Raw genomic sequence first — 144,179 nt, 5'->3', positions numbered from 1 at the left:
CAGGTGCAGAGTTCCTATCGAAATTCAAGCACTCTAGTGAACTGAAAAAAAAGTAGAAATTTTAATGAGCAATAAATTCTGTTGCAGTTGTTATTATTTATCCCCCTAGTGTAGGAAAGCCTACAGCAGGTTAAAAAGACCCTGTCGCCTGAGAGCATCGAAAATCTTCTCGTATAGTTTGACTAAAGTAAGAACTCCCTTAGCCATTCATCTGAACCCGTGCAGGTGACTATGGTAACGAGGTAAAATTATTTCAAGTAGGTGTGTGGGTTCATTGTTTAGGACAGGTTTTGGGTCGGTGAGAGACAGGGAATCTTTTTCTTCGGTCTACTGTGTTAGCCTAGAGTGAAGAGAAGCTACCCTCCCTGAAATGCGCTATTCTTGTTTCCATAGCAGCAGATGGCTTCAGAATTTGTGGCGGGGGAAGTTCGTACCGTAGACAAACTATACTCAACCAACAGCTGCCGCCAGGAGGCTTCAAAATAATTAAAAAGGCGGGAAAGGAGTAAGGAGAAAAAATCTTTTCCGCATTCTGAAATTTCATGCATTTCAAGTGACCACTTCTGAGCCTTGCCAAGGCCGATTGTAGGGTCCTGGGCCCTTCGCAGCGTACCAGTTATGAACTGGTGGGAGGCGCCAAGTTGAAAGTAAATTACTAAAGAGAAAGCCAAAAAAAAAAAAATGAAATGGCAATAGTTGGCGGTTAAGAAAGGACTGAAACTTTTGTCACCATCAAACACAAAGCACTTGGAAAAATTTTAATTTTTTATTCTTTGACGATAAGTTCTATTTGTAACGGCTCAGAAATCAAGATGATATATGCAATTTCAAATTACTTGAAAAAAACTTTGAAACTTGATTGACAATTAATTTCATAGGGTATTAAAATCTCGATAATTTCAGGTTGGAGAGGTCTCTAAATGATTGGCCCTTACATTGTCATCAGTCACGGAACTCAACAGAGAAGTTTTGAGAATTCTAGGCTAATCAGAAAGAAGTTAAAATTGTAGTTGATTCTAGGTAATTTTGTTGTTGTCATGGGCCATTAAGGCAAGGGGTGCGATTAATCATGTTTTCCAGTGACGCCATCTATGGCCAAGAATTCGACTTCTGCCACACCCATACGTCACAACCGTTTATAGGGCGGTCCCATTCATACGTCCATTCATTCATCCACAGATCATAATTTTAACCTAAACAAGATAACAATTAATCTTCAATTCAGTAACCCAGAGGTATAATTTGTTATGGAAACATGGAGGACTTTATGACCCAACTGATTTTATTTTGTTTTATGATCGTCGTTAAACAGCCGAGCCAATTTTTGGGTTTACGACTACCAATGTTCAACTGCTTAACCCCATCCAGAAGATAAGGCAACTCCTGAATCAAGTATTGGGATAAATCTACCTACGTGGAGGACTTTTTGATCGAACTAACCTGCATTTGCGTTACATGGAGAGGAAGACCACGAGAGCTTCCCACGGTTAGCCTGACGGCAAAGGGACTCTAACCCATGATTCGTCTACCTCTGAGCATATTTCACGTCAGCACTGTGGTCGGTGCAAGCCAGATGTGGTATTCGTATCCATCAGCCATCGCCGGGATTTGAACCCAGCTCACCTCATTGGAAAACGCTCTATCCCCTGAGCTATTGCGGCTCTATTACAACAGATTTAACGTGCACCAGCCACCATTTACTACAGGGGGAGTGTTTGGCCGGCTGAACTCGAACTCCCGTTCTCACGAACGTGAGTCCAGCACCCTGCCAACCAGGTTATCCCGGGCTATTCTAGGTAATAAAATGGCAATATAAATTATACTGGTTGTTGGTCAGGAAACGCTAGAAACTTGTATCGTCATCCAGCACAAACCTGTAGATAAAATGTGTGATTTCTAGTTGGTCGGAAATTATTCGGAAATCTGATTCCAGCTTGTCGGAAAGGAGTCGAAATTTCAATTGACAAAGAATTTTAAATGGCGATAAAATTGCAATGTGAATTCTGCTGGTTAGCGGTTTAGAAATGATTTAAACATTTATCTTCATCCGGCACAGACCTCTAGAGGAGATTTGTGCTTGTGAAAAACCAATCAATAAATTAAAAGTTATTCTGGAGGAATTTTTTTTTCGCACTAAACGTTTTTGTACCAGATTTCGTAACTAAATTAATAAGCTGCCCTAAATAATTAATGTATCCCTAATTGACAACCTGAAAGATTAAAAATTCAACTTAATCAGTACATTGAATTGAAACTCCAATCATTACAAAAAACGAGTAGTATTATTCAGTGTGTATGGGTTATAGTAATGTTGACTCAGAGTCGAATTAGTTAATTGAAATTAATAATTTGTCAAAAAAGTTGAAGTAATTCTTTGAAATTTTATTTCTAATTATTGATGCAATTATTTTGTATCAAATTATGTTTTAAAGTACACATTGAATTGCAATTTATATCGCTTGAATTAAGTGAGTTGTGCGTGAAATAGCTTATAATTTATGACCGTCGTTGAACAGCCGACTCAATTTTCTTTTCTAGTTTATGACTACTGTTCAACTTCGTTGCCTTATAATTTTGGACCCAATTCAGAAAACAAGAGAACTCCTGGATCAAGCACTGGCAGAAATTTGTCTTCGTGGAGGACTTTTTGAGGAAATTAATTCGCATTTGCGTTACATGGAGAGAAAAACCACGATAAACTCCAACGGTTAGCCTCACGATAAGAGGTCTCTAACCCATGATCCGTCTACCACTGATGATGTTTTATGTAAGCACTGTGGTCGGTGTAGGTCGGATGCGGAACTCGAATCGCTGGGATTGTAACCCGGTCCACTCATTGGAAGGCGAGAGCTCTATCCCCTGAGCCATCACGGCTGTCTGTGAAATAATAATAAATACAAAAAAAACGCCTAAAAATAAACTGATTCATTGATTCTGATGACTATGATAATTTGTTTTGCCCAAATTGAAATAAACGGCGAAGAAGGTATTCCTGTCTTTAATGCTATTTATTGATTCGAATTACGATTCAAACCTTAATTGACGACGATTAGATTTCATTGAGAGAAAATATTAGAAAAGAATTAAAATACGAATCACTAAGAGAGATGAATCAATGATTTGAATCACTATTATAATCCATTTTGGTGAATTTCAGCTAAAGAGCTATTAATCGAGTTATGATTCAAGTCTCAAATTTGATCCGTGATTAGAAATAAATGATTTGAGCATGAGGCTGATTTCCATTGCCATTGGGGTAATCGTGGAAGGTTTTCGCGATTTACCTTTCCATATTACGCGAATGCAGGTTAGTTCCATCCTAAAGTTCTGCACGAATGCGAATTTGTTCTATTGTTTGATCCAGGAGAATTCTTGTCTTTTGGGTTGGGTTCGAAATTGCAAGGCTACGGAATGAATATAATGACTACCGCGATTCTGATTTGGATCAGCAGAACTAAACAGCTAATAAAATTAAATAATTTGTACAAAATCACAGCAATAAATCACCAGATAAGAAAACGAATTCGGATTATTACGATAATTTGTTTTGTATATGTCAAAATCGAGAATTGAATCAGTGAACTAAAATGAGGTAAAAATTCGAATTACTGATTCGAATCCCCTTTATAGTTCGTTTTTTTAAATTCGAATTAACATAAATAATTAAATCGTTTAAAATGTAGAATGTTAGGAAAATCAATATAAGTAAAATTAATCAAAATTTGCTGTAAAAAAATATGTTGCGGCATTTAGTGCTTTTAAGTAACCAGGTCATCGTAAGTAACGCCCTCTACCCCTGGGGGGACATAAAAAAAATAAATGATGGATGAGAAGCACTATCGTTTTTAGCGTTCTGATAGCGGCCTCCATGAAATATTCTCAAACTTTTTTAACAAGGTCAGAAACATCTCGGTATCAGCCCCGACGGGCCTTTTTACTGCAGCGCCCTCTCTGTTCTTACCAAAGTGAAGTGAAGCGAGAAGTAGAGGGTGGGAGAGATTAATTTCTGTAACCAACCCCTCCCTCCCATTTCATGACAGGGCGATAACATTTTATAAAAGAGAAGGTCTCGTAATATCTATCTACTCTTGATTATAGTTCAACAGTTTGATTTAAAGTTCCTTCTAAAAAAGATGTCATCTATTTTTCTTACTTTCAAACGATTTCTTAAATGTGATTTATGATGTTCAGACGATAAATAAATGCTAATAATAAAAATCTTCAAATCGTGTTTTGTTTCTTAAAATAAATTTTAAGTAAGAGAATCGTCATGTTGCCACTTAGACGACTTTATTTGTTTTAAGTAATCTCATTAATGAAATATTTTGAGCAAAAAACAAATCTTTCATCTATAAAAAACGAGATTACTTTATTTTAATTCTTTTTACACAGTTTGAAAATAAATATTTCAGCATAAAAAAATACGGACTCAAGAAAAAAATAGTATTACTGCATTAAATATTTTTTCCAGTTATTTTCCACTATCAAACAGACATTACCTTCTAAAGAGTAGGGTATCTTTTACCATAAAAGTAAATATTTTCTGCTATAAAAATTATATATTACTGTGAACGTATATTTTCCACTCTGAAATGGAATAAATTCCATTACAAACTAAAATACTTAGTTACAAAATGGATACTTCTTTCGCTAAAATAGGATAATTCAACCATCATATTTATTTCATTCCATCAAATAGCATGTTTTTCAAACAAAAAAATTAATATTTTCCTTTTTAAAGTAGGATATATCTTTTAATATAAAACGAACATTTTTCACTTCAAAATGGAGCTTCTTCTATAATTGAACAAATATTTCTAACAGTTAAGTCGAAGAATTTCTACTACGAAACGAGCGTTTCCTGCTATGAAAATGGCGTGAGTTTCACTATAAAACAGATATTTTTAGCTTTAAAGGATATCATCCAATATAAGAATCACATATACTATAAAATGGCGGTTGAACTAAAAACTCTCGTGTACTCGACGCTTACAAGAGGATGTGTAACCGAATCTAGCGCCATAGCTATGATTATTTTTCTTTTTTTTTGGGGGGGGGAGGGGGAGAATGGTAGTTGGAGCTAAACGCATGGGGCATTCAATTTCAGAAATTGTAAGGGAATTCAACATTTCTAGATGTATGTAAGATTCCTAGATGACCTAGTAATCTATTCCTAGATGCAAGAGTGTGCCGAGAATACATGATTTCCACCATGGACAACGTAGTGGTCGACCACCAGCATTTAATGACAGAGACCACCGACGTTTGCGTAGTATTGTCAGTGTAAACAAACAAGTAACATTGCGCGAAATAATCGAAAGTATTAATGCATAAGACCGACTCGAGTGCCTTTAGTAACAGCACGATATTATGGCCAGCGTTTTTCTTGGGCTCGTGTCCATATTGGTTAGTCCCTAGATGACTGGAAAATTGTAGCTCGGTCAAATGTGTGACAATCTCAGCTGGTCAGAACTGATGGAAGATTTCGAGTGTGGTGCAGCCTCAAGAAGCCATGGACCTAAGTTGTCAAAACGGCCTCCATAATGATGAGGATTGCTTTTTCATGACATGTACTGACTCATAAGGTTTCGTGACATGTACTGAGTCGTATAATTATATATATACAGGGTGATATTAAAAATATGGGCAAAATTTTAGGAACTGATAGTACACACCCAAGCAAACAATTTTTATCAAAGAATGCATGGTCGAAAACAAAACGCAAAGGTGCTGGCGCATTTGGAAAGTTGTTTGATGCAAACGTTGTTTGATGACGCAGCACGATCTCATTACGTATGAGAAGTGCGAAACTATATGGACCTTTCCAAACCAATGGATTGGGCGAGGTGGTTCTATAGCTTGGCCACCGCGCTTGCCAGATCTTTCATGTCTCGATTTCTTTTTGTGGGGACAGCTGAAGGCTCTTATGTATGAGACTCCCATTGAATCTGCAGAAGAACTTGTCACCAAGCTTTCGACCGCTGCACGGAAAGTTCGTGATATGCCTAGTGTGTTTCAGAATGTTCGCCTATCTTTTCCTCGCCGTTGTACTGCGTGCATAGCTGCTGCCTGCCACTGTTTTGAACACTTGTTGTAATTACATGTAATTAAATTTGCTTTTATAACTTAACTTCATCGTTCTTTGTGTGTTTTTGCCGCATATAGGAACATAAACTTTGATGCCCTCTAGCGGTTTTGCGTTTTGTTTTCGACCATGCATTCTTTGATAAAAATTGTTTGCTTGGGTGTGTACTATCACTTCCTAAAATTTTGCCCATCTTTTTAGAATCGCCCTGTATATATATTTTCTCTACAAGTTGTTTACAGTAAAGAGAAACTTACAAGCAAAATGATAAAAAGTCTCGTTATTTAAAAAAAAAGGGGGGGGAAGGCGCGCGTCTCTGTTTATGACATGGACGAACAGAAAGTCAGATGTTGAATATTCCTTGAAGTAAATTGTAACAGCTGAAGAAAATTGCAGACCTTCTCCCAAATTTTGTTAATATTTTATACATGAACGACTAATGATGATTTGTAAAAATAAATAATAGTTTTTTAAACAAATAATAATTTTTAATAAATAATAGTTTTTATGAAACAAATAATAATTCATTTTAAAATATATTTTATTATATAATTATGTTAAAAAAGCAGATATTAATTTTTATTTAAGAAATAAATACTAAGTATTACTTATAGAAATCTTAAGAAAAATTTCTTTATCTATTATAATAAAACGAAATTTTTAAAACAAAGCTTAAAAAGTGTGTTTACGAAAATGGACACAGCAAAAATGCGCCTTTTCAGTTTTCAACCCAAATTAAACAACTAAATGGGTCATTTCGCACTTACTTTTCCTTATTTGTTTAAATGCTAAGCATAACCATTACGGTCCAAAGTCCTGGGCTTCGGGGTTGGAGTGGCTAGGTATATTAAGGGAGTAAGTTTTTTTAAAGATGTAACTAGAGACAAACGTAAATTTACAACCACTATTAAAACTTTATGGCATCTGAGGCAACCCTAAGACAACGGTTGACTTTTGAAGTCGGCGAAGACTTTTGAAGTCGGTGCTTGACTTCAATATATACCATGTACGTATATCGCATTCCCACCGAGTATATTCGATATTCGGGTAGTGTATATCGCATACTGGTCCCGCAGAGACTGGTCCAGCAGTGGACTGATCGTCAAGACACGGTTCCCAATAGAACTCCGAAGTCAAGCATTACTGGTTGCGGTTAGTAAGCGGGTGGGTGACTACATTGATCAGCCGGAAAATGGACCGAGGGTGTGCGGTATTGATCCTCGTTAAACTATTCTACCGTAAAGTGCTTGACTTCATGCGCTGGTCGTCGGGCTACTGAAGCAGAGGATCAAAATTGCGATAGCATGTCTTCGGATCATCCTCAGGGATGTTTCCCAGAACGTTTCCCAATAGCCCATTGTGCAGATCTAGTGCGACGTAAACCAACAACAACAAAAACAACCTAAATTCTGTGGAGTCGAAAGTCCTGTAGTCGGTCGCTGAATAGTAACATGGGTGCAGGGATTTGGAGAAAATTTCCTTCCCCTTCAGTTATATGTCTAAAACGAGGAAGTAGCTGAAAGAATGAGTGATACTGCCCTCTATCCATTAAAAAAGTTAAGACTTTCACCCTTGCGGTGCTCTCTTGTCAAACGAAAGACTCATCTTCTTGCCTTAATTCGCAAAAGACCAATGGCTGGTGAGCTTGGCTTGTCCAAGTGTCATTTGAAACAGTCTGTAATTTATGCATATGGCCGATATTATATTACGAATTTATTTGAATTCATCAATTTATTCTCAGAAAATATTGTAATAAATCGTATAAAAATACTCATATACTTTAAAAAAAATACTCATGAAAGTAGTTTAAAAAATGCAATCAAATGCTATGCTCATTTTCGTAAATATCTGCGCCCATTTTTGTTAACACGTATTACGAATGTTTGATTTCTCAAACGCTTTCGTTTCTACAGCTTTTGAAGGTATCTAGTGTACTTAAAATCATGGCTACAAACATTTTCTATTGAATATTATATGAAAAAAGTTACGACTGAAAATGTTTAGGTGAGTAATCAGTAACTAAAGACTCCCACAACGTTCTATCCCTTCTTTTATCTCTTCATATAGTTCGAAAAAGATAGGAACAAAAAAAAATCTCCAAATGCGAGAAAAATTGCGATCAGTGGGAGGTTGTAGTAGATTAAAATTGATCTCCGACTGCTTATGGAAAAGGGAAAAAAACCCTTCGGAGATTGGATGCCAGGGAATTTTTTTTCCCTCTCTGATATCAGTGTCAAGCTATGATTGCTTGGGAGTGAGGTAGCAAAAGAAAGTCATCATTTGAAAGGGAAATTTTTCCGAATTGCGAATCTGTCTTCTTCATACCACCGAAGGAGGCCGAAAGAACGCTTCCCCCCCCCCTTTCCTTTCTTTTGTTTTTAGAGCGTACAGCAATGAAAAATTGTGCTGAGAATTTGGTTCTCAGACATCCAGAACTACTCCTAGAACTCTTTCCTTTTTCCTTTTAAAAGAACTTGATACCGTCCATCTTGGGTAAAATCCAAATTTCTGGGACTACAAAAGTGTAAATAACGTGGAGAACGTGATTAATGCGATATTGTAGGAATTAATTCAATATTGCAGACATTACTTTACATTATTGTATTAATACGATAATGTAAAGTAATATCTCATTAGGTATCCAAAAACTTTTTTATTTACTCCTTGAAGCGTGGAAATATCAGTTTTCTTCCTTTGAGTTAAAATTTTCTTATAAAGAACGGTCAAAAAGGTATAATAAACTTGGCGAAAACGTTTCAATTAGCTTTAAACATAAGAAGTTCAATGCCATCTATTTTTTAAATAGAAAACTAATTTATTCGGTAGGGTAGTAATGAACTATTATGCTGAGAATTTGGCTCTGCGACGTATATAAATGTTTTTTGCCTTTGTATGATGGAAACAAAAGCGATTTAAAATAGAAAACGTTAAGTTGTCAACGAGGAATGGAAAATGAAAATGAAAACCAGAACTAGGAAAATCGTGGTAGCCGAGAGAGGCAAAGCAGACTTCCACACGCTATCGAGAGACGATGAGGGAATTCATATGAATGAAACAAGACTCCAGAGTGTCAAGATGAGCTGATGGAAAAGGGGGGGGGGAATTTTGTCACCATCGAAATCGAGTTTATGCTCAAGATTCGAACAATAGTTTTATTTTTAAAAGGACGTGTTACGAATGTAAAACGTATAAATCTGAAACAACACAGAACAAACGATGAACACAAACGGGATGAATACTTTAATTTTGTAACTTATTTAATGCCAAAAAGGCGTTTTATTAAGTCCCAAACCTGTTTATTTTTTTACCCTTTGGAACTTGGAAACAGCAGTTTTTTCTTTCAGTTTAAGTCCTACTTTCATCGGCAATTCTGAAAAGTATACTAAGCATTGTGAATACGTTTCAATTCGTTTTACACGTAAAGATAATACTACTATCTATTTTATAAGCAGAAAACTTTTTTGTTTAATAGCTAAATCTGAAGAAATTTTTGTCTCTAAGTCCTCCAAGTTCCCATAACAAATTATACATCTGGGGGTACTGATCCGGGAGTTTCCTTGTCTTCTGGATTTTTTCAAAACTACAAAGCTACAGAGTTGAACTTTAGTAGTCGTAAAAACTAAGTTTCTTCATTAGTTAAGCCTATTTGGTGCTATAAAATTCTGGTTATTTGACCGTATTAGGTGAAAACAAATAACAAACGGTTTTATCTAAGTTAACAGTTTGAATGCCATCTTATTTATGGTTATTTGGCTGTTTTGTTTGAATATGGTAAAATAACAAATAAAAAAATTTTGTCCGAGAAATTTCCAACAGTGTACTGTGTCGTCAGGTTAAACAGTTACATATGAAACAGTGTAGTGCGTGCATGAAGAGTATTATGGCCTTTAGATGAAAGAAAAAAAATATTTTTCTATGTCCATCTTATGACGATTGTTAAGGATTTCTTTGTACAATTTTAAAGACTACCCATATTGGTTACAAGTGTTCCAAATATGGACATAGGTTCCCATCATGAGCACTACAGCAACTATATTTGACGTTTTAAATTAAATTCTCATGTATTTTCCTGCTACCTCCTCCTGATTGATCAATTTTCAAATTTTTTTATTTATTTTTTTGCAACACATAAATGAGAAAAAAGGTGGCTTAGGGGTGCTCATATTTTTGTCCCTTATCTTATATTTATAGTCTCACTACGAGAGGAGAAGAAACAAGAAAAGGTAGAAATGGACATGGCATACATTAAGAATGCCAAAAAAAAAGTAACCTGTGTTTCGCTCTCCTGGGCCCCTGATGGCGGAAGAAAGAGGAGAAGGCCAAGAATGACTTGCCAGAGACAAATTCAGGCAGATTTCAAGAGGGCAAAATTTAAAGGATTAGAGAAAGCCAGATTCCAAGCCAAAGACCGGGGGCCATGGAGAAGTAGGTTGAATGCCTTATACGCCAAAATGGAGGGTAAAATTAAAATAATTCAGTATTGTAAGTAGTTTTTTTTCCCCACATGATTGATCACAAATGAATATTTGAAGCGGTGATAATAACCATTATAAAGAGCCGTGATGGCTCAGGAGATAGCGCGTTTGCATTCCAATGAATTGAACCAGGTTCGAATCCCAGCTATGACTGGTCGATACGAATTCCGCATCCGGCTTGCACCGACCACAGTTCTGACGTGAAATATCCTCAGTGGTAGACGGATCATGGGTTATAGTCCCTTTACCGGACTGCTTGTCTAGCAGCCAAACGGGAACGTTTGCTCCCAAGCCACTCCGCTTGTTTTTCTCCAAATTGGTATTAAATTTCATTTTTAGATACTGATTTTACCCAATAAAGATATGTAAAGTATTCAGGCAACTAAGGGGAGTCTTTTTCCCCCTTGGGGGGCCTATTTTTTCAGTTATGGGCGAGAAATGTTTTTATGTATTATCATTTTAGGCTTATAGCACCCAACGGTTTTCGGATAATCAAATGTTCTAAAGTATCTAAAAAATACTTTTTGTGCCCTGATTTCTATGTAAATATCTATCTTAATAGTTTTAAATATTTCCAATATAGCGGTGAAAACCGCATCTTCCTAACTTAATTAGTTTTGGAGATAAAAATTCTTATAATTTCATAATAGAACATTTTCAGTTTTTCATTTTTGAAAATTCGAGAAAGAAAAAAGAAAATAATGTCATTTTCAAGAGATCTCATTTTATTTACTTGTATAATAATCAACTCTAACTAAATATATTTTTTTTAAAAAATCTAAAAATTCCAAAACCCATTTTTTTATCTTCCGAAAGAAATTTTCGGAAATTTTTGACTTTTTCGCTAATTTCAGCATTTTTTTTGAAGGGCTTAATATTGTCATTTTTTCAGAATTGTCAGTTTTAGAATTGTCAGCTTAATATTGTCAGTTTTTCCTTTTTCACAATATGATTGTCTTTCCAATAAAGTAAAATTTTTAAAATTCCAACGATCGGTTCAATAATTACAGCCATAACGCCAAAAAATGAACGCATAATACCTTTTTTGCACGTTTTTTCTAATCAATTTTATGTAAATATTGTCTTTTTCACTCCTGTTTTTATAGTTACTTCAATAGTTTTACTTCAATAATCTCTTAATTTTCTAACCATATAAACTTTGGATTGTTGGTAAAGAGAACATCTATTCATTTTTTTTTCTAAACCAATTTGTTGATTCTTAATGATTTTTTGAAAATTGTTCACAAACTTCGGAAAAGATGCGTATTTTTTTCGAAACAAATCATATGAACACGATTGCAGTTAAATTTAAGATACTTACTTAACAACCTCAAAAAATGCTCAAATCCTTAAAATCTTAATCTTCAATGACGTCATCAATCCCATGTAAGTCAATACTTTGATTTTACTATGGGAAATTTCAACTTTATTATCATCTACTAAGCATATAAATTTTTTTTATAATTTATTAAATTAGGATTATTGTTTTTATTTAACTTTACTTTTACTTTTTATCCCTTCTAAATAAATTTCTCTCTTTTCAAGGTTTATTTCACTTTTCGGGTTTTTTCTGTACATGCTCTTCATCAAAACTTTGTGGAAGGAGGGAAAATTTAAATTCTCAGGATTTCAAAAAATACGAGTGTAATGTAATTTCGTTATAAACCAATTTTTGACATTTTTTTTTGTTTTTTTCTAAAAAAAATGGCATTTTTATTATTTGAGATTTCCCCATTCCGGACTGGAAAGAAAGGAGGAAAACATGCTTAAATTGGTTATTATTTTGTAGTCAGCCTCACCTAATCATAGTTTATCAATTTACTTCAATAAAAGAACAAGATGCGTTTCTTCTTTTTTTCCCCATTAAAAACAAAAATTGTTTTTTTCCTCTCATTTTTCTTTACTTTTTCATTGGAAATCAGGGAAAACAGAATAATATCATCACTAATTCCTATCCTGTTTCAATTAACTTTGGCCTTAAGTTACTTAACATCAAAATTTAACATCATCTCGCTTGTGGCTGGAGAGTGGCCCGTCTGGAGGGGGAGGGATAAACCAAGCCTATTTTAATCAACCTAAATCCCAAAAACCTCAATACTATAATACTCTAACAAAACAGAGAATCACGAAAAGCAAACATGAGCACACACTCAGAGATATACAACCCATATGAAGGAAGGTCAAACCAACTGGAAGACGTATTAGCGGCATTATACACTAACATCAACCATAGAACGAAGAGTAGATACCCACTCAGCGATATTTTAAGACGAGATAGTAGCAATCTTCTAAACCAAGTAAGAAATTTGTTTAACTCAGAAAATACAACAAGGAAATGCCACCATCGTGACCCAATAAAAGAAGAACTAAAAGAGATAAAATAAGTAATATTATCAACAAAAGAAAATAAAGAATCGGAAATACAACACAACAAGAATCCAAGTCCAATCATAATAAACAAGGATGAGGAGACAACAGATGAAAGAATCAAAAATATAGTGAACCATTCGGAAGAAAGACCAAGGATTAAAAAAGTCTATCAGAGCGACAAAATTATAGAGTTGAAATTCAAGGATAGTAAAAAAAAAATGAAAACTACAAAATTACTTGAAAATCAAGAAATCCAACATCAAAACAAGCAGAGAAGAAGACTACACCTGATCTTATTCAATGTCCCCACACATTACTCAAAACAAGACACCATAAATAAACTTGAATACATAGCCGAATACAGAGAAGAAAGTGACGAAATAGACATCCATTTTGAAATACCACACAAGACGAAGGACAATCTAATTATAACTGTAACTATTCCATTGGCAATATTCCTTCTCAAAAAAAAATTTACTACCAAGGACTCAACAAAATAACAATACGAAAAAGACTGACAGTAAAAAAATGCAATAACTGCCAAGAACTGGGCCATAGTACAAACCAATGCAAAAAGGACACAGTTTGCAAGACCTGCAGTAAATCTCACGACTCACAAGAAGAGTGCAATCCATCCTGCATAAATTGTAGGTACGCCAACCATCACTTTGAAACAACATACTGCCACAACCATCCACCAACTGATAAATACTGCCCTTCATATAAAAATGAACTAAATATCCTAAAGAACGATCAACTTCAATTTCAGTAACTTCTGAGCAAAATATACAATATCCTCATAAAATTTTCTAGACCATTCCAAAAACAACAAAGGTCATCAAACTCTCCATTTTTGTCTCCCATTTCTGAGTGCAAAAACCATTCAAGCTCCATAGTAAAGCTCCCATTACCACAAACTTTTTAGTATTCAACTCCAAATAAGTAAGCCTCCTTCCGAAAAGAACCAAACCAAGTAATTATAATCATTTAAGACGATACTCTCAAGCGTTAATGCATTGATTTTGATTTCCAACAAAATTATTCATTTTGCCAGTTTTTCTCCTTTTATATCAGGGGTGGCGAACCTTTATGCATCAACATGCCATGTTTTCTAAAAAATTGGTTAATGAGGTCATAAACGTGCCGTCAAATAATTTTGACTTCGTGATTATTGGTAAAATAATAATACTGAATACTATCAACTCAAAATTCTTCATTTACTATTTAAAAAAATATACATTTTGCAATGTCTCAGTTACACGCGTAATTCAACGTAACATCAGTGTGACTTCTGTTGTTGCAGATTAAATGACAAATAACTTATATTAGGCTGTAAGATGTTAATTTAAGCAGGACTGTTAATTTTTTTTGCCAGTTATTCATTGTTCGCTAATTTTTTATGGTTATTAATAGTTTTTTTTGTCATTAACTGTTAATTTTTTGTTAATAATTGTTCATTTTTTTGTTTGTTTGTTTTTGTGAATTTTAATTTGATTGTTAATATGCCTCATAGTGAACTTAGCGATCGGTAGCGTGGCCAAAATATTGTGTCGCGTGCCATAAATGGCACGTGTACCATTGGTTCGCCATCCCTGTTTTATATCAATAGTTTTTTTTAACAATTAATTTCAAGTGTTTTTAACAATTTTCAACTTAATCATTGTTAATGGTGTTTTATACAACTGATTTCTGAGAGTTCCTGGCAACTAGCAACTTAATCATTGTAAAGGTATTTATTCGTTTGATTATTTAATTGTTTGTGTTTGCTTAACATAATAAGATTGTTTTTCATAAGTGTAATAATCATTTAAGTTCTTTAGTAAATTCCCAATACCTTAAACCTTTAGTTTTTAACAATATTCAACTTAATCATTGATAATAGAGTTTGAACTTTTTAATTTAAGAATATACTCGAGCTTTTTCAATATAATCTTTGTAATTTTGATGTTTTAATAATCATTTAAATCACATCAAAATTGTTCATTTAAACTAGTTTTCAGTTTCCTTCTAAAGTTTTTTTTTTTTAAAAAACAATCAATTTCAGAGTGTTTTTAAACAATTCTCAACTCAACCATTGTTGATGGTAAACAAATAAATTTCTGAGAGTTCCTGGCAACTTGCAGTTTAATCGTTATAAGGCTTTTATTCGTTTGATTGTATAATTGATTGAGATTGCTTGACCTATTGGGATTGTTTTTCAGAGAAGTGCTAATATCATTTAAGCTCTTTTGTAAATTCCCTAACCTTTTAGTTTTTAACCTCAAACCTTTTAGTTTTTAATAATTTTCAACGAAAACGTTTTTTTTTAAATAGTAGTAATTTACTTTTAGTCTTTTTCTTTTTTCAACAATTTGTTTTTCGCTTGAATACTGCTTTTTTCCCTTTTCAATTTTAGAAACTAAATAACAGTTTTCTTTCCTTTACTTTTTGTAATTTTTTTTCTTTCTTTCCAATAGTTTCAAAATGTCTTTAAATTTATGTTCAATTTTCTTACATCATCTATGCAAGAAAGGAAAGAAAATTTAAGTCAAATTACTCTTTTTCTAAGCAATTTCTTCCAATGGATTCTCAGGATTCAAACTTCTTAAACATAACGTTTCTTTTTAAAATTGTAATAGTTTACTGTTTATCTTTTTCCTTTTAATCAAGTTCTTTTTTGCTTGAATACTGTTTTTTCTTATCAATTTGAGAAAACTCACTCTATTCAAAAAATTTCAATTACAGTTTTCTCCATTTATTTTTTGTATTAATTACTTTCCAATTGTATCAAAATATCAAAATGTCCATTTATTTATGTTCAATTTTCTTACAACATCTATGTCACTCAAAGGAAAGGAAATTTAAGCCAAATTACTTTTTTTCTAAGCAATTTCTTCCAATGGATTCACAGGATTTAAACTTCTTAAACATTTCAAAACAATTTTCAAAAACTTGTGATATCCCTAATATTAAAATAATTCAAATTAACCTACAGAGATGCAATGTACTTGTTACAAGAAACGGTAAGTGAAATCCAAGTGGACGTGGTCTGCTTCCAGGAGCCATATTGTCCAAAAAATAAAATTCTAGGCTACCCATCAAATTGGATCCTCTTTAACTCAATAATAAATCAGGAATCTTCTTAATTAACAGAACTTTAAATCCCTTACTCATCAACCAATCACAAAACTCAGTCTCAATTTCAATAAACTCAACAAATACAAGACCACTTCTATTAAATTCTTCCTATAGCCAATATAATATTAATAACACGCTCACAGAATTTCAGTCACTAATCAACAAATATTCAAATAATTCTGATCTTATTTTTCTTACAGATATAAATGCCCATCGCACTCTTTGGGGCTACAACAATAATGATGATAGAGGAGAAACACTACTTGATTTTTTAAATACCAACAACTTGTAAATACAAAAAATGGTGCTCCACCAACTTCTGAAACAACAACACTAATAGGCTGGCCAGACCTCACACTAACAAACTCATATAATCTCCAAAATTTCTTAGACTGGCAAGTCCTTGAAAACTTCACAAATTCGGATCATAAATATATCCTAACCAAACAGGGTGGCCACCCACCTGGAAAACCTTGAATTATTAGTGATTTTTTTTATACTGGAGAAAACCTAGAAAAATCAGGGAAATTTGGACAGAAACCTGGAAAAATCAGGGATTTTTTAAAGAAAAGCTGGAATTTTTTCTTTGATTTTTCTTACTTTTACTAATTTAAATTATTTACTACTTTTACTAATTTAAATTATTTACTAATTTTCTTAATTAAAATTATTTTACCAACTGTTATATCCACTTTTAGACGAAAATTTATTTCTAAACAGTTGAAATGACATCAACTTGGCAATACTTCGCTTTCATCAAAATTTGGTTCATTATAACCCTGTTAAACTCCCATGGTTTCTTAAAGAATAGATAACCTTTCCAGGTCACCTCATTCCCATAAGGTGACCTGGCTAGCACTATATCTCCTGAGTCAAAAATGATGAAATAACATTAAAAAATAATATTTTAAATAAAATACTTTATAATATTGACACTTATCGCGTACTCATCCTTAACTTTATGAGGGGAAAAAAGCACACAAGCCTGGAAATTTTAGGATTTTTACCTGGAAAACCTGGAAAAATCAGGGAAATTTGAAACCTGATTTGAGTGGAAATCCTGCCAAAGTTAATAGCTCTTACACAATCAATAGCAACACAAGATTCAAAACCAAATATGGAAACCATAAGAAACTCAAAACACTTTTTAACGAACACCTAGATTCCCTCTCAACCTCCCTAAATAGAATTAGGATGAGATGACCTGGCAATTGGGAATGAGGTGACCTGGTAATTAGGATGAGAATACGCAAATCAGTTGACACACAAATCAAATCTACATGCATAACAAAACTAAAAAGGGAAAGAGCAATTTTCAAAAAACAGATTAAAAGAGAAAAATTCAACTCATGGAAGGAACTCTGTGAAAAAAACAAAAAACATATACGGCACACACTATAAACACGTATTTAGAGAAAGCTATCATCCAACCCCTTTCCACACAAACCTAAACACAAATAATCATAAACGAGAGGCCTTAAATTATTTAAACAACATCTTTCCAGACAACAACATCATCGCACAAACTCCAAATTTTTTCAATAATAGAACACATGACCCTCCAATAACTATACAAGAACTCATCATCATAACAGCTCAACTCAATAATAACAAAGCACCAGGAATCGACTGCATCGATAATATAATAATCAAAAATCTAATTCACCACTTCCATCATTTTTTTTTAGATTTCTTCAACACATGTTTAAATTTTTCAATTTTTCCGAACTTTTTTTAAATTTGGCCAACTCATATTCCTTAAACCTGGCAAAGATCCAAGAAATACAAAATCTTATAGGCCAATAACTCTCTTACCAAGTTTGGAAAAACTCCTAGAGAGAATCATAACAAAACGAATCTCATTTCACTTAGAAAACAACAAATTCTTAACTCCTAATCAATTTGGATTCAAAACAGGAAAATCAGTAAATACAGCATTACAACATTTTAATGACACTCTAACCTCTCTTAAACAACAATTCAAACACACACTCGCAATTTCCCTTGACATTGCTGGTGCTTTTGATAATATACAATTTAATCTTGTCCACCACGAACTAACAACTTCTAACACACCTGTGCAAACTTCTAACAAACATTAATCAAAACAAAAACATATCTTTTTTAACTCCTGAAGGCTTCGTTCCCCAGGGCTCCTGTTCAGGACCTCTGCAATGAAACATTCTATTTAACGATCTTCTAAAAAATCAGAACTTTTCCAAATAACCTCATAGCCTTTGCAGATAATCTACTAATCCTCCAAGGAGGAAACTCCAGAAAGGAATTGGAAATCAAAAGTAATCGGACGCTTAAAGAAATTCAAAATTGGCTGACCTCAAGACACCTAAATTTATCTATTGACAAATCATCATTCATGTATTTTAAAATTGCATCAAGAGGACCCATTCTCAAAATCTTCAACCAATCTTCAAAATGATCAAATACAATAAAATACTTGAGGTGATAATAGATAGGGGACTTAACTGGGGACCTCATACAAGAATTCTTAAAGAAAAATCAATCAAACTATATAACTCTTTAAGCCGACCAGGTGGCCGAGTGGTTAGCATGCCTGACTGTGGAGCCGATGGTTGCGGGTTCGAATCCCGCTCAAGGCATAGATGTTTCTTTCTCTCACTGTGTTCTATGTCCTTTCTCCTTTGTGTGAATGTGACCCGCCCTATAAGCGGGTTTGTGGTTATGTGACGGAGGCGACGCTGCTCCACCGCCGTGGGAGGTAAATTTCTCCCAATACTTGATCCAGGAGTTTCCTTATCATCTGGATAGGGTTCAAAATTACAAGGCTGAGGAGCAGTAGCATTAGCAGTCGAAACCCAAACAAATTGGGTGGACTGCTTGATGAAGGTTATAAAATAAAATGAAATACCCATTATATATTGATGTTTTTAATCCAAAACGCCAAAATCTAAAAACGTGGCTTATTAATCCAAAATTTGAAAATGTAGCTTATTAATCCAAAATATGAAAATGTGGCTCATTAATCCAACATTTGAAAATGTGGCTTATTAATCCAAAATTTGAAAATGTGACTTATTAATCCAGAATTTGAAAATGTGGTTTATCGGTAATGCTTTTCAAGTGCCACAATTGAAAATCACTTTCGGTTTTTTAATGTTATTATACCACGTATTTCAAAAATAGAAAAACTACTAAGTGTTTAAACATAAAAAATATTGAAATACTCTTCTTAGAACTTTCCCTATAACTTTATGACAGCAAATGAAAATCTAGGACTCAATCCATTTTATGAGAAGAGGACGTGATTCAGGAATTGTGTCATCTAGTGGTCAGAAATGAGAATGAATAGGGGGAGAAATGATTCTTCTCACAAAGTGAATGAGTGCAAACTTCTGTATGGATATAATGGCCTCATCATATTTTACGGCTGTCTCCCTATCCAAAGGAATTCTGGGAGAGAAAAAAAAGTCCGTCCCTGATAGATATTTATATGAAAAGTGGTTTGACCATCAGTAGATGTCCTTTCGGGAATATATTATTATAGTTCCCAGAAACGATTTCTTTCAATTAGTTAAATAGAAAGTTCATTTCAATTAACTTGAGCTCTATAGGGTTGATTTTTATAATGAAGAGTATTTTTCTCAGACACATGAAATAATGTCTTTTGAGGATTTGTATGCTGTTTTCATAACTGTTGTGAGTTTGTAACAGTTAATCATAGCTGTTAGGTGGGACCGGGATAGACTGGCTGGCAGGGAGCTGGACTCGCGTTTGCGAGAACAGGAGCCAGCCGGACAAAGACTCCACGTGTAGTAAATGGTTACTAGTGCGCGTTAGATCTGTCGGGTCACAAAGTCCTCAATGTTCCCATAACAAATTATACCTCTGAAAGTACTAAATTGGAGATCGTTCTCTGGTTCAGGTCAAAATTACGTCTGTAGATGAATGAATGGATGTAAGAATGGGTCCGCCTCATAAAAAGGTGTGACGTGTGGGTGTGGTAGAAGTCGAATTCTTGGTCATAGATGGAGCCACTGGAAAATAAGAGCAATCGCACCCTTTGCCTTAATGTCCTACGACAACTACAACAACATAACTGTTAGGTTAAGTTTCGTTCATCTTTAGCCAGCACCTTTTATGCTTAGTATGAAAATGGCACAAAATGTCAATACGAAAAAACGGCAAATTTTTTTTAAATGGCGAAAAAGTGTTAATTATATATATTTTTTTAATATTTGATACGTTACACAGCTTGGCTCATAAAAATATTCTTCAATTAAGAATTATTCTTCCTTATTATTATTAATTTTCCTTTAGGTCGCAAAATCTTGTCAAATTAACTTTTTTTAAAAAAATGCTTGATACTTATTTATAAATATTTAAGCTATTTGTGCGTTTTAAAGTCCAGACGATTTTTTTCCAGCAAGATAGTATGTATCGTTTAAAACTAAAATCCTCAAAATGTTTTATTATTATTTTCTTTTTTGCCAAAGAGCTTCAAGTAAATGGTGTTTCAGTGAATTTTAAAAACTAATGTATTGAAGCATCAAGAAATTGATTATAAAACGTTTATTTCCAGTTAAAGTAGACTTGATCGTATAAATTTATATTACTTGCAGCTGACATATTTTTAAAATAAGATATGTGATTGTTTTTTAAAAGGAAAGATTTTACACTATATAATAGTTGACATGCTCTTAAAATGAGAAATTTGATTGTTTTTAAAATGAACCTGCTTAACTATAAAACACGCGAAGAATTCGATTCTTATTTAAACAAAACGCTCTACACTAACAGCTGATGTGTTCTAAAAACGAGGAATTTGATTTTTTTTAAAAAAAAGGAATCATTCTTCACTAATAAATAATATGTTCTTAAAACGAGGAATTTGATTGTTACAAAAAGAAACATTCTACGCTAACAACTGATACGTTCTTGAAACGAGATAGTTTTTAAAATCAAACCTATTTATCCATTAGGTTTGATTATCCATTTGATTGGTTGATAGGTTGATTTATCCATTAGATTTATCCATTAGGAAACTGTGATGCCACAATTAGCATTACATATTTATTTTCTATCCTTTTAAAATATCTTTCATTACTTAAGCTGATTTTTATTAATAGAATTATATTTAAAATAAAACAAAGACTTAATCTTTCAAAACGAACATGAAATATTTATTTAATTTTCTAACCGAAAATATGTTTCAGTTGCATGGTTGTAGTTATTCTCACAAATTTGTTGGCGACTCGTGATCGCCAAGGTATTCTTTTAAACCCAATATTGATATGCTGGTTGGATTTGTTTTGGCTATGTTATAATTTAATAAATCGCCAGTTTTGGATCTCCTACCCATGCTTCTGTGACCGATGGGAACAAATTACACGTACTTTTTAATTTGGCTTTTGATAAGGCAGGTCGTGGGGGATTTGTCTCCCATGGCCTGTCCTTATTAATATTATTATGCAAAATTGATTCAACTGAAATTCTTATGGATAATATTTATATTTGGTACCTCGATCTCTGCAAATATATTAAATAAAAGCTTTTTATTAATTATGATCCGGTTCAAGTGTTATATTCATCATCGCCTGTTTTCATCACTATCTTCAATATGTCAATACCAAACACCCTCCTACAACACCTGCCTATTCCATCTTAACATTATTGGCACCCTAACTTCAATTACATCTCCATAGAAACGATTTAGATTTTGCGGTAGAAATACTAGATTCTAATTTCTTTAGCAAAAGTTGTTTTTCGTCATACGAACAAGAAGTTATTTATAAGATAATTTAAACATTGGATTATTTAAGTAACAAAAATTATTGATTATTTTTAAATAAAAAGATCGATTTACTTAATCATTATCTTAAAACTAAAATGGCAATATTATTAAGGAAGAAGTGGAGACTTTTCGTATCAGAAACAGCTTAAATTATTTATTTATTTTTATTTGATTATTACTGTTATTATTATTGTTTCGTGAGGAGACAGTTGATATCAAAAACAGATTGATTAATATTATTATTTGTGAAGTGATAATAGACGCTTAATATTAAAAAAAAAATTTAATTTTTTTATGTGAGATGATATATGTTTAGAAACGCAAACAGCTTAAATCTTTATTTTTACAACCCCCTCCTTTTTTTAAAGTTTTATTAAAAAAAAATTCTTAAAAGCTTATTCTATGAAACGCATTTTTTCGATTTTCTTTTTCTGCATTTGAAATTTAAATTGATTCGTTTTCTTTAAAATTTTAACCCAACTTTTGAAGCTTTTTTTAAAGACTTTTCGTCCCATGATTTAATGTATTGTTGTTGCTAATAATGCGCAGTTTTAATAACGATTGTTATAGAAATATACACTAATTGAGAGCTGGTTGCTGTTTTTAATGAGCTTTTATCAAGGTGAAACTTCTTCTTCAAATCGTTTTTTTTAAAAGTCAAATCGGTAAAAATCAAATCGAGGAAGAAACATTAACAGTATTGAAATATATCAGATAACTATTGATAAAGGCGGAATGAAAAACATTAAAATTATTTTGGTTGTCTGATAAAATTTAGAGATATTTTAATCTTTAACTCTCTCCCTCTCTCTTTCTCCCCGTTCTCTCTTTTTTTCGGCAATCAAAGCAGCTTTGATCCTTTTCAAGGTTGCGCCTTCCTCAGTAATGATTTGAGAGATTTCGATAGCGTTTTTGTTGTTTCCTCGCGCAAATATGAGTTTGCGACTAATTATGTTTTCAGTTTTTTTTATTTATTTCCTTTTTGATAAATGTTCATGAAGTGTATATTTAGGGCAGTAAACAGATCATTCTGCGTATGTAAAAATTGGAAATCTGTCATCGTTTTTATAGCCTATAATGTAATTTCAATTTACCTAATTATTAATCTAAATATAACGTACAGGCTATATTTTTTTTCTAAAAAAAAGACTACTATCTTAAATATATAAAATGTTTACTTATTTTATAGTAAATATAGTAAAAGCTTAAAAAAATGTTTTCGAATTTCTCAAAAGCAAATTTTTTTAAAAATATTTTTATTCGCGAAACAACTTTGTTAAACAATCCAAATATATCAACTCCAATCTTTTAAGTGTAATTGTGATTCGATATTAGCTATAATTTTCAATTTAATGAATAAGTACTTTTTTCCTTTAAAATGCAATTACACTAAAAAATTGCATTGCTATTACATTTCAATTTATAGTAAGGGTTATTGAATAAATAATTACCTGTCAGAAAAATACATATCTAGAAAATATAAACTTGGTACAGTTAAAATTCGTTTCATAATCTATAAACTCATTTATTTTTAATAATAATAATAGTTCTAATACCATTCATAATTTTTTCAATGACAAATCGGACTTTCCATATATTTTCTGTTAATGTAAATATCTAATAACTTTCTATTAAAAGGGCTTACTAATAGGTTCTTATGGTGTTTAATGCTTGCGACATTTTTTTAAAGTACCAGCGTCATGAATATATATCATGAATATTCTAATGACTTTAGCTATAAAGGGCTATTAAAAACATTTTTACTATTAATTTTTTGAAAAAATATGAAATTCAACACGCTGTGCTTTATTTTTATTATTCCATGAGTTATGGCGTTAAAATTGTGTAAATATAAAAGAAATGACTCCGAAATCAATGAACCTTTTCACAACTATCGCAATGAAAAACTTTAAAACATAATAAATCAATTTGAAAAACAGACATAGGGAAAAACCATTAACAGTTTATCTCTTTGATACCATAATTTAACTAACATCAAAATGCAAGAATGTTTAATGCTTTTTTTAAAATTTATTTATTATGTCAGTTATAAGGTTCCTTTTATTTATAAGTCTGTTAATTACTTAAAATGGATTGTGGAATATTTTTTTCCTTGTTTATTAGAGGAAAATATCCCTCTGAAATCATTAAGTTAATTAAGTGAGCCAACGCTTAAATTCACCTCATTAAGCGTAGTCGGTTGAAAAAATTGACTTCGATAATATTATGTATTTATTCATTTTCGTTGTTCTTTGTTTTCATTTTCTGTTTATGAACTTAAACTGAGCAAGAGAGAAAACGTTTTTTCAGTTGAGATTAGTTTCGCTCAGATATAAAATCAAAGTTGATTATATGTGTTGCAGTGAGCTATAAGTTGTTCTTTCTCCATGACGAATATGAGATTTTCGTTTATTTTTCATAATCCGAACTGTTTACTTCTTCAGTTAATCAAATAAAGTGTATATACTTCATTAAAGTGCCATTACGGAATTGTCTTTTTTCGTTTGTTTTACGTGTATTAATAATCTAAAAAGAGATGCAAGAATTTTGTGTTCTAATAATTTGAAGACACATCTTAATTTTTTTTTTTTTTATCTTTGACTCGATGCATCAAATTAATTTCTTTGCTGTACATTTTTAAAAGCTCAAGGTTAAAAGAAAATATTACCATATTTATAAATATAGTGCTGTTCTTTTCATCAAAACTATTTTCCTTCGGCATTATTACTGTCATTCACATTTTGTTTATCAAAAAATTGGGGGATATTTCCGTATTGTGATTTGTCGCGGAAACTACAATCGCCAAGTACCAAATTGATTTTAAAATTGCAAATTTAAGAAAAAAAAAAAAGAAAAAAAAAAAAGAAAAAAAAACATGTAGATGTTTGCCCGGGGGGGGGGGGGAGGTTATGAGTTATACCTTTCGAGTTGGTCCCTTTCTGTGATGTTTCCCCCCCCCCTCCAGTTTCTCGCGGGCCGGTGCCAGGAAGTTTCCAAGACTTGGCGATTATTCTGGCACAGATCACGATACGGAAATCTCCCCAAAACCTTATTGTTACTCATACATATGCAGTGTTGTCGGTTCATTACAAAGAATTGTCTTGTACCCCATGTCAAGTTAATTCGAATTCGAGATGGGCATCAAAAAGATACACACGGGAAAGTTCCCATAACAAATCAATACCTCTGGGAGTACTGAATTGGAGATTGATCGTTCTCTGGTTCAGGTCAAAATTACTATCTGTGGATAAATGAACAGGCTATGCTTGGGCTCTCCTTGTGGCTGATTTAGTCGCTGAAGTCGTATTTTTGGCAAAAGATGGCGCAACAGTAAAAACAAGAAACGCACCCTCTGCTTCAAAAAATAGCTTGATTTCCAGAAAGCTTGCGGATATTGACAACTGGCATAAGTAACCATGGCTGGTCTATACGAATTCCGCATCCGGTTTGCACAGACCACAGTGCTGACGTAAAATATCCTCAGTGATAGACGGATCAAGGCTTAAAGTCACTTTGCCGTCAGACTAACCCTTGGAGGTTCTCGGGGTTCTCCTCTCCATGTAATGCAAATGCTGGTTAGTTTCCTCAAAAAGTCCTCCACGAAGGCAAATTTCTCCCAATATTCTATCCAGGAATTTCCTTGTCTTCTGGATTGGGTTCAAAAATACAAGGTTACGGAGTTGAACATGAATAATCGTAAACCCAAAAATTGGGTCGGCTGTTCAACAACAGTTACATATATATTTGAAAAAAAAAAAAAAAACTGGCGTAAGTAACAACAACAAACAACGTTTTTCCAACACAATTAAAAACTGCAGTTATTAATCATGATTAAATGATTTTTTTCCCTTCAAATTATAGACCAACATCTGTGCTATCTTTAATATTCAAAATTTTGGAAAATATTATTCAAGATAGACTTCTATCCTATCTGCGTAACAATAACTTTTGTTCTAAAAAGCATGGTTTTTTACTCAATTCAAACACTGATAATGTGTTGCTTCAATTTATTAAATGTATTTATGACAGTAGAGATTTTAATCAATTTCTATACATGTACCCAAACGGGTGAAAAAAACGGGAAAAAATTTCCCCTCACAGACTTTACGAACTATATCAAATACCGATATCTCACGAAAATGGATTACGTAAAATTATGTATTATGCTCAAATTCTTCAATAGCATTCTTACCGATTTGCAAAACACTCCTAACAAAAGTTCATTCAATCGGAAATAAAAAAATAAAAAAATCTTTATTTACTATTACCGATATTTAGAAATCATTTTAACTTTATTTTTCACCATGTATGTTTTACAAAATATATAGCAACTGTAAATTTTTACTTATTTTAAACGACACAGTGTTTGTCACTAACATTATATTATATTCATTGTACTTTTGCATGTTCAGTTTTATGTGTTGTCTTTTTGTTTCTTTTGTGTAAATTTATTATTAATTGCTGTTATGGTTATTATTATGAACCATGTGATCCTAGGTAGCTGAAATATTTCTTGATTGTTTGTTTCTTTTCTTGTAAATAATAATTTTAATAATAACAATAAATATGCTTGCAGTGTTAAGAGACAAAACAGTGTCAGAGTTAAAAGATCCCAACCAAAAAAGACAAAAGACTGACTCCGTTTTGACAGTATGGTCGTTCTCCATTGAGTCTGTTGTCCTCTAGTTTCATTAAAACGACTCTTTCTCCTGCATAAATTATTGTATAACCTGGGTACCATTGAAACTAAACTAAAATATAGCTATAAATTAGTATTTAACATGCATAAATTAATTGGCATTATTAAAAAATTAAAATATAGCATAGTGTTCTTTGACAATTTTACTTTTCTTTTTCAGACTTATGACTGTTCACTCACATGGCATTTCAGAATTCAGTTCTTTGTTGCCAACGCGAAAAAGAAATTCACTCTTTTACCAAAATACATGCGCACGAAGTATTTTGTAGTTTGTTTCTTTTAAAATAATTTTCTTAACATTCTGATTAATCTTAATTTATAACAGTAATCACAAAAGTGATCAAAAAGCGCGTTTCAGGAAGAAGAGTTGGAAACATTCTAAAACTGTAACTTGTAATATTTATGCAAAAATAAAAGATTGTAAGAAATCTGAACAATATCGTCTGATAAAAAACGGAAATGTGGAATAAAAAAAATGAAGAGCTAACGTCTTGAAGTAGGGAATAAAGAAAGAAAATTCGAAGCAATAGAATAGGATTTGAAGAGGAAAGGAAAAAAAAATATTAAAATAAAATGTAAAGCAAAAACGTCAAAAATCTCAAACGTGTTGAACGGGAAAAAATGTCGAAAAAAGTGTCGTTTGAGTTTTTTATTCGCTCTTCAAGACTCAGTTTGACAGATATTTAAAATGCAAATGTTGTCTTCTTCTTCGAAACCTGTCTTTCGTCTGCTAGCAGTGTATTTATTCGATGGCAAACGGTGGCAACAAAAGGCCGCTTGTCACACACAGCAAGAAAATGGCGCGAACCCACCTCGTATAAAAAAAAAAAGTTCTAAAATACAAAAAAAAAAAAAAAAAAAAAACGAAAAAAAAGAAGCAAAATGGCGAAGGGGAAGCGTAAATAGGCAGTTTGTTCGGGAGATTTGACTTCTTGTGATTTGAGAATTGCTCTAGGGGCGTACAATGACAACGGAGGGCGGCCATTTTTATATTTAGTTCTTTTTTCTGCCATTTTTTTTACGTCAAAGATTTGGTTGAATTTGCGACAAGTGTCATCAGAATAAGGTTCGTATTTTTTCTTCTTCTTTTCTTTATATTGAATGTCTGCGGGCGTTAGGTATAGTTCCTTGTGTACTCTTCAGATCTGATAACGTTCTTACTTCTTATATATCATAGAATTGAGTAAACACCTCAAAGGTTTTGATGCCATTTGTTCCGTAAATCTCTTTCTTTAAGGTGACATTGATAAAAAAAAAAGTATTTTGATATTAGAAAAGTGGTTGAAATTATTCTCGATCTAAGTCTATACCACTTACTTTAATAACTCTTTTATAGACGTAGATGCCTATGGGTAGATTTCGATGGCTGCAATTACAAGATTTTTTCTTTAACTTGTGTTTTACTACGGGCAACGTTTTCCGATACAACAGAATATTTCCAAAATTTTATTTGTTTACTTTTTTAGGAAACATAATTGTATTTTGTATATAGCTCTGGAGGGTAAAATTTTTGTTGCCTTTCTTGCTCTTTTCCATTTTTATTAAATGTTTTAATTTGGAAAAACTGAATTTATTTGAGGACTGTAATTGAGTCTTGTTGTTGAAAATAACTATATTCTTCAGAGAGGAAGGTTTTCAATAGCGATTTAAATTTTTTCTTGAATATAGACGCATTTATATTTAAATTCTCATGAATGATATCTAATAAAAAAGAATTGATTTCTTCTTAGTTTTACAAAGCATATTAAATTCCTTGGCATGCATCATGAGTTGTATTTTAAAACATTATTCTAAAATGTGTAAAAGATTTAAACTATAAATTTTTTCAAACAAAAAATGCATCGAATATGTTTAGATTTTAGGATACAATGCACAGAGACGATAATTTTCAAAGATATTTTCTTACAGCGCATTTTTTTAATTTTTCGTTCACATCCATATTTTATAAAAACACTAATTAGTAAAATGTCAGAGAACCGATAAAATTACTTTTTCACGCATTAGCGTAAAAAGAGGAAACAAACTCTAGTGCAAGTTGGTTATTCAAAAATGAAAGACCAAGTACAAAACAGAGAGAAATATATAAGGAATATCCATTCTAATGTAAGAGCCGGAGCATATAAAATGTTTTTTTCTTAATGCGTGGAAAAATGGCAACAGTCGCTAAAACATCTTTAGCCATGCTACTGCAAAAAGCTTAATTCGCGATCGCAACGCTCGAGTAGGAGCCCTCTAGTGGGAGCCTGAAAATATCGGGCATTAATTCCATCATAACCATTGGCAATGACGGACGCCATTTTCTTAGCAGCAAATAAGAAGCAAAATTTCCCAAAGGAAAAGGTGGAAGAACTTGAAAAAACTAACCAGAACATGCCAAACATTGAAGCAGAACACGCCAAGCATTTGAAGAAGAATTTCTCAATAATTTTTACCTTTCTATTACCAACAACATAACTTCGGATTTCATGATCAATTGCAGTTACAGATGTGTGTATTACGGTAAAATAATTTTTTCTATCTTCAATTCATTACAAATTAAAGTGAAGTCACCATTGCTTTCTTCGTTTCAATGAATAAATGTGAATTCAGAACGTACAGATCTGTAATAGTTATGAAATATTCTTCTTCTTTATAAAATAATAAATATTTCTGTATCTGTATAATTCGGAAAACAGCAATAAAGAATCCTCCGATTTATTTGAAATAGTATCATCTGTGCTGATTATTAATACATTTTTATCGTTTTCCTGGTAAGCATTTTTTAGTTTTGAAAGAATAATTTGAACTAGAATTCAGGAATTCTGTTTTCAAGCTACGTATTGAAATTCATATCGAGATCATACAATTATAAAATTGTGATGTGTTGTATGTTTTCTAAAAGTAATGAAGGAATAATCTATGTAGATATTATTAGAAAATAAAATTTTCAAACGAGGAACATTTCATTTGGAATTTTCCGGATTTATAAAGAAGGTGAGTGTTCTGTTTTTATAATAAAAAATTTGCTTGTAATTTTTTTTTCTTGTTTGATGATAGTTCTCTACAGAATGGTTTTATGTCTGATTAAGAACTATAAGAATGAAAAAAAGAAACAATATTACAGTTTTTTAATTTCGATATGAGGAATTTTTAAAATCGTTTTTTTTATCTTAAGAATTCTTTGTTTTACGTTTTTTAGTTTATGAAAATTGTCGTCAAAATACATTTTTTGAAAAATTAAATGCTATAACATTATGTGTTTATGTATACTTCTTGCATATTCCATTATTTGAAGCAGTATGATTCACAGAAGTATGGAATAAAAATTTGGTACTTATGTATTAACGCCACCGCAGCTACAGATTTGGCAGTTTTTAAGTGCCGCCAATCTACACCTAAATTTTTTTCGACAAATCATAAAATAAAACACTTTATTTAAAATCAAAGTAGTCAATCGGATTTCGGTGAGAAATTGGCCGATATAAAGTTTAACATAGATTCAAAAGGAACTCTATTTTCGTTCACCTGATGATGTCGTCACATTAACTATAATAAGGATTCCAAATGAGATAACATTTCCGAAACGTACGTTTACCAAGATAAAGTTTCATGTCATGGGAATTGCTACATTTTCGTTCTTTTGGTAAAATATTTGGCTCCTGAAAAAATAAAATTGCATTTTGCTTCTGGCAAATCCTAAAGACGAATTTTCGTAGCACTAAAAAATGGCGACAAAAAAGAATTTTTTTTGTTGTTGTTTTTGTTTCATAAGCATTCTTTATTTTACGTTTTTTAGCTTCTAAATAATGATTTTTATTGAAACTTGAAATTTTTTAATAAAAATTGTTGCCAAAAAACTTTTTTTACAAAATTAAATTTCATAACATTATGAGGCTTATGTATATTTTCGTTCATTTTAATTTTTGAAGTAATATGATTCTTAAAACTATGGAATGTAAAGTTCAAATAGGCCTTTCATGTTATATCATTAAATTTAGTAAAACTATTTCTCAGGCATTAGGTTTTAACTCTAATAAGAAGATACATATTTTTTTTCTGTTTATTTAGAAATATTTTTCTGACGTCTTTCGGATGTTCCTTCTTTAAAAAAAAAGACACTATTTTGTTTTCGCTTGCATAAGAAAAAATATTAAACATTTTTCTTTTTTAAATTTAATAAGCTTCAATAAAGAAGGAACGTTACAATGCTACACGCTACATTAAAGACGTCTCTAGAGTAACTGAATGACTGTTCATATAGATATCGCAGGTATTCGTCGCATACAACAACGCCCTCTATAGTTCGTTGCAATTGCGAATTGGGTACTTGCACTTCAAGAAAACCTCCCATACACACACATGTGACCTATGACGTCAGCGCCAGCTAATCTTTATCATCAAAATGGCGTCTTAAAGTTAAGCTAAGTTTCTCTACATAAGTTAGAATATTAATTAACGATAAACTAATTAAATACAGAGCCGTATCGCACATAGAATTAGTTGAAATATAATTCCTTCTCGTCTACTTCTTTTACTTGACTTAGATTTATAATTTGTCCATGTATTTTATTGTATCCGTGATATATTTTTGTTTGTGTACCTCGCAACTTCGATGCATAATTAGTTTGTTTATCTTCTGCATGGTTCCATGTCTGTGTTTGTGTTAAGTCTTTGTGAAAATATATAGTTAAAGAATTAAAATCTGCGTCAAAAAATTTGGAATGTGACACTTAAGAGAATTGATACTTGACGCTCATAGCTAACTTGAAATAGAATGGATAGAACAGTTGCTAATGTAAGCAAATGTCACGTTTCGACAACCATTCAGGATCGAGATACCCACACTACATCACTTGCAGGTATCCCATTACTAGTTTGTTCGATGAGTTTATCGTTTTCTTTCACTAATTTTAATTGGGTATAATATAGCCTACGTCACAGGTTGTGTTGTTCCTACTAAATTTAACCCATGAACGGCATTTTCTGCGAGCCTAACTTCAAGCCACAAATAAACAAACGAAGTGTTCGATCGTTTAAATAGCTGCTCGCCAGATTTTATTGCATTATAAAGAAAAGTTATTGAAACTAAATACAACTAAATAAACAACAACAACTAAAACAAATAACAACAACTACTAATAACAATAACTAAATAAACAACAACTGAATTCCATTCGTTTAGCATTGCGTCATATGTTGTTCCTACTAAATCGAAGTAGTTGTGTTTTTTTCATATTATACCCAATTGAATTTATAAGGTTTCTTGGAATCGTTTGGTTATTTGTTTCACTTTAGTTCTGTAAAATGCTTAGATGCTAATTATCTGAGAATGTCATGTGTTAATGAATGCAACAATACCTTTCGTTAAGTAAATTATAATTTATTTTAAATATTTTAATTTCTCACCATTTTCTTGTTCTTAAATTTATTGTAATTTTGAATAAAATACATATTTATATGGATTACATGCACCATTACTTCTTATAAGTTAAAGAATAAATTGTCGAAAAGTATTATTTATGATGATTTTTTCTTTCTCTGTTTATAGTAGAATTTATTATATGACAGAATGAAATAACTGGGAGTAAATAAAAAATATAACAGAAACACTTTTTACGTATTATGGAAATAAAATATAAAAATTTGTAGTTGATAAGAAAATTTAATGATTCAATAGATCACATAAACAAACTGTTCTATATTTGCATTTTTTTTTAATATACTTAAGTTACGAAGGTAATGTAATAATTCAGATAATAATTCAGAGCTATACAGGGTTATTCATGATTCCCTCCGCCTGTGAACGCCATTTTTCTTTACTACAACTGGCTTCAGTGGTACATGTTACTGCCATCTACCGGCAACTTCTTAAATTATCTTAAATTAAAACTTGAATACTTTGGAATAATTTCGTATGTTCTTTTTTGCTATATTCGTCTTCGCCTTTTTACTATAACGCTTCGAAACCCCGGAGGGAATTACGAAAAACCATGTATTTTAATTTTAATGATACTGAATAATTAAAGAAGGACAGAGGTGCACTTTATATGAAATGTATAAAAAAATATATATTAAGACATGATATGTAACGGGTTAAACATAATATGCAACTGCTAATTCGAAATGATTAACCATTTATAATGATAAAAATTTTATTTTATAAATTTTTTGCTGCGAAGCTTGAACCGTTATATCTGTTTGGCGTACATAAGTAGATCATGAGCAGGTACGTGTACTTGTATGTACCTGCAAAAAAATTTATTAGCGCCAGCCGAAATCGCAAAATTCTTAAGTCAAAGGTTGAAATACATCACTTAACTATTATCATTCAATCAAATGCCATAATATTGTGGTTAATAATGACAACCGATTGATAATACTATTATATTCTAAAATGAAACGCATTCCAATCGTTTGCTACTAGCAATTGATTGTTGATAAGTTTTCAGTAACCATGTAAATGAAGAGTATCACCTTCTCTATTAGCGATATTACTATACCATCTCTATTAGCATTAGTAAAATTTATATCGGCTCTAAAATAAAAGTACTATTTAATAGAAATCTAAATTTAAAAACATTTAAAAAAAAGCAGCAAAATTAATTTTTTTTTCCTTTCATTTTTTCTCTTTCTATTACGCAGTATAAAACACTTCATTTTTCTATTGTGAGTGGAATAATTTAAGAGCCATTCTATTGGTCCCTATATAAGTTGCATTTTCTAACGAAGCATTCTCACTTAATGTGCCTTAGACAAAATTTAAGAACGATTTCTATTTATCAGCGATCGGCAGTTAGGCTGTCCAAGGATACCTTTTACGTAGAGGATTACATCACATAGATAGGCATGAATTGAATATCTTTGGAAATGTATGGCATCCATTGAGAGTGACACATTTACTATTCTGCAATTCCCTCTCCACAAACAATCTCATCCATACACTGAAATCAGAACGCCATCACGTGATAGTCTTTATACTGACTGTAGATTTTAAGTTGTTAAGTAATAATTTGTTTGTACAGCCTTGTATTCTGAAAATATGTGATTGTACAATAACATCTTTTGTGAAGTCCAAATTTAATTTCTTCAGAAAAATATTTACATTAAATAAAATTGAACATTCTTCAAAACCACTCTTTGCTCATAGATCTGCAAAATAAAAAAATATAGGCTTACCTCGGAGCCTCGATTCCCCGTGAAGACTGGGTGTTTCTGCTTTCTACGATCGTGATAGTTTCAGGTAGGTAGGTACTTAATTTACGTCGCACAAGAGCTGCACAATGAGCTATTGGCGACGGTCTGGGAAACATCCCTGAGGATGATCCGAAGACATGCCATCGCAGTCTTCCTCTGATTGATTTTGATCCTCTTCAGAGGGGATGGCTCCCCTGCTTTGGTAGACCAACGACCTGCGCACGAAGCCGAGCATTTTACGGTAGAACAGTATAAGGAGGACCGATACCGCGCACCCTTTGTCCCTACGCAGGCTGATCAGAGTGGTCACCCACTCGCTTACTGACAACAGTCAGTGATGTTTGACTTCGGTGCTCTACTGGGAATAGTGTCTTTACGATCACTTTACTACGAGACCGTGATAGTTTCAGAAAGTACTCAAATGTTATGTATCCATGTTTATTTATATGTATTTTTTTCACACATTTGCTTCGCGTATGCTTTTTCAGAAAATGGAAAAGTACACGCGAGGTCGGGGAGAATGGTAAGGAGAACAGGCATTCACTTACATTGTCTGTTTCTCCAATCTAAATTTTAGTAGTATCGCGTAGAATTGTGAACAGTTGTCAACAGTATGAATGATTTTTTTTTATATTTCAACTCAGACAAGATATGTTATTTCTAATTACTTGAGTTACAGAGACGTATAGGAAAATGTGAAACGTTTTTCGAGTTCACTAAAAAGGGAAGTGATATTTTTGTGAGACTTAAATATAAAAACGTGCATCAGAGAAATCATTTTTTGGTGTTTTTATAAGTTTATTACGAAAGTAATGCTCCCTAATTATTTTTGCTTTAAACCTGGCGAAAAGTAATTTTTTTTCCCTTCTCTTTTATAAGAGGACGTTACAATGCGAGAAAAACCGTCCATGACACCCTTTTTCAAGACGGAGGAATTCTCTTTTACCATCATTAATTTAGAACAGAATTGATTTCAAGTAAATTTAGAGTAAACAATAAAGTTTCAAATACCGAAAATTGTTTTCAAAATCTCAAAATGTAAACAAATTATGGAGTAGAGTTACTGAAGAATATGCAATGGAGAAGTTATCTTACCATTGTTTGTTTAGATTTTGATATTTTATCTTATAACCGTCGTTGAACAGCCGATCTAATTGGGTATACTATAGCCTACGTCACAGATCGTGTTATTCCTACTAAATTTAACTAGTAAACAGCATTTTCTGCGAACCTGATTTCTAGCAACAAGTAAAAGCATCAAACGAAGTGTCTTGTTTATAAGTCGCTACTCGCCAGGTTGGAATTGTATTAGTCTAGTTCCTTTGGAAATAATTTATATTGTTGTTTTACCGAAGTTTATGAATTTAGTAAACATATTTGAAACTCAGTTTATTAATTAAACTAAAAGGTAAATGTTATTCCTAGTAAGTGGAAGTAGTTGTGCTTTTTTCATATTATACCCAATTTTGAGTTTACAACTACCTATATTAAACTCCATAGCCTTGTAACTTAGAACCCAATCCAAGCATGGGAACTCTTGGATCAAGTATTGGGAGAAATTCGTCCCCGTGGAGAACTTTTTGATGGAACTAACCCGCATTTGCGTTACAGGAAGAGGAATACCATGAAAACCTCCCACGGTTAGCTTGACAGCAAGGGAACTCTAACCCATGAACCGTCTATCACTGAGGGTATTTTGCATCAGCACTGTGGTCGGTGCGAGCCGGGTGCAGAATTCGAATCACGCCACTTCTATGAGTGGTTGGGCGTTCTATCTCCTGAGTCTATCACCACGACTTCATTTTGATATTTTGAAAGCATTTTCTTAGCATTTGAAACTTCATGGTTTTTATTTTTTAAAATACCAATAAATGTAAAACAGAATTTGTCATGAAAATTTTCTCCCTCGCGCCAAGGGACAGCGTACTTTTAATACATTTCAAAAAAGTAGTTTCTTAAATTTCGTTATTTATTTCTTTGAAATTATTTTTGTTTGTTTGTTGTTTTTTAGTTTGCTTAAGAAAGTAGAAAAATGGCTATAATATATTTTAATGCAAAGAAAACAACGTTTTGAAATTCTCCATGCTTCGGTTATAAATTTCTTTCCCGTATGAATTGATGAGTTCAGTATATTCTAATAAAAAAGAATGTGGCCTTTACGATGATTAAAATTGTCATCATAACTTCATATTCCGTATAAAATTGTGTATTATTTTGCTATTAAGTGATAAAAAATTAGGTAAAATTAATCGCATAAAAATATGCAAAACCAATTTTTCGTACGTTTTCTCATATGTATAGCATTTATATGCATGAGGGTTTCATATAAATAACGAATGTTCACGTTAAAGTGTTTTCTTTTATTATCTTATTAACTAAAATCGACATGTTTTTACATTCTTTTAGAAATAGTGCAAATACTGATTCAAAATTCTTTGGCCTATTAATATAGTTGTTCAAATCAGCTCCAGATGGCAGCATTGAGATCATTCTGTATTCAAATTCTCTGCATGAAACACGCTAAAATGTACCTTTCCAAATTTACATATTTTACATTTGATTGCCTATTGCAATTATTCGTTGAACAGAATTTTTTTCATTAAACTAAATTTCACAGCGAAAATCTTAGCTCGAATTTAAAATTATATAAAAAAGATTATTTTATTTAACTAAATGAAATAAGTATAAGCGCATGTGTTGAAATGTTTTATAATCATTTTTGGCATTCAAAGCGAAACAACACTATAGACAGTACTCTTTTTTAGGTATCTATCTTTTAAAAAACATTTTATTTTCGTTGCCTGTAAATTCTTAATTTAAAAAAAAAAAAAAAAAAAAAAACACGTTTTAGTATGCTACACTAATACAAAACAAAGAAAACTTATCGACTTTTAAACGTACTGAATTATCTGAAAAATCAATACTAAAGAAAGTTAAAGAAACATTATTGCGTCTGATATTTATAGAAGTGGCAAAAAAAGCAATAATTATAAAAATCAAAGAAAGTTATCGACTTTTAAATTTATCGATGTATCAAATACAGCTACACTATTAGAAATTAAAGAAACGTTATTAACTTGGAAAACTAGCTGAAAAGGCAATTCTTTGTAATAATCTTGAAGTCTATGAGTTCTTTTTGATCAAATGGGATAGCAAAAATTTGTGTAGATAAAATTTTTATTTGGAGTATATAATATTTTAGTATTTAAAAATATTTTTTTTCCTAAGAAAAAATTCTTTTTCACATTTTTGTACTGCAAAAATAAGAAGCTGTACTAGGTTCTGGAGTTTTTATTTTACTCGTAACTCAAAAGTTTTGTCAAAAAATTCCTCCCCGAAGGCAAATTTGCCCTTTTGAATCAAAGGTTTCATTATATTCTGAGTTGGGTTCAGAGTTAAAAGAGCACAGAGATGAAAATTGTTTCTCTGATTTCAATGCTTGGTTAAGCTGCTCATCGCCACAAAATTTCGTCACTATTAAAATTTTTTTAAGAATTTTTGCTCTAAAAAAAGGAATAATTAAAATCTTTTTTCCTAAACAAAGGATAAAAATGTCCCTTCAAGAAATTATTTCTCTAAAACCAAAATTTAGAATTCGTAACGTCAAACAGTCGACTAAGAAAAGATGATTGAGATTACATGACAATGTAAGGTGAGAAGAGAGCAGGTCTTTGAATAAATAGTTCCCTTGTCGTCTGAGTCCAGTTCAAATTTGCATAGTTACAACGATGAACGATTTCATTATTTGAATAAGCTGTCCATCGAAATAAAAATTTTCCCTTAAAAATACAACAATTAAAATCTTTTCCCCTTAGCAATAGAAAGGTGAAAATTCAAATTTAGAATAAGTTATAATCGACTATGATAGTTGATCGTAGAGATAATCTAGTAGTGGAGAAGAAATCTCAACTAGGAAGGTGACCCTTGTCAAAATTCTTGATGGTCCCATCAAAAAATTTTGATGGTTTATGTTGGTTTCAGTGTGATTTATGATGGTCGCCATCATCCAACATTTTCCATTATGGTTTTGATATGCCAGCAAACTTCCAACATTCCATGAAGGAAAATGCTATTTTAATACTATGATGGTTAACCATCAAGAGAAGTTTGATTCTCATGGATCGACAATCCATTATGATCCGTGATGGTTCCAAATATACATTTCCATAATGGTTTAATAGGAATTCTTGTTAGTTCTCAGGAATATACCATCAAAACAATTTTCTTTTATGTTGTCCCATCGTAAATCAGTCTGAATTTCTACATTATGATGGTTGTGAATGATCTTTCCAACATTTGATTTCTTAGAAACTATGATGGAAATTTCTGACGGTTTAAGATGAACAATCCATCAAAATCAGTTGCTATTCTTATGTTGGACCATCATAAATTAGTATGAATTCCTACATTGGAGTGATGGTTTCTTATGTTGGTTCCCATCAAAAATACAATCATTCATGATGGAATCATTGATCAAGATTATGTTGGTCCATCAATGAAAAATCATCAAAAATTATGAATTGGGGAGTTTGTCTCTGAATCTGAGTTTTCGTTAAAATTTAATGATATGAAAATGAAATTTATATCTTCAATTCACTTACTTTCTTCATTATTGTAATTTTTTTCTTTTATAAATTAAATTATTATACTCTTTGCCCTGTGCAGTGAGAGAGAGAGTGAAAAAATATATAAAAATCCTTATATATTCCTTAAAAATATCCTCATATTATAAATCCTTAAAAATTCTTATATATTCTTATAATTATAAGAATTATAGAAATAATAATAAATAGAAGAAATATGTTTGCCGAAAAGGTACAATGCAAAGTATATGTAACAGTATGTGTAAAAAATGAGTGGAGCAATGAATTAAAAATTCTTATTCGTTGTGTTCGTAATGCATAAAAATTTGCAATATGCAATTTTGTTTAAATATAATAATTTTTTTTCAAAATTTATTTCCTTCCTAACATCCATATTTCATACATTCAATCAAGAAACATAAAGTCCGCTCATTTGACCGTCTATGATAGAAATAGGTATTCATTAAGTGTTGGTATGTTAAGTAAAATGAGGAAAACACTTGACTCCGCACTTTTGCAAATCAAATCAGTTAATTTGTAGATTAGCTAAGTAACGCGCACATTAAAATTTTTCGAACTTTAGCGGTTACATCACTTCTTAGACAAGTATTTTAGTGAAATAAAAAATTTCGCTATAGGAAATTTTCAAAAAACAATATAATCAGAAACAATTTTAATCAGAAATATTATTCTTTTTTTCTTAACAATGGCGGGAAAAAAAATCCTTTTGTAAAATAATAATTCAGAATTGATAATGACAAGCATAAGATATAATTGAACTAGAAACTGGTAATAGAGCTTATGTGGTAGTGGTATGAAAAAAAAGAACAAATTTCTTCCTTAAAGACTAGTTTTTTCTCCTGCATCGACAGTTTACTTGTCCTCTGAGTTAGGTTCATAATTACAAGGGTGCGAAAAGGAAACTTCTTTCCCCGATTTTATTTCGTCAAAAATGAATAAAAAATTTTTACCATTAAATATTAAAAAAAAAGAAAAATTAATATTAAAAAATTATAATTAAGTTTAAAAAGAAAGAAACAATTTATCTCGCAAAACACGAGGAAAAAACTCCCTTCCAAAAAATAAGCTCCCTGAATTCAAAATGTAGAATTGTGGTTTGCGTGGTGGCTCAGAGAATAAAGCATTCGCCTTCCATCAAGGTGAACCGGGTTCGAACCCCAACGATAGCTGGTCGATACGAATTCCGCACTCGGCTCACACCGACCAAAGTGCTGACTTAAATTATCTTCAGTGGTAGACCGATCATGGATTAGAGAGCCCTTGCCGTCCTGCAAACCGTGGGAGGTTTTCGTGGTTTTTCTCTCCATGTAACGCAAAGGCGGGTTAGTTTCATCAAAAATTCTTTCAAATTTTGCCTAAAATTTTGAACCCTAGTCTTGTGTTTTAAACTCAGTTGCTCATAGAGCTTATGTGATAGTGCTATGAGGTAGTTTCGACCTAAAAAACGAGTTTCTCATCAACTTGACAATTTCCTTGTCTTCTTAGTTGAGTTCAAAATTATAAGGGTTTGGAGAAGAAAGTATTTCCTTCGATTTTACTACTTCAAACTTGAACAAAAATCGTTTGAATATTTAAAAAAAAAAAAAAAAAAAAAAAAATGCACCTATAAAATTCAAACGATTGAAATCTCTTTCCCTTGGAAAGGCGGGAAAAAAAATCCCTTCGAAAAAATAAGTTCCCTAAAATCAAAATTTAGAATTGATAACGTATAACGTCAAGTTTGTAAGATATAGTCGAACTAGAGTCTGATAATAGAGCTTATATGACAGTGTTAGGGAAGAAAAGGTCTCAGACCAAATAACCCAATCTCGCTACTCACGAAAATCGGTTCACATTTTTGAACGACAAAAGAGGTGAAGTTGAAGAGAGAGATGGGTGACAGTTTGAGCTGGTGATTCCTTTGTCGGGCTACAGCCGCTATTAAAGAGTGGGAAGCGGGAGATCATCACCATGGCAACCGATTGAGGAACCGACCTATTTAGTCGCCTGTCAACCGTTGCGCCTTTTCATGCCCTCCTCCGACCGATGCTGCCCACTTCCCGTCACTCCAGTCGGTGAAGGTTTGCTTCTCTCACCGATCTCGCCAATTTGGCGAATAAAATCCTACATCAATCAGATTTTAATTTTAAAAAAAATAAAAATTCTACTTTATTTGTTTGTTGCCAATGAAAGAAAAAAACCACAGTTTAAGTGCCTCGTATTTGTGACTCAAATATATGTACCATTTTGCCGTAAAAAATTATCGGGGTTTAACCCTTTGGCCCAGAATTTTTAATAAACACATTTTTCATACTTATTGATTATTTTGTATTAATTTAGGTCAAAATAAGTGAAAGATATTATATTTAGTATTTTAATAATTTATGGTTATGAAATAAAGCTTGAAACACTAATGTCTTTTTCTGCATTAAAGGTAAAATCTTCCAAACATGGTTCACTTCCAAGCAATAATTTTTTCAAATTTGCAGTTATTTACAGTTATTTTGACCTAAGAGAAACAGTTATTCGTCATTGAAATGGCCTTAATTTACAAAATTAGTTATTGATAAATTTTTGAATATGAATAAAATGAAAAATTTTCAAACTACTTTTTCTTTTAGATTTTATATTTTTGTGCAAATATAACTCCTATAATATGACAGATTTTTTCAGTATCTATAAGTTTTTTCATAATTAAAAAATACCAAACTAGAGTACTAGAAGTACTAGATTACTAATAGTAACCTAGTATTTCTTTTATGAAATAATTTAAATGACAAGGGTCAAGTTATCTGGAATGTCAAGTTATCCGAGGGTACTGCGTTTTTTAAATGAATCAAATATGACGTTTGCCAGTTCCACAATCAAGCCAATGATTTACAGAGGTTTCTGAACAGAAATCTGAAAGGGGTTTTCCATTTAGGTAGATGTTCATAATTGCTTTTAAAGCTTCTTGTTTAAGACCAGTACGTATTGTGTTTTTTTGTAAGTTTATTGCTGCAAAGCCCCTTTCAACCTCTGCAGTACTCCCAGACAGAGAAAACATCAATAGATGCACAGTATGTTGCTGTATTGTGGGTCATTTTGCTGCCTTGTCACTTACAAGACTCTTGTAAGATAACAAAAATTGAAAATGTATCACGAACATTAACGGGAAAATGGCCGTCCGCGCGGACGTCGGATTCAAGAAATTCGTTGTCCGCGGAGAATTTTTGATCGTCGAGGACTGGCGGACGGGCTGTTTTTCGAGCCCTGCTATTTGCGTCAAAGGGTAAATAACGGACAAATAACTAAAACATTTGAAAAGTTATTACTTTTTTAAGAATGACCAATCGGGATAGAGTTTTCCATCTAGATGAAAATCATTAAAATCAATGAAAAATTCTTAAGTTTTGAAAATTTTTATGATCACAGATAGTTGGAGAAATTTTTTAATTATTTAAAAACTAAACGAAAAACCCTTTATCTTTTCATAAAACTGTGGCTTTTCTTCGTATGGAAGTTTTGCACCATTTTCAGAATTAGAATAGAGGGCACTGGCTAAAGATTATTTAAACTTGAGCTGGCAGTCATGAATAACTATTGTAAACTCTCAGAAGTTCTAAAAATTGCATATTCAAAAAAAAAAGAAAGAAAGAAAAAAGAGTGTTGCATCATGGACGATTGAGCTTTTGAAAAATAGCCTTAAAAATGTTATTTTTATACATTTTATTTTTTCATAAACTGGATGATTAGAAATTTCTGATATTGAGAGTTTAATTTGTTGCTTATCGAGACAAAATTTATTGTTAATGAAGAATTGATATAGATTATTCAATCAACGCATGTTTGCTTACGCTTAATGCCGATTAATTGAAACTATGCAGAGCAAAAGTTAATATCAAAAATCCATATCACACTTTTGTTGAAATTCTGAAAATAAAAGAGAAAAAGAGAAGCAAGCATCTTTATCTCTATTAACAAAATGCACAACACTGTTTTTTATTTAAATAAATAAATAAAAATTTAACTAGCTCAAAGTCGTTAAGTCTTTTGAATTCAGCGTTATAAAGAAGTTTCAATTTATTTATATCGATCTGATATCTTTGTAATTTAAAAATGAAAAATAAAAAAAAAAAAAAAAAAAAGACTGAAAGTTGCTAACATATAAATTTAACAATTCACTTAGTGCATGCCCATACTTGCTCCACCACTATGTGCGTACTTTAGCGCTACAAAGACGCATGCCTGCATATGCCCAATGCCGATTAATGGGTTACCTGCAGGTTACGTAGTGTACGTGCATCGATCCTGATTGGTTTTGTTGAAACGCGGGATTTGTTTCGTTACCAACTGTTCTTTTCATTCTATTTTGAGTCGGCCAAGCCCGTCAAGTATCTATTCCCTTAAGTGGCACATAATAAATTCTTTCTCATAGATTTCAATTCTTTCACTCTATATATTTACACAGAAACTTAACACAAAGACAGGCACAGAACATAAACTAATTATGCATCGAAGTTACCAGGTACACAAAACAAAAATATAATCATGATTGCAATAAATACATAAGCAAGTAATAAATCTAAGTTATGGATAAGAAGTAGACGAGAAGGAATTGTATTTCAACTAATTCCATGAGTGATACGGCTTCGTGTTTAATTAACTTATTGTTAATTAACATTCTAACTTATGTAGAGAAACTTAGATTAACTTTAATACGCCATTTTGCTAATAAAGATTAGCTGGCGTTGACGTCATGGGTCACATGTGTGGGTAAGGGTGATCTTCTTCTTGAAGTGGAAGTTACCAATTGAAACTATGCAGAGCAAAAGTTAATATCAAAAACGCATATAATTTATCCCCTTCTTGTTGAAATTCTGAAAATAAAATATATTAATAAAAGAGCAAAGACAAAATTTGAAAGTTACTTGTGCATCTTAAAAATCTTTTGTTTTACAAATTTCACAGTGTATTCAGAGTGTGATTATGCAACTGCACATAGTAATGTGCACCAGTATTTCCAATTTACGATATCTCACACAAGAGAAGGCCCATGTCAACACAACCACCCCTCTCTCCTATTAAATAAAATCTAATGTAACAAATTTATAAGCATTAAATTTATTATTTTTTAAAAACTTTCAATGTCCTCAAGATTAATATTTTTTATGCATAAGTTTAAAACACTATTTAAAAAGTATTTAATAATTTGAATTTCATAGGAAAGAGAAGTTTTTTTAGCAAACCGACTTCCTACAATTTGTCGCCAAAGTGGTAGACCCCTTTATAGAAATTATACAGCAAAGGATTGAGAAGGGGGAGTGAGAGGAATTAGGTGTTCATCAGGGGATTAAAACGAGAGGGGAGGGATGATAGGGGTTTAACAACATCTGAACCAACTCGTGTGCTCTGAAAACGATATTTCGCGTCCTTTACCCTGCGAGAAGTTAATATGTATAGTCACTTAGCAAAAGCTATAGGCTGATAAGTCACTGTTATTTATGTAATTGTTGTTTTACAAGGAATGCTTTAAATATGATTTTGGTATGCATAATTTAAAAAAATCATAATATATGAATAATATCTTTAAAAATCCATAATTTAAATAATGTTTTTATTTAAGTGAGAGAATTATTTGCGGTAGTAAAAATTTCTTTGCAATTTGCTTTAAAAATTGCTATTTAAAAAAAATTTATTCTTTAGAAACAAATTTTGTTATTCTTAATTTTTATTATTTTATTAATTATTATTCAAAACTCTTTAAATAATTAATTTTAATTTCTGTTTTAATATACTATTACTTCATCATAATCAATTTCATATATTGTATGGTGAAATTGTAATAATTTGAGAAAACCATGTTCAAGATAAATCAATTAATTGTTGCTCATTATTAACTTAATTTTAGATTTTTTCCAGAGGATTTTTCTATAGAATTATAACAAAAAATTTAAGGTGTGGATGATCAGCATGAATTTTTATGGATTCTAGGTGTTTATTCTAAAGTTGTAGCCATTTTGAGAATGTCTATAGTTTAGTTAGAATAGTGGTTGAAACTAGTGGTTGTTACTTTTTACGTTTGATATCATATATTTGGAATTAAAAACACGAAATTTGCATCCAATTTCGAAACTTGTTTATCAAAAATAATTATTTCATGCAAAGACAAATTTTAATATTGTTTACCTTATTATAAATTTAATAATGATAAAAAAAATTTCAATTATAAGCTTATAATAATCAAAAGATTTTGAATTATAAACTTATTTGATTTAATACTGCTCAAATATTTTTGATTTATAAGCATATTTAATTTAATAATGACCAAAAATTTTGAATTATAAGTTTGTTTAATTTATTTAATTTAATAATGATTAGAACTTTTGAAATATAAGATCAATTAATTAAATAATTATCAAAACTTTTCTGAATTATAATCTTATTTATATATTTAATAATGATAAAAAATTTAATAATGATAAAAATTTAATAATGATAAAAAATTTAATAATGATATTTAATAATGATCAAAAACTTTTGAGCTATAAATCTATTTAATTTAATAATAATAAAAAATTATGTATTATAAATTTGCGCAAAGAATGTTATGAAAATGAATTTGAATCAAATTAAATTTTGAGGCTCTTAGTAAAAAAAATCTAATATTTGAAATAAATCAGCTATGAATCGGCCATAGAAATTACTTCATGATTATTAAAGTAAAACTTTAATAAATAAAGTCCTATTTTAAGTTGTTATTTCTTAAGAATGATAATTGCTACCTGCAGATTAAATAATGATACGTTTTAAAGAGCTTAGTGAAACTTAATGGGGTGGTCTGAAAATTAAGTAAGATACTTTCATACTCCTCCATCCCCTTTTCAACAAAAATAAGTGAAATACAAAACCCCTCAGCACTAGATTTAATAGAAAAGGAAGTCGCAATAGCAGTTTGTTTTTTTACTTTAGCTGTGATAAGAATTTTAGAATTAAATTCAGATAAACGATGCAATTTTGTTAACAAAATTTAAGTTAAAAAAATTATTTTATAAAATTTTGAAGCTCTTTGAGGAAATGTTTTCTCTTCCCAAATTTAACTTTATTACAAACTTTAAAAGTTTTCCGAATCTACTTTTTACATTTATTTTTTATCTAAAAAATGAGAATAAGGAAATCTTAGTGACTTACTTAAGCATTGCTCATAAGCTTCTTCCCCTTTGAGGCGACAATGGACTTTCAAAGAAGCAAAAATTTGTCAAAAAATCGATATTTTGCATTTTATATTTTTGAAATCTAGGCATTTGACTGAACATTAAAAAAAAAAAATTCTGGAATAAGAGCAAAATTGATGAAGTTATGGCCATTTCAGTTTTGACCACACCCCTTTGTTTACCTTTTTTGCCTGCTTAAAATTAGTTAAAATTAGTTTCTTTTTAAATTAGTTTTAAATTAGTTGAATATTTGGTTAATTTTTTTAAAAAAATTTAAAGTATATAATTATTAAACTAGTTCTTTAGACAATATTTATAAGTATTTATATCAAAAACAAGAAATATTTGTTCAGAAGTAAAATTTGCAATGAAAAAGTAGTAAAAGTCATTTTTCTCAAAATGTCTTTTTTGACAAATTTACAAATTTCAAACTGTTCCAGCGTAATGAATTTTCATTCTATTGACCTGAGAATTTAATGCTATATATTTATGAATATTATTAACATTTTGTTGGAAAAGTTTTTTGAATTAAGAGAATAGAATTTTTTTTATACATGATATTTTATAGAGGTATGATGATTTTTTCCTAAAAATGTAGGTTTTTTACTGTTTTTTTAATGTTATTCGTTTCTATAATAAAAAATAGAAAAAGTACTCCCAACATTTTTTTCAATATTACCTAATATGTAATATTTTAAAAGAATTTTGTCATTTTTGACAAAATTTCAGACGCGAGGAGTAATATAAAAAAACATAAAAAATTCAAAAATTTAAATTTTTTAATTTCTTAAAATTTGAAATATTTTTTTGAAATTTTGTATAACAGTTGTTTTTAACAATATAAATGTATTCCGAAAATTTCAAGCAAATCCCTTGATAATTTCAAAAAAAAATTTTGAAAGTCCCTTGTCGCCTTGATAGGTGGCCCCTATATAATGATAATTATAAAATGCGTAGTTTTCCTAGTTTAAAGCGTATCATTGTCAAATTTAAGTCTAGATCATCAACGTAATGAACCAAGTTTTTTTTTCTAATTAAAACTATTTTATAACAAAAAAAAAATGTTTCGAAAATTATTTTTCCATTCTACATTCTAAGGTTGATTTTCTGAAATTCATTAAAGTAACTACCACTCAGTGTATTTTTTTGCTGTTAACTTTTTGCACATTGATTGCAAATTATCAATAACATTAATTATTATTTTGCAATTGACAGAATTACATTTTTAAAAACTCGTACACTCGTACTCGTAGCTATTTGGCCAAAAATATCAGGTCACCAACCTAAATAAGATGGTGTGGGGTGTTTCTCACGGGCTACTTATCTCCTGCGGTTGAAAACCTAAACTATGAAGATATTCTGATCAATGTTGTTGTCCCAACTCTATAGTAATATTTCAAGGAAGGCCCGTTTTTCTCCCATCAGAACTACTGCTCCATTGCCACATCCGAGGCTTACGCAGCCATGGTTTGAAGAAACGGGGTGTACTGCAACTAGACTAACCTTCTTAACCTTTTGTGTACGGCTGGTACAACTGATGGTCCATAATAGAAGGTGCCATCAGGTGACGTTGGCAAAAGGTTAATCCAATCTCGCCTTTGGGATGGATTGAAATGCAGATTATGTAGCCAACCTCACTTCTGTGATGGACTTCTGGTAGATGGCCGCCTCTCAAAAATTGGAAAATTAAAAGTCTTCCCAGATGTGAGCAGACCAGATCGATGCAAAAGAGGGTCAAAAAACACCTAAGTCTTAAAACTCTCCATGACCACTGGGTGTCTGAACACTTATGGTCTGGTAGTGCATCAGAACACAGAGTATGTAGCCAACAATTCGTCCAACCTCACTTCTGTGATTGATTTCTGGTAGTCGATTCTTACGGCTTCCTATCAAAAACTGGAGGAAAGTCTCCCCAGATGTGAGCAGACTGCAATCGATGCAAAAGAGGTGCCTCTGGATTGTTCATGACCACTGGGTGCCTAAGCACTTATGGTCTGGTAGTGCATCAGAGTTTCCAGAGAAAGTAGAATTCCACTAGTTAGAGCATTCAAATTTCAGCAGGTTATCCGTGTCTGATAGGAATACGTGTTTCAGTCATTTTATTGAAGAACATAGGCAATATTTAATGCCTTATTTTTGCCATCTGAACCACGTTATCAATCGAAATCGGCACCATCTTCCGACTACTTAGAATGCTTAAATTTTAACTAGATATTTGTGTTGTATGACAATAAAAATTGCAATCGTTTCTTGACCACTAAAAGCATAAATTATTGCCCTATTCATATTATCAAGAAATGAAATATGTTGTCAGTCGAATCTTTGGATCTCTTTCCGAGTAAGTAAAGTGATCAAAGTTGTACTAGAGCTAAAAAAAAGTTACAATTTGTTTCTAAATAGCGCAATCAAAATTCATCGCCATTTCACACTTAGTCGAAATTTTGATCTTTTTCCCAATTAAATGAAGCAAATACACGCAGAAAAAAGATGAAAGAAATAAAACTTTTAAGAACTGTAAATAAAAAGGAAAAATAATTTCATTTGGTTCACTCCTAAAATGAAAAGTGTTGGGCACATCACTTTTCTATCACCACCAATAGGTTTGACACAAACAAAATTGTCGCCTTTTTGATCTACTCGAAAAAAGCAAACAAGCTAGCTTTAAAAAATTTTATTTTTCGTTTTTATCATTAACATTATGTTCTTATGAAAAAGATTTAATAACAATATAATTTTCCTCTCTAAATTAAATATTTCATTAAAGTAAATCAAACGTATAAATAAAAAGAATATTCTATCGCTCACTGTACTGAATAGAACAAAATTTTATCTTCTCTCCTTTTTATCCCTCTTTGTTCCATTATAAAGGTGAAAGACAAGGGGAGAGGGGATGTTCCCTCTCTTTTCGAAGCAGTCCCTCATAATAGAATCAGGAAGAATCGTCTGCATCAGCAAGAAGAGAAAGTCAAAAAATAAAAAGAATCGTCTGTGAGATGAGTTAACGAGGGTGCGGGGGTGGAAAAAGGACGATTTGGTATCGAGACCCCCTTTTCCTAATGAAATCATTGATGGAGTCTTTCGCGCCTCTGTGGCTACGACCGCCCCCTAATAAAATGCTGCGGTCAACCCTTTGGAGTTTATATACATCCAAGTATTTGGGGCTGGAGTAGATCATGTGATCAGGGGTGGGGAGAGGAAAAGTGACGGGGGAATATGTGTCAAAGTTGAGTGAGAATTGTGGGGAAGAGGAGATTAAAAATGAAATTTATGAAATATTTAAATTGGATGACGTTATACTTTAAAAGGAATTAGAAAGATGTTTTTAAATTTGAATTTTTTTTTTTTTTTTTTTTTTTCGTGTGGAGAATGTTTAACTTTTTATAGTGAATCATTTTTATTTACTCATTTATTTTTTCGATATCTTTCTTTTCATGTCAAAAACAACATGAAAAAAAAGAACAACAAATGATACCAAGTGCTTCAGTTTTAACTGCTATATCATATACTGTTATGCTATAAATATATGATATAAATGAACAATGTATATAGCATAAATAATGTTGTTAGTTTCTTCTTTTAATTCTCTCATTGTTGTTTACAACATAAATAATGTTATTAGTTTGCTATCTTAATCCTCTCATTGTTGTACAACATTGTTTATAACCTAAGCGATATTGTTAGTTTGTACTCTCAATCCTTTCATTGTGCTTATAACATAGGTTAGTTTGTTCACTTAATCATCTGATTGTTGTTTTAGTACATTTAATAATTGAATATGTTTTAAATTTTTCTTTCAATTTTCGATTTCAGATCCGTTGTTTTTCTGCTTCATTATACTTTTTATACATATATTAATTATATTTTCTATATAAAGGAATTTTCTTTTATTTTTCAGGAATCTATACCCTAGGTTACAATTTAAAATTAAAAAACCTGCTATATCAGGCTAATCTATCTAAAAAAATTTGTTTAGTAAATGAATAAGAAGTACCCACGATAAGAAGGCATATAACAGAAAAACAGTGTTGACATATTAATTAGAAACGGAAGGAAAATTATTCTGAGAATGAAAAAAAACATTTGGACGAAATCAATAAACTTGAATTGCTTACAAACAGTTTTAATAAATACTAGTACATAAATGCACTTTGTGAAATATTGTTCACTGAATGAACTATTTTAATCACTTTTGTAAAATGTAAAACTCGAGTATATTCCTTAATAAAAAATTTGGCTCATACTAAACCAAAATTTTGAGGCTTTGATATAATAGCAGTAGTATTTTAAACCAATCACAGTAATTTGATAATAAACATTACTGTATAAAAATTACGGAATATCAGATTTTATGTTCCATGCAATTTTACTTCTTACTTAATTAAATCTTACAAATGGGCTCCTATTTTTGAAGAGCTTGAAGCATGTCGACTTTTTTTATATTTAAATATTCATATTTATATTTTATTTTATATATTCGATATATTTTTGAAATGAAGGAAGTTTTTAATCTGGTAATATCTTATCACTTCAGTTTCTTTTGATTATTAACTTAATGGTAAGTATAGTTTAGAATTACAGCATTGTCTCAACTATAAAGAACCTTAACGGCTTTTTTTACTCATTTTCTTTATTTTTTAAAGCCTCGTGAAACAGTGCTAATAGTTTATATCTAGTCAGAAAAATCTCGCCAAATTGGTGATTTTTAATAAATCTTAATTCTATTATTTTAAGCATTTGAGCTATTAGTCTGTCCAAATAATATTTTGTGGCAAGATATTATATATAGATTGAAATTATAGCTTTGCTTCGAGTTTAAGACACTTAAACTCACACTTTTTTTTTTTATTCTTCTTGGCGAGATAGCTGCCAAAAACACGCTTAAATGCAAGCATCCTCAAAAAAAGTCGTCGGTGTCTTTTATTCTAATTGAAATACTATTAGTGTGGCCAGGGAGAAGCATTCTAAAACTGTTCTAAGCGTGTTCCATTAAAAGTGGCACATTAGATGAAGTTTGAGGGTTGTAGATGGGTGTCTAGAGGGATCAGGAAGAGATTTGAGATGGACATACAAACACGGGGAGACCTGCATCACTGGATCACTGAGGATTTACAGGGATGACACCTCTCCCTTCACCCGAACATTTAGCTTTATTGGGGGATGTGTACTTATTGCAGGAACATAATTTTAGGTTGTGCACAAAAAGGAGCTGCTTTCAAAGTTTACTGCTACGAAATGATTTGCGTCAAATGAATGATTTTGTGATTCTACGAGTAACTGGGGAAGATCATGGCTTACAGGGTGTTTCGCGAACACCACCCTCAATATTTTATAACCCACATTAAACAGCAGACCCAATTTTGGGCTTACGACTACTAATGTTCAACTCTGTAGCCTTGTAATTTTGAACCAGACAAGGGAACTCTTGGATCAAGTTTTGGGAGGAATTTGACTTAGTGGAGGCCGTTTTTGTTTCGTGAGTTTGCAGTAGTTATTCATGGCTGGAAGTAAAGCTCCCAGCTCGAACGTATATCAACATGGTCAACTCTGGAAACGACATTGCATAGCCTTTCTTTTGTTTGCTTTCTTAGATCGTGTGAAATGAGGAAAACGAAACGCAATTAAAAAATAATAAGAATCTAAAAATCGAAGAAAATAAAAATCTGAAATAAGAAAAAAAAAAACAACCTAAAAATCGTAACAATCGTAATTGTCTTTCGGTTCGCATTCAAAGAAACTTATGAAAGAATAATAGATATTGTTTCTCGCAGATGATTTTCTTCTACAGTGAAACAAAAATAAAAATTCTTTATCTCGTATTTAATTTGTTAAGGGCATGTGAGCATAGGAAGCGTCATTTTTAGTGGTTCAATCAAATCCAATACTTTCTCAACGTCATGTAGTTGTTTCGTTATCCTTATTTAACGAAATAAGTCACCAAGTCTAGAATTCGAGCAAGATTACTAAACTATAATCTTTTTTTACTAATTCTATGATATATATAGATAAGATAGCACGAATTAAATTTCTGTCTGACTTGTTTAACTTTTAAGAGCTTTTATATTGTTTTGAAAGCATATGTGCATAATTTGGCAAGGAAATAGAACGGAACTATACTGTCGCAGATGATTACCTAAATCCTATACCGCAATGGTCTTTTCTTAACTTGCAGCGGAGTATAGTTAGTTAATAAGTAGGGGAGAGTGGGGTCAATTGTAACATTTTTTACTTAACTATTTTTAACTAACAAAAAATCCAACGTATTATTAGTATTAATTGACAGACGAGTAAAGTAGACTATCCTCTAATAGAAAAAAAATAAACACCTTTTTTTAAATGTTATTATATTAGTGATTAACAATTTTTGACAGTCGTGCACTTGTTTCAATTGTCCCCACTAAGGGGGTCAATTGTAACAGTTCTAAAATTCAACTAAAACATAGTTAATTATACATATTATCATAGTTGTGATATATTTTTTTATTGATCAAAATAGTAGTGATACTTTAGGAGTAAAATTAATACTGAGCAGAGACTTAAAGGGTTAAAGTTTTAACTTTAAGGGGTTAAAAATTTTAATTTATGCTGTGAAAAGTGACAAATAAAATAATGCACATGCAACATAATATAAATGATACAGGAAACTATTGGTTGTTCTCAAAGGGTTAAGTAATGGTTTGTAAACATAAGATTATTTATTTTCAGCTGTTACAATCGTCCCTCTACTTATTGTTACAATCGTCCCCAAGACGTCATTTCAGCTTCATTTGTTATAAAGTATGGTAGTTAATTAACAAAACTAATTTTTTATTTATTTAAATGTCAATTAAGGTGTCCACTTACATATTCAGTTAGTAATTTTTATTTGTTTAAACAAAATTATTTTGTTACAATATAATATTCTAATACCAAAAAAAGTGCTTACGTAGCGTGAAAATATCTTTTGTGATGTAACTCTTTAAAAAGTACATAAAAATGGTTGCCAGCAGGGGTGTACATGTAGATTCATTAAATACACCTTGTGCGCCACTGAGGAACCAAATCTAGAACCCGACACTCGAAATGTTTGCTCTGTTACAATTGTACCCTGTTACAATTGACCCCACTCTCCCCTACTTATGAATACCTTTTATGTTGAAAATTTCCAGAAAAAGTATGCACGTGAAATGTACACTCTTTCAAGAACCACGGCGCAATTTTCAAATAAGAAGACAAATCGTTGACGTAAGCTTATTATATGGATGGTATTTTCAAAATAAATGTAAACAACAACAATCTTGAGCTCTTGACCTGCTCTATTTCCGGTTAAAAAGTATACAACTACTTACAACAGCTTATTCTGCGAGGTGATTTTTTCAAACAGGTAATTTTGTGTTTAATAAAAGAAATAAATTATATAACTTCTGATCTCAAATCTGCAATGTTTCATAAGATATTAATGGTTTTATGTAATTCTGGTGAGTTTGAAGTGAAAATTTGTTTTAGTAACTTAGAAATGCATTGTTAAAAACGGTGACATGGAAGCTAGACTTAGAAAGAACTCGATATTTTGGCAGCTTTAATTTGGCCTCCTTTAACTGTTTGTTCTTGGTTCAAGTCATGCACCATCGTATGTTAGTGTTGTTATATTGTTCGAGCAGCGAGATTAAGTTAATTTTACAAATCATCAATTAGGTTTAAATTGCCAAGTTGGTATATTGTTAAGAAGGTGAGAAGTGTTTCATTAGGATTCTTTTTTCAAATGACAATTCCTACGTCTTGAAATGATAGCTCTTCGAATGACGTCTCTTACAACGATACTTCCACAAATAATAAATCAGGCCACAAATGCACGTGTACAAGAAATACTACTCAAGAGATTCACAAAACACAATGATCACATTGTGAAGCAAATGGCTTCAAAGCACACCAAAAACAGTCACCCGGAAGTATAGGCATTCAAGAGCTTGCAGCGCTCCCTAGTGTAGAAAACACCATCCATTCAATATCATCTTCCTTCTTTTTAACTGTGAATAAATTAGATATTTAAGCATAGTTGTCAAAACATGTTTTTCCAACTGTAAGAACTCTATATGTTTTCTAAAAATGAGATATTAAAATAAAATTTAAAATTTATGATCGAATGCACTGACAGTTAACACATCTACTGCGACCTTTTATTATTGATGATAAATGAGCAGGGTCGCCATATTTTTCTCTCCCTTTCAAGTTATTTAAAACACTTAGAGATATTTAAAAAAAACCACCTTTGCCATTGTTATAGAACAAAGCTTTTAAATATAAATGAAATTTAGTTGTTTAATAAATTTCAAGTGATTATTTTAAAAATAAATTTCAAACAGTGTTTGTTAGATTTATAAACTATTATTTCAAAAGTTTTCAACAGTAGCCTCGTAACAGAACAGTATTTTTAAGATTCAAGGCGCAATTTACAAATAAATAAATAAAAAAAAAGAACTGAAGTGGTTTTATCATATTCAATATCATTGCCCTTCTTTCAGAAGAGGATAATTTAGATATACATGTCAAAACATGTTTTTTCAACTGTAAGAACTAAAAAAGAGAAGGGCAAAAAAAAAGTCTTTTCTTGGCGGTAAAAACAAGCATACATGGCGAAAAAAGAGAGTAGGGGTGAGGGACAATTTATGCGATTTGTATAATATGAACTTGTAGACTGCCGTCCTTGGCTGTAAAAAAAATAGTCATAAAAGGGGTCCTCTGTCGCGAGTCATCCTAGGCGGAATAGGGGAAGCAAGAGCTTCGAAAGTGGTGGCAATAAACTACCTCTCTAAAATGGAATTCTCTAGATTCGGTTTTAGAAAGTGAGGGAAGGGATAAAATTACAGGAACATCTGATTTTGCAAAACGAGATATTTTTCTTCCACAAATTTTATAAACATCGATTTCTGAAGCTAGATTTTGTCGGCTTCAATTACTGATGGGCAAAATTCGAGTTTCAATATCGCGATAGAACGTTGAAAAATACCAATATTTTGCGATATATCGTTGAATATTTATAATTAGACAGTAAATGAGGAAAGAAAATTATAAGAACATCTGATTTTGCGAATTAGATTGTAAATGAAGGGAGAAAATTATAAGAACATCTGATTTTGCAAATTAGATTGTAAATGGGGGGGGGGAGAAAATTATAAGAACATCTGATTTTGCGAATTAAACAGTAAATGAGGGGAGAAAATTATAAGAACATCTGAGTTTTCGAATTAGACAGTAAATGAGGGGAGAAAATTATAAGAACATCTGTTTTTTTTACCTTAAAAAAATTAAAATTATTTGAAATAATGTATTCTTGGTTTCAATTACAGCTGAGAAATGTTGGAATATTAATAGTGTGATACATGGTTACAAAATATAAATATTTCGTAATGTATCGTTAAGTTTTTCTTCTCCCTTTTTCTAATATTTTGAAAATACAGCTAGTTGTAACTAGAACTGGGTGATGTTGAAATTTCAATATCGCGTTATAGTGTTAAAAGTTGATGTGTCACCAGCTGTATACATAATAATATCACAACGCGATGCTTTTTTTAAAAAAATATTTTGAGATTGCTATCAGTTTCACAGTCGATATCGATGATATTGGAAAATATCGACTAACGATAACGATACGATGTTTTCTTTTTTCCTTTTTTTGAAGCTATAGTCGAGTCAATTTTAACTAGGGCTGAATATTATAAACATTTTAATATCACGATAGATCATTAGAAAATGTCGATATTTCACGATATATCTTTATTTATATTTCAAAATAGTTTATGTTAACTGATATTAAGTAGTTTTAAAATTTCAATATCACGGTACATCATTAAAAAATATCGATAGTTCACGATGTAGCGTGAAGTATTTTTTTAATATTTTCATTCTTTTTAAGCGATATTTGGTTTTAATTAGTATTAGGCATCGTTAAATTCCAGTATAGCGATAGGTCGTGGGAAATTTTTAATACTGCATGACATATTGAAATGCCTTTTTTGTTGTTGTTATTCTTTCAATATTTTCGTAACTTAGATGGGTTTTATCATTCATTTGACAAGCAAGCATCGCTAGGGTGAAAGGGCAACTTAGCTCAGAATTCCTCGGATAGATGGCAGCATCATTTATTCGTGAGACTACTTACACAATTTAGGGGAAGATCCTCCCCTTAGGTTAGTTGCAAAAATAACTAAATATAAAAGTACATTAAATTCATTATATTTTAACAAAAACAAAAAAGAAAGAAAGTAAGCTTAAAAAGAAGGCATGTATTTGATATACAATTTTGCATTGTTGGCAAAAAAAAACAATTAAAAAAAATGCATTGTTTAGTGCCATTTTTTAGTTTAATCGTAAAATTTTGACAGGATACAAGTTTTTGTTAGGAAATATATTTTCACTTTAATAGAGAATAACTCCAAACCTACTGTTTTGAGCCGCGATGGCTCAGGGGATGGAGCATTCACCTTCCAGTGAGGTGAACCGGGTTCGAGCCCCGCGATAACTAGTCGATGCGAATTCCGCATCCGGCTTGCACTGACCGCAGTGATGACTTGAAATATCCTCAGTGGTGGACGAATCATGGGTTAGAATCCCCTTCCCGTCAGGCTAACCGTGGGAAGTTCTCGTGGTCTTCCTCTTCATGTAACGCAAATGCGGATTAGTTCCATCAAAAAGCCCTCCACGGATGCAAATTTCTCCCAATACTTGATCCAGGAGTTCACTTGTCTTCTGGATTCAGTTCAAAATTACAACATCAGTACTCGTAACCCAAACAATTGGATTAGCAGCTCAAAGACGGTTATAAAATAAAAACCTACTGTTTTAAATCATAAATCATTGCTTAAAAAGTAATGAGAAGAAATTATCATTCATTATTTTATGCATATTTTGCGTATTTAAGTTGACGTTTTTGCATGTTTATGCATGTTCTTATACACGTTATATGAAATAATCGTTTTAAAATCCGCGTTCCTCGATGAATTCTAAAACCACGTTCATGTAATGAAGCAGATGCACCAGTCATCGATTAATTCAAACCTTTGAATCTACTGATTCAGTGCAGAAAATGAAAAGTTGACCTCCTGATTTCTGCTTTTGTTCTATCAGTTTTCCCGTTTAAGAACTGAATCTTAATGATTCAAGAGTCTTACGTAAAAAGTTTCTTATTATTTAGTGCAGATTATATTTTAAGTTATGAACTCAAATACAATGTTCTTTCTTTGAATAAACATGTTTTTTATTTTGTTGGACGGATTTAATTAGGGGATTCTTAAAATATAGGAAGTTCTTGCAATCTCAAAATTATGCTCCAGTTGTGTCAACAGGAGAGCGGTGGAGAGTCTGGACCTATTAATGTTAAAATAAAGCAAAGCAAAGTAAGTTCAGCAGAAATAAAGGTACAAAAATCTATCGTTTCCACATAGAACAACGTATACCCTATCTCAGGGATGAGCAAACTTTTTTGGTGGAGGGCAAAAAATTGAAGAAAAAAAAACAAAAAAAAAACAGTTTGGTTCAGCTAAGTAAAAACTTCTATAATAGAAAAATGATATACAAGTTGTAATCTAAATATTTAATGAGATGAATGAAATTGCGATTTCATTTTTAAAAGTTCCTTAGATTGAAGTTCCAAGTGTACACACATTAAGGAACGAGGCTAATTGTTTGTCTGTTGATATACTTCTGAAATGATTTTTTTCTAAGGTTCATGTTTGAAAACACTTGTTCACACATGTAAGATGAAGCAAACATAGCACTGATTTTCTGGGCATGAAATATTAAATTTGGGAAACTAGCTTTTGGAAATGATTTGTAAGACTCAAACTTTGCCATCTTTAGAAACTATTGCTTCAGATGGCGCCAATCTAAGGCTATTCCATGAGGAACTTTTGCCTTCAACTTTTTCCCAATCGAAGGTGTCTGTGCTAACTATTTCAATCAATTTATGTTTTGCAGAACAAAAATAGAGAAAATAAAATGGTCATCAGTAACTTTTTTGAAAAAGAAAGTACAAAAATAGCTTTAAACAAAGTAGCCAACAAAATTAATGTATAATGTATATTGTTTATATTTGTCACGGATGGGCAAGTTAAAATTCTATCCACCTACTGAATAAAACCTTCCGACGGGCCATAGTTATCCCGCAGGCCGCTTGCCTATCCCTGCTCTATCCTATTTTGGACCTCTAATGTTAATTTTGCTTTTTTTGCCTCTTTCGTTGAATGTCGAGAATATTTTAAGAGAATCAAAACATTAATTGCACAATTATAAAATCCGTTTATTCAAATATAATTCCAGAAATAATTTTTAATAACTATTCACTATTTTTATTATTTTATTTAATTATTGTAAAAAAAGTTTGAACTGCATGGTATAAAAATATTTGCATTATTTTAAGTTTCATAACAAAATTTGTAACAAAATACGAAAATTAATAACAAATTAAAAATTTATAATAAAAACAATTTTTATAACAAAATACGAAATCGGAACGAAATAGGTCAAATTCAAGAATAGTTCTGGAGTTCTCTTTTAAAGAAAAATAGGATTTCGCCGATCGGATGCTGAATTTACATCAGAAAGGTCCTGGGTTCGAATCCCGGACAAGGCATGGATGCTTTTTCATTCTCTGTACTATCTGTCCTTACAGTGGGAGCAACGTTGGCCCATCTAACATGGTGCCCCTGAAAGAGTGGCCCAACAAATCTGCCCCTACTAATACCTGAATGAAGATTATCAATCGGGTGGGAAATTTCAGAAAAAAAATTGATTTCGTGATATAGAATAGAGCTGGTATCGGCTATACTGTGCTAAACTCAGATGACAATACTACTCAAATGATATAGGAAATAAGTAAAAACAAAATTCAGGAAATAAAAAGCACTCTGGGTTATGTCCTGATAGTGGAACCCGTGGAAGTAAGCAAACAACCGAAAGGCATATTTTGAAAAAAAGTTTTTATTGATAAATACCCTGAATAAGAAACCTTTTTTTTCATTAAAAACTTTGATTAAGAAACTTAGAACTTGGAGTAATACATATAGCGAGACAAGCCTTTTTTCTTTTTTTTCAAGGCTGACGTCTTACATCAAACTGTTCTTAGTACGGCTCTTAGTACTGTTTGCAGTATAATGGTGCTTTAAAAATTTTCAAAAGTTACACTTACTGATAGAAAAATACTCGCAAACATCTTCAAACCACGTGTTTTCCACCAAAAGGCACTTAAAATTGTTTTATGAAGGTTTTGTCATAGCTTTAAAAAACGTTTCTGTCGGTCATGCTACGGCTGAATAACTGGTTTGAATTCTGTCTATCTTAGTCCTGCGCAAAATGCCTGTATAAAGAAAAGTCTCATTTTTGCAAAAATAAAAGAGTTAGTTATATCATTTTCAAGTATTTTCATTTTATAACCGTCGTTAAACAGCCGACCCAAATTCTTCTTAGGTTTGCAACTACTAATGTTCAACTCCGTTGCCTTGTAATTTTGAATCCAATCCAGAAGACATGGGGACTCCTGGATCAAGTATTGGGAAAAATTTGCCTTCGTGGAGGACTTTTTGATGGAATGGGGGTCCCATTTGGGATACATAGAGTGCAAAACCACGAAAAGCTCCTGACGGCATGGGGACTAGAACCCATGATCCATCTACCATTGAGGATATTTCGCGTCAGCACTTTGGTAGGTACAAGATGGATGCGGAATTCGTATCGACCAGACATCGCTGGGATTTGAACCCGGTTCATCTCAATAGAAGGCAAACGCTGACTGTCGATACGAATTCTGCATTCAGCTTACACCGACCACAGTGCGGACGTAAAATATCCTCAGTTGTAGACGGATAATGCGTTAGAGTCCTCTTGCCGTCAGACTGACCGTTGGAGGTTTTCCTCCCCATGTAACGCAAATGCCGGGTAGTTTCATCAAAAAGTCCTCCACGAAGAAAATTTCTCCCAATCTAGGAGTTCCGTTGTCTTCGGGATGGGGTTTAAAAATACAATGCTACTGAGTTGAACATAAGTAATCATAAACCTAAAAAAATTGGATCGGCTGTTCAACGATGGTTATAAAATATAATAAAAATTAAATAATTGTATCTGAGCAAAAAAATAATAAATAAAGAAATAACCCTCTGAATATGAGCTGTTGTTTTTCAGGATGAGCCCTCAAAAGAAGGGGTGAGCCACCGATATATTTGTTCGAAAGATGTATGCATGCCTTATGATGCGTGTATATTCGAGTTCAAAAGAACCTCAGACGGACTTCTGACTGCACGCATTTAATCTCGAAATATTTTATCCCATTTCTCTCCTATTTTTTTTTATTTTTTTTATGACGGATCGATCTTCGCATAAACTTCTTGCCCTTTGACAACGTCACGTGACATTATCAGCTACCCCCTTCTTCTTTTCTTATTTACATCTTATGAAAGGAATTCATGCAGGCGAGATCAAAGAATTCAAGTATTAAGATATATTCATTTCACCGAATGGGGATAGCTATCCATGTTCCCGTAGAGATAAATTCAGTTGTTATGAATAATTACGCGTTATTTCGTTAAGAAGATAAAAAGTTTTTTTTTTTATTTTTCAAAAAATTAATTATGTTAGTTTATAATTCTGATCGGCATTATTCTGATATTCATTCTAAATAGTTGTTCGAAATAAAAAGCAACCTAAATAATTATTATGAGTAAAAACCCAATACGAATAGAAATTTTGAATGAAAATCAATTGAAATAGTAACGACGGTTGATATATATATATATATATATATATATATATATATATATATATATATATATATATATATATATATATATATATATATATATATATATATATATATATATATATATATATATATATATATATATATATATATATATGGGTCATTCTCACAAAAACAGTCAATTTCATGTCCCCAGTATATTTTATGTCTGTTTTACAACTTACGAAAAAAAAAATTTCTGGGAAAGTGTCCTTCAGAATGCAGGCTAACAAAAGAATAAAAATAAAATTATCAATTTTTATTTTTTATTTATTTTAGGTGATTAAAATATACCAATATGTCATTCCCTCACTTGTCCCCACTGCTGATTTAAAAAAAAGAAAAAATTGTTTCTGAAATAAAAATAATAAAATTTCCCAATTCGTGTTTTTTATTTCAGAATATTGAAATGTAGAATTCAGAAAATCAATTTTAAATTTAATTTCTGATAAAAATATTAACACAGCACTATTTTAAACTTTGTCCCTAGTGTTTCGCGTCATTCCCTCACAACAATGTTTTTATCACCTGCAATCTTCTCAGAATAAAAATATTTTAATAAAAACTTTAGCAGTTAACAACTGGCATCATAGAACAAAATTGCAGTATGTTTCCATCTTCAACTTAAAGAAGCTTTGTTGTGGAATAAATTTGAATGAATCAAACTAGGAAAATTTTTTTACATTTATCATTCCCTCATGTCATTTTTTAGAGTAAAATAAAATACAACTTCATCGAGAAAGTGGATAATTATATGTCGCTTTCTTGTATGAATATAATTGTATGTGATTGACTTCAGAAATTAATTAAGCCTAACTGTTATTTTTAAATTTTATTAAATTTGTCGTTCCCTCACTAGTGTATAAAGTGAGGGAATGATGCTGAAGTGAGGGAATGATTCAAGATGAGTATATTATTAAATTTTTTTTTGTTCAATCGTGCCAGCCAATTTTATTTCCCAAACCTGTAAAAACTATTAAATATATAAAACTAAATTATAATAAATATTAGATATACTTAGTATGTTATCATTTTCAAACTCAATGTAGATGTAACTTAGATAAAAACATGTATTAAAATAAAATATCATTCCCTCACTATTAGTGTCATTCCCTTACTTTTTAAATAGTGAAATTAATTAATTTATTTATTAATTAATTTAAAAAAAATAATTAATAAATTAATTCATTAAATTAATTTGTTTATTTATTAAGTTAATTAATTAATTATTAATTATTATAAATTAATTAATTATAAATTAATTATTTAAAAAATTAATTTATTTAAATATTAAGTATAATTTATTGGATATATACTTTCTTTATAATGCCATTACATATTTCTATTAATATAAAAAGTTTCAGAGCTTTTTATTCACTTTACTTTTTTGGGATTTTATGAATTGAAAAATGACAGTTTTCGGGAGAATAACTCATATATATATATATATATATATATATATATATATATATATATATATATATATATATATATATATATATATATATATATATATATATATATATATATATATATATATATATATATGGGTATATTTGCCCTTTAAGCAAGTTAAGTTATAAGCTAATTTACTTTTTTTAATATTTTCTTTAATAAGCTCTTTGCCCCAGGAGCTTTCCAGATGTAAACGAAACAGAATTTTCCTTATGAAATTGTTCTTGTGACTTAATTCCAAGACGTTTCTAAAGAAAATATTTAAAAAAAGAGTGAGTTGTAGGTTATTATACAAAAAGAGAAATCAGGTTACTACATTTTTGATGAAATGAAACTGAACATACGAGGACTAACTCATTTTTCCAATGATATTGATTATATGAATTTGATTTGAAAATGATAATGGATTTGATGCGAAATTTTCTTTGAGAATCTTCAGATCAGCAGCTCTCATTTATAATAATCATACTGTTCCTTCATTTGAGAACAATAATGGAATAAAGCAAAGAAATGTCTTTGAATTACTGATCACCCATTTCAATACATTGGAATAGTTATTTCCTCTAAATATACCTCTAAATAGTTATTTTTACCACTCTACATATTTGTTATGAATAAAATCTTATATAGATAGCTATTATGATTGAAAACTTATCTAGAAGTAATTATGAATAAAAGCCAATCTTATCTGGCATGAAATAATTCAAATAATTATATAATAGTTGCTATGATAACAATCCATGTCGTAAACAAGGCGGTTTTTTTTTTAGATTAGTTGTAGGTGAGTAGGGGAAAATTGAGCGTTCAACCCCACTTTTTTTACTATGGGATGAGCGTTCAACCCCACTTTTTTTTACTATGGGATGAGCGTTCAACCCCACTTTGGGTCGATGTCCTCTTTTACTCTAGTTCTATGGGATGAGCGTTCAACCCCACTTCGGATCGATGTCCTCTTGACTATAGGATGAGAGCTATACCTCACTTAATTTCTATTGGTGCTACTGTTCTGTTTAAAATTAAATTAAGTATATTTTTTTAATACTCGTGACTCCATCTGGTGAGTGAAATAAGTACTAAAGTTTTAGAATCTATACTCTTTTAAAATGTGAAAAATGGAGTACTCATGCTGACATCTAGTGTATGAAATAGCAAGCATCTTATTTTCTTTTTTTCTTATATAAACTGAATAATTTTCTAAGGTAATATATAAATACAGATATTTTAAGATGTGTTTCGAACCAACAACCTAACAATTACAAAATGTTTTCATGGCACAGCGATTGAGCAGCACGCTTAACCGTTGTACCATGAAAACACATCCACTTTAAAGAAATATAAGATTTTGTGCATCTCCATTGAACAATGTAACTTTTCTCAACTTTGTTTTAAAATAAAGAAGTATCTCTCAAGTATAAAAGTTTCATTTCTCTTTTTACATATTTTAATTATAATCCATTTATTATTTCTTAGAGTATTAATGAGCAAAATTAGACTCATTTATAAGCAATTAAACTATCAAATATATGAAAATATTTATTGCATTTTATTTTACACTTGCAAGTAATTTTGTCTAGTAAGTATTTTTTTATTATTAATAATTTTTTCATTTCTTTTAAATTTATTATTATTTTAGTTTTGTCCTTTTCTTTATTCACTTAGTTCTTAGATATTTTTTCTCGTTTTCACTCCTATCTATATTTTTATTATATAGTTATTTTCATATTTCTTTATACATTTTTTCATTGTCCGCTGTAAATAAAAAGATCATGCCATTTTACTTGTTTCTATACGTGTAATGAAATAGAAAGGAAATAATAAAGTCAAAAAAGAAAGATAAACAGATTTTTATTGAATAAAAAGATACTTTACACAATTACATACATCCTTTTATAGCTGATTGTAGCTGGTTGAAGACAATAAATAATAAAACTGTTGTAACAATAAAGACAAGTCTTTCTCACATACATTTTATGTACAAATAAATAGGGGGGAAATAAAATAAATAATAATTTATTTAAATGGGAAGTGAAGTTTGCTACGCTAAATTTTAAAATAATAAATAAACAATTAAGAACCCCCGATTTTAAAGTGACCGTGTGCTAAAGTGTCACACCCGTTTTCTAATATGTACCGCTTATCATCTAGAGGACAAAGGGCTAGTTTATTAGTTGTAATCGAAAGTAATTCATGATTTTTTGAAACAATAGTTTTCATGTTTTCCCGAAATCTGCAATTTTCGAAAAGACATTTTTTAAACATGTCATGCTTTAAACGTTTTTCTCTAACATTTTTCACGACTCCTTTCGCTGTTTTCTTTTCACCTTTCCCAGTTAATAAAGAATACATTTTTGAGCGCAACCCGACGAATTCTTTCACGATAACACCATTCATCTCATCTTTCATTTTACCTACTACTTTCTTATTTTTACTGCAATATAAAAAATGATCTTCGGGGTAATCAGAAGTGTCATAAAGCTCGAGGTGATGGGACATGTCCAAGTAGACATTTTCAGTCTGAATCTCATAACAAAGAGAGTCGGTATCAGTAAATAGTAGTTTCGCTTTATCACCATATTTAGTTTTAATATGATTATAATGAAACTGATACATGAAAGTCTTACTAATATCCAAAACGGAGAAACCAGTATACAGAGGACGATTAAGAGTTAAGGATGTAACATTTCGTGTTACAATAACTAAATCTGGATCAATAATTTTAAACGATTGGAAAGAGGGGGATGCAATTAATTTTAACGCCCTTTTCTTATCTGTTACAATGTCCACGTTTAAGCGATTGCGTACGTTCTCCATACTCTTACCGAAAACCGCGTTATTCATTAACTTCCAAAAATCTTTGTCAAAAGAATTAGTTGCATTTTTCCGCATGTTTGTGTTGAAATTAATGTATGCACGAAGCCAAGGTTCTTGTTTGAATAAGAGAATTTTATGTATTTTAGTCATTTTGAGTCCTAAATTTAAATATAATTTCAAATTTCGGTAATGAAGGATATATCTACATTTATCATTTAAATTTGGTATCAGTTTCGATACATTATAATTATTAGAAACATTTAATGCGGCTGCAGCTCTTTGAGAGTATGGAGAGAGCATATTGAATTGTACTTTCATTTGTTCAGGAGCGACTGGAAGGTCATTGTGTAACTCATGTAATTCTGCAGGATATTCCAGGTCTACCTCGAGAATCATCCCTTCGTCTGCCTCATCAGATAATGATTGTATGTATTCTACGGATAGATCTAAATTTTGCGACCAACGGAATTGTTTTGTAGGTAAGTAGCTTTGCATTGCTCCACCATAGAGGTTATTCATATCTAAATAAATGATATAGGATGAGGGAATATTACAATCAAATTCATTACCCATGTAAATGTTATTGGCTCGGGCATACCGGTTTGAAATCATGGAGACACCACCCCTTATTCCCCTTTCGACAAATAAATGCATGGTGGGGTCAGTTAAAAGTTCCAGTTCGACGCGTGTCATTTTTAGACACGCCTGCCACGCATAACCTGGTAAGGTGAAGGTGTGGCATGCGTCAATTTTGAAATGTGTTAAGCATAAAGATCTAAATTTTTCGAACACATCGGCCAAAAGGAGAGTATCAGTCTTAACATATAAATTATGATAATCTCTTAAAGATTGCATATTAAAAGTTTGAAATACCGTACACGCATGATTATATTCCGCTTCAGTAATATGTGTATCATTTAAACTATTGTAAAAAAGCTCGCGAGGGGGTAACTCGGTTTCATTGAATTTCTCCATACAGTCAAAGTAATCATAGGGGTAAACACCTTTACGACGTAAAAGGGGGAGTAATTCCGGTTCTATTTGAGAAGAAAGGATACGAAAATCGCATTCATCCAAGTTGTTCGCTAGCTTATCGAGGGAAGATGGTAAAAACTGTAGAGAGTCTAAAAATTGGAGATTACTGATAGAAAAGGTTATGAATTTTTCAGAGTTTGTTGCAATACACGTCGTTTTTTTGTTTTTAAATTTACTAAGAGTTTTAATGATGTGATGACTGTCATATCCTTTTAGATTGTGGAATATGACAGGTATTTTTTGAATAAGTTTATAATTCAAGTTACATTTTGAGTGTAAGGCACCGCGAAAAGCACCTGATATATGACAGTGATCTCTCACTCTATCATCATTCAAGGGCTCTTCACAAATAGAACAATGAGTTTGATTTAAAAACATTTCATAGTCCTCATTACTTAATTGCATAGGTTTATTGGCAGAAAGTAAATCTTTAATCATCCTTTCTTCCCTCAATAAACTATGAACGAGATGTTCCGCAGCATTTTCTCCGCAATACACGACGGGAGGTTTAATGCATTCACCTTCATTCCCAATAATGACGTATGAATATCCGCAGGGTATGTGATGAGCATTTACTTCAGTTTGCGATCTTAATGAAGTTTCATTTTTAGATAATATACACTCAAAATCAGCGTATATCACATATGGAATTTTGTGCATCAAGTGCACGGAATTAAATTTTAAAACTCTCTCTTGATCATTAGGCATCTTAGTTTTCTGCATTTTATGTTCTTTACAATAAACAACGTGATCATCTAAAGCAGGTTTAGTCTCAAAACGATGGAGACAAAAGTCACAATAAAATAATGCACCGTTGTGATGGGTTAAATAAGATAAAAGTCTACTCATATTTCGAATTAAACAAAAGTGTCGGGTTTCTCTCTCGGATATTAGTAAAAGATTTATGTGATGCACTCCGCTTCTGTTTGTTGAAAGATGAAGAGGGAATATGTCTCCTTTTTCATGTCCAAATACATTTATTGATAAATTATTTTGTTTCTCAAATTTAGAAACTTTATTAAGTTGCATGGGAAATGATATACCTGTCAAGTTTAATTCATTTTCAAAGGGTTTATAATTTGAAGGGCGATTCGCATGTTTATTATCGTTACAAGGGTGAATATGAGCTAGTACGCAATATAAAAAACATTTTTCATCGCTCATGTTTCGAATATTCAAGACAGCCCGTCGTTTGACTATTTCCGGTGGGAGGGGGATGTAGGAGGAACCGTTAAATGGAACATAAAGAGCGGAATTTAATTCTAAGTAGTTCACTTCTTCTAGTAACCACCCACTACCTCTATCGACAAATTCGTCAAAAGATGAGATAATCTTAACGTATGCACACTTCACTTCCTCATTTAATGAGTTACAACTTAGCGATACTTGATTACAACTCCTAAAAAAGGAACTCGCAAGTTCTCTCTCCCCATCTTGTCCTTTACGAGAGAAAAGTGCCTTAATACAGACGTACCATTTAATAGGAGCTGATGAGATTGTTAATCGGAGGGCATTTAACAATTGTGGCTTAACATCCTCTAAGAATAATAATAAGTCTTTATTCTTACTACTGTGTAACATCTGGCTTTGAAACGACTCTAGTCCTCTCCTTCCATCAGCCACTCCACTCATTTCCATCTGCACATCATTGGACGTCTATAAATAACAGAAACAAAAAATTTGTCATGCAATTTAAAAATAAAATAAAAGTCATACGACTTGAAAGGAAAAAAACATTTTAAAAAAAAAAGATGAAAAGGGAAGCAAAAGAGTTTAAATTAATATTAACTTGATAGGTTGAACTCCGACCCACCCCAAGGGGGTAAACGGAGATAAAAGTTAAATTATCACATTGAAATTTCTCTTAAAACTACAGTAAAATTTTGCCAAATGACAGTGGTGGTGATCAGTTAAAAGTGTATTAACTAAAACATTTGACAATTAAAAACATGCTTTAAAGGCAATGAAATCTAATAGCGTCGGTGTAAATGTCGAGAATTAAATGATTATAATAATAAGGAAACAAGAGATGAAAACAAAATCTCAAAACTAAAATCAATGAGAGCTAAAAGTCCTAAGCATAAATATCTAAAAGTCTGAATAGAAGTCGATGAAGTCTAAAATCAAAAGTAGATAAAATTTCAAAATGTAAGGTTAAAAGTTGATGTTAACTTGATGTTTCATTCATTTTTATTTTGTTTTGAAAAGTCTTATTTATATTTTAATTAATTTTTTAGAAAAGCTACTCTTTTAGATTTAATCGTAGCGAAAAAACTACAAACAAGTCTTTAAATATTAAACAATTCTGTTGCGATAAATGTAATTTCGAGAAACATAATATAATATGATGTATAGACAAACAAACTTACTCACGCTGGGTTGGGGGATATTCTCTTCCTCACACTCCATGGGAGAATCGAGGACGGCATCAGCGACAGCTCTATCGGCTTCAGGATCGTCCATCTCCTCATCACTTGATGACACCCTTCGTCTTTTTCGTCTTTTTTTGACATTTGCAACAGATTCTGATTTAGATGAAGCATATTCCCGATTAATTCTATCTATCATTTCCTGAAATAATGATAATAAAAAATGTGGATCAGTATTACAATAGAACTGAAACATTTGTAAGAAAAAAGAAAACATTGAAGAGTGAAAAATCTTAATTTAGAATTTATGTATGTCATATAACATCTCCATTCTTTAACATAAATAAATAATTAAATAACAACAGGAGAAGATGTTATATTTCTATTACTAGTAATATTCAAAAGAGAAAAATGAGAACGAAAGAAAAATAAATAAATGAATAACTAAAAGTGAATAAAAAGAAAATGAATTAATTTATCATTTCCTGAAATAATGATAATAAAAAAATGCAGATCAGTATTAAAATAGAACTGAAACATTTGCAAGAAAATAGTATAGATTGAAGAGTGAAAAATCTTATTTTAGAATTTATGTCATATAACATCAGCATTCTTTATCATAAATAAATAATTAAATAACAACAGGAGAAGATGTTATATTTCTATTACTAGTAATATTCAAAAGAGAAAAAGGAGAACGAAAGAAAAATAAATAACTAAAAGTAAATAAAAGAAAATGAATTAATAAATGTTACTTACTTGTGAGATATTTCTAATGACTCGATCAGCTTCTTCATCATCCATGGTCATATCCAAAGGTGTATCCATTTTGGGGTGGAGAAAATAAATATCTGTAAATTTACGGAGGTGAAGTTCACCCTAAGACGTGTGGACGAGATTTGGCTCTATCCTACGTTGAAGCACCCCCCTTTTATATTGAAACTTATCATTAGTTTCCAAACAACGAAAATAAACAAATAAATAAAAGTAGGGGTAGCTGCTAAGTGCAGTAGGTAGACATGTACAGGCGACAATGTTTGTAGATAACTCACTATTCCTCATTAAGCATTACTAAGAGACATCAGTTTATCGTTACCAATGAAAGAACATTCTCTTGACGATGATAAAATTTTCTACCACTTTGTCGATGAAAAGAGACTCTCCCTTACTCATCGATAAAATACTTTTCGTCCATAAAAACTGATTCTTTTACTTTACCCATTAAACAAAGTTTTTTTTTTTTATCTGAAATAGGTATACCTATCTACTTATTGTCAAATTCTTTCTTCTAAACTGAAAAAAGAAAATGTCAAATCCTCTATCTCACCATTTAGGATAGTTTCTTATCCACTCTTTACGCAGACAATCGTAATGGATTCAGTGTCTCATTTTCAGGGTTGATATCGCTTTCGTTCATTATCTGAAAAGCAGCAACAACACTGATTTTTCTCTGTCCATTGTATTTTAAATCGAATGTATCATTGCAAATAGTGAAGGAGACGTTATCCGAAATTGCGATTCCATCTCGACGGCATAAGTCTACGACATTATGTGTGTTTAAAATGTTTGCGGTGAAAAGTATTACGTTTATCAGAATAATCATTATCAAAGAAACGACTCGACTGTCTAAAGGCATGATGGGATCTGTGTAAGGAACACGAGGGTGTGTGATAGTGATAGAATGTTTCTTATGACGTATTCGCGATAATAAAGCGTCAAATGATTATAATTACGGTTTATAATTAGAATAACGTCGCGCCAATCCACCGCGTACGGACGCGAGGGGAGGCGCCGCGACCACCCGCCCGCTCGCCCGCCCGCCCCGCTTTTCGCGTCACGCGGACGTTGAATGATAACGTAATCGTAAAGTAAGAAATGAAGAAAGAAGTAAAAACGGCAAATTTATTAATTAATTTATTTATTTGTAGTAAATACGTTCACGTATCAATTACATTTGTAACCATTGACATGATTTAATTTTAGATTTTTTCACTTTGCGTACAAGAGAATATCCTTTTTGCGAAACATAGGATTCATTTTTAATAAATGATTGTGGTAAATTAATGTCTTTGAGAATTTCACGAAATTCTTCTTGTCCTGGAATAAACGTATCACTTTTCCTTTTTCTCACCACACTGTTGATCAAATCTACCATGTTCGAATTTTTCACTACGTTTCCTTTGTGTACGAGTTCCCCTCGAGGTGTCCAAGACACTATGCTGTTGTTTCTCTTAAAAACATCTAGAATGTTTTTTGTGTTCGTCATGTACTGTTTTGGAATGGCAGACAGCATTAAACTTTCAATATAATTCTCCTCCTTTATTTCAGGTTTCATTTCAGGTAATTCTTCAGAGGGAGTCTCCTGATTTGGTACAGGTGAATTTAATAAATCAATTTTTATTCTTTTTAACAATACTTGATTGTACATTTTTATTTTCTCATCTTCGTCCAACTGTGATTGTAATATTTTTTTCATTTCGCGATCCAATTCGCTGAGTTTTTCGTCAGATGGAACGTGGCGTGAAACGATATGTTCGGGTACTAATATCATCTTTTTAGCATATTCCATATTTATTTATTTGTTTAACAGAGTCGTTAAAACGCTGAGAGCTGCGGGTAAAAGGAGTGGCAGTAGAAATCCTCCGTTTTGAACGATGAGGTTACGCTTCTTTTTCAAAGATACCTTTTTGTCAGAGAGTTTTCTTAAGGTATGTTTATGACGAGCTAACTTTCTCTTTTGATGTGAGGAGATTGGTATATTCCCTTTTAAAGTGTTTAAACAACACTCAGAAATGCATTTAATTGTTGTTTGGGGAATTTTTCTCAGTAGGGATTTCAACGATTTCTTAGGACAGATCAATATTAGTCTAAGTCTTTGCATATCCTCTTTCGAAGCACCCATGATATCAAATGGATACGTACAGTTTGAGTTGACTCTTTTTATTTCAATTGGTAAACACACGTTTCTTCACCCGGTAATATTTCCGTACGCAAGCGCAGGTTTTCTTCTGTTTCGGTCCTTAAGTCCACCATTAAATAGGAGTAAGGTTTTTTAGTAGCATCTTCGAATACTTCGAGAAAAAATTTTAAATTTCTGGGGTATAACTGTCTTCCTAAATGAGATATCTGACTCACATCTCGCCTAGACTTGAATAGAAACAAATAATGTGAGTTTAAGGATATTTCTCTAAATTCTTTTCCTTTATGAAATATATTCTGACTAACTGTGATAATCGATATATTCATGTGATGCGATCCTCGAGTATACAACTGAGTAATGCGCTTGTTATCTCCGCATTCAGACATCAAATCATCTAAAATGAAGAGAGTATTTTTACCCGCGTAACTACTGAAATTTTCAGGTATACCTTCTATAAAAGTGACATTAGGTATTTCGTCATATAAATACTGATATATTCCGTAAAACCAAACAATAGTATCAATTTTTGGGAAGATTAATTGCGTGTGATATTTTAAAAAATTCCTTAAAAAGTGTGTCTTTCCGCAAGAGGTAGGCCCGCAAATGAGAGCTGTAAAGGGAGCTTTTAATCTCAATGACTCCATGATGATAAATGAGAGAAAGAAATATTAACACACCACATTTATTTATCCACTTTATTATGAAATGAAAAAAGGTACATATTCACGATACAGTTTTTTCTTCACAAAGTTATACACTTGTTTATCATTTTGTATAGATTTTACTTGAAAGGAATTAACGATACATTTCATCGAATGGTTTCTGCAACGAAAATACAAGTAAAAAATACAATATTGTCCGCAGACAGCGGTCGAATCACTTTGAAGAGGTACATCATTATAAGTAACAAATTCATAGTTTTTACAATAATTGCGAATGTAGTGGTTAAAAAAGTCTGATGAATGTCCATACGAATCAAAAAATTCGACTGAATGAGGAGACTCGACATAAAAAGCTAACCAATGACTTCCTGGTTTGTTGTAAGGATCTGTATTCACGATGAATGCAGAAGGAAATCTACTTATTCGTTTTGGAATTTTATCACTCGCAAAAACACCGATGAAAATCTGTTGAGTGAATGTATCTTTATTTAATACTTCTTCGATTTGTAATGTATTCATACCGAAAAATCGCACAAAACACTTCTAGATTTTGTAATCTCGATTACGTTTTGAAATTCTGCGTAAATAAGCATCGAAATTGTTTTAGGTAGAGCTTTGGAGAATTTGAGTTCAATTCTTAAATTTCCTTGGCGAATTAAATTGAGGTAACTCCCATCACACAAGTCGGGAGTTAAATCAAAGGCGTACATAGTATATCCCTTAGAAAATTCATCACGATTTATGTAAATTCCTTTGTTGCTCGCTAATTTCTCACTTCCCAACAACAAACTGTTGTAAGAGCGAATATATTGCTCATCTTCATAATTTGGTGTCAGAGGTTTGTAGCACACTGGATTACCATCCACATACACACCAACGAAGTTTACGTCATTATGTTTGAAATTAAAAGGATTCGTAGTATAAGTACCGTTGAATGCATCATTATCTATACAGGTTAAAATCAATCGTTTCGGTAGTGGACCCAAGAAAACATTATCCTGAGAAAAGGAGAATGATCCCTTAGGGATAGAATACATTTTGCATAATACTCTATCTAGAGGATATTTTGCTGAAGTTTTTTCTAAGGCTTTTGCGTGTCCTATCAAGACTCCAGGGCTCACTTTAACTTTACGAACGAATAAAGATGCATGTTCAAACACTATTTGATAATTCCCTTTTACAGGTGATATGAGGCAAAATTCTGGTTTATTTCTTACGAACTTTAGTTTCAAGTCTACCATATTTAACATTAAACGGTCTTGATAAAAAATATCGCAATGTAAATTTCCGATCATTTCTAACACTTTCCCTTTTGCAATCATTGAAGAACGCTTTTTCAATCCTTCATTCTCTTTGAAGGGATCATTTTCTTCGAGGTGGCCAGCAGTATCTTTGTAAAAGCATTCGGAAGTTAAAAAACTTTTCTTATAATCAGAGCCGTAATTTAATAAAGTTTCAATGTAAGATCTATACGCGTAAGTATTACTAGACGAAGATATGGTGCGATCATTCAACATCACATCGATTTGAGAAAAAAGTGAATGAAAAAATAAATTACAGGTGGAAATTTTCTCATTTTCTGGTAAAGGAGCATTATCTTTCAAAATCTTTACTTTAACGTAGAGTTGGGTAGCACTCAAGTCGAAATATTCCTCCGAAGTTCCAGATATATTAAATTCTATAGGGAGATCATCACGGATGCTTGATATGGGATAGTATTCCGACCACTGTCCTTTTTCTATGGCAGTTTGTGTGGGTGGCATGAGGAATAAATCGAGTTCGGATTTAACAGAGGGTATAGAATCATTTCTTATCAATGCCATGTTAGCTAAAAATATCAGATGTGCACACTTTGCGATACTTTTTACTACTAACAGATTTTCGGTTTCTACGTTTCCTTTTATTTCCACCAACCATGGTTTTTACTTTATCTGCAGCTTTATTGGATAATATTTTAGTTGCCTCCTTTATACGTTGTTTCGAAGCAACTTTTAAATCCTTTCCTTGTATGTAATCGTTTGCAATATCCACTCCCGACCTGAGAGCCTGTCTCCCCACCGCTTTCGCGCCAGATTTGAATAAAGGTAAAACCATTCGAAACATACTTTTAAAAATTCCACCTAAACCACTTCCTCTTTGAAGAGATACACCTTTATAATAAGATAATCCATTTCCTGCTTGATTCGAGTAATAATCTTCGAAAGATTTCGTACAGCAGTGATAGTTTTGATACATTTTTTTTTTCTAGAGAAAATAATTTATTTTGAGCTTATAAAGTTTTCAAGCGAAAGTGAAGTTTCACTATCAACTTCCCTCGTTCAAATGACACGTATCGACCAGAGTGAGTTCTTATAACTATTTCGATTGACTCAATGTGTTTTCTACTCAGGGGTAAATAGTGCGGTCTATCAAATTGAGCATGCACCATTTCTCCGTCTTCTCCTTTCACTGTCAAAATTCGTAAAAGGGGTGCTACTACATCACCCACCATTTCAGGTTGTATAATATCAGTATACACATACAATAAACGCAAATCAACGTTTGGATCTGCTACGAAAGGACTTTCCATAGAAAACGTACCTGGAAGTATAATATTTTCTCCCAATATTTCGTTGTGAGGAAAACCTAAACTTTCAGCCAACCCCTTAGATAAACGCAGTGTAGCTCCGTTCGACAATTGCAGTTTAACTTTCTTTGTAAATTTATTATATCCTAGTTGTATCTTAATATTTTTTTCAAATTGACCGATAATTTCATTCACTGATTCATAAGAACCACTCGGAATAGAGTTTATTTTTTTTACCCCATTCCCTAAATCGTATTCATATGAATTTTCACCGTCAATTATATTATTCCACATTCTAGGATAAATTATTTCCACTAAACCAACCTCCCATTCACCAAAGAGTTCTAATCTTCTTGGGAGCTTTGTGTGAAAATGGGACATTACATTGTCGGGAAAAACATTCATGGAAGCATCACTCGGTAGTGTAATATAGAAACTCATTGTGTTAAATGATGTAACAGTGAGAGGCCATTCGATTTTTATAGGGCGAATAAGTCATTCGAAGGAAGCCAAGTGTTAAATTTATCAGGGTAACCTTTAAATTTAACTAAATATTGTAACTTGTTTCTATGAAAACGTTTTTTTAAAATTTTTTCTACTGGAAACGTTTTAGGGAGAACAACTCTTTGTAATTCCTGAGCATAAAATGTGCCTTTAATTTCTCCCTCCATCAAATCTTTAATTTTATACACTGGCGGTATTCTAGGTATACAATGGGTGATAGTGAATATTTCTTCGGACCAGTTATTTTCATATCCTTTCTCAAAAATCATTTTCGATTTTGCTATGCGGACATTTTCCCCAATTTTAAAAGCACATTTTTTTCTTTTGCGTAAAGGAGTATTTTCATATAAATTATCTAAAACTTGCTTCTCATTTTCCTTTGTAACTTTAGCGGGTTCCATTTTAATGCTGCGGTGATAAGTATTATTGTAACTTTCCGTCACATTTTTTAACACACCGATAAACCTGAAAGTGTTTTTTGCAGTGAAATATTTCCAAAGTTTCGTTTTTAAAGTACGATTAAACCTTTCAATAATAGAACTTTTAGTTTGATTAAATGTCGTGAAAAAGTGCACTCCTTCTTCTTTCAGATAAACTTGGAATTTTTTATTAAGAAATTCTTTACCCTGATCTGTTTGCAACTTTAAAGGTCTCCTTTCTTTAAATATTTCTTTAAACGTAGATATGATACTCTCACTATTCTTTCGTTTCAATGGGAAAGTCCATGCATATTTGGAAAAAACATCAATGCACGTTAAGATGTAGCGATAACCATCGTTCAAACTCGTTATCGCCTTCAAATCAGCTATATCAGCTTGAAACCGTATATTTATCCCACTGACCATCACCCTATTCCGCTTAAAATTATTTCTTACGCTTTTGTGAAGAGTGTATGCATTTTGTGACGATAACCATTTTCTTATCTGTTTACGAGATACTTTTCCTTTCATCGAGCGGAACAAAGCTTCCACCCCACCGAAACTCCCAGGTAGAGTGGGGTCATTATAAAAATCGCCCAATTGCATTCTTACGGAGAGAAAATAAATATAATGTAACCATCTAAAAGTATACAACAAAAATGAGAGCAATTTGAAAATGTAAAACACATTTATTTTTTGAAAAAAAAAAAAATACACATGTAAGCAAAAATGAGTTTAAAAAAAAATTACATGTAAGTAGAAACAAATTTTACAATAAAATAATCTCAGTGGAAACATAAAAAATAATAAAATGGAAATATATATATACAAATATAGAAGATATTAATATAATACGACAGGATTGGGGTCGGATGCAACATACAAATCTTTAGCATTACTGAGCAATAAGTCTACATCAATTTTCGAAAAAAAGTTTTCATTAATATGGTGGGAAATATGGCTGTTTATGTTCACAAAGTTTTGAACCAATTCATTTAAGTTAATGCTTAAAATGGCTAAATCACCACAGCTTAAAAGCTTTTGCTCGAAATTGAAGGTTAAGCATTCATGTCCGAGTTGATTTGCATAATTTTCACTACAACCGAAACATTGGAATGTGGTGTTTACATTCGTCTCGATGAATGATTTGAGTAACTCCAGCAGTGAGGTTGTGAGTACATCGTCAACATCTGATAATTCCATAGGAGTTGGAATTAGAGGGGGTGGTCGCTTTTTCACCTCGTTTAACGCAACGTTTGGGAACATGTATTTGTATAGATGGAAAATGGCAGAGGATGTAATCTTTTTTTGTAGATCACTATCAGTCGCAAGTTTCACAAACTCTTGCTCCGATAGAGTACACATGGATTCACAAAATTTCCTGGAAAAGTCCTTTTTCTTGAAAAACCTTTGGAATGTCACATACGTTCCTATGTCAAGATCTGCTTTTGAAATATAGAGACTGTCGTTGAGAACAACGGAATCTCCAACCTTCACAGATTCTCCATAATCCTCTGACTTCTTTAAGAAAGCTATCCAAAGAGAAGGAGTGAGTGTAGTACCTTTATAAGTAGGAAACAGATTTCCATTTTCACCTTGTAGATATTCTCTCAAGTGAATAAGTACATTGCCGGAAAAATACACGACTGACACGTAGTTCAATCCACCTAGATGGTATAGGTGATTCGGTAATACGCTAGGAGTTTTCACGTCAGTAACTGGTGAAGATGCAGAAGCACTAACACTCCCCTCCATTGTAGCGAAAGAACGTTTCATCGTGGACTAAAAGGAGAGAGTAACGATTCTAAAAAGAACTTTTTGGAAATAAATGACGACTTCTAAACTACAAAGCTTTTCAAATATTCTTCGTCCAATCAGAGTTTAACACGTATGTGAACCAACAAGTTATCCTTATCGGAAAATCCTTTTAAAGAGTGACGTTATATCTTTACTAAACGCTTTTAACTTTATGTTGATGTAACCATAAATTTATCATTATTCTCAGAAACTTTTTTAATCACAAGAATCTTAACAAAAATGTTAATGCATTACACGTCACTGATAACGAGGAACCAAGAAAATCTCAATTTTTATCATACTCATTAACCATAGACACGCTATTTGAACAACTAAATACACATGTTTACCTTACTAACGAAATCTCCTCATTAATGATTCACCAATAAAATGAAAAGACTACGATCGTAAGATAAAAACAATTTATCACACGCACACACACACTTGGAAAAATACAAATGATCACAGTATTATTAATTACTAAAATTTATCGTTACATTTCATTCACATTCCACTTTTTCTTATCCTCATCAACTCTGTTGTCAAATTTAAAAGTATCCGTTTAAAAATATAAATTTTTCTTAGCTGTACATGCATCCATAGCACACTGGTTAGCGTCACAGTCAAACTAGTGTGTTATGGAAGCATTTTGTAATGGGGAGATTGCTGGTTCGAATCCTCAAATATTTTCTTTTTTTACAAAAAATAAATGTAAAATAGTAACTACTTTACTCACTAGAGAGCAGCATGAGTGAGATACATACACTATTTTAAAATATTTTCCATTTTTACAAAATTATTGTTTATTTCATTCACTAGATGGAGTTACTGAAGACTATATGAAACTAAGAAAAAATTCTAAGTCAAGAAATTTTTTTTTTTCTGAACGATAAAAATTAACTCACCGATAAAGTCAGGAAGGAGATGAACCGTCATCCCTACTCAGAGCTTATCAGTGGGGTAGAACTCTTATCCATACTGAGGAAGTGGGGTATAGCTCTCATCCTATAGACAAGAGGTCATCGATCCGAAGTGGGGTTGAACGCTCATCCCATAGAACTAGAGTAAAAGAGGACATCGACCCAAAGTGGGGTTGAACGCTCATCCCATAGTAAAAAAAGTGGGGTTGAACGCTCAATTTTCCCCTACTTAGGTGTAGTTTATAAAGACGAAAGTTTTAAAATTGGCAAACATTTTATAGTTATTTCTGCTATTTTGTTTATCATTAATTAATGCATTAAAATGTTTTAATCTATAGTTTTAATTTGTGTTACATGCATACACACCAATTTATTACAATAACAGTATTTCATGGCGTCATTTTATGCATAATAAACGAAACAATTATCTTATGCTAGTTATTTTTATTTGTAATGTTGTGCAAAATATTTTCCTGATTTTTTCTCAACGTTCCAGCAAAGTTGACTCGTAACTGTGTAAATCTGTCTAATAGTGTCCCACATTATAATTTTTAATACGATTAAGATTTAAGTTACATTAACAATATTTTTAAAGCATGAAGTATCCCGAAAAATATGATGAAAAAAAATTCAAGATCAATAAGTACGCGATAGAAATGGTTCGCTGCATTCTGTTCAAGTAACCAAATTTTGTTTGGATGTAAAGTTTTAAAATTAATCACAAAACTCGTCACCAGATGGCACTGCAAACTCTAAGCTAGAAATAAAAGTTTTTAAGTCAACCTTTGAAATAACGACGTGATGCTGTCAGAGTAAAATAATATCTGATTCCCTTGCATATATTTCATTTGGAAAGATTTAAAAAGAAGTCGACAACATTGTTATATAGTTTTCAGTTAGCAGCGCCGGCTTCTGAAAAAAAAATTGCTACTGATTTTAAATCGGATTTCCTTTTCAGAATGAATCAAACTGTTTATTTCTACACCCTCTAGTTTTTCCCAATTAATTTTTCAAATCATCGTTAGATTTTAGGATACCCAGTATTTTTCCAGATCAGGAAAAACCCATCATCTTATCTAATAACAACCAGAGACACTTGAAACACAGTAATTTAGTATTTAAAACATTTTATTTACAGAATTTGCATACAAAAGCTTATAAGAGCAACATAATTATTTAAACTTTACTCAATAATTGTAACTAATCTTATTCAACACAGTTTCCTCATAAATATTTAAAATGTATCAAATAGTTCCATAATTGTGTTAATCTTATCAAGATTAATATTAGCAATAATTTAAGTTACATTACATGTATTATTAAAATATTTTATCAGGAATCATTCATCCTCTTATCACAAATGAAGACCAAAGTCACTTTAAAAAAAACAGTAATTATTTAAAAAGGTTTTTATATCAAGTATTTGTACAGAAGGGTTTATAAAAGTAAAATAATTATTTTGAACTTTACTCTAATAATAACTCAATTTTTCTAACACTTTTGCATCATTAATGTTAAAAATGCTCATTGAATAGTTCCACAGTGGTAGTAATATTATCAAAATACATTAATTTAAGTTACTATAAGAGCGTTAGTGAGATATATTATTACAAATCACTTATCTTCTGATCATGAATAACAACCAAAGACACTTATCCTCTATCACGAATAGCAAAGATACTTATACTCTGATCACGAATAACAACCAAGGACATATCCTCTATCACGAATAACAAAGATACTTTATCCTCTGATCACAAATAACAACCAAAGACTCTTATCCTCTATCACGAATAGCAAAGATACTTATCCTCTGATCACAAATAACAACCAAAGGCACTTATCCTTTGTCACAAATAACAAAGATACTCATCCTCTGATCACGAATAACAACCAGAGACACTTAAAAAAGCCATTATTAAAAAAACTTTTATTTCTAGAAATTTTACTGGAACTTATATGAAAGCAACACAATTTATTTTTAAAATTACTGAAGGACAATTTAATTTTATAAAACACAATTCCAACATGAATGCAAAAATGTTCCATAAAAGTTCTATGGTCGATACTTCCAAATGAAAGCTTTTTAAACACAGAGAAGATTTAAAGTAAACATCTCCACATAAGACACATCTTTATATATATATTTAATATTGATACTTTCTTGAAGCATAACAGTGTGAGCCATTAATCGTTAGTGTTTCACCCCTTTTATCCCCTCCCCCTCCTTTTATCCCATCACGATGTTTCACGTTTGCTTTCAACACAATTACGGAAATTGAGACCACTGCATTCTCTCCTTTTCCTCTGTATCGCTATGATCCAATTATTTTCTCAGACGACGACTTCGCTATTTGCAGAGTCACTGGGACCGAGAGAATGGAATTATTGAGAGGCTAAGCTTTAGGAAGAAGAATGGCATCAGTCTGGAGAGAATGATCGTAGCGACACCTAGAGGAGAAAGAGCTGATACTTTGATGGTAGCTGCTGCCGGAATCTTTGAGATAGGACAAGTTTGCATAACTTAAAATGCATGCTGTTTAAATGGATCCAAATCATAGTTCTATCCTGCTATTTATTTTAGTTGCATAAAGTTCATGCCTAAATGGAAATTTTAGTGTGAGATCTAGACATTTCTTCTGCTCCATTACTTATTTATAAACGAAAATTTCAGTGATCAGTTTCATCCAATTTTTTGGTTTCCTTAGGTAAGGCAAATTAAAAAGTTTTAGAGAAAGTTCTAGACATGTCTTCTGCTCTGTTTGGATAACACATAATTGATGATTTAAGTGGAAGTTTGTGCCATTTCTTTCTTTCTTTTTTTCATTTGGTCAAGGCATGATTAAACGTTTTAGTAAAATTTCTCGGCAATTTCTCATGCTTCATTTGGTCAAGCAAAAAATAGAAAATCTCAGTGGAAGTTTCAGCAATTTCTTCTGTTTTATTAAGTCAGAATATTAAACATTTTAGTGGAATTTGAGCCATTTCCCCCCCCCCCCTGCTTTATTCGGTTGATGAATAACAAAATTTCAGTGGAAGTTTCTGTTATTCCTCATGCTCTAGTGGGTCAAGCAGTTTAAAGAACTTTCATGGAAGTTTCAGCCGTTTCTCTCAGGCAGATCAAGGCAAATTTGAAAATTTCAGTTAAATTCCAACCACTTTTGTTCCATTATGACTAGGCGTAATTAAGAAACAAATAAAGGTAGTTTCAGTCACTTCTTCTGATCAATTGGGTTACTAATAAAAAAAAAATTAGAAATGGCTTTAGTATTTCTCCTGTTCAACTGGGTAAAGCAATATTTTATTTTATACCCATCTTTGAGCAGCCGACCCAATTTTGGGTTTACGGCTACCAATGTTCATCTCCGCAGCCTCGTAATTTTGAACCCAATCCAGAAAACAAGGAAACTCCTGGATCAAGTATTGGGAAAAATTTGCCTTCGGGGAGGATTTTTTGAGCGAACTAACCTGCATTTGTGTGACATGGGAAGGAAAAACCACAAAAACCACCCATCATTAGCCCAACCAATGATCCGTCTACCACTGAGGATATGTTACGTCATCAGTGTGGTCGAGGCTAGCCTGGTGAGGAATTCGTATCGACCAGCCATTGCTGGGATTCGAACCTGGTTCACCTCAATGGGAGGCTAGTGCTCAATCCCCTGAGCCATCACGACTCGGCTGAAAAAATATTGAAAGTTTAAGCTGAAATTCCGGTTATTACTTCGGTTGTATTGGGTGAACGAAAAATAATATTTTTGGTGGAACTTTCAGCATCAGCCATTTTCTTCTTTATTTTTTAAATGCATTGCTACCATATAGAACATATGTTTTAAATAATATGAACTGAAATAATTTTTTTAACCATTGTATCGAATTAATCTTTTCCGGTATATTAAATTTTGAATGAAGATTATAGTTGAACATCATAATAGCAACTAGTGGTCCCAGGCGAGCACACAGCTTCGAAAACAATAAATTCAAGTATACAGATAATCGAAAGAGGAATTAAAGTGTTAAAATTATTTAGTTCTATTTAGAAATAAATAGATAAATTTTTAAAAACATATAGTTTATTTGAATTTTTAAATAATTACCAAGTCACTACCAAGCGAGAGATTATTGCAAATTTTTATAGAAAATTTTTTAAATTGCAATTCAGAAACAATCTGGCAGTTGAAATCCATATATTAGTATTATCTATTTTAATAAAGTAGTTGGAGTATTAGTTTTTCATCAGTTGAATAGCAAGTATGCACTGAATAATATTTAAAATCTATTATTTTTCTCGTAGAGAAATATTAAAGAGCTAATACTAGAACATATGGAAAAACAACGCATTTTTTCAACGCGGAGAATGCATTTTATTCGAGCGTATGCAACGCCTCTTTGCGGTAATAAAGTAATTACCAAGTTTCTGCCGGATTATTGCAAATTTTTATAGAATACTTTTTAAATTGCAATTGAAAAACTCGCAATCAACACAGTAGTAATATCTATTTTAATAAAGCGGTTGCAGTTTCAGTTTTTCATCAATTAAATAGCAATTATGCACTAAATAATATTTAAAATCTAATGTTAGATCTAATTTAAAATCTAATGTTCTGCTAATACTAGAACATAAGAAAAAACAATGCATTTTCTTTTCAATGCGGAGGAAAGTGGTTACGCATTTTGTCCAAAAGTATGCAACGCCTCTTTGTGGTTGTAAGCTTTACTACAAGTTGGACGATAAGTTTATTGTTCCTTTGATAAGCTTTTATTGAATTTATCAAAATAACCGTTTGGTTATTTGCTTTATTTTAAGCACATAAAATGTTTGGATATTTTTTTCTTCAGTTATGCGCAGTGTTAAAATGAAAAGAAAGATTTTTTTTTGGCAGCTAAAGAAAATTAAGATTGGAATTAAATGTTTTAACTTCTCTTAATTTGTTTTGTTCATGAACTTATACCGATGATGAACATAATCCATATTTATATGCTTGACAGACACAATTCGTTGATTTTACGTACTAGAGCAATACATGCGGACAATTTTTATATCTGATAGTTACTACATTAATGATTTTTGATAAATTATCAATGTAAATTCTCTTTCCTTAGTTACTCAAAGAATTTATAATATAAAGAAATTAAATAAAAAAGAAATAACTAGTGTAGACGAAAATTTAGCCGAGCCTCAAAAATATAAAATCAATTTCTGTTTGTTATTCAAATTTTTCAAATTCTTTAATTTGTCAACTAAATGTTTTTTTTGTTGTTGTTGTTGTTGTTGAAGTTCATGGCGATTTGATTGTGTTAAATTTTGGTTAATGCCTTGCTGCGACGTAACAGGTAAACATTTTCAAGTATTATTTGTATACGTTTTTAATTAATTAGTGTGTCTATTTTAATTAGCAAAATAGTTAAAAAGTTGTTTCGAACCAAGACAGTGAAATATAGCTTAATTTATTGTATCACAACATAAGAGAATAGGAATAGTAATAAATAAATTTAATTTTTTATTGGATAAGTTAAAGGTCATAAAGGTTGCATAAGTTAAAGGTCATTAATAAATATAAGATTTTAATAAGTATAAGATTTTATTGGATTCTTAATAAAACCTGAAAAGTACAAAACTTAATGCTACACTGGTATTATATCTTAAATTACTTTAAGTGTACCTCTAACAAAAATATACGTGAAATCATCCCAGAAATAAAGAATTCAAATTTATAAAGAATTTTTCTCTCTCAGGAAACAGTACGTGTTTCAAAAACTTGCTAGTTCAGTACCTAAATGGTATTATATTTAAAAATATTTTTATAGTAAGAATAAAATATAAAAAATTAGAATAGTAATTTCAATAACTTAACCTATAACCAAGAGTACTGAAAGTACTTTTTAAAATATTTTTTTAATAATGTAAGTATTCCACACCTTAAAGAATTTCAGAAAAGACAAATAAACATTAAACGTTTTGATGTCATCTTAGAACTCCTCCATAAAAAAAAATCTTATCTACAATTATTTACTTTGCGAATCAGGAAAAAAAAAAATCTTTTATCTTGTTTTCTTGACTTGTACCACTTAGCATCAAAGTGATTTTTATTGATAGGGTGCCCTAGGGTACTATGACTCCTTACCAATGGGATCAGGACAAATAACCTAACGGCAAATAGTAGTTAATAAAGATCAGGAGGTTCACTACCTTTAGGGCCAAGAAGGAAAAGAAATAGATTGATTCTTACATTTCTGCCACCATAATTCCTTTGTTTGTGTTAAAACAATTTCGGTTTTTGTTTTTTTTAATAAAGTGATTTCTAAAAAAATGTATACTCATTCCACCTACCAAATCCAATACGTTTTTCTCTGTTATTCTAAAATAATTCATATAATGAGTTTGTTTCTGTTGTTCCAAAATAATTGTCCGATACGTTTTTCTCTGGTTTGCTAAAACAACTCATGTGATACGTTTGTTTTTTGTTGTTCCAAAATAATTATCCGATACGCTTTACTCTGTTTTACTAAAATAACTCATGTGATACGTTTGTTTTTTGTTGTTCCAAAATAATTGTCCGATACGCTTTTCTCTGTTTTACTAAAAAAACTCATGACATGTTGATATTGTAGATATGTTGATATTGTAGAATAACTAGTGTGATACGTTTTTCTCTTTGTTTCCAAAATAATTGTCTGATTTTTCTCTAGTTATTCTCTGTTATTCTTAGGTAATTGTCTGATATGTTTCTTTTTAGTTCTAAAATAATTGTCTGATATGCGTTACTCAGTTGTTTCGCAATAATTGTCTGTTACGCTTTTCTCTGTTCTTCCAAAATAATTATCCGACACGTTTTTTTCTCGGTAGATTCGAAATAATGACCCAATAAATAATGGTTCTGACCTGATAAATTATGATAAAACTAACTTGATTATGATATGCAATTGATGTAATATGATAAAACTAATTTATTATGATTAATAAATTATACCAATAATAAAAAAAATCTATTATTTACTAGTAACTGCGTTTAACTAAAATTTGCTTAATGTTATTTTATTTCTTAAAATAGTAGCAGAAACTGATATTCCATTAAGATTGTTTAGTTAAATAATAATGGATAATATAGCTTAAAACTAAATAAAAATGGCATAATACTAAAAAAAGTTCAAGATACTGTAATGAGCTTCAGAATAATTAAACCATCCTGATTTTATTGGATATTAAATATTTAAAATCAGTTTTACTTCCAAACTTCTTGATTTCATTAAAAACGACGCTTAAGAAATTGAATAGTAAAATTTTTATGAAAATCTATTCCCGTTTTGGTGTCATATATTGGTGCACTTTCATTAGTAAGATAAAATTGCCAGTATGACAAAAACAGAGTTGTGGCAATTAGGCAAGAGATTACTTCACTTTAAAGTGAAAACACTACTCAGTTAAAAGTGATAATATTAATAATAATAGTTAAAAAAGTAGAAAAATTAATGTTTTAATAAATAATAATGGCAGCAAGATCATTAATAGTAGAGTTCACCATCATAATTATTGTATAAATGCACAAAGTCCCAAATTATTTAGCAAGAAAATATAAAACTTTAATATTGTTATTCAAAAAATATAAATCATCTATCCTCCAAGCACAAGCCAAAAATAATACATAAATTCCAAATCCCCGATCAAATTTTATCCATTGCTTAACGCAAACTCTAATTAAACCTCAAAAATTAAGAAACTTCAGTAGCATGGTTAACATGCACACAATCTCATCTTTACTGTGGCATTCTTTAAAAATGTTCATCTCTTCTTAGGCCCAAAACGATTTCTGGGGTGGATTTTGATATCCTCCTCACTGCGCATGCGCATCGCGTGTCCAGACTTGATCCTTTAAATCCCCAATTTAAGAGGCCCCCTACAAGTACGCCCCTAATCTATTGTTACTCTCGCAGTGTCGTTGACAGTGAGGTTTTTGAATAAATAACGAGGGCCTAGGGTGTCTTGATCCGGCTAAAGTCTCTCGTAATTATATGTTGTTGCGCACATTATGAATAAATAATTTTCCTCCGCATAAAAGGAAGAAAGTGTTGCTTAGTTGGCGAAGAACTTACTTGGGGGTGAGGTCACAGAAAATGGAGCAGTTTGGGTGTCGCGATGAGCTAGAAATCAGGGAGTGATTTTTCTTCTTGTGGAAGAGAAGGGTTATGGAATTTGTTAGTTAAATAGGAAGTTTTCCTGAGAGTTTGGAAGAGAAATTAAAACTTCACTTTTGGCATCTTTTATAATAACCGATTTACCGCCAACTGACATTTAAGATTTTTAAAGTTAATGAACTACTTGGAAACTCTGGTACATTTTTGATAAAGTCGTAACATGGGCTTCTTTCCGTTTTACTGCAGTAAACTTTCAATATCTCAAAGTTGAAGGGACGCTAAAAAGTTTCAAGATAAAGAGTTTTCGAGACATCAAGTTCAGAGAGGCCGGAATAGTCTGACTGGTTGGGCACTGGGCCCATGTCCAAGAGGTCGTGGGTTCAATCCCCACCGGCCGAAGACTCTCCGTGTAGTAAATGGTGACTGATGCAAGTTAAATCTGTCGAGTTGCTAAGTGCTTCATGTTCCCGTAACAAATTATATCTCTAGGGGTACTAATCCAGGAGTTTTTCTTGTGTTCTGGATTGGTCCAAAATTACAAGGCTACGGAGTTGAACATTTGTAGTCGTAAACCTCAAAACTGGGTCAGCTGTTCAACGAGGGATATAAAATAAAATAGCAAGTTCAGAACTGAATATGTTCTAAAAAGAAGAAAAATATATTCTAAAATATTCCTCTAATAAGAGGTAGAGTCATGAAACACAAGAATAACCACTATTAAATATGTATCTGTAACGATGATAGTTGACTAGAAGTCTAAATACAACAATGATAATTTTATTTTTAAAAGTAGGACAAAAATAATTATGCATTAAATGGAAAAGAATTGGTTTACAATGAACTTACATTGTGATTTTTATGAAAAAATTAATTTTCTATTTCGAAAAAAATTCGAAATAGCAAGGTTTTGAGAAGAAACCTTTCGACATAGAAATTTAAATAAACATTAGGTGGATATGTAATGCCAAGTAGAAAAATATTTTTTTTGACGAAACAAGGTTTTCGAGATATCGAGAGTGTACTGTACTTTCAAAAATCGAACCCATGATGACTAAGCAATCATAGTGAAGAACTGGGGTTCGATGCCCGGCGACGGCTTGAACCCAGTTTCAGACTGATAGGCACCAGCTTGCCTGGAAGTGATAACGGCCTGTACTTAACTACATAACCACAATCGTGAAATTTGAAATTATGGAGCCTTAATCTCCATGAATCTCAGTAGCTTGTTGCGAGAATATTTACATCCTAAATGGAGAAGTCGGTAAATAATAAAAGGATACATATTTAAAATTTAAGTTCCATTTGTTGCACTTATTATTTTTATTTTTTACCACTTCTTATGCGCACTATTTTGACAACCATTTTTTTTAAAACTAAATTATTGCAGAACATTGTTTCCAGAGTCCCAAAAAGAGGATCCTAAACTCAAAGCTAAAGTCTGCTAAAAAGAACTGACAGGACTTTTAATATGTAATTATGATAGTTAGATACAATAATTATAATTATGTATTAAAAGTCAACCTATATAACACATAGTAGAAATATAGAATAATCATCGCTTTTCCCAAGGAAAATAAAAATAAAAAAATGACTTAAACTCAAAGCAAAAGTTTTCTGAAAAGAATTGACTGGTCTCTTAATATATAATTATAATAGTTACAAATAATTATTATAATTATATATTAAAAGTCCACCTATGTAACACATAGTAGAAATATAGAATAATCATCTCTTTCCCCACGGAAAATAAAAAACACAAAATTTTATTTGGGTACTTGCACTTCAAGAAGACATTCCATACCCACACATGCGACCTATGACGTCAGCGCCAGCTAATCTTTATCAGCAAAATGACGTATTAAAATTGAGCTAAGTTTCTTTACATAAGTTAGAGTGTTAATTAACACTAAGTTAATTAAACACAGAGCCGTATCGTACATCGAATTAGTTGAAATATAACTCTTTCTCGTCTACCTCTTTTACTTAACTTAGATTTTTCTTCGTTTATGTATTTTATTGTAACCGTGATATATTTTTGTTTTGTGTGCCTGGCAACTTTGATGCGTAACTAGTTTGTTTATGTTCCACGTAGCTTTATGCCTGTCTTTGTGTTGAGTATTTGTGCAAATATATAGTGAAAGAATTGAAATCTTTGAGAAAAAATCTTTGTGAAAGAATTTATATTGTGTCACTTAAGAGAATTGATACTTGACGGGCTTGGCTTACTCGAAATAGAATGGAAAGAACAGTTGCTAAAGTAAGCAAATTGCGCATTTCAACAACCAATCAGAATCGACTGCGTAACTTGCAGGTATCCTATTGTCTTAAACTCAGAGCAAAAGTTTGCTGAAAAGAATTGACTGAACTTTTAGTGTATAATTGTAATAATTATGTATTTGATAGTTATATACATGAAATATAAATCTATACATAATAATAAAAGCGGCTGTGTGTGTGTGTGTGTCTGTAATCACAATATATCGCCCCAGAAGCCTCGCCCAGGCACGAAACTCGGCACATAATTGTGTTTTGACATAATGAAGAAGTATTTTTTTTCTTTTTCAAAAATTTGGATTAGTTTTTTAGTTATAAGTCATTTTGTAAGAAAATCTATGCTTTTTCGTTGCTTTCAAAAAATTGGCTGTTGCCAGCCAATTTTTTGAAAGTTAACTTAGAAATAACAAACCAAACGATGTTAAACAACAAACCAAACGATGTTGACAAAATGCGTAGAAAGCGCAACTAGATCGAAATTATACAAGCGCAACTAGATCAAAATTATAATACCTGAGTGCTTGACGTAACAATCGTCTTCAAAGAGCCATATTCAAAAAACTAGAACCCCTGAATTAGACAGGCCGACTCATCATCTATTTTTGCTTCAAAGAGCTAATGTATGCTAATGCGAACCTTACAATTGAAATATTAATTTTCGACAACTTAAACCAATAATATACGAAGGAATTAATAATTTAATTGTAAGGTTCGCATTAGTTTACATTTATCAAAGTGGAGAAAAGTTTAACTTTTGTATTAAAGATGTGGCAACATATTCGATACGTAAATAGAACGCTTCGCTTTGATATATTTGTCGCTGTTCATAATTGTTATAATAAGTTTTTCTTCTTCTTTACACGCTCTATTTTTTTTTTCTTAAGCGAAGACGATAATTTTTGTAGCGATATAGATGTAGAAATTGATACAATAAAAAATTATATAGAAATAGAAATTGATACCATAAAAAATTAATTCGTTTTCGTGTTCTTTTCATGTATTTAGCATTTTAGTTTTTTTTTCTTAGGCATTGTAGCTATATAATATATAAAATAGGAATTTAAGACAAAATTGCAGGACAGGAACACTTTAATTGTCCACTAATCTTCAGATTTCCTGCTATGTTTTAAAAAACTTTATTTGTGAAAATCTTTAGCGTGGCGGACAGCTGGCCGCCTCAGGCGGCTAGTATTAAATATAATAGTAGTAATATTTTAAATTTGTAAAAATGTTTTGGATGCGTTAAAAAAAGAAAAAAGAAGGAAAAAAAAAGAAGAAAAAAAACGAAAAATTAGCAACTACATAAATCAAAATTATAATATGAATAGCAGGTCAATTAAAATCAATCTCTCAAACAATTCTTCGTTGCAATAATTTTTTAAGAAAATTGAAAAGCAGATCATAAAGGCTTTTCATTTTAGCGAAATTGTTGTTTTTCGTCATATTAACAGTTTGCATCATTTTTATCATGAGCTTTAAGGAAGCTGATTATAGTGGCACAAAACTTAACCTAACAGTTATAAATAACTTTTTCAAGCTCAGAACAGCTACAAAAACAGCATATTTTTTCTCTTAAAAGCATAATTTCATGTGACGGCAGAGACTGAAAAATGCAGCACGAAGAAATTTTCTTTTATCTGAACTCTGGCTTGAAATATACTTAGTTCTTAAAGAAAATTTGGTAAAAAATATGTGGAGGGGCCTTTTGGCGAAATTTTTTGGTGTCAATTGTGTCAACGTGGAACGTACTGTCAAATGAAATGACGTCGAAAACAAATAGCAAAACAAAACTGGAAAAAAAATTATAATTCGAATAAATTGCCGAAAAAAATTATAATTTGAATAAAATAATGTAAAAATGGAAAAGCACGTTATCTAATATGTTCTTAAAAAGAATTAAATATTGAGTTACTTTATTTCGAAGTTTTTCTGCGGATTGCTATAAATGAAATAACATAGCCCATTCTGGTGAGTCAAGGGTCACCTCGTAATACAGTCTGAGTGAAAATTTTAAATAACACTTTTTATATCAATCCTAAATTTTTTAAATGAATTATTACATATAGAGAAGCAAAAAAAAAATCAATTGCAAAATTTTGAAAATAAACTCCAACGAAGATCGAAACTCTTTCTACAAAAATAATCAAACTAAACATTAAAAATATCGTATAATTTTTCCGAACCAGCAATAAATATGCTTTTGTTTTTATGAAACAAATCGATGAAACCTTAAATACGATTCTTGCATTCCCTTCTCCTGTTTTCGAAAGAATTTTTCAGTTTCAGTTCGTAAAGTAATAAAATCGTTCGTAAAGGGAGAGAGCGGCGGCACACAGAAAATTACAGGGGAAATTACATCTCGTTTTATAATTCAAAAGCTCTGTGAATTTTAAAATTGAAGTTGAACTCAGGAAAGACCCCCCTTTGCTTTGTTCAAGTTGAAGAATTCCAGAAACGAGTCAGCTATGCATGAAGGCATGTATTATGTAGAGGCGACAAGTTTAAAAGAATAAATTTTGATCTCAAGTCATGAAACTTTAAATTTTTTTTCTCTTTCATTTACACCTCTTTCGATTTATTGATCATCTACGCCAGGTTTAAGATTAAATCCCATTCGTAAGCTAACGATTGTGGGTGTATGCTGGTGTAGTTTAAATAGTTTTGATTCGTAAAGTTTTGCCAGTGATATTTCCGAGTAAAAAGACATTAAGAATAAAAGTATTTTCTCTCATACCTTTAAATAGTTTCAAATTTTGTATTTCATTTAAGTTTAAAGTTTTCTCCATTATTTCTTGCTGGGACAGACTGGCCCACTGGGACGTCGGCATGTAAACTGGGTGCCTCCGGCCCAGTTTCTTTCTGTTGAAAATAAAAAGAAACAATTGATATTAATTTTGTTTAAATCTTCGTTGTTTAGAAACAAAAACATAAATGAGTGATTTGCAATGTAATTTGATATCTTTTTTACAAATTCTTTAACAATTACAAATGCTTTAAATAACTCACAATTTAACATTTAAAAAATGTTAACATTTGGGCAAGGCTATAATTTTAAACTCATCTTGCTGTAAAAAATTATCTGGGTTTTAAAACGGATAAATAAAATATATTTTCAAAGTTATTGAATTTTTGTAAAAAACGCCAATTTGTCGAAGTGAAGATGAAAATTTTCAAAACCAATGAAGAATTCTTTATTTTTGCACATTTTTATGACATCGGATAATGCAGCATCAGAGTAACTTTTGAAAACATTTAAAAAATGAACAGCAAACGCTATTCATTTTCACAAAACTGTGGCTTTTCTTCGTAATAGCGCTTTGAGCCATTTTCAGAATAAACATAGAGGGCGCTGGTTAAAAATAGGCCAAACTTGACCTAGCAGTCATGAATTACTCTTGCAAACTCACAGCGGTTATAAAAATAGCATATTATTCGCAAAAAAAAGTGTTATTTCATGTATTTAGAGATGAAAACTATCTAAAAGAAAGAAAGGCGTACTAAATATTAAAAGAATTCTTTCTTCTTCTCAGAATAGCTATATTTGAATTCACTCGGCGATTTTTGAACAAAATTTTCACTGAAAAACTTTTGAGCTTTTAAACTAAATGTTGACGTTCAAATTTCGAAATTTTCCGAATTAGGCTGGGGTCAGCTTTGGCTTGGGGATATTGCTCTCCAATCAATTATACTGGTGTGTAGAAAGCAGCTTCGTTCCTAAACTTTGGACATTTCATTCCCTCTTCATGAACAACAATTTCTAATGCCAGTTTCCTCAGATTCAAACTGAGTGTATAGGTTTTGGTATACTGCAGTCAATCTGCTCATGCACAATACACAGCAGTACTGACACAAAATATTCCCCTTTGGTCTATAGATTTATTATTAGAGATTAGAACGCACTATGCTATAAACAAGTTTAAAGTATCAAAAGAATGGTGTTACTATCTTATAGGACGAAGTTATAAGAAATACTTGAGGAACATTACTATCTATTTCACAATGAAAAGAACGGAAATACCACAAGAAGATATCTCTTTTTATGCCACTATTAATAGGATGTAGATGTCAAAGAAGAATAGCCACCCTTTTCGACTATTAACAGGATGCAGATATCAAAAGAAAATATCCATCCTTTTCCACTATGAACAGAATGCAGATATCAAAGTAGAATATCCATCCTTTACCTTAAGGAGCAGGATGCAGATATCAATGGATACCATTAATCTTATTCCACTATGAACAGGATGCAGATTCCAAAGTAGAATATCCATCCTTTTCCATAAGGAGCAGGATGCAGATATCAATGGATACCATTAATCTTATTCCACTATTAACAGGATGAAGATATCAAAGTAGAATATTAATCCTTTTCCATAAGGAGCAGGATGCAGATATCAATGGATACCATTAATCTTATTCCACTATTAACAGGATGAAGATATCAGTGAATAATATCAATCCTTTTCCACTATAAACAGGATGCAGATATCAAAGGAAAATATCCATCCTTTTCCAGTAGGAAAAAAATGCAAATATCAGAGGAGAATATTCATTTTTTCCTCCATGAACAGTTCGAAAGTGTTCAAGATAGGAGGTGTTCTATTTTATTTCAATAAGAACAAGATGGAAATAAAATTACAAGAGCAATCTTTTGTTTTTAAAATTAATATTGACTAAAAACGAGGCTTAAAAATCACAATCAGTAAAATTTTATTAAAAAAACTAAACGCGTTTCGGTGTCTCATAGTGGAATAAATCATCAGTAGCACAAATCGCAAGGATTGCAAAACAGAGACGATATAGTACGACAGATATTGCGTTATATTAATTGAGATACATTTATTAGCAGTAAATGTTTAAAATATAAATAAAAAATTAGTGATTTCCAAATAATTGAAAAATATGGTACAGCAATAGTAATAGAATTTTTGTGCCTGTACTCTAAAAAACAATCCAGGTCAAAGTATGAATTCATTTATGAAAGGCATTAGATGAGGAATGATATTAGTGAGGAATCAATTCTAAAATTTCTCTTCTGCAGGGATTTTTAATATATTAGTTCTTGATGTAGAAATCATATTTCAGTTTGCCCACATTCACGAGAACTTTAATAGTTTCAAGTGAATGTGATATTTGTGAATGCGGAATGTGTGAAATTTAATAATTTTGTTGCTAGGAAAAAAGATAACTTCGAAGAATTTTTGATATTTGGAAGCTAATTCTCGTGAAAATGGAAGTACAACAAAATTTCTTCTTTCGTATTTAATTTATAAATTTATTTTTAGAATTATAAGCACGTTTAGGCATTCTTTTATAACAATAATTTTATTTGATTCCACGCATTAAAAGGTTAAGTGAGGAGCAGATGATAAAAACCATTTTTTTCCCTCTTTGATTGGGTGTATGACAAGAGAAACGATGTGATAGAAATGAAACAGCAACGAGTTTGTGTTACTCAGGGATTTAAAAAATATTATCCTTATTTTCTAAAAAAGAACGTTTTTCGTACTTTTTTTGTTTTGCTCAAGTTGCAAACTATACCTGTTTTTTTTTCTGTTTTAGAAAAAGAAATCCTAATGAATATTAAGAGGACTAGATAGGATTTGAGACTATCAGTGTTCAACTCCTTGACCTTGTAATTTCGTACACAACAGAGAAGACAAGGGAACTCATGCATCAAGCATTAGGCAAATATACAGTCTTGGAGGAGTTTTTGATGGAACCAACCCACATTTACGTTACATGAAGAGGTAAAACACGTAAACCTCCCACGCTTGTCCTGACAGCAAAGGGATTTTAACCCATGAACCACTTATCACTGAGAATATTTTACGCCAGCATTGGGGTTGAAGCGAGTTGAATTCATAATAATAACTAGCCTTTGCCAGGATTGGAACACGGGCTATTTCATTGGAAAATGAGCATTGGTACTTACATATTGTACTTACGCTAGTACTTACGGTACCATTGACCATTTATGCGAAATCGGAAAAATAAAATTCAAATTTAAGTATGTAATTTTTTGCTTGCAATAAGTTTGTATTTTGTTAATTTTTTATTATCAATTCTATATTAAAATAAGATTTAAAGATACCAAAATGATCTTCGTGCGAAGTTGGCGAAAATAATAGACGGGATAATATACCAGAGCACTTTATCCACCACGACTCAAATATTAACTTATAAAAAAATCTAATAAAAAAATGATGTAATAAAATAATGCAATAAAATAAAAAAAATAATTAATAAAAAAATATAAAATCTTCCCATATTAAATTTTAAAAAATGACAAATCTTTTATTCATTTACATGAGACTTCGCCAAAGGCGACATTATTTGGCGATAAACTAAAAATTCGTCTATGCTTCTTCGGAAGTAAATAAGCAAACAGGAAAAAAAATTCTCCTGAGATCCCACTACACCCCTTAGAGGTGGCTCCGTTAATGGAAAAGTTCCGAATAAAAACATTCCCATCTATATTCCTCCTTCCTCAGGTACTGTACTGAAGCTGTCCAAAAGTACAGCAAGGAAAAGGCGGTTGGCGCGACACTGGTCTCTTAACGACGTTCGACCCTTGAACTTGGCGGGGTTGTAAGAGAGAAGGAAAAAGAGAGCGAAAAGCTGGAAAAGAAACAGGGTGATCAGTCAGTGTCGAAGATTGGATTCTGGTCATTAGAGGAATGCCGTGTTCGCGTCTTTTTGACAGCTATTGGGGCTATTTTTTTTTTATTTGTTTGGTTTTTGGGCAGTACACGCTCTATTTGATGGTTTTGGATTAGGAGTTATTAATTAGATAAACTTAGTTGGTGAAAGCGTAATAAATGTAAGAATTTCGTATGAATTTCAAATGGATAATATTTATAAATGGTATTATCAGAATTTTTTTTAATGTACGCAAACTGCTTGTGACTGAATAAAATAAGTATACAGAAAGTGATTTAGATAAAATTATCATTTAGTAGGAAAACTCTTGAAAATACCAAAAATTTTAAAATTTATGTTCTGTTAAACTCGATTTACATTCGTTTTAATATTCTCTTTGCTCTATGACTATGTTTGATTCATAAACTAATTTTATTTTAAGAATTGGTGTGTGCATGTTTCCTGAACTAATTATTTTTACATTAAATTGTAATGTAAAAAGAATTTTTCTGACTCTCATATTTATCACATCTTATTGGTATTATACATTTTAATATTACTGAATGCCAGAAAAGAAAGCAACTATTTTCCATCAAAAGTTGTGTAAAGGAAACTTCCAGGTATTTCACTACACCAAAACACCAAGAAAATATCAACTGTGTTTCGCTACCCCAAACACCAAGGAATTATCTACGATGTCTCACTACACCAAGGAATTAAGTACGGTATTTCACTACACCAAACACCAAGGAATTATCTACGGTGTTTCGCAACACCAAATATTAAGGAATTATCTGCGGTATTTGCTACACCAAAACACCAAGAAAATATCAACTGTGTTTCGCTACCCCAAACACCAAGGAATTATCTACGATGTTTCACTACACCAAACACCAAGGAATTATATGTTTCACTACACTTCTTTTCTTTTAACGGTAGATTAAAATGTTTGGAGGCCAAGCAATAAGACGAAAATACTTAATTGAATGTAAGAGATTTATAGACTTTGCGAATTAGGACAAGAAATAAATGTAAGAGATAATTTTTATTTCTTATTGTCAATGTTTAAAGTTTAAAGGTAATTTAACCAGATACACTAAAATGTCATCAAAATCTAATCATCTAATCATTTCTTCAAATATTAGACATTACAAATACCAATTTTATATCCATATTAGAGTGTTTATTTAGAGTGACTCAAAAGTAACTGATAGTTTATAATAACATTAAAGTTTTAAACTAATAAAATAATATCGATGAATGTGTGATATCAAGTAATTTCATGAGTTAGATTTTAAGAATATTTTTTTCAGGAAACTTCACCGGGGTGCCGATTGTAATTAATATGTAGCCTAAGTAATGTTAAATGCAAATATAATAAATTACTGAAATATTTTAATATTCCTTCAATTGCGGATACAAAGTCAAACTATGAAATTATTAAATACAAAATTATTATTGAAAGAATAATAAACTGATCTGAATGTAGACTTTAATGGTAACAAAAACCAGAAGCGGTTACACTGCTCCAAGTTCAACGCAAAACGTACTCAAGGCAACACAGTTCAAAGACAGCATAATTGATACCTGAAACGAAAGCAAGTAAGAGAGGAAAAATGAGGAAACAGACAGAATAAAGGCAAGATTACACCTCGATGTCCTTAAACATATTTATCTGAGGAAGATAATCCCTTTCAGGGAATAATTGAATAATGAATGATAATAGTGCTCTAAGAGACGTAGTTAGATACAAATATAACATGTTCTTGTTGTCGTCGGTCCTTAAGGCAGAGGGGGTCAGATTGTTTTTGTTTTCCAGTGGCGCCATCTATGGCCAAGAATTTGACTTCTGCTTCACCCATACGACACACCAGTTTATAGGGAGGACCCATTCATCGATTCTTTCCGCAGATCGTAATTTTGACCAGAACCAGAGAACGATTAATCTTCAATTCAGCACCCCCAGAGGTGTAATTTGTTATGGGAACATGGAGGACTTTGTGAACCGACAAACTTAACGTGCACCGGTCACCATTTACTCCACAGAGAGTCTTCTGCTGGCTGGATTCGAACTCAAGAAAGTATGTCCAGTGTCCAGCCAATTAAGCTATCCCGGCCCAATATAACATGTAAATTAGTGAAATATTGTACATATTAATAATAAAGTTCACGTGCACGACTTTTTGATGGAACTAACCCGCATTTACGTTATATGGAGAGGAAACTCACGAAAACCTTTCACAATTAGCCTGACGGCAAGGGGACTGACCCATTATCAGTCTATCACTGCGGATATTTTACGTCAGCATCGATTGCGGAATTCATATCGACCAGCCATCGCTAGTTCACCTCATTGGGAGAGGAGCGCTTTATCACCTGAGCCACCACTGCTATCCCGTTACTTGAAAAGGAAAATCACGAAACGCTATTTCGGTTTACTCTACGGTCAGGGATTTCTTACCCAGATCCGTCTACCACAGACTATCTTTTATGCCATCAACGCGCGAGTCGAATTTGAAATTACCAGATATCGCTGGGATTCAAACTTGGCTCACTTTTTGTGGAACTCTACTCTCTGAGCCACCTCCAAAAATATTGATAATGATAGATCTACTTATTATTTCTAGAGCAAAAATTTTTACGTATCACATGATTGGGTTAACCTACGTCTTGCCCATTAAAAATTGAATTTGGTCATTTAAATGAAATTAAAAAATTTTTCTATCAGACCTCACCACAACATGAGATACTGTTTATTTTATTTATTAAATTTAATTCGCACATTCTAAGTATCTATAAATCCTTCTGAATCCTTAATTAGATTTCTTGAAAATAATTTATGAAATGTCATGAATACGTGTGTAGATTTCATGTAATTATTATGTAATAATTTCATGTATCTGCTGATTTGAATTCTCCTAAATCAAAATTTTTTAGTAGAGTCAATGTTTAATAAATCCTCTTGAATCCATTTATAAAATTTATGTAAGTAAGTAATGAATCCTCTTGAATCCATATGTAGACTTCATGTAAATAAATGAGTCCTCCTAAATGCACATGTTGAGCTAGTGTAAATGTTAAATAAGTCCTCTCAAATTCATATCTCGAGTTTATGTGAGTGATTAATGATACTTCATTAAACCTTATTATGTAGAGTTTATTAAAATGATTTATTAATCCTTTTGAATCTACACGTAGAGTCAATGTAATACTCTAGAATGCATGTATAGATCTTTGAATCTATGTGTCCTTAGTAACTGATGAATGGTTTCTGAACTCTTTCGTAGAATTTATGTAACAGACTAATGAAATCACCTTAGTTTTTATCTGGTATTTTTTTGCCAAATAATTAAATCTATTTTCTTGCAAGTAAGCACATTTATTGAGCTCAATGAACTAAAACGATGTTTTAATAAACTAAAACAAATTGATAAGAAAAAAAAAACTTTCAACTTCAAAAGTATTAAAATATGGCTTCTATTGAAAACTTAAAATTATAAAATATTTATTCTAAAGTTCTATTTTGTTTATTATGTAATGTGACGTCGTTCATGATTAATTGCTTCGTCAAGAAGATAATGACGTTTCTAACTTTCTTGGTAAGCTTAGGCACTTCATCAAATGCAAATATTGATTGACGTCTGACCTTTTTAACCCTTCCTCAAAGTTGATGCAATTGGAGCGGCCGATATAAAAGGAAATACTGCCATTGGCCAGAAAGGTCGAGAGGGCAGGGCAAAGGTCGTGCCGTTTCAGAGATCTCATCCCTATACGGATCGATGGTCTAGCATGATTCATTCATTTGCTGGTGAGCTCAACGGATGAAAAGTTTCCTCATCATTCTGTTTGGCAGGGAAACTTCTACGCAGGGGGAAAACTGCATTGCATTATGGGAAATCTCCTTTATGTTACATCGAAACGGTATTTTTAAGAGATACGCAGTTAAAGACCTTAAATTAAAGCTTTTTTAAGCCTGTTTCACTGAGGTTCTGTTTTCATATGAAACAATGCTTTTTAGCGAATAATATGCTCTTTTTATAACTATTGTGAGTCTGTATTTGTAATTTCTGATTTTTGGGTTACGTTTTACCAATTTTTAATCAGATTTCTCAATGATAATTATGAAAATAGAGAAAATTTCAGTATGAAGAAATAGAAAAGAATATGTATTTATGCTGTACATATGTATTCACAAGGAAGAATTTTATATGACACAAACTAATTTATCTTCAAAATATAGTTTTTTCACATAATGTAATTACAACATAATGTTTTATATTAAAATATCCCTTTATTTTACTTTTTTTCACAGTTAATACTTGTGTTTCTTTTTTAAAATTTTAATCTCGTGTTTTTATGGTGAATTAGCGATAAACTCGATAAGCTGAAAAAGGTATAAATATGCGAAAATTGAGAATTATCCAACAAATTTTAAGGGTGTTTTTCGAAGCCTAACATGCAATAACACTTTTTAGCGACTTTTATACCGTTTTGAGCTTGTGAGAGTTATTTTCTAATCGTCAGGTTTGCTTCTATTTAGCCTCCTTAAAAACGGCTTAAAATTTTAATATGGAAAAAAAATCACAGTTTAATAAAAGAAGTTTTTTTTTAAAAAAACTTGAAAAGTTGCTCCAACCTGGGTTTGTAAATATTGAGAATTATTAGTTGTTTTTAGTAATTTTCATATAAATGTAAAAATTTTGACAAATTATTGATTTAAAAGAAAAATATTTAAGCTATTTTTCCGCTCTAACTCTCAGATGGTTCTTCAAGGCAAAATTATTTATATATAGTTTCAAATTGAAGTTTTACTTAAAATTAAAAACAAAATATTTGCAAGTCACGACACTTAAATTTTGTTTCTTTTAATTTCCTTTTTGTAAATAAATTCAAAAATGCAACATAATTAATTTTTTATTAAAAGTTTCAATAAAATAATTAAATATTTATAATTTAATAAATTTGTTCCCTTTCTTTGTTATATATGTAATTTGCATTGTATTACAAACATTTTACGATGCAATCAGATTAATTATTAATGATAATTTAGTTAATTAGTTCAGTAATTAATCATAATATTATATAATTACTATGCAATATAATAACTATACTATAGATAATTTTATAAATAAATCACTTAATAACTGACCATTATTCATTTTATAATAATATAAGATAGGATTGTATTCCAAACATTTTACTATGCTAGATGATTAATCATTAATGATAATTTAATTAATTAATTCAATAATTAATTATGATATAATGTAATCAATATGCATTATAATTAATATGCAATATAATTACTATTCTAGATAATTTTATAAGTTAATCATTTAATAATCAATTATTATTCGTTTTATAATAATATAAGATAGGATTGTATTCCAGACATTTTGCTATACAATCTGATTAACCATTACTAACATTAATTAGGATTGTATTGTCGATATTTTACTAAACAATATGAATAATCATTAAGAATATTCTATAGAATTTTATCTCAGATATTTTACTACGCAATCTGATCAATCTATAATAGATTTAGATCAATGCAATTTAATTAATAACATTTGATAGATGCATTACAGATATTTTAACACATAATGCTAGCTAGCATTATGTGTAGCTTTAACACATAATAATATTAGCTAGCATTGCATTACAGGTATTTTTCTGCTCAGTATGATTAATCATGAATAATATTTGAGAGCATTGCATTACAATAATTTTACTACAATAATATTCATTATCAATTAATTTTCTAATTAAGTAGCAATATAATTAGTAACGTTAACTGGACAAGACTGGACTGGACATTTTGAAAAATACAGTGGAAAAAAACAGTCCACGTTAAAAAGGAACTAGGAATTTAAACATTGAAATGCAGAATTATTATTTTTAAATGCAATTTTTAAATAATAAACCTAAGGATTGAAATAGTATTTTAGCAGGAAGAGTTTAGTATTCAATTTGTTGCTGCTTCTTTTAAATGAGAGTTCTGAAGTAACTTTAACGATTTATGACATTATTTCTCTTTATTCTTAAATTATTTATGACGATATTTATATAAAGTAGTTTCAAACAATTTATGGCGTTTTGTTTCAGTTGATTAGGGATTATTCTAGAATATTTTTAAGCAATTTATAACATTCTGTTTCTCTAGGCTTTACTTGCTTACAACAGCATTTACTTGAAATAGATGTAAACAATTTATGGCATTCTGTTTCTCAATTCTGCACTTGCTTACAATAACCTTAACCTAAAGTAATTTTGAGAAATTTATCTGGCATTTTGATTTCTTAATCTTTAACTGTTTATAATAACATTAACTATCAAATAAAAGTAATTTTGGCAATTTAAGACATTCTGTTTCTACTTGAAATAGATATAGACAATTTATGGCATTCTGTTTCTTAATTCTGCACTTGTTTACAATAACTTTGTCCTTAAGTAATTTTAAGCAATTTTTCTATACTGTTTCTTTTTTCTTTAACTGTTCATAATAACATTAACTGTTAAATCAAAATAATTTTAACAATTTCAGATATTTCGCTTCTTTCCTCTCACTTGTTTACAATAACATTTATTTGAAGTAATTTTTGACAATTTAAAAGTATGCTGGTTGTCCATTATTCAATAGTTGCAATGAACAGAGGTAAATTTAAAAAACTTTTGACTTCTTTTTCTCTATTCCTTATTTGCTTATAACATTAACCTGGAGTAATTTATTACAGTTTATGAAATCATTTTTTTCCCTATTCTTGAATTAACCATAATGGCAGTGGTGATAAAAATAAACCAAATTTGTAATTCTAGTCAAATTTAAATGATCAATGACATCTTTACCAAAAGAAAAGATACATACATGATTCAATAGTTTAAAAAAAAAGACCGAGTTTTCTTAAAGAGAAACTTTCTTAATCCACTTCGTACTTTCACTCAATAGATAATATTGGCAGCAACGCAAGTTTCCGAACCCTAAACTGTCATCATCTTTTTGTAAAAAAGCAGTTTAAGAACTCTTGATTGAAAAGTCAGTGGATTGCTTGAGGACAAAAAAAAAAGAAAGTAAGAGGTTGACTGGGGGGAGGGGGGTTGTCCTAGGAAGAAGGATTGGTTTCGATTTCGTTCGGTGCCGGAGCATCTCTATTTCTATTATCAAGGTGTGACCTGGTTTCGAGATATTCCACTATTGGATGAGTCGTCGCCCATACATCAAAAGGGGATGATCTTTTTTCATTCGATTCACTCATCCGTCCCGCGGTCAGGAACAAAAACCACCTCACCCCCTCTCTCCACATGGCCACAAATCGAAACTCAAATCAAAGAAAAGGGATTGGTTCCTCACTAAATAAATATTATTTCGTAGATCCATTTTTTAATTGAACACTGCCTACAAGTCTCACATTTTAAAGCCAGAGAAAGATTTAAGATTATTAATATATTATTTTTGATTAAAAAACAATGGAAATGGGATAACCTTGGCATAGACAGGTTTGGCCCATGTCCAAGAGCTCGACGTAAGCTCGATCTCCGAAGACTGAAGTTTTTCCGTCAACAAAATTGTGACTGGTGCACGCTAAATTTGCCGGACTCACAAAATCCTCCAAGTTTCCAAAACAAATCTGGGGGAGACGTGGTGGTTCAGGGGATAGAGCGTCACCTTCCAATGAGATAAACAGGGTTTGAATCCCAGCGATGCCTGGTCGAAACGGATTCCGGAACGGAAATTATCCTCAATGGTAGACGGATCATGGGCTAGAGTCCCCTTGCCGTCATGCTCACCGTGGGAGGTTTCCGTGGTTTTCCTCTCCATTTAATGTAAATACGGGTTAGTTCCACCAAAAAGTCTTCCTCGAAGTTAAATTTCTCCCAAAACTTGATCTAGGAGTTCTCTTGTCATTTGGATAGGGTTTAAAATTACAAGCTATTGAGTTGAATATTAGGAGTCACAAACCCGAAATTGAGTCAGCTAGCTGTTCAAAAACGGTTATAAAATACATCTAGGGCTACTGAATCGGAGATTGGCCGTGCTCAGGTCAAAATTACGATCTGCGGATGGATCGATGGAGTGTGAATGCGTCCTGCCTGTAAAACGGGCTGCGACGTATGTGTGATGCGGAAGTCAAATTCTTGGCCATAGATGGCACAACTGGAAAACAAAAACAAGCGCACCCCTCTGTCTTAAAATAGGCTTGTTAGTATTAACAAGTGAAATAAGAAAACAACAGAGGAAATGAGAAAAGGAAAGAAAAGGAAGAAAGAAAAAGCTGCTAACCTCACATTTTATTTTTATTTTATATTTCACAGCGTTGAACCCATTTCTGGATTTACGATCGATGTTCAACACCTTATAATTTAAAACACAACCCAGAAGGCAAGGATGGAACTAACCAGTATTACAGGCATAAACCACGGCACGGAGACTAAAACCTTTCATCCGTCAATAGCAATATTTTTCGTCAGCATTGTGGTCAGTGCGCTTTGCGATTTTCATCTTAAATTTAATGAGAGGAAACTACTAGTCTCAATAGCTTACACGATATGTTGTTTTCCTGCATTAATCACTCATCCTGAGAGCGGTGGTGGCTCAGAGAATAGAGCGCTAGCCTTCCAATGAGGTGAACCGGGTGCGAATCCCGCATCTGACTTGCACCGACCACAGTGCTGAAGTCAAATATCCTCAGTGGTAGACGAATCAAGTCCCCTTGCCGTCAGACTAAACGTAGGAGGTTTTCGTGGTTTTCTTATCCATGTAACGCATATACGGGCTAGTTTCATTAGAAAGTCCTGCACAAAGGCAATTTCTCCCAATACTTGATCCTGGAGTTCCCTTTCCTTTTGAATTAGGCTCAAAATTACAAGGCTACGGAATTGAACATTAGTGGTCGTTAACTCAAAAGTAATTGTGTCAGCTGGTCAAAGACAGTTATAAAGTCACTCATCCTGCAGCAAAGTATCATTTAATGGAAATCACAGAGATTTCTTATCTTATTTGCATAAATATTACCACTAAAGTAAAAAATCAGAGATATTCTATAAATAAACTAGCTAATGAGCAGATTTACAAGGGTACTAAAATGTTGCTTCCGTCCTGAAATTAAATAGGCATTCAGCAAAATAATCATATAATTTTCGATTACCAACTAGGCATTCGTTTAAGTGAAAATAAGACTTTTGCTTGAACAACAGCAACGCACGTTTAAATTATTTATTTATTTATTAATAACGGCAAGCACTGAACTTTCATTCTTCGCTTTAGAAGATGCCGGAAATGATGCTCATTTATTGTTACCTGGTGGACAACTGTGAACTAAAGTCACGGAAGATAGCAACATTACCCACGCCACATTGTCACATACACACATTCATAGGGTGGGCCATAATCACACATCACACAACAGAAGACAGTACACATGCCCTGAACGGGATTCAAACAAGCCATTGCCTTCACCGCCAGGCACGCTAACCACTCGACCACCAGACCAGCACGTTTAAATTATGAAAATGTTACTTATTTATATTTCGCCATCAATTTCATCGTCCATACAATCAAACGATCAATATATTTGTTGATAGAATCAATAATCAAACATTTTAAAAGCAAGAATCAATCAGTCCAAAATATTAACCTTTTAAACGTGGATAGGACAGCGGTGTCCCTTTTATAAATTTTTCTGGCGCTCTAATTACAAGAAAAATAGATTTTGATATTTTTTAATTTTAAAAAAGGTTTTAATAGTTACTAAAAAAAAATCTGTTAGGTTATCGGAAATATGAATGCCTTAAAATAAAATAAAGTAAAAGTAATACCAAAAAAAAGTAGTTAAAATTTTTCAAATTTAATTCATATTCAAAAATTTATCAATAACTGATTTTGTCAATTAAAGAAAATTCAAACGATGTATAACTGCTTCTCTTAGATCTAAATAAGTGCAAATAAATTGAAATTAGGAAAATTATTATTTGAAAGTGAGTCGTGCTTGGATGATTTTACTTTTGACGCAGAAAAAAACCCCAATGTTTCATGCTGCATTTCATAACCATATATTATTAAAACGCTAAAGATAATATTCTTCACTTATTTTGACCTAAATTAATACAAAATAATGAAAAAAGTATAAAAGATATGCTTAATAAAGATTCCGTGTCAGAGGGTTAAGGATATTTACATGATGCCATTTATTTATTTTTCAATATCTAAAGAATCAAGTCAATAATCAAACAATCAACAAATTACTTGAAACAAACTATTGAACCTGAACGATACGAATATAGTTATTAGGCACAACGGAAAACTCATGATTTCCAACTGGAATTCATGGTTGGAAATCATGAGTTTTCCGTTTAATTACTAGGGTAATTTCCAGGGTACTAGGTAATAATTACCTACGTAATCAATAAATGGATTACCCTATTAATTCTGCGGATTAGCTGTGTAATTAGCATATTAACGCTTTGTAGCTTTAGCAGCAACAAATATACATTTGTTAGTTCAACTAAAACATATTTGTTATTCTTAAAAGACTGTTCAAAAGTTCAAGAAATAAAAATATCAATTAGAAAAAAACACACATTCACAAATTGTATGACCAATTAGTAAAATTCGAAATCAAATAATTTTCAGCAAGGATTGAAAATTACATTGCTCTGGGCATGAAAAAATTCCGATCGATACCCTTTATTATTTTATTTTACCCTTACTTGCAAATATTCAATCAGAAATAACGTTAAAATACCGATTAGCACTCCTCAAATTTTGATGAAAATTGTCAAGATTTCAGGGACCCGAGAACGGTACCAAAGATGGAAAATGCTTGTAATCAATCAATCAATGCGTTTAAAACAAATTAATATCAAAGTTTATTACATCATTTCAAAATAACGTGACAAAGAATAGGTCATTGTGTTGTGTGTGACTAAACCCCATAATCGACAAAGTATTTATATTTCAAAATCTGAACCAATTTTTTTTTAAACAACGCGTGATTTTTGAAAGAGTTTTTATTTGTAAATTTTCTAACTGCAGCCATATGACCTTCATTTTCCAATATTTTAAAAATGCACATTTATAAAATATAATTTTACCAGGTCATTCAAAAAGAACGCGAGCTTTTATTTTAAATCAATTATAGAGTTTAAATAAATTGTGCATAATTCATTTCCTTATACGTGAGATAATTAAATTTATGTTTTTAGTCTCAGAAACCGTGATATTTTTAATCACTACAATTAAACGTTTCCTCAACACGTTTTACAGAAAGAAAAGAAATGAAAACTACAGTTTTCCTTGTATAAAACGTGTTTATTGGATAACTTTTCATCAAAGTAATTACGAAGAATCAAAAACTATTCGAACTATATATTATTCCAAATCAACAATTCAATAGTTAGTACAATCATGTACTATTCTTTAAAATTGCTAGTGCAATTATGAACTATTAATACAATAATGTACTATTTTTTAATACAATTCTGTACTACTAATACAATTATGTACAATTTTTAATACAATTATGTACTATTTTTAATACAATAATGTACTATTAATACAATTATGTACTATTTTTAATACAATTATGCACTATTAATACAATTATGTACTATTTTTAATACAATTATGCACTATTAATGAAATTATGTACTATTTTTAATAAAATTATGTACTATTTTAATACAATTCTGTACTATTAATACAATTATGTGCTATTTTTAATACAATACTCTACCAATAATAACAATTATGAACTATTTTAATTGAATTATGTTCTATGTTATTATGATTCGTAAATTAAAATTCGCACAATCTGTATAAATAAAGCAGAAAGTTTATATGTATGTGTGTACCTTATACCAGGCAAAAATATTTATAACTCTGTTTATACAAATCCAAAATTCTGAGCTGAACCACACCAAATTTGGTATACGCGCATTCAAAGTGACAGGTAAACCTAGCTTTGTACTCTCTTCGACCATCGGTGTGCGTGCGGCATCCCTAAGAAAGAGTTTTCAATTTGATAAATATTTCAGAATGTGAATCATGTGGTGATGACGTCATAGAATGCCTATTTAAAAAGAAATATGGAACCATGTATTTCTTATATTGATACTTACACTCTTAAAGTGTATTTTGATAAACTGAAATAATGGAAACTCAAAAAAGAATAATTTGAAGTCTATTAAACCATAAAAATCGTGGTAAATTTTGAATATCTCAGGTTAAATAATACTATGTGTAGTATGGTGATATTTGGGTATTTATCCGTTCCAGAGGGTGGTGAAAAACCTATTACCACTGTACCTATAATAGTATTGGTATAATGGATGGTTGACCATGTAAAGTTAAGCGCAGATGGCGCTAAGGGTTAAGATTCGTCGTAAGACTTCCGGGTTACTACTTCCGAGCTTGTAATTTTGAACTCAATCTAGAAGACAAGGGAACTTTTGGATCAAGTATTGGGAGAAATTTGCCTTCGTGGAGAACCCCGATAGATTTAGCATGCACCAGTAACCATTTTGTACACGGGGAGTTTTCGGTCGATGAGGAACGAACTGATGACCTCTGGACATGGGACCAATGCCCTATCAGGCTATCTCGGCCCGCCTTTAGAGTAAATTAATATAAATGTTTCATTCTAAATATTTTGCTTAATAATAAAACCATTAATTGTAATGGTGCATCATTCTATAATATCATTCTGATTTAAAAAATAAATAACATCAAATGTGTTATATTTGTAAACAATTCATATTTCTTCCATTGGAAGCTGAATGGGGAAAATGTGAATACGTCCACATTAGACCCATCGCCATGTGTCTACAACATCCCGAAAAACACATGTGTTTTTGCTTACACCTAATGTTGGTTAATTGGAAGTATGCAGAGCAAAAGTTAATATTTAAATTAGTAAAAAACTATATACTTCATTACATTTTGTTCCACATTTTGTTGAAAATTAAATATGTTAATAAAAGAGTAAAGAGAAAATTTGAAAGCTACTTTTGTTTCTTTAAAACGTTCTTTTACAAATTTCTACTAAATTATTCACAGTCTGATTAAGAAACTTCAGATGGAAGTGTAAAGTGCTCAAAATAAAACCCTGATTAACTTTTGATCTAATGATTATATCTTCACGTTTTTGGACTCAACGGTTCGAAAGGGTGACCTAAAATATGCTAATTAATTAGTGCAGAGGATATTTAAACTATCAAAATCGGACACAAAATTGTCCTTCCTCTGAATAAATATCCTTTTCTGCGGATTCGGATTTCTGATCCCCAAAATATAGGGAGTAGCTTTAATCTGGGAAAGATGATCCCAATAATTTTTTCAGGAGAACGATCCAAAGTTTGGACTCCTTAATGTTAATTTTACTTTTTGTCTATTCGTTTATTCAAAGATGATTCCATGCGAAAAATAACTTACGATAAATATTTATCCTTGAATTGTAAGTTACACAATTTTTTACATTATTAGAAGGAATATAATGTTGCATGGAGAAGTACAAGACTTGAAGGAAATCGGTAGAATAGTTCTTGAGAAATTGAATTTTAAAAAGTCATGTTTTAAATGTTACTTTTGTACAATCATTTTCTAAGCAAGACACGACAACTAAGTATTGCCCACTTCCGGGAAGATAAGAAACTCGAAATTATTATTTTCTCTTTTTTTGGGTTAAATATTTTTATGAATTAAATTTAATAAATTCATAATTTTATTATGAATCAATAGAATTTTACGTTAAGATCAAAACAAGATAAAAAAAATTTAAAGTAACCAAAAGTATTTTTTGGAAAAAGTTTTTTGAAGGAAAAAGTGGTAACTTTTACTCAATTATCGTGGTTTCACTTATTTACCACAATTCACTCATTACCACACATCTACCACTGACTTTTATTTTTAGAACCGGAAAAGCATGTATATTTGGTGCAGCAAATCGATATCTAGGTGAGGAAGAAACAACGTTTCAAATATTATCTTTCATCCCTAACAACATCATTTACATTATTTATCCTTGTAGTTGTCGTCGGCTATTAAAGCACTGTTGATGCGAGTATTCTTGTTTTCCAGAGGCGCCATCTATGGGCTAGAATTCAACTTCTCCAACATGAAGAAGCAGATAACTCCAGTCCTTTGGAACATTGTCTATTTCAAATATTAAATCATCTTATAATAAGCAATGCGGTTGAATGACTCTTTTATGGATTCATCAACGCTGCTTCGAATTTAGAATATGCAGGTATTTCAATGCATCGAATGTGATACATTATGAGCGGTAAATGTGGGCTATAGGGATTCTCCAACATTTAATCATATTCTGTTAAATTATACGGTTGAATGACTCTCTTATGGATTCATCAATCCCCAGTTTGCACTTGCAGGTATTCCATTACATTAAATGTGATATGAACGATTTATGACGGACTTAGGGATTTTTCCTACCTGAAGAGGCAGATAACTCTAACATTGATTTGCAACTCTATTTCAAATATTAAATCATATTATATTTTAAACAATACGGTTGAATGACTCTTTTATGGATTCATCAACGCTGCTTCGAATTTAGAATTTGCAGGTATTTCAATGCATCGAATGTGATACATTATGAGCGATAAATGTGGGCTATAGGGATTCTCCAACATTTAATCATATTTTGTTAAATTATACGGTTGAATGACTCTCTTATGGATTCATCAATCCCCAGTTTGCACTTGCAGGTATTCCATTACATTAAATGTGATATGAACGATTTATGACGGACTTAGGGATTTTTCCTACCTGAAGAGGCAGATAACTCTAACATTGATTTGCAACTCTATTTCAAATATTAAATCATATTATATTTTAAACAATACGGTTGAATGACTCTTTTATGGATTCATCAACGCTGCTTCGAATTTAGAATTTGCAGGTATTTCAATGCATCGAATGTGATACATTATGAGCGATAAATGTGGGCTATAGGGATTCTCCAACATTTAATCATATTTTGTTAAATTATACGGTTGAATGACTCTCTTATGGATTCATCAATCCCCAGTTTGCACTTGCAGGTATTCCATTACATTAAATGTGATATGAACGATTTATGACGGACTTAGGGATTTTTCCTACCTGAAGAGGCAGATAACTCTAACATTGATTTGCAACTCTATTTCAAATATTAAATCATATTATATTTTAAACAATACGGTTGAATGACTCTTTTATGGATTCATCAACGCTGCTTCGAATTTAGAATTTGCAGGTATTTCAATGCATCGAATGTGATACATTATGAGCGATAAATGTGGGCTATAGGGATTCTCCAACATTTAATCATATTTTGTTAAATTATACGGTTGAATGACTCTCTTATGGATTCATCAATCCCCAGTTTGCACTTGCAGGTATTCCATTACATTAAATGTGATATGAACGATTTATGACGGACTTAGGGATTTTTCCTACCTGAAGAGGCAGATAACTCTAACATTGATTTGCAACTCTATTTCAAATATTAAATCATATTATATTTTAAACAATACGGTTGAATGACTCTTTTATGGATTCATCAACGCTGCTTCGAATTTAGAATTTGCAGGTATTTCAATGCATCGAATGTGATACATTATGAGCGATAAATGTGGGCTATAGGGATTCTCCAACATTTAATCATATTTTGTTAAATTATACGGTTGAATGACTCTCTTATGGATTCATCAATCCCCAGTTTGCACTTGCAGGTATTCCATTACATTAAATGTGATATGAACGATTTATGACGGACTTAGGGATTTTTCCTACCTGAAGAGGCAGATAACTCTAACATTGATTTGCAACTCTATTTCAAATATTAAATCATATTATATTTTAAACAATACGGTTGAATGACTCTTTTATGGATTCATCAACGCTGCTTCGAATTTAGAATTTGCAGGTATTTCAATGCATCGAATGTGATACATTATGAGCGATAAATGTGGGCTATAGGGATTCTCCAACATTTAATCATATTTTGTTAAATTATACGGTTGAATGACTCTCTTATGGATTCATCAATCCCCAGTTTGCACTTGCAGGTATTCCATTACATTAAATGTGATATGAACGATTTATGACGGACTTAGGGATTTTTCCTACCTGAAGAGGCAGATAACTCTAACATTGATTTGCAACTCTATTTCAAATATTAAATCATATTATATTTTAAACAATACGGTTGAATGACTCTTTTATGGATTCATCAACGCTGCTTCGAATTTAGAATTTGCAGGTATTTCAATGCATCGAATGTGATACATTATGAGCGATAAATGTGGGCTATAGGGATTCTCCAACATTTAATCATATTTTGTTAAATTATACGGTTGAATGACTCTCTTATGGATTCATCAATCCCCAGTTTGCACTTGCAGGTATTCCATTACATTAAATGTGATATGAACGATTTATGACGGACTTAGGGATTTTTCCTACCTGAAGAGGCAGATAACTCTAACATTGATTTGCAACTCTATTTCAAATATTAAATCATATTATATTTTAAACAATACGGTTGAATGACTCTTTTATGGATTCATCAACGCTGCTTCGAATTTAGAATTTGCAGGTATTTCAATGCATCGAATGTGATACATTATGAGCGATAAATGTGGGCTATAGGGATTCTCCAACATTTAATCATATTTTGTTAAATTATACGGTTGAATGACTCTCTTATGGATTCATCAATCCCCAGTTTGCACTTGCAGGTATTCCATTACATTAAATGTGATATGAACGATTTATGACGGACTTAGGGATTTTTCCTACCTGAAGAGGCAGATAACTCTAACATTGATTTGCAACTCTATTTCAAATATTAAATCATATTATATTTTAAACAATACGGTTGAATGACTCTTTTATGGATTCATCAACGCTGCTTCGAATTTAGAATTTGTAGGTATTTCAATGCATCGAATGTGATATTATGAAATATAAATGTTAGCTATAGGAATTCTCCAACTTGAAGCAGATAATTCCAGCATTGCTTAGGAATATTATTCTTGGCATTTAATCATATTATGTTAAATACGGTCAAATAACTCTTTTATGGATTCATCAATGGTTAGAATATTGCACTTGCAGGCATTTCAATGCATTAAATGTGATGTGAGCGATTTATGAAGGATTTAAGGATTCTTCTACCAGAAGAGGCAGATAATTCCAGTATTGCTTTGGAACTCTATTTCAAACATTAAATCATCTTAAAATGTTTGAAAAATACGGTTTTAATACGGTTGAATTAGTCTTTTATGGATTCATCAATGCTTAGAATTTAGCACTTGCACCTATCTCAATGCATCGAATGTGATATTGAGATTGATAAATGTGGGACTTCGGGATTTTCCGACTTGAAGAATTGCTTTGGAACGCTATTCCAGAAATTTAATCATATTATATTAAATAGTACAGTTAAATAACTCTTTTATGGATTCATCAACGCTTACAATTTAGAATTTTCAGATATTTCAATGCGTTACATATGACATTATGAGCGATTAATGAATTCTCCAACCTGAAGAAGCAAATAATTCCAGTCATCGCAATAGTAGATGATTCTTTAATATTGCATGTTGGGAATAAATGGTTCTTTTAAAGATTCACTAATGTCCAGAATATTGCATTGGCAGACGACATTAAATCATTATGTTAAGATGAGTGGTTAGCGTGGATTCACCTGTCTTCAGAATTCGCACTGCTAGAAAATGCCAGACATGCCATCTTTCAATATCCATATACCCCCTCATTGGTGACTGAGTTTGTGTAAAGCTAAGAAATCACTTTTTCCCTGTCGCCTGCACCTCCCTTCTAGGGCAGAGAGAAATGAGTGGGCAGTCCGGAAAAAAATAAAATAAAAAAAAGAGATCGAAAAAAGAAATATGGAGATTGGTATCACGGTGATCGGGTCCACTAAGAATAATGAAAAGAGGAAAGAAAAAAAGAAAGAAAGAGAACTATTCACTGTGGTAATTGAATCACAAGAGAAAGGTTCAGTATCCATAACAAACCTTAACCACGCCTCAGAGCGTGCGGCTTCTTAATGAGATTGGGACAATAACAACGATTTAGGATGTTTTTACAGCATAAATGAAGGATTGCGAGATGAAATATTTTCAGGGCTGTTATAGATCGCGGCTTATTATCTTAACCCCGAAATAATTTGGGTTCAGAAGGCGACATCAGAGACACCTTGAAAGGTATGGAAATATAAATTAATATTTAAACTGAAGAACATAATTTGATGGTAAAGATAAGGCATCTCTTTTTTTTCTCTTATAATTTTTGGTTTAGGGCTAGTTTAAACTTAAGAATTTACTGAGCGTGATTGAATTTTTTTTAAAAATTGAAAACAATAATAAATATTTTGAGATTGTAAATAACTTTTAAACTCATTTGGCGTTAAATCAAAGCTTTGCCCGAAAATTAATTTTAATTTTTTGACTAGAGTTAGTTTGTGAGTGATAAATTCAAGGTTAACTTGTATCTTTATGCAAGCGAACATGGAACACAAACAAAGACACACTATGCTCACTGGATAGGATGGAGAAAAAAAAATTCATTGAGTAATTATCTGCCCAGTGCCTGAAGTAGGACTTTAAAAAAGATCTCAAGTAACTTTAAACTGAATTTAGAATACACAAAACGTTCACTTGACATGATTGAGTGATAAATTCTCAGAGCAATATTTGACCCAGTGCTGTAAGCAGGGCTTTAAAAAGAACCCGATGTAACTTTAAACTGAATTTAGAATACGCAACGTGTTCACTAGACATGATTGAGTGATAAATTCTTAGAGCAATTGTTGTCCCAGTTCTAGAAGCAGGACTGTAAAAAGAACTCGATGCAACTTTAAATTGAATTTAGAATACACAATGTGTTCACTGGACATGATTGACTGATAAATTCTTAGAGCAATTGTTGTCCCAGTGCTAGAAGCAGGGCTGTAAAAAGATTCCGATGCAACTTTAAACTGAATTTAGAATACACAACGTATTCACTAGACATGATTGAGAGATAAATTCTTAGAGCAATTGTTGTCCCAGTGCTAGAAGCAGGACTGTAAAAAGATTCCGATGCAACTTTAAACTGAATTTAGAATACACAAAACGTTTACTACACATGATTGAGTGATAAATTCTTAGAGCAATTTTGTGGCTCAGTGCTGGAGGTAGGACTTCAAAAGAACCTAATGCAACTTAAATCTGAATCTAGAAGACTCACAACGCTCCCTGGATAAAGTTTCAACTTACTTGCCATGCAATCATAATGAAGTAGCATGTCTGTATGGTTAACCATATCGATCTGAATCATATCGATATGCACTTATAACCGATTATAATAGCGTTTATAACTTCAATAACGTTTTTGAACACTGACTATTATACTTTATAGACTATGCCGACCAGGTGGCCGAGTGGTTAGCGTGTTTGACTGCAGAGCCATTGTTCGCGGGTTCGAATCCTGCTCAGGGCATGGATGTTTCCTTCTCTCTGTGTTCTATGTCCTTTCCTCTTAGTGTGAATGTTACAGCCCTATAAGCGGGTTTGTGGTTGTGTGAGGTGGGCGACGCTGCTCCACCGCCGTGGCTTCACCTCAGGTGCCCACTGGGTAACTAGAAGAGAGTAGCAGTTCTGCCATTTCTGTGGCAAATGGGACAAACCCAAGTGCCAGCCATTAAAAAAAAAAAAAAACTTTATAGACTATGACTGCACATACTTAATAGTTAATAAGGTGCTAACTCAGTTAATAAGTCGTAGAATTAACTCTTTTTTTGGTGTTTATCTTCAATAAGATATTAAGTTAAATTCTATTGGCTAGCGAGTTCAATAAAGGGCCAAATTGAAAGCCATTGACGTGTTTATCTTTATTAAGGCGTCAAGTTGAACTTTATTGATTCGACAAAGTTATTAAAAAATGGGAACGTTTGAACTTCCTTGGTGTAACTTATGTCTTATTATGGTTATAATAAATTGAAGTGCTGTTATGGTACATTTTACCGATATGGTAAAATAGCGAGATTCAAATAAAGCACTCAAACCTAATTGCTTGTTATTTTTTTCTCAATGAGATGCACGATTTAAATTAAAACACTCATAAAAATATTTAAAATGCTCTTTTAAGAACTTTTCAGCCCTTTTTAAAAACAATTTTATCAATATGAGCATGAATGCCGGAAACATAAAATCGGGACTCAACTCCAGAAATTTTTTCCCTCTCTTTCAATTACCTTAAAATTTACAGAAAAATAAATCGATTACGGAAAGTTGAAGCTCGACAAATTTTGAAGTTCATAAACACATAGAAATAAAAAAAAGAAGACTCCATTCCACACCATGAAAATAATCGAAATCTGCTTCATTAATTATTTCTCTCGAATCAAGGTTGGAAAAGAAGGGGTGGAATTATCAAATTACAACATTGACGACAAAAGCCCATGTTCTTTTAGAAAGAAAACTCGTTTTAAAATTTAAATTGCATGATAATGACTGAAGGGCCATTACTGTTACCATCCTAATCAGCGGTGTTCATCTTTAATGGAAAATACTCGCATTATCCATATAGATCTTTCATGCAATAATCAAAAGGATGTAAATGCTGTGGAAAAAGGGAGCTGAAAGCAGACATAAAAAGGAAGAGGTTGTTTTTTTTTAAAGGAATAAATAAAAAGATTGAAATGAGATGAAGGGAGGAGGTAATTGCGGTTGCAGCGGAAACATTTATAATTAAAAAATGACACGAGTTTTAGGATTAAAGCTCGATCACCGAACAAGAAGCCAATTACAAGTGGAGTACTTGTCTAATGGGTAGCGCCCCATTATGGAAGTTAATCTCTCTCTCTCTTTCACTCAAGTTTTTATTTATTTGTCTTCGATAAGTTGAAAAAGTTTACTCTTAATGATAAACTATCGCTCTTTTTGGCGACAAAGAGACATTTCGAATGAATAATATCATTTTTGAAGAGGAGTAATAATTTGCAATCCAGTAGACAAATGTGTGACTCACCAAAATAAATAAAAAATTATTCCACCGCATTATTGTCCCTTTACATAAATTATTATTCGATTTGTGATTATAATTGATTTTACTGGAAAGGTTGCCTGCTTTTTCAACAATTCTTCTAGAATAAAATATTGAGCAAAATAATCAAATAATAGTAATATAGATTTTTTCCACTTTGAAATGAAAAACAAAAATGAAGAACAGTCAGTTGATGAGTTTTTAAATCTAGACGCAGCTCGAATTGCCCGTTTACGAAAATAGACGCAGCTCAAAATACGTGTCTAAGAAAATAGACATATCCCAAAATGCCTGGTTAAGAAAATGGTCGCAGTTCGAAATTCGCGTTTGTGAAAATGATGACAGCTCAAAACGCGTGTTTAAGAAAGTGGGCATAGCTATTCCAGAAAATGGATACAGCTATTTTTAAACAAAAAAATGGACAAGAAATTTGATACCGTTTTTCAAACTTCGTTTGCGAGTATTGTTTTTTTTTTTTTTTAAAGGAATCCAAAGAAATTGGTAATGTAATATTACCCATTCGCGTAAATCACTTGATACATTTTATTAAATTAGTCTTATTTCAAAAATCAACAATTGTTTAACAATAAATTAATGAAATTCATCGAAGCTAAATGACAATTCATCAGGAAAAAAATTAAATCTATTCAAAGTAATTTTAATAGAGAAGAATTAGTTGTTGAACACAGAAAGTTTATTTTTAATTATTCTTAGAAACTAAGTGCATAAGAATTATTAATGGACGGCAATTAATTACTGATAGAAAAGAGAGAGAAATTCATATGACTGAATTTATTTTATTTTTTAGAACGAAATCTTTGCTCGCCAAAAGAGTAGCCAAAGAAAAATTGCACAATGTTATAGTAACCCCACTTCAAAATACTAATCAAAGTATCTTGTTCGTTAGAATATGTCCACAACCTTGGGACAATCATTTAAATTGTTAGTTAATTTATAAAGAAATCCATTTTACATTGTCACAAAATCTCTTTTGTTCTTTGATTACTTGCAGACGATTTTAAAACAAATAAGATTCCATTTATTCGCTTTTTATAGTTTTCATAAAACACGTGTTCTTCCATGTATTTTAGAAGTTCTGTAATTGGATAAATTTAATTCATTTTCTTTTCGGTTAAACCAGGATTCTATTTCTTGTTTTATTATGAGAAGAATCTTTTATACAAATTAATTGTTGAATATTTTAACATTTTACTTACTTCCGGGAAACAAAGATGGTAGCAAAATGACTTAAGTATTCATTAAAGCTCATAGCTTATTGTTCTGTTAGAATAGACGACAACTGCGGAAAATTTTTACGATTTAAATTATTATTCATGTAAAGAAAGAAGATTAAAAACAAACGGTTAAAACTTATTAAATGTTTTCAATGGTAATAGAATATATAATCTCTGCTTGTACGTAGTTCGGTTTTTTGTAATTCCATTCGTAAATAGTGTAGTTCAGTTTTTCGTTGCATTGTATAAAAAATGAATGCTTCAATTAAAATTGAATAAGTTAATAACTTATGTTTTGGAAGCAAAATATGAGTTGATTTAGTTTATAGATAATTTCCTTGAACATTTGAACTGATGTTTTAAAAGGGTGCGGGGGACACAAACGCACAGCTGATTTAGATGTTGTTAAATTAGAACTAAATGAATATATTATGCAATTGTGAAAAATCAGAAGTAAAATTATGCATTTTTATTTATCAAAATTAATAAAATTTTAACTTAAATATTATTTTAACATATTTCTTTGCTTTTTTTTACCTTTTATTTAAAAGTAATATGTAAATAAAGTAACAAAAGAATCTTAATATTAACTGCTATGTCGAAAAAAAATTATTTTTGAAAACACTTGCGAAAGCTAACATTTCTGTTGATAAGACTTCAGAAAGGATTTAACTTCTTTTGACATATGCGGTGATAGTTTTTCTTTTCGTTTTTTTTATTACTTCATTTTCATAAGTAAAAAATTCAGTGTTGTGAAAATTAAATAAGTTAAGCTTTTGAATTCATAGAAGCATCAAAATGTTGGTTGCCAAACTTTTTCTTCTGCCAAATCTTTTGAGCTACAATACCGTAGAGTAAAGCAGGGTTACACTTCATCAAAAATGTTCAAAGAATCTAGTTACTTACTTGGTAACATGTCTAATAAAACTACTCAGATTCAGTAGCAAGCATGAAATTCTTGGAAAAATCACACATGTAAACAATTTCATTTGAGACCATGGCTGCAACCTAGTTTCTATTAGGTGTGATTTTTTGATCGGCTTTATTGAATTTGGGCAAATTTTAGTGAAAACAAAAAAAAAAGTTTGAGATCAGTAAAAATAATAAATTCACTTTTTATTATAATTTTAGCACAGTATCGATTTCGATTTCAGTCGAATAATTTCTTAATGATTATTTTTAATGATTATTATTTTTAGAAATATTTTCAGAAAATTAACAAAAAATAATAACAATCGAAATAATAAGCAGATATTTTATAGAGAAATTGGAAGGTAGATAGTATAAACGCAGAATAAAAATTAACAGGTATTTAGAGACTACCTGTTAATTTTAAAAATTAACAGGTATTACAGTTTAGAGTAGATAATACTTTTCTTAACGGCAGGCACTGAACTTATCGTTCTTCGCCATAGAAGATACCTGGTGAGCACCTTATGACAAAAGCCAGGGAGGCGAGCAACATTACCCACTCTACAGATACCCGTTCATAGAGTGAGCCAGAGCGGGATTCGAACCCACAGCCATTGGCTTAGCTGTCGGGCATGCACCGCTCGACCATCTGGCTGGCAGACAGAATAGGGACTATATTTCAATAGCTTTATTTGAACCATAATGGGTCAGGGGATAAAGCGTTCCCCTTCCAATGAGGTGAACCGGGTTCAAATCCCAGCGATGTCTGGTCGATACAAATTCCGCATCCGTCTTCCATCGACCACAGTGCTGACGTAAAATATCCTCAGAGGTTGACGGATCATGGGTTAAAGTCCCCTTTACGTGAGGCTAACCATGGGAGGTTTTCGTGGTTTTCCTTGCCGTGTAACGCAAATACGGGTTAGTTCCATCAAAAAGTCCTCCACGAAGACATATTTCTCCCAATACTTGATAAAGGAGTTCTCTTGTCTTTTCTACTGGGTTCAAAATGACAAGGCTACGGATTTGAACATTAGCAGTCGTAACACAAAATTTGGGTCAGCTGTTAAACGACGGTTATAAAATATAAAAAATTGAAATAGCTTTATTAATTTTTTAAAAGCAAAATGTGATGTAGGATCAAATTTAAATAAAATATCTGAAAAAAAAGTGCTAAATTTTCCCATTAAACTATAAAACAAAAATCTTTTTTTAAAACAATTAACAAATATTTTATGGAGAAATCAGAAGGTTAATAGTATATATAGTTATAGTGTAGAAATCAGCATGTATTAAAGTTTAGTGCAAGGGATATATTCCTATAGTTTTAAAAAAAATTGTTGTATATGGAATCAGCAAATAAAAATAAAATTTTAGAATAAAATGAACCGAAAGACTTGTTGCTCAAAACAAAATCGTTCTTAACTAATTGAAATATATTTAATAAAGATAATTTCATCAAATAAAAATATTCCTACAGATTTAAAAATAAAAGTCCACATTATTATTCAGCTACACATTCTCAACTTGAATTATATCATTCAAAAGGTCTTCCTTTACAAAATATCTCTTTTGTTGGAAGATGAACTTCCGATTCGATTCCGAAAACACGTGGTAAGAAAAAAAAAGAAAAGAAAAAACAATTGACAGTGAGGTTCAATAATGGATCACTTCCCTATTTAGTCCCCTTTTCAGCCGCCATGTCGAGTGTCAACCGCACCAAAGTCCATCCACTGTCGATAAAACATACATAAACCCGGACTAATCTAGTTCGTCTGTCGACAACAACCACAGCAAGAAGCCAAAAGGAAACAACAAAAAAAAAAGGGAACGAGAAATGTTCCAAAACGTCACGCACAATTATTCTCCTCACGTTTTCCATTCAAAAAGCCCATCATTAATCCAACGTGAATCTCAACTTTCTATCCCGGATACAGAGTCGAATCTTCAGCCAGTAGGTTTATCACTCAAAATGGCAAAAACCCAATCTTAATGGACAGGCAGCATCCCTGTTCTTTGAAGATAAGTTGCCTCTCTTCTTCTTTCTCGTCTTTTCATTTACCTTTTTTTTTTCTTCCTTGAGGAAAACTCTTTGAGCCCACAAAGAGTATGACAAGGTGTCACCAAACAACACGTGCGCGCCACCTCACAGATAAATCTTTTTAGCCAGCCCTAATCATTTTTTTCTTGTTCCGAAAGGGAGCGTTCACTAATATTTGAACATTGTAAAAGGTTCTTACAAAGGTATTCATTACGCTGATTGAAAAATGGCGACTTATATATCTTACGGCAGACGATAAACTGTCGAATTTATTGATTGACAAATCACTTTGTAGTTAAATATGCTGTAATTGCTCTTTTGATAGATTTCTTTAAGGAATGGCGATTAATAATTAGTACTTCAGTTTGTAATTCATAGATTTTTCTTGTAATCGTGTAGTTGTACCCAGCTGGTAAATCACGATTTGTAAAGTTCAAGTGTGTTCTTATAGAAAAGAAAAAAGAAACAAATGTAAAGAAAAAATAATCAGAATGTCTGAAAAAAGAATAACTAAGAATTATCAAAAAAAGAAGAACAGTAAGAAATGTAGAGATTTGATAATTAGAAATACATAGGACAGTGGGAGAGTTGAAACTAGAATTAAAGAAGCTACAATAAATGATAAAAAAAAGGGATAAGAGTAATAAAAGAATTAGTGAGAACGATAAAAGAAAAACATAGATTTAAAAATGAGTGGAGAAAAAAAAGTGGATGTTCACTAATATTTGAACATAGTAAAAAGTTCTTACAAAGGTATTCATTACGCTGATTTAAAAATGGCGACTTATATATCTTACGGCAGACGATTAACTGTCGAGCTTATTGATTGACAAATCTCTTTCTAGATAAATAAGCTGTAATAGCTTTTTTGATAGACTTCTTTTAGGAATGGCGATTAATAATTAGTACTCCAGTTTGCAATTCTTAGATTGATTTTTCTTGTAGCATTTTATTGTGTATTTGTACCCAGATAGTATATCACGATTTGTAAAGTTCAAGTATATTCTTAAAGAAGAAAAAAGAAACAGATATAAAGAAAAAATAATCAGAATGTCTGAAAAAAGAATAACTAAGATTTATTAAAAAAAGAAGAACAGAAAGAAATGTAGAGATTTGATAATTGGAAATACGGAGGACAGTGGGAGAGTTGAAACTAGAATTAAAGGAGCTTCAACAAATGATTAAAAAAAAGTGATGAGAGTAATAAAAGAATTAGTGAGAACGATAAAAGAAAAACATAGATTTATAAAAGAGTTGTAGTGGACGATAAAAGTTGACGCTGGAGTTTAAAGAATTGCATTTAATGATAAAGTAATTGTAAATAATGATAAAATGAGCATCGAGAGTTATAAAAGAATTGCAGAAAACAATAAGAGAATTACAGGAAAAGATAAAAAATACAATACGCAATTAAAAAGATGTGTAACTAGTACAACTGTAAGCATTAAAAAAATATAGGAAATAGAATTAAAATAAAGAATAAAAATATAGGGATTAATAAAATAATTATGGTGGATTATAAAACAGATGCAATCAGTGTTAAAAATATTGATTAAATGATGAAGAAGCGCTGAGAGAAATAAAAACAAATCTGGAGGAAGATGAAAGAATTATGTAGACTGATAAAAGAGTTACAGTCTGAGATGATAAAATTGAGAATAATGTTAAAATAACTGCATTAAATGATAACGTATTTGTGAAGAATGATAAAATAAGCAATGAAAGTAATAAAAGAATATACGAAATTAATTAAAATATTACAATGAACAGTAAAAGAGCAATAAAAATAATTCCAAATAATAGTAAAAGAAGCATTTAGAACAGAAAAAGATTTGCAGAGAATTTTAAGAGAATTGCAATAAGTGATAAAAGAATTCTACGATAAAATTTTTGAAGCTAGTGTTAAAAGGGTAACATTAAATGGTAAAAGAAGCAATGAAAGTGACAAAAGAATTGATGAGAAAGATAAAAGAACTACATAGTTTGATAAAGTAGTTACAGTATTCGTTAAAAAAAATAGAGGATAGTGTTGAAAGAACTGCATTTAATGATGAAGTAATTTCAAGGAATGATATAAAGTAAGCATTGAGAGTAATAAAAAAATTGCAGAAAATGATAAAAGTTCAGAAATTAATTAAAGAATTACAGTTTACAAAAAATTAGAAATAAATGTAATTCCACTGAATGGTAAAGAAGCACTGAGAGCAGAAAGACTTGCAGTAGAATTGCAATTATTGATAAAAGAGTTCCAGAAACAATATATATTTTGAAACTAGTGTTAAAAGGATAACATTAAATGGTAAAAGAAGCAATGAGAGTGACAAAAGAATTGGTGAAAACGATAGAAGAATTACATAGTTTGTTAAAATAGTTACAGTTGGTGTTAAAAAAATGGAGGATAGTGTTAAAAGAACTTTTATCTAATAATGAAATGATGAAATCTAATGAATAATGATGAACTTTTATCTTTTTATCTAATGATGAAGTGATTGCAAGAAATGATTGTTGAGAGTAATAAAAAAATTGCAGAAAATGATATAAGTTCAGAAATTAATTAAAGAATTACAGTTTATAATAAATTAGAAATAAATGTAATTCCACTGAATGGTAAAGAAGCACTGACAAGGGAAACTAGGGAAGTGTGACTCGCCAATTTTAAAATAAACTAGTGGGATGCATACCTTGTGAGAAATAGTTTTAAGGGGCAACATTCGTTTCGGCCCATAGAAGGTCCTGTGAGAGATAAAAAATAATTCAATATATGGAAAAATCGATATTTTATTACTTCATTGCAGACTATTAGTTATTGTAATTGTCTCATACTCCAATTAATTTGTAATTAATTGGTTAATTAAATAATTTTCTAATTAATAAATCAAGTAGCAAACTAATTAATTAATTATTAATTGAATATTAATTAACTAATTATTAACTAAATGATTGATTTGCAATTACACACTCCAAATAATTTGGAAAATTTTTGAAAAAAAAAATAAAACAATTTGATGTCAATTTTTTTTTTTTAAATTAACCTAACAGGTTTTTCTGAAAAACTACAGATATATAAAATTTTCAAAATCAATTTTGAGAATAAATATGCATTATATAGTACGTGAAAGTAAGTACCACAAAATTAATTGGAGTATGAGATAATTACAATAACTAATAGTCTGCATTGAAGTAATAAAATACCAATTTTTCCATATATTGAATTATTTTTTATCTCTCACAGGACCTTCTATGGGCCGAAACGAATGTTGCCCCCTAAAATTATTCCTCATAAGGCATACATCCCACTAGTTTATTTTAAAATTGGCGAGTCACACTTCCCTAGTTTCCCTTGTGAGAGCAAAAAGACTTGCAGTAGAATTGCAATTATTGATAAAAGAGTTCCAGAAACAATATATATTTTGAAACTAGTGTTAAAAGGATAACATTAAATGGTAAAAGAAGCAAAGAGAGTGACAAAAGAATTGGTGAAAACGATAGAAGAATTACATAGTTTGTTAAAATAGTTACAGTTGGTGTTAAAAAAATGGAGGATAGTGTTAAAAGAACTTTTATCTAATAATGAAATGATGAAATCTAATGAATAATGATGAACTTTTATCTTTTTATCCAATGATGAAGTGATTGCAAGAAATGATTGTTGAGAGTAATAAAAAAAAATGCAGAAAATGATATAAGTTCAGAAATTAATTAAAGAAGTACAGTTTATAATAAATTAGAAATAAATGTAATTCAATGAGTGGTAAAGAAGCACTGAGAGTATATAATAGACTTGCAGTAAAACTTTAAAAAAAATGTTAGCGGATGATACAACTTTTGCAGCTAGTCTTGAAAGAATCACTTTGAATGGTAAAGGAATTTCAGAGAACAATAAAAGTGAGCTGAAAGCATAACAGAAATATATAAAATTGAACATCTTAATAACTTTTAATCTAACGATTGGATTTTCACGAACTAAAATGTAGTTTTAATCATCATAGCGAGTAACCTTAAATATGCCAGATTTGTGTGTTTTATGTCACGAAATTATTAAACACAAAAACATGCTCTCTCAGAATTAGCATGCTTTTTTGTGACAGATTTGGGTTCTTGATTCTTAAAATATGGGAGTTATAGCTACAATTTTAAAAAAAATAGGGTCCCAATAGTTTATGCAAGTGAGTGATAGCAAATTTCACTTTTTGCATACTTCGCTATGTTTTTGGAACTATAAGATGATCGAAATAACTTATGTACTATTTTCAACACGTTTGTACGAAGATAATCAACAAATTTTAAAATAAGTTTTCACAATTATTTGTAATTATTTATTTTCACAATGATCAAAAAGTTTGTGAATTTCAAAGTACATAAATTTTTACTTCATTTTTAAGTATGTAATTTTAAATGACAAAATCCCAAATTTGTAGGAAATAGGTCGAAAATTTTCTTAAGGAATGAAAATTTAAAAACAAAAATGAATTTTAATATAAAATTCAATGCAGAAATATTAAAATTAACATTAAAGGGTCCAGAATTTCAATCACTTTCATAACTAAATTAGAAATTAAATCTCCAACTTGCCCACATTTTCAAGATCATGAATCAAAATCTTTTTTTTAAAAAATATGCTGTTAAGGTAAGTTATTGTGTTTGCTTTTATAACTTAAAATATCATATACACTAAAGAATTAGCATAATTGAGTTCAGCCCCTCGAGCTTGCATGCCTGTGCTTGACAATTCTATCATTAGAGCAAAAGTTATTATGATTCTCTGTTTTTCGTTTTACCCGTCGGCTAGCGTCCTCACTTTTCAACTACAATAATCAAGAGTAATAGTAAACAGTGCGCATGCGTTGCTATTGAGACCTCTGCTGTTTGATAATTATTTTAGAGTTCTTTTTTTCATTTTTAATTTGGTTATGCACTAAGTTGGTGAGTTTATTTTTGAGATATGGGACCAGAGAGATCCCATAAATACTTCTTGAGTAGTGAATAAAAGAAAATTTCATCATTTGAACGATATTTTTTTTTAATTGTTTTAATTAAGAATCAGAAATTCTAACCTACAGTTCATACTGGATCATTTTCAATACTAATTCAGGTGAATATCACAAATAAAGAGGGTTCAAACTGATTGACACAGTCCCAAAAGTTAGAATTGAAGCAAGAAAAGAAAAACGATGCCAAACTTACTAAGGCTGAAAAAGCAAAAGACAAAGACGTAGATGGGAATACCTTAAGCGTTACATACAAACGGAAAAACGAAAGGATTCCGTTCGCAAACGCAAGCATGAAGCCCGTCCCTCACAAAGCACCAAAGTGGTTGAGAGAATTGAATCTTACCGAAGAGCGAATGGCGACTCTCCGAACCCCTTTCATGCAAATACGAGAACTGGGTGTTGATCACCAGTTAGGGATAAAAGGATCCATTGCCAACTTACCCAATAACTTGTACAAGACCGCTGACTGTCTTCCACGCAATATAAATGATTCATTCACTATTCATGTAAAATTGAAAAAGAAGCCTAGTTTTCAAATCATATTTCATGTATGAACTTGTGAATCCGAAACGGGTGTATGATGCAGCCTACAATCTCCCTCAAACACCATTGTACCAATCCGAAAGTGTTAATACTGATCTCGATTGGCTATCCAGTTATCAAAAGAATTTACACAGAATGTGTCTGAGCTGCATTTAAATATGTCTGCGAAATTGTGTATCGAGCAAATCAGGATTAACAGTTAAAGCTGTCCAAGATGAAGTTCCTTTTCCAAAAAAAATCACCATTTTGCCAATGGGTAACCTGTTGGTCGGTAGGGCGCTGGGCCCAAAACCAAGAGGTCGTGGGTTCGATCCTCGCCGGCCGAAGACTCCCCGTGTAGTAAATGGTGACTGATGCACGTTAAATCTGTCGAGTCTCAAAGTCCTCCATGTTCCCACAACAAATCAATACCTCTGGGGGTACTGATCCAGGAGTTTCCTTGTCTTCTGGATTGGTTCAAAATTACAAGGCTACGGAGTTGAACGTAAGTAGTCGTAAACCCATGAAATTGGGTCGGCTGTTCAACGACGGTTATAAAATAAAATAAAATGGGTAACCTGTGATCTCCTTGCAGCGATCACAATTTTCTTCATTTTGTAGTGAATCGTATTTATAGTTATTTTACCTTTTTTTTTATTTTGCACACTGTACATATTAAAAATTAATAAAAATGTCTTAAATGAACACAAAATAAACAATGAAAAATTAAGGGCAAAAATAATATCAACAAACAATTATATAAACTAATTATAGCAATTCTTGAATATTTTCACTTCTAATAGTCTTCGCTTCGAAATAATTAAAAAATAATATTGAAAAACATGCCCATAAAATGTGCAATAAATCCTGAAAATATTTTTTCAAGCTTTTGAAGAGGAGAAATTTAAGTTGTAATCTCAAAAGACTTTTGGAACTGGCATCAGGAATTATAAGTAAAAAAAAATTGTATTTTGAAAACTCCACATAATTGAGGAACAAACTTGGTGTTGATCCACGGGCGATTTTCTAAACAGTTTTAAATCAACGCCTCACCTTGTCTTTCGCAGATGCATTATGCACTCAAAAAATTGGCAAAAACTTGAGCTTAGCTGATCTAGCTGTCTTATCTTCTTGGCGACACGATACGTAATCCTCTTCACTGCCTTGCACAATTTTGTAGAACAAAATGGCAAGAAAAGATGAGATTACAGAACAGTTGTACAGCATCGCCAAGGAGAGAAATACTTTCTAACTTCCCTTCTTTAGCTTAAGTCTTACTTTTTGCATAAAAAATAGGAGTATTTAAAGATAGAAAATGTTACGAAAACATGCCAACTTGCAATTACTTTTTCTCCCCAACCTAAATCTTTCTGCCTGTACTCTGGGATTAGTGTGTGTAATTTCAAATTTCTGAAGACTTTAGTTCTTCTTCTTGGGCCTTATTTTGCTTATTTTTAAAATAACAGTGATACTTCGGTAGAAGCCCTTTTTAAAGTTGGCTTCATTTTATTCTTTTTGTTTGTATATTCTTGGCGGTATTTGATGAGTTTAAAAATGTACTTACTCATTGGCAAATCACCACTTTTTTTTGGAGCTTGTGTTAAATTTTTTGACTTGACAGAAAATAATTCGAAAGTCTGATGATTGGAAATGGGCGAAGCATTACATGTTTTGAAAGAATATGAACGCATCGATAGAGCCTTAAACAAGATAATGGAGCAATATTTTGAAGAGAAAAAAAAGATCTGAATTTCACACACAGTTGGCAGATGGAATAGTGCTTGCATACCCATTATAAAACCTTTTATAATCAAAAACCAAATTAAAATCGATTCAATGATATAAAGTCTTAGAACTGCCAGCTTAAATGTAGTAACATACATAATTTGTTGTGTGAAAATTATAAATTGCATTTTATTTACGTAAATATTAATAATAAATTAATTTCGAGATGGATTAGAATAAAATGCTTATTGGTAATATATGGTCTACCTGTGAAATAAACATTAATTTCTTAAATTAAAAAAAAAATATGTATATATATTGCTCTTTTAGTGTCACTACTCGGTATACATTTACCCTGTATACCAGGCGCTGATGTTTTTTAAGATTAAGTATCATTACTTGGCATACTCTATTCTAATGTACTCTATACTAAAAACCGTTAAAATATTTTGATTTAGGCTTTTCTGAGTCAAAGAGTTCTTCAGTCTGTTTAATGTTGTATTATGGAATTATAAATTAAGTTTTATGCATTATAGTCTTAGTCGAACGCAAAAATAAAAGGGAAATCAAACAATATAGAAGAAAAAAAAATTTTTATGTGAAGATAACAAAACCAACGAAACTCCTAAGCCTGATCTGTAAAATTAAATTAATTTATTTACGAAATTAAATTTATAAATTGGTAATATATTATACATAAATAACACATAATATATATTTTTTCTTTTACAAAAATATTAGTAAGTATAAGTTGTATATTTGTTCTTTTATACATTTTTCCTTCAGCTTTCTATAGGAATTAGGTATAGAGTGTACAAAATACGATACGATCTAAAAATAATCAATTAAAATGAAATTTATGATTTGCTGCGTTATGCTTAGGAAACTAGCTCCTTTTTGCCAGCAAATTGCAAATTTATTTTCATATTTTCACCAACAGATGGTGCTTCTGATCGGAAAAACAATGCTTTCCTCTTCACGTCAGATCAAAGCAATCACATTTTTGCGCGGGAAGTGATTACTCTCAGATTGCGCCATGTTGTTGGCGCAAATGGTGATAATTTTGAAATTATTGTTTCATTGCTTTCTATGTTAACAGTGACATCTATAAACAAGCTTTGTTACTAATTTTGAGCGGAACAAAGCTAACCATACATTCCAACATACTTCTGTTTTTCTGTAATTGATTTTTCAAACTGTTGGTCATTTAAATAATTAGCTTCCTTTAAAAATTTAGCAATAATAAATAAATTTGCTAATGAGATCTAGATTTTTGTCAGTTCGACGGACTAGATTTGTTAGTCTTTATTTTCTTAGAGATATAAAATATATTGTATTGTATTTTCATATTATAAATAGTTCCACAAAAATAGAATCTATTTCACTTCTTATTTCAAAGCTAATAACAATATTAATGTGAGCAGCAATGTAAAATCCTTATTGAGCTCTTAGATTTTCACAGAACTACAATAATCTCTGAATCATATATATTTTTAGGTCAATGAAATGGACAAGATAAAAATAGAAAAAGAAGACCTATAGAGAAATATTACAGTACATGAGGTACACGTTGAAAGACGAACAGCTCCCATTAACAGCGAGAACAACTCCTGTCCACTTTTGTACCACACCATTAATTCCCTAATGGCAGACGACAAAAATGCACGTGTCGTCTGCCCATCAACTTTTCCTCCCTCACTGCTGGAAACCACCCCCATCTCCGTAAAAGGTTTTCATATTTTGAGTAGTTTTATTCCACAAATGAATCAAAAGTTCTTCTATTGCGGATATGGTTTTTCACTTCATTAATTATTTTTTGTTCTTCATTTATAATAAAAGAGAAATACATAATTGCACTTTAGCTTCACTTGGTAAGAAAAGTAATAAATGTTCAGTACGAAAAATTGTAAATAGTTTTACCATAATCATAAATTTTACATGAATGTAGAACTATAATATTTGACGAGTCAGAATATAAGAGGTAACTGTTAAAAAAAAGTGTAAATTTTTTACGATAATAACATATTTGATGACAATATAACTTGGTAATATTTGAAACGTCAAAAAGCATGCGATAATTGGGTATAATATAGCCTACGTCACAGGTTGTGTTGTTCCTACTAAATTTAACCCATGAACGGCATTTTCTGCGAGCCTAACTTCAAGCCACAAATAAACAAACGAAGTGTTCGATCGTTTAAATAGCTGCTCGCCAGATTTTATTGCATTATAAAGAAAAGTTATTGAAACTAAATACAACTAAAACAAATAACAACAACTACTAATAACAATAATAAAATAAACAACAACTAAATTCCATTCGTTTAGCATTGCGTCATATGTTGTTCCTACTAAATCGAAGTAGTTGTGTTTTTTTCATATTATACCCAATTGTTTAAAAAAATGCCTACATGTTTGTCGATTGCAATTAATTATGATTATGTCGATTACAATTATTTGTCTATTAAAAAATTAAAAATATTCGACTTTATAAAAACTTAAAAAAGCAAACTATATTTAATAAGAAGCAAATGATTTTCCAAATAAATAAATCAAACGACTTTTTAATAAAAATATTCAAACTCTCATTACATTCTCAAATGCATACATGATTTAAACAGTACCAAGAAGCAAATTGTAAATAAATAAATAAATGAAAGTCACTTATTTGGAGCCTTCTTGTTTGCTGATATATTCAAAGAGTACTTTAAGAACGAGGAAGCTTCAAAAAGTTTTGTTCTCATTTAAATACAAGCTTCAAGGAAAAACAAACAAACCATAAAAGTAACAAACAAATTTTCTGTAAGAAATTGACTTAAAACTTTTGTAAACCTTCAAGAGGCAAGTTAGTTTAAAATAAAGAAGTTATTAGCAATGATGCAAATATGGAACGATTCAAATGTAGCTAACTATGATTTAATAAGCGAAAATTTAAATTTTTGTAAAAATTTTCTAAATGCAAACTTTTTAAAATCAAAATATTAACTATTTTACAATAGGATACAAATTCTTTTTGAATAAATAGTAAGGAAATTTTCAGTTAAAAGAAAATTATTTTTTAGTTAAAATTAAAGCAAACTATTATTCAGTTAAAAAAAAGCAAACTTTTTTTAATAATGAGCAAACGATACTTAAATAAAATAATTCAAATCGCTATCTCATTCACAAATGCGTATATATTTCTTACAGATCCAAGAAACATGTTTAAAAATATACGGAATCTTTTGCTTGTTTGCTGATATCTTCAAAGAGCATCTTAAAAACGAGGGAGTCACAAAAATCGTTGTTGCCATTTAAATACGAACTTCAAAGAGAAAATGAAAAAAAGAAGAAAACATAAAAGCTCTCACAGTTACAGCGAAGATGTTGGGAGTCAGGCGGCATATTACATATGGGAAGGATAGCGTTTAAAATATGATCCCAAAAGACTTTTTTTAAGTATTCGGAAGAAAGGGGTGCTTGAAGAAAACTGAGGTGAAAGATGATTGCGAGGGAGGGATGAAAAAATCATTAAGGGCGAAAATCATTATGTCTGTTGTCGCTCAAAAACGATTTTAAAAGCGTTCCCCCTATCTTTTTTTTTTTATTGAGTTTTACTTATGCAAGAAAAGGCGATAATTTATTTGTCGATAAGGAAGATTTTTTTCTTCCAATGCTGTAAATGAACTAGAAAACCTGAAATGGGTTTATCTTCCTCAACAGTAGCAATTTAATTTGATTTAAGGAATCAGTAGAAAAAAACTTTAAATGGTTTTATTTATCCTTTGCATTTTAAAATGAAGTAGATCTAAATAATTTAAACGTGTTTAAGTTCTACTATTATTTTTTTAATTTTTAAAATTATAAGAACTTTTAATATGTTCATTATTATAAGTTTTCTAATTGACAACCTGCTGGAAATTATAAGTGAAAATTTCTTTTCTCTAAATTTTTGATTTAAAAAAATTAGGTAATAATAGATGTATTATTCCTTTCCTACCTGTTATTTTTCTGTTATTTTTTGCATCTATTATTCTTTTATTAATGCTTATCATCCTTTTATTCTTCTCTGTTATATTTTTTATTACTTCCCTTATTCTTTTTTTTTATCTATTATTCATTTTATTACTTTTTGCAACAATTATCGTTTATTTACATCCATTAATCTTTTATTCATGCTGTGTATATCCTCCTTTTATACTCGTCTGATATACTTTTATTTACGTCTAATCATTCTTTTTTTAACTATTATTTCCTCGATTATTTTTTTGCATCTATCATTCTTTTATTTACATTTGTTATTCTTTTATTAATGCTTATCATCTACTTATTTCCGCCTGTTATACTTTTATTTACGTCTATTATTCTTTTTATTAACTTTTATTATTCTTTCATTTGTATCTATTATTTCTGTTATTAGCAACTATTATTGTTTTATTAAGATTTATTATTCTTTGATTGAGATTTATTATTCTTTTATTTAGGCCAATTACTTTTTTATTTACATTTTACAAGCTTTGAGCAGGAAATATTGAACAAAAAATTTATTTCAGAATATTTTATTAAATTAAATATAAAAAAATTATTTAGGACGAGTGACGGTCATTTATTTTAAATATTTACTTTAAAATTCACATCCTCTAAAACTGTTTTGTACTAATATATAACCTCAATACTATATGTAATCTAATACTAAATTTTTGAAAACCATATATATTATGCCTCTTTTTAAATTAGGTATTATATATGTTAAATGTTATTAAATGGTAAGACTTAATTTCAAGAAGCACAGTAAGTATAATTCTTAAAAATATGGAGTATTTTATTATAACTTTTATTTTCTTTATTTAAAGAATTTCACATGTTTGGTATAAATTTTTAAAAAAAAAGTGTCAGATGCGTCCTTTTTGTAAAACGATTTAAATGTATAAAAATATTTATCTACAGAAAATTTTAAATAAGCTGTAAAAAGGAAAGAAATGTTGATCCTATGTGGAATAAGGAGTGCTAAAGGGCTAAATCACAATAAATTAGTTTTAAATTAATCAAACTGAGTTAATGTTTTACTTAATATTTTAAAAATTGACTATTTGCAACAATATTTTTAATTTTAACATAAAAAATCTTATAAACGAGTTTTTTTCTCACGAAATCAATAAACAATGCAAAAATCAACCACAGCCGAAAACCACCAACTTTTTCTAGTAGTTCCTGGGATAATATCCATTAAAAAAAACCCACTAAGCTCTAAGCACCTACTCCGAATCGTACTTTGGAATAACATGATGGGCAAATACCAATTGACCAAAAGAAGTTCTGAAAGAACTAGCGAAATCCAACGAGAAAACAAACAGCGAATGTCAGACCAACGTGTAAAGAACAAATAGCCTAGACCCACTCCTCCTTTCCTCGTGGGACAGACCGTGGGACAATGGGACACCCCGCAGTGCCCAATAACACAGGCCACACATTACGTAAACATTGGATTTCCAATGGTCTATCCATTCAACCTAAGTTTGCTTACCATGCGGGTTCAGGTGGTGCTACTTTTTTATGTAAACATAGATGGGTTAGTTTTTTTTATTTTCTGTTCGTAAATGAAAAATTTTTTCCAATGGGATTCTTGTTTAGTGGGCGGATTTGTTAATAATTTTGATAATAAACGTGAGAAAATAATATATATATATATATATATATATAATTTAGTTTTCTTTTTGTGGATGGTAAGTTCATTAAAATTTAATAGAAATTCGCAGAATAAGTATTGGATATGAGAAACGTGGAAAATTTCAGGTTTAGAAAAATGAAATAGGCTTGACTTGCCTGCATGCGTTACCTCTCATATTCGCAACCCGTTAACGGGCACATTATCTAACTAAAGTGCGGAATGATTGATCTGCTCCCTTAAAGGGGCGAGGAAACCAGAGCTTTACCCAGGTAAAGTTGCACAGTAACGGTTTCCGAATAGTTAAAATTTATTTCTCTCATTTTAATAACTAATTTGTAGATAGTTTTGATTTGATTTCTTAGATATCGAAAAATAAATAAGTGATATTGCAGCATGTAACTACCACTAAGATTATTAAATATCTAATCGCTAGTATGTAAAACTTGATTTAATCTTGAGGTACCCATTAATAGATGAGGGTTGACATTGCCGAAAGCATATTTTCCCCACACAATAATGTTATATTCCTTAATTGCAATAATGTTTTAAACCAATTGATATAATTTTTAAAGTTATCGATGAGTGGATTCTATTAATTAATGTGTGGAAGATAGCGAAAAAAAAAAATAAAATAACATTATGTTAATTTAAACTTACAGATACGTTGTTGTTGTTCTACCAAAGATCATATTTTCACTTTAACGATTGACTAGTTGGGCAGGTTACCTAGGTTTTTTGGAGAAATGAGACAGTTTTTAATGCTTACACATTGCTTAGATAATTTGTAGAATAACTGATTTCTATACTTATTTCATAACCGTTGTTGAACAGCCGAAACCAATTTTGGGTTTACGATCACTAATGTTCAACTCAGTAGCCTTGTAATTTTGAACCCAATCCAGAAGACAAGGGAACTCCTGGATCAAGTATTGGGAGAAATTTGCCTTCGTGGAGGACTTTTTTGAGGGAACTAACCAGCATTGGAGTTACATGGAGAGGAAAACAACTAAAACCTCCCACGGTTAGCCTAACGGCAAGAGGGCTCTAAACCATGATCGGTCTACCACAAAGGATATTTTACGTCAGCACTGTGGTCAGTGCGGAATTCGTATCGGACAGCCATCGCTGGGATTCGAGCCCGGTGCACCTCATTGGAAGGCGAACGTTCCATCCCCTGATCTACCACGGGAGCTTTCTCAGAGATGTACAGTCCGTGGCCAAATTATTAGACGCACTATGAGATTCTATGTAAAATCTTAATTATCAGGTGATACTATACAGCTATATTGTTCTTATGCAACTGAAACCGGTTTGCACTAGTTTACGTTCGTGTATCAATAAGTTAAATTAGACAATATGTAATGTAAATTCGACAATTGGACAAATTAGACGATATATTATATAAAAATAAAATATTTATCATACCAGGTATAATATTAGTATATCATAATAATTATACCAGATTATTAGACGCACTGTAGTTTTTTTGTAATTACACGTTTTCCACGAGTTTGTATGCATACTTACATTAGACATACATGTAATGGGTTTTTATTCGGGAGATTTGTTATATACTTCCTATTTGTATTTATAACTTATTGCATTACAATGTTAACCAATTGATACACGAACACGAACAAGTGTAAAACAGTTTTAGCCGTGTAAAAACAATAAAGCTGTATAGTATTACCTGATAATTAAATATTTTGATTTTAATTTGATTTGATTAAATATTTGAAAGAGAAGATTTTACATAGAATCTTAATGTGCATCTAATAATTTGACCAGGGACTATAGGAGTTCCAAGGTAAGGAGTTCCAAGGTAAGGAGTTCCAAGGTAGGAGTTCCAAGGTAGGGATTATTTTTAAACCAGCAATGGTACTTTAAACCCGTATTTATATTTACATATAATCATATATTTATATATAATCTTAAAAAGAGTAGTTGTATTTAACCCCATTTGTAACAGAGTAGTTGTAGCTGTAGTAAACTACAAAAATAATGTAGTTTTTCCGACCACTGTTTATTTTAAACAATTGTCCGAATTTCGATTCCATAGATTCAGAAGAAAGAATTCCTAGATTTTTCTAGATCATCGGCTACGGAACAATAAAGGATTCTTTTGACGGAACTCAAAAAATAATGAAGTATATAAAATATTTGAAGTATATTTGGCGGAACCCCTTTGAAAATAATGAAGTATATAAATTAAAGTATATAAAAACAATTACGAGTGTATTAATCAATATAAGATTATTTCATTTTGAAAATATCTGTTACGGTGAATGACCGAAATCGAATGTCGACTTTCACCGGTGAATGTCAACAATCACATAGTCACTTTGGTGAATGTAAGAAATATTTGTTATATCCGATTTGATATGACTTTATTCGTTGATATTATTATATTCAATATTATTATATTCGATATTTTAATATCTGCTGAGGATTAGGAGAAACATCAGTTTTTTAAGTACCGGTAAGATGCATACCGAGCAATGGTACTTCACCTTAAAAAAGCATCAATGTAGGGCATACCGGGCAGTGGCACTTAACTAGACCTAGAATATATTTCGGACATTTACCAAAGGGACTATGTGATTGTCAACAATGACCGGTGGATGTCAACAACCACCTATTTCGGTCATTAACAGTAACATATACACCAAGAACAAACATTTCATGACTTTCTGTTACATTAAAAAAAAAGTGCGTGGAGTCCCTCCGCGCGGAAGAAGTTAAACTTCGTAACCTGCGACGTTAATTGTAGAAGAATCAGCAGTCGTAGAAGGATCACTAGTTCTATTCAACGACTCTTTTTCCTGCTCCGCTCGCTTCCGTGCTCTGCAATCATGGTAATATTGTGCATTTTTCCCTCTTGGACCTCTTGAACCAGTGGAAGTGCTTGTGGTTGCCTCATCGTCTCTCGCCCTGGAAAATGTATTTGTATTAATAATGTATGTGAATGCGTCATAATGTAATTTCAGAAGAGAAAACCTAACAATCAATTGATATTCACAAGAGACGTACCTTGACATAACCTTAAATCCGTCGCATAGTCCGTGGAATTGTTTTCACTCATTTTTTACAATTGTTATCCACTAAATTTGAAAATAAAAAATACTACCCTATTAAATTATATGTATTGAGTATAGTAAAGTGCGGCGTGCTCTCTGCTTTCGCTTATAGCACTTCGTTTCAATAGGTAAGGCTTAATTTAGCCTAATTAGATTTATTTGAGCTCTGAGGCCCTGTATATTATATGTGTATCAAAACAAACTAAAAAAATATTTACAGAAGAGCAATACTTTTATTATTTTTATGCTAGTGAGAACCAAAACGATACGGAAATGAATGAGGGAAAACTGGATCCTACCACGTGATTTCCCGGCCAATAAAATAAGAAGTATAACTTCAAAAAGTTTTTGAACCAATTTGCATACGTTTCTAATGCTTCATGAACTATACTTTATTAATTATTCAAATTTAAAATTTTTAGTTTGAATACTTTACGATATAAATACTGTTTGTGAACTTATAGGATAGTACAGTACATAAGAAAGATTATTATTCGAAATTCTAATGCGAAGTAAAGCAAGAAAATTTACAATTTAAGTGCCTTACGCTTGAGGCAGTTTTAAACTATATCATCTTGTCCCAGAGAATTTTTTAAGCTTTAGGAAGGACAAACAATTTAAATATTTTTAAACTTTATAAATAATCCGTAATTTATCGAGAATTTTCCACCTAGTTGAAAATTTACTCTACCTAAAGATAGAACTAAGTATTTGTTACGAAGTAACAACATTTATTTAAATAGCGTATTATTCATTATATTTCATTAGATAGCAGAACCTTTGAAAAACAATTGTTGAACCTTATATCAATCATAAAAAAAATATTTGAATTAAGTAGTCAATAAATTGCGCTTAGTTTAACATGTTTTATATCTTTTAAAAAATGGGAATTTCTTTTTCTAACGAAGTGTACTTTTCTAATTTAAATAAAACTTGAAGCAGTCAATAAAATTACGTTTTTTTTAAACAGGTTTTCTGAAAATCACAATTCTTTTTAAGCATCTGAAGATTTCATCTGCAGGTCAAATCTCTATTAAATGAAAAGCCTTCAAAACTTCTTTAAAATATGGGCAAGAGAACAAAAAAAAAATTTTCTTCCATTTCTTGGGTGGGGATTTCATTTTCAAAATAAGCGAACGTTTTGAAATAAATCAAACTTAAATTTGGTAGTCAGTAAAATTTCGTTTTGTTCGACAGGTTTTATAAAAATCACAATTCGTTTTAAATATCTCAAGATTTCTTCAGCAGGTCAAATCTCTATTAAATGAAATTCTTCCAAAACTTCTTTAAAATAAGGGCCAGAGAACAAATACATATTTCTTTAATTTAATTTAATTTTTTAAAAAAAGAGAATTTCTTTTTTGAAGCAAGTGAACTTTTTAAATTAAATAAAACTTAAATTTAGAAGTAAAAAAAATTACGTTTTCTTAAACATGTTTTCTAAAAATCGCAATTTGTTTTAAACATCAAGATTTCTTCAGCAGATCAAATCTCTATTAAATGGAAACCTTCCAAAATTTTTTTAAAAACTATTCCAACGGGACAAATATTTATTTTTTAAATTCGGTTTCTTTTTTTTAAAGAAAGGAATTTTTTTTTTTCAAAATAAGGGAACTTTTTTGCATTAAATAAAGTTTAAATTTAGTCAATAAAATTGCGTTTTTTAAAACACGTTTTCCAAAAATCACAATTCGTTTTAAACATCAAGATTTCTTCAGCAAGTCAAATCTCTATTAAATGAAAACTTTCCAAAATTTCTTTAAAAACTGGTGCAAGGGAACAAATATTTATTTTATTCAGTTCCATTCTTTAAATAAAAAAGAATTTTTTTTTGAAAAAAATAAGTGATTTTTTTTAATTAAATCAAACTAGATTTTAGTATTTAATAAAATTAAATTTTACTGAACAAATTTTCAAAACACAAAAATTTTTTTAAAAATTTCTCAATATTATTCCAACAAGCTATAGCTCTATCAAATAAAAACCATCCAAAACTTCTTTAAAATATGGACCAAGAGGGCAAATCTTTATTTTTTTTTTCAGATCTACTCCTTTTTGAAAAAAAGGGAATTTCTTTTTCAAAATAAGTGTACTTTTCAATCCCTCCCGGGTAACAATCTCAGACCGCAGAAGACGCAAATGGTTCATCTTTACGATGCATAATCCAGGTTTCAGGGTTGCATTCCGCAAGTATATACATATATGTATATACAGTAAGATACTGAAATAAAAAAAAAAAGAAATGGCTCTTGGTCTTGACCACTGGAGGTATGGAAAGGGGCGTTCGAAGTAGGTTTTTGAGATAGCACCCGAGAAGTCAACAATCGAGGATAGAAAGTTCTTATCAGCGTTTTCCTGGGATCGAATTTATTCCCGTTTTTTTTCCCTCCCGAATATGATGCATAACCAAGGATTGGAACTCTTCCATTATATACATCGCCAGGGAATGATATGCATGATACGGTGAAGCTGGATTATTTGCTGGCGTTTTTTAGTACAAACGCTTTTTGCCAAAATTCTTCTGAAAAGTAAGAGAGTAGATAATCTTTTATACCACCCAAAAATTTAACTGAACATATATGTTCACCAATTAATTGATATTTCATTCAATTCCCTCACTGTCGACATATCATGAGGAATGACATACATATTTTTTACATTTAGTGTGTTTTGACATATCATGAGGAATGACATACACATTTTTGACATTTAGTGTGTTTTGACGTATCATGAGGAATGACATACACATTTTTGACATTTAGTGTGTTTTGACGTATCATGAGGAATGACATACACATTTTTGACATTTAGTGTGTTTTGACGTATCATGAGGAATGACATACACATTTTTGACATTTAGTGTGTTTTGACATATCATGAGGAATGACATACACATTTTTGACATTTAGTGTGTTTTGACATATCATGAGGAATGGCTTACACATTTTTGACATTTAGTGTGTTTTGACGTATCATGAGGAATGACATACACATTTTTGACATTTAGTGTGTTTTTAAGGAATCATGAGGAATAGCTTATACATTTTTGACATTTAGTGTGTTTTAACGTATCATGAGGAATGACATACACATTTTTTACATTTAGCGTGTTTTGACATATCATGAGGAATGACATACACATTTTTGACATTTAGTGTGTTTTGACGTGTCATGAGGAATGACATACACATTTTTGACATTTAGTGTGTTTTTAAGGAATCATGAGGAATAGCTTACACATTTTTGACATTTAGTGTGTTTTGACGTATCATGAGGAATGGCTTACACATTTTTGACATTTAGTGTGTTTTGACATATCATAAGGAATGACATACATACTTTTGACATTTAGCGTGTTTTGCGATGCACTGTAAACGCATTCGGTGGCATTGTATGAAAGAATAAAAGGAGTAAGATGTGTTCAATAAGGGATTTTAATCATTTTATGTGAGAAAGACTTTATCGATTAATCAAATCAATAATATATCAATAAATTAATATTCAATAAATTAATATTCAATAAATTAATATTCAATAAATTAATATTCAATAAATTAACATACAACAAATTAATTATTCATTTTCAGATTTTCTTGAAAAGAAATATCAGGGTCAAAAACATATTAGTGCATTTTGACGTATTGAAGGGCATATTTGTGACAAAGCGAATGAAATAAAACATATTCGCTGACATATCTCGATCATTTACACAAATTCATAATATATTTACGTATTTAAATTCATAACATATGTGGTGCCGTTTTAAGTGAGAAGTTTTTTCCAAACTCTACCAAAAAGATACTAAACAGTAACTGAAAATATATATCAGACAATATATTTTTATTCAAAGATTTATATATGTTAAGATTTTATTAATAGTTTTAATTGTTAAATTTTTTTTTTACTTATTTAACTTTTTCATATAAACCCCAAGCTAAGCAAACATCTTTAATGAAAAAATTAAAAATAAATTCGGGATACTTTTTAAATTTAAAAAAAGAATTTTTTTAATGATTTTTCCAGACAGATGTAATGATTTTTCCAGAATATTTTAAATTGTGTAAATCAGATTTACAAACTTTCGATGAAGCTAGTTCTCGTTGATTGACTCATTTTTGATTCAATAGTTTAAAATTGATTTAAATTTTATAGGTGCCATTCATCTTAATGCCTAGATTCTTTTAAAGAAACCAATTCCATACATTTCTCTTGAGTTTTCTCTGTCTTGACAATAAGAAGACATTGAAATTCTATAACGTAATAACCACCCTTAATGTATATTTTTAGAATTTCTGCATCCTAAAACCAAAGCGTATGTCCACCCTCAATATAGATTTTTGAAATCCAATGAAAGCATGCACATAAGGGGTTCTGACATTTAAACGAGGAAGAAACTGAAGTACTACCATGTCAAATCACTAGTAAAGACGGCGGTACTAAAAGGATCACAACTTGTTTGATCACAGGAGTTGGGAGGCGATTTTTCGAAACATTTCCAAATTTAAGTTTATTGGTCTTGTTGTCATCCCCTTCTTCGGTAGTGATTCGTTTGGTTTAGTGATTTAGTTTATAATAAAATTGAAGTCCCTGATGTGCATATTTTCTGGCATAATTTAACGAAGATTCTAAAAAACGGATGAAGGTTGGGCTTAATCGGTTACATCGGACTCCATAGGTTACATTTTTAAAATAATCACAGTATTACTCGTTCACAGAACGTTCCTAAGAAATTTATTAGAACGGCGATTACTGTGCTGAATAGGTTTCATTTTACAGAATTGAAATAAATTCTATCATTCTGATGAATCCTAACGAATTAATTAGAACGGCGATTACTGTACTGAATAGGTTTCCTTTTACAGAATTCTAATAAATTCTATCATTCTGATGAATCCTAACAAATTAATTAGAACAGCTATTACTGTACTGAAAAGGTTTTATTTTTAAAAAACCAATGCTATGCATTATTTTAAAATTCACCCACTATTGACAACAGATAGAGCTATATATTCGAAAGCCACAAACATCCCTTCGCCTATTTTCATCAGGCATATTGAATCCCTGCTTCAGCATCTCTCTACTAAACAGCCTTTAGGCTTTACACCCTCTACAACATCCCCCTCCCCTCCATTTCAGCATATGGATTGACTTCCCCCTCCCTTCTCACAAAGAAATTTGCTAAAGGCTTTTACAGATATGATTTTCAACCGCCCGCCATCATCAATTATCCCAATAACTCAAAATCCACCCTCCCCATAAATCAAGGGAAAGGTTTACCACACAAACCACCATCACCCCAGATAGTTGTCTCATCAAAAGGAGTGTATGGTATGCACCAAAGGGGCTAATTTTCTAGAACGATCCATGATTTTAAATCTCTAGATTAACATATAATAATATAAGAAGCGTTATGAAAAAAATAACAAAAACTTTTTTTTTGCATTTTCCTTAGTAAGTTGTCAATAGTTTTATAGTTTTCATGTTCCATATTTATTACTAAGAAACTTTCTATACCTGCATGTCAAAATAAATAAATAAAAGTAATAAAATGAATATGTTATTATCACTGTAGATAAATGCAGTGGTTACTATAGTTTCATCTAGGGAAGTTTTATATCACAATTAAACATACGAAACACTATAGATGATTATTTTTAAAAAAACTAACAAAACATTACAAAATATTTCCTTGTTGAAACTATTGTTTAAATTTTTTTTTTTGTAAAAATAACCATGTTTAAATTTTTCTTTTTTCAAATCAGAAATTAAACAAATTTAAGCTTTGTTTAATCTAAGATTTGAAAAATCCAATTCAATATATTAACGTAAGAAATGTCCTATAAAGCAAATTTATAAGTATTCAAAATGTCATAAAAGACTTAGTTACTTAAGATATTAAAATATCCTTATTTTCAATTTTTTTAATGAAAATATTTAATAATTTTAATAAGTGAATTTAAACCCGCGATGGCTCAGGGAATAAAGCGTTCGCCTTCAAATGATGTGAACCGGGTTCGAATCCCAGCGATGGTTGCTAGATACGAATCCGCATCCTGCTTGCACCGATCACAGTGCTGATGTGAAATATCCTCAGTGGTAGACGGATCCTGAGTTGGAGTCCCTTTGCAGTCAGGCTAACAGTAGGGGGTTCTCGTGGTTTTCCTCTCCGTGTAACGCAAATGCGGGTTAGCTCCTTAGAAAAGTCCTCCACGAAGGCAAATTTCTCCTAATGCTTGATCCAGGAGTTCCCTTGTCTTCTGGATTGGATTCAAAATGACAAGGCTAGGGAGTTGAACATTAGTAGTCGTAAACCCAAAAATTCTGTCGGCTGTTCCACGACTGTTATAAAAATAATCACATTTAAATAATAATAATTTTCTTAATGAAGTTAACAAAAAATGCAACAAAGAAATTTGAAAAACAAAACTACTTTTGAAAAAATTTTAAATATTGAATAAAAGTTACATTTGAGGCGAGAAAAAGTTGGAAAAAATTACTTCAAGGAGTTTGAAAATTTAATAAGAATGAATTTACATTTTGTGTTGTTTAAAACTACATCTTTTGTTTGATTTTGATCAAAAAATTAGATAACTACAAGAAAAGTGTTAGTTAAATAAAAATTAACGGCGGAGGGGGCAGCGACTGTTTTACGAAAGAAAAGGAGGGGTTTGTAATTTGTTTATTTTTGTAGACCAAGAGGAACGGAGAGGCTACAACTGCGAAGAAGATACTTACGCAATATTTAAAATTAATTTCGCCCTATGATCATAAAAACATGCTTACGCAATTATTAACGCAATATTTAATCATAAATATACAAGAAAACCTAAATGTAATAGAACAAACCTTATAATTATAGGAAATAATACGGAAATAAATTGTATACCAGTTTTATTTATTGATTTGATTTGGTTCAATATTTAAATTTAAGTATATTAGTGTGAAGACCCCTATAGAATAAATTAGTGTAAAATACATAGTTTCTCATAACGTAAACTAAGTTTCATAGTTTAAAGTAATTTATATAAGCACTTTAAATAGTCTAGCACGAAAAAATAGTCTTGAAATTCTCAGAGTATATTTAATTGTAATAAAAACTTTTAATTTTTAGGTAGCCAATAAATATTTTTTCTTAGTATTTCTTTTTCATATGTATTTTTTTTTAAATATTATGCTTTTATGCTAATTTTTATAAGTAGGAATTTTTAATCAAAGATAATTGCTGAAACCAATTATTTTTCTTATACTTTCAAAAAAATATAACCATATAAGAAACTAGATCTTATATGCCAGTATAAGAAACTGTAAGCATTTTTTTATATTAATATATTGAATTAGAGTTTTCAAACTATTAAAATAAAAAAAGAAATGCTCAAAAAGTTATTATTCACTAGTCATTTGTAGCAAAATTACTAAAAAATCATTCTTAATTATACTTATAACACAATAAACACAATGACAAAGAATTTTTTATTGTGTTCAAAATGAATAAAATGCAAAAAATACTTACAGAGAAAATGAAAAAACATTATTTTGATTGATTTAGTGTAATAAAATAGCATAATAAACTAAGATATAGATTGAGCATAATAAACTAAGCATTTTTGATCACTAATACTTGTAAAAAGGATAAAGAAAAAAAAAAATTTTCTGAAAACATTAAATACAGAAAAATATAAAAGCAACAGCTACATTTTTTTATTCAATTTAATTAAATCACACTTTAATTGCTAACAAGGCAATTTTGTGGACACATGTTTTGGTCTTCTTAAAATCATGAAACATTAAAATAAAATTAAGATAACAGCAGAATACTATTTAAACTAATTGCAGCATACAATATATTAGATTTAATATTTAAAATAGGGAAAAAAAATTTGCATTCTATTAATCATTTACAAAAATATTAAAAAAGAAAAACCTATCTAATCAATTTAATTTGAGAGCCGTCAAATTTAACATTTCAAATTAATCTGGAAACCATTCGATTTAAGTTTTAAAAAATACAAGAAAAGCAATACAAGAAAAAGAACATTCCGCCCTTTAGAACAATTCTCATTTTTTTTTTAAAGGAAATCATCCCATTCAGTGATAGTTGGCGCTTTTTGGCGCTATCTATCATTCAAAAATCTGATAAAAAGAAAGACGTGGTCTGTGAACACGGTCTTTTATCGAGGTACCTAAAGGGCTCAGATTGAAGGCACTACAAGTACTGATGCCGTCCGAAGATTAAAGCCTCCCCCACCT

General features: G+C 31.1%; 1 protein-coding gene and 1 long non-coding RNA gene across 3 annotated transcripts; one reads left to right on the top strand and one right to left on the bottom strand.

Moving 5' to 3' along the window:
- The first annotated feature begins 27,276 nt into the window (after positions 1 to 27,276).
- LOC147807362 (uncharacterized) lies at positions 27,277 to 108,913 on the top strand. Its single transcript, XR_015435780.1, has 3 exons — positions 27,277 to 27,582; positions 93,654 to 93,841; positions 108,808 to 108,913. It is a non-coding gene; the product is annotated as an uncharacterized LOC147807362 (long non-coding RNA).
- On the bottom strand, positions 63,510 to 69,689 carry LOC147807363 (uncharacterized). Of its 2 annotated transcripts, XM_087168419.1 has the most exons (3): positions 68,656 to 69,689; positions 67,897 to 68,098; positions 67,041 to 67,183 (listed from the first exon to the last, which is right to left on the bottom strand). In XM_087168419.1, the coding sequence occupies exons 1-3, from the start codon at positions 68,722 to 68,724 to the stop codon at positions 67,173 to 67,175; spliced, it is 282 nt and encodes a 93-aa protein (XP_087024545.1). In that variant the 5' UTR covers positions 68,725 to 69,689; the 3' UTR covers positions 67,041 to 67,172. The 2 variants fall into 2 exon arrangements, with proteins under 2 accessions (XP_087024544.1, XP_087024545.1); XM_087168418.1 differs by lacking the exon at positions 68,656 to 69,689 and having other exon boundaries at positions 63,510 to 67,183; positions 67,901 to 67,955.
- Positions 108,914 to 144,179: the final 35,266 nt, after the last annotated feature.

This window comes from Parasteatoda tepidariorum, chromosome 7 (assembly GCF_982258835.1).
Source record: "Parasteatoda tepidariorum strain Cologne lab strain chromosome 7, Ptep-v5.0, whole genome shotgun sequence".
Lineage (NCBI taxonomy): Eukaryota > Metazoa > Arthropoda > Arachnida > Araneae > Theridiidae > Parasteatoda > Parasteatoda tepidariorum.
Note: the sequence above shows the minus strand (reverse complement) of the source record. Positions and strands in the feature narration are given on the sequence as shown.

Bases quoted from the DNA above. Each gene is read 5' to 3' on its own strand.
- LOC147807363 (XM_087168418.1), bottom strand. From the start codon at position 67,936: ATGGAGTGTGAGGAAGAGAATATCCCCCAACCCAGC. The intron at 67,184-67,900 runs GTGAGTAAGTTT...TGTTATTTATAG, and splicing joins AGAATATCCCCCAACCCAGC to ACGTCCAATGATGTGCAGAT.